This window comes from Prorops nasuta, unplaced genomic scaffold (assembly GCF_024137725.1).
Source record: "Prorops nasuta isolate Cenicafe-Biocafe unplaced genomic scaffold, Cenicafe_Pnas_1.2 PNAS00003, whole genome shotgun sequence".
NCBI classification, from domain to species: Eukaryota; Metazoa; Arthropoda; class Insecta; order Hymenoptera; family Bethylidae; genus Prorops; species Prorops nasuta.
Window position 1 is genome coordinate 8,942,235 of NW_027116800.1, and position 143,563 is coordinate 9,085,797.

The 143,563-nt window shown below is 42.9% G+C and overlaps 8 protein-coding genes across 21 annotated transcripts; 5 read left to right on the forward strand and 3 right to left on the reverse strand.

Moving 5' to 3' along the window:
• Positions 1 to 2,977: 2,977 nt before the first annotated feature.
• LOC136785646 (visual system homeobox 2-like) lies at positions 2,978 to 45,486 on the forward strand. Of its 3 annotated transcripts, none has more exons than XM_066746818.1 (7): positions 2,978 to 4,815; positions 13,312 to 13,353; positions 28,346 to 28,436; positions 29,747 to 29,870; positions 42,237 to 42,411; positions 42,648 to 42,905; positions 43,212 to 45,486. In XM_066746818.1, the coding sequence occupies exons 1-7, from the start codon at positions 4,350 to 4,352 to the stop codon at positions 43,373 to 43,375; spliced, it is 1,320 nt and encodes a 439-aa protein (XP_066602915.1). In that variant the 5' UTR covers positions 2,978 to 4,349; the 3' UTR covers positions 43,376 to 45,486. The 3 variants fall into 3 exon arrangements, with proteins under 3 accessions (XP_066602915.1, XP_066602917.1, XP_066602916.1); XM_066746820.1 differs by having other exon boundaries at positions 42,723 to 42,905; XM_066746819.1 differs by having other exon boundaries at positions 28,346 to 28,435; positions 29,740 to 29,870.
• Positions 45,487 to 45,793: 307 nt separating this feature from the next.
• On the reverse strand, positions 45,794 to 86,095 carry DAAM (disheveled-associated activator of morphogenesis-like protein). 10 transcript variants are annotated; one of them, XM_066746704.1, is made up of 12 exons: positions 57,804 to 58,098; positions 57,001 to 57,108; positions 51,231 to 51,539; positions 50,733 to 50,957; positions 50,043 to 50,640; positions 49,692 to 49,966; positions 49,260 to 49,592; positions 48,672 to 49,147; positions 48,160 to 48,596; positions 47,948 to 48,075; positions 47,705 to 47,875; positions 45,794 to 47,623 (listed from the first exon to the last, which is right to left on the reverse strand). In XM_066746704.1, the coding sequence occupies exons 1-12, from the start codon at positions 57,894 to 57,896 to the stop codon at positions 47,357 to 47,359; spliced, it is 3,420 nt and encodes a 1,139-aa protein (XP_066602801.1). In that variant the 5' UTR covers positions 57,897 to 58,098; the 3' UTR covers positions 45,794 to 47,356. The 10 variants fall into 10 exon arrangements, with proteins under 10 accessions (XP_066602801.1, XP_066602802.1, XP_066602805.1 ...); XM_066746705.1 differs by lacking the exon at positions 57,804 to 58,098 and adding an exon at positions 77,078 to 77,366 and having other exon boundaries at positions 45,795 to 47,623; XM_066746708.1 differs by lacking the exon at positions 57,804 to 58,098 and adding an exon at positions 76,766 to 77,005 and having other exon boundaries at positions 45,795 to 47,623.
• Positions 86,096 to 86,766: 671 nt separating this feature from the next.
• Positions 86,767 to 90,731, forward strand: LOC136785587 (kinesin-like protein KIF6). The gene is made up of 12 exons (XM_066746714.1): positions 86,767 to 86,871; positions 86,950 to 87,065; positions 87,143 to 87,217; positions 87,336 to 87,378; positions 87,461 to 87,565; positions 87,663 to 87,784; positions 88,406 to 88,522; positions 88,597 to 88,728; positions 89,027 to 89,161; positions 89,331 to 89,427; positions 89,494 to 89,649; positions 89,714 to 90,731. Exons 1-12 carry the CDS (start codon positions 86,806 to 86,808, stop codon positions 90,719 to 90,721), a joined length of 2,172 nt encoding a protein of 723 aa, XP_066602811.1. The 5' UTR covers positions 86,767 to 86,805; the 3' UTR covers positions 90,722 to 90,731.
• Positions 90,732 to 90,766: 35 nt separating this feature from the next.
• Positions 90,767 to 97,672, reverse strand: fs(1)N (female sterile (1) Nasrat). 2 transcript variants are annotated; one of them, XM_066746703.1, is made up of 16 exons: positions 97,475 to 97,672; positions 96,913 to 97,405; positions 96,531 to 96,820; positions 96,136 to 96,440; positions 95,402 to 96,052; positions 95,065 to 95,316; positions 94,672 to 94,993; positions 93,765 to 94,610; positions 93,171 to 93,686; positions 92,868 to 93,079; positions 92,671 to 92,809; positions 92,309 to 92,586; positions 91,875 to 92,240; positions 91,447 to 91,797; positions 91,229 to 91,382; positions 90,767 to 91,156 (listed from the first exon to the last, which is right to left on the reverse strand). In XM_066746703.1, exons 1-16 carry the CDS (start codon positions 97,578 to 97,580, stop codon positions 90,960 to 90,962), a joined length of 5,478 nt encoding a protein of 1,825 aa, XP_066602800.1. In that variant the 5' UTR covers positions 97,581 to 97,672; the 3' UTR covers positions 90,767 to 90,959. The 2 variants fall into 2 exon arrangements, with proteins under 2 accessions (XP_066602800.1, XP_066602799.1); XM_066746702.1 differs by having other exon boundaries at positions 90,768 to 91,156; positions 96,531 to 96,832.
• A 324-nt stretch (positions 97,673 to 97,996) lies between these two features.
• LOC136785686 (uncharacterized) lies at positions 97,997 to 103,442 on the reverse strand. Of its 2 annotated transcripts, none has more exons than XM_066746893.1 (3): positions 103,419 to 103,442; positions 99,530 to 101,672; positions 97,997 to 98,596 (listed from the first exon to the last, which is right to left on the reverse strand). In XM_066746893.1, the coding sequence occupies exons 1-3, from the start codon at positions 103,419 to 103,421 to the stop codon at positions 98,214 to 98,216; spliced, it is 2,529 nt and encodes an 842-aa protein (XP_066602990.1). In that variant the 5' UTR covers positions 103,422 to 103,442; the 3' UTR covers positions 97,997 to 98,213. The 2 variants fall into 2 exon arrangements, with proteins under 2 accessions (XP_066602990.1, XP_066602989.1); XM_066746892.1 differs by having other exon boundaries at positions 97,997 to 98,602.
• A 1,467-nt stretch (positions 103,443 to 104,909) lies between these two features.
• Positions 104,910 to 110,266, forward strand: LOC136785873 (organic solute transporter alpha-like protein). The gene is made up of 6 exons (XM_066747196.1): positions 104,910 to 105,022; positions 107,169 to 107,364; positions 108,004 to 108,235; positions 108,362 to 108,518; positions 109,096 to 109,236; positions 109,851 to 110,266. The coding sequence occupies exons 1-6, from the start codon at positions 104,926 to 104,928 to the stop codon at positions 110,042 to 110,044; spliced, it is 1,017 nt and encodes a 338-aa protein (XP_066603293.1). The 5' UTR covers positions 104,910 to 104,925; the 3' UTR covers positions 110,045 to 110,266.
• Positions 110,267 to 124,581: 14,315 nt separating this feature from the next.
• LOC136785727 (uncharacterized) lies at positions 124,582 to 130,256 on the forward strand. Its single transcript, XM_066746961.1, has 3 exons — positions 124,582 to 125,022; positions 127,343 to 127,420; positions 128,739 to 130,256. Exons 1-3 carry the CDS (start codon positions 124,858 to 124,860, stop codon positions 129,669 to 129,671), a joined length of 1,176 nt encoding a protein of 391 aa, XP_066603058.1. The 5' UTR covers positions 124,582 to 124,857; the 3' UTR covers positions 129,672 to 130,256.
• Positions 130,257 to 131,533: 1,277 nt separating this feature from the next.
• On the forward strand, positions 131,534 to 135,344 carry LOC136784596 (delta-like protein C). Its single transcript, XM_066745362.1, has 8 exons — positions 131,534 to 131,673; positions 132,348 to 132,451; positions 132,525 to 132,681; positions 133,355 to 133,477; positions 133,795 to 133,925; positions 134,013 to 134,289; positions 134,692 to 135,051; positions 135,272 to 135,344. Exons 1-8 carry the CDS (start codon positions 131,534 to 131,536, stop codon positions 135,342 to 135,344), a joined length of 1,365 nt encoding a protein of 454 aa, XP_066601459.1.
• Positions 135,345 to 143,563: the final 8,219 nt, after the last annotated feature.

A 143,563-nucleotide genomic window follows, 5' to 3' on the forward strand; every position in this document is an offset into this window, starting at 1 on the left:
ACTCAGTACCGGAAATTTCGACGCTTCTAAAGGATTGCGACTAATTTCCTATTTACCGCCAACCTTAGTCACGAATTTTCTCCCAAGTACGTAAATTATCGTGACTGCTATCGCGTAATTAGGTAAATTAACGATCCGTGTGCCAGCTAACAATGTTCTCTTAGCGCAGGATATACGATATATTGCTTTCGGCTTATTAGGCACGAACAATTTCTCTCTCTCTTCGACATTTTTCAACGCTCGATGAGATTTTTGTAAATCACTGTCTTTAATTTCACGTCAAATAGAGAGATTCGTTATACTTATACCATATTTACGGTACGTATGTAGTATATGTATGTATGGTACATGTAATACGTCTGAAAGTCTCGACGCTGATTGAGAAATTTCGAGATTCGCGTAAGCCTTTTTAGGCGGCTGCTGGGAATCCCGTTGGAGAAGGCTTAAAATTTTAAATGGAGTGTAAAGTGTATGTTCCTTTACGTACATGTACATATATATATATATATATAATATAGAGATGGGTTCGTTTACACAAAAACCAGCAGCAGAAAATGCATTGAAATCTCAACGAACAATATAATCTCTCAAGGCAAGTGGTAGACATGCATGATAGTCTGCTGGGTTAAAAAGAAGAGATCGTCAGAAGCTCAGCAGCTTTTAATCTTTTCAAAGTATCATGCGCTTATAAATCACTATGCCATTTTTATATAAATGAAATGATGGAAAACTGAGCAGTAAGCAGTAATTCGTTTCATGCTCGTCCACTGAAATGCAGTTTTGTATTAATCGTTTCCCTCCACAAATCTTCATGTATCCACGTATTGTCTTGGAAAGATTTTTATCGAAGAGAAGAAAAATTATTTTCTGCTCCATCTGCTCGACAAATATTTGGTATTTATAGTTTGCAGAAAAATCCTCTCGATGATTCCAAATTTTCTACGGATCACCACAGAATGCTGAGTGAACAATAATCTCTCGAGTTAAGCAGCAAACAAGGGTGGGCCAAAGATAAGGGGCCTTTTTGCATTTTCCTCCTTCGCGTGGTTGAATTAATAAATTTTCCAAGTATAGGTAAACAAATTATTTTACCTTCATTATTATTCATAGATGTAATCGAATATTCCAATTTTTCTCTGCTATGCCAGGTTATGACAATATTCGCTTATATACCTCTTATCTATTTTACCATTTTTATGTGGACATAAATTTATCAGGATGATTCGATAGATGACTTTGTTTTCTTCTACTGAAACGCAACGCATTTTATAAGATAATTTAAAGAATGTTTAAATCTCCGCTTCGCTTCTTTTCTCGAGTGAGACTAACGGTAAGATCGTCGAGTAATCTTTAAAGATTTTAAGCCAAGTGTGCTCGATAAAATCTGCAATCAAGGGGACCACAAGATGATTTCCCTCCATTCTCGTGATACAATACCCCTCAAATTTTGTCGCGAGAGCCACCAAGAGGTGCATTCTGTTGAAGAAAGAAACGGAGTGAGGCAAGAGGGAAAAACCAAAGGATAATATCCCAATCAAGGAACGAGGAGGCGAAGAACGAAGAGTGGAGAAAATTAAGAGTAATAGTTTAAGAGAAAAAAATGCAAGTTAAAAAATGGTTCAATTTTGACGGACGCCGACCGCGATGTGCTGCTTGTCTCGAAAAAGTTTCCTCATGTACTGCCAGTGGACAGACTCATCCTGGATCAGGAGTATTCAGAAGTTTCCACACCCCTCTTGCTTCAGGAGTACCACCCCCTCCAGATTTAGTAAATCTACCACCGCCCCCGTCGCTCCTCACCATCAGAATTCACGTTGAGCAAACGACCCCGCAATCTCGGCGAGAAACAGCCTTAAGAGCAGAGACGCTAAGGGCGGATTTCCCTTGCGACCCAACGCGACGGGGTGAGCTGCAAATCGATTCGAGATTCAGCCAATGAGAGGACAAAGTGTCGCCTTTCGATTGGCTCACGTTCAAGCCACTCCTACTTCGTTAATAAGTGCTTCGCGTCAAAGCCAGCTTCACACTGCCAAAAATCTTATTTCCATCGAGGTGTCACTGTCGGTCCCAAAATTCTACAAATAAATCTATGTCTTTGCCAAGCACTGTAAGACAGACAAAGATGACAGAATTTATCCCACGATGAAAATTGAAGAAAAAGAAAAGAAAAAAAATTCCCTTGTGGTAACAAATTTTATCAAAAAAATTCTGATAATTGAAACTCGATGGGATGAAAAGGGAGGCAAAATAGAAATATTGTATCTAAAGGGTGAGTAAGTGGATGTGGCTACAGGCTGGTTAAGAATAATTCAATTTTTTGGAAAATGTTTGGTCGGAGAATCGAATATGTACAATTAGAGCGAGCGAGGGGTTGGTGCGAAAGAGATAGGAAAAAAGAGGGAAGAAGGTGAATGAGAAAGGCTCGCGCGAAAGTTGTCGATGGTGAACCGGATTGCGTGGGCGTAGCCTTGGCGGGCGTAGTCACGTAGAGGCCCCACCTTCGGCTGGTAACTAGGGCTATGTCTGCCTGGCTGGCTGTTTTAAAAAACCGACCAATCCGCATGGCGAGACGGCCACTGTGAAGAGCAAAGTAGCGGAGGCGCCTTTGTCGTTTGAAAGGGTGGGTAGGGAAGGGAGGGGGCGCGTGCGCGGGGTGGTGGAAGACCGTAGGCGAGCTGGAGGCTTCGAAGGCTTCGGAGCCTCGAGTTAGGGTTATTCGGGGGCGGGAAGGGTGTCGAAGGGGGAGGTTGAGGGGGTGGCGACCAACACCACCCCCCTCGCGCGACTCGAGTAACCCTCGCTCTTGTGTGGGTGCTCGTTGCGTGTGTCGACAAAGCCGCCCCTGGCTGCTGCTGATGGTGCTGCTGCTGCTACTACTACCATATACTACTTTTACTCTCCCTTCGTTTCCTTCTCGCGTCCTCGCAGTCGAGCAACCCCGTGCAGCTCGACAGCTCAGTTGCTCATCGCCGCGACAACGACACGGTTGCGCCGTCCCACTGCCGTCGGGACACCAAGCTCCTTCGTTCCATCGCTCCATCGTTTCTCTTATCGCACCGTTATCTCTCCTTCCAAAATCCCCATCTCTTCCCATCTTCCCCTCTCCCCTATATCATCCGGACGAACAAACCAGGAGCCAAGTGCCGGAGGGATTCTGCCGACGGACGGATCGAGTCTCTTCTTCGGGTCCGAGTCGGGATGATCAGTGACGTTGAGTGTGAATCGTTCGAAAGATAGAGAAGGACCGAGATGAGATCGTCCGATTCTTCTCGAGGATCCACAAAGATCGCCAAAGGACAGTGCTGTTCCGCTTGGATCTTCCACAAGGATAATTGACATTGAGCAGTGAGGAGGGAAGATTTTGTCTTCGTGCCTGTGGACGAGCCACTGTTCAAGGGGGGAATTTTGGTGCACGAGTGCCTTTCTATAAGTCCTTGCTAGGTGGCAGGAGGAGGAGGAGGAGGAGAGAGAGAGAGAGAGAGAGAGAGAGAGAGCAACGAACTTAACACGCTGGTACGTAGAGTAGTCGTCCCTGTAATCCGATCCAGCAACGAAGCTGAAAGGAGGAAGTTCCACGAAATAGCGTCTGCTGCCTTGTGAAATGACAAAACGCTTCGTAGCCTCGAATAATCGTGGAAAACAAAGCTCTTGGTCGGATTCGATGTAACTGGCCTGCCGGACTCTCGTGCATGGATTCTCCAATCAGTACCTGAAATCAACGAAACGAAGCAAACGGAGGGAAACTATATCTAATCGATCGGAAGTAACAAGGATCCATGAGACACGGTCCGATAATTACACGATAATTTCGCACTAGGAAAGAAACTGGACAGAAAGGAGATCCCTGAAGAGCATTCGAGTCCGCGCGAACACAACGAACTCTTTGCCGTCGCTCGGCGACCGTTCCACAATTTTTTCTCAACGAATCCCCCAATCGTCACAACGAAAATAAGTCGATATAAAGAGTTCACCGCTGCTTCCTTCAACGAATAAAAATTCCTCTATCGCCAATAATGGAGATTTATGAAAACACTTAGTCCCCGAAAGTATAGGTGGAACAATATTTTTCTGTGCAATTCTATGTGAATAATGGATCAAGCGAGAAGCTCCTCCTCGACTCTCCCAATAAGGAACCTCGTAGCAAGAGTTCTGTAATAAACGAACAGGAAGGGACGATACAACGATTTATCGAGGAAACATCGAAACTGGGTAATATACGATAGAGTATAGTGTGGGATAATTTATTTGGAGAAAAGTAGATTTGGGGTAGAGAAGGAGAGAAGGATTCGTCGAATATTTGGAGGAGAATGTTTTATTGAGCCGGCAAGATTCAGCCGAAGAATTCGAAGATGCCGCAACGGTCACCGTTCGCAATCCAGGAGTTGCTGGGCTTGAACGGGCCGGGCAGCGGTAGCGGGGCGGACAGGAACTCACCCCAGGGTTCGCCACCCGCAGGAGTGTCCGCAGTGTCTTACGCGCCTGCAGCTCCGCATCACAAATTATGGGATTACATGCCGAGTCTCACGAATCACCTGGGGAACCTGGGGAACCTGGGGAACCTCGGCAACCTGACGGCCTCGAGGATGGCCTACCTGAACGCTCAAGCGGCGGTTGCTGCTGCTTTTCTACCCCCGCCCCATCCCCACCCCGCCCATCACGTAACCCATCACCAGGTCCATCAACCAGGACAACTTCCGGCCTCACCGTCCAGCGTAAGCGTGCATCCTGCCGCACACGCGCAGCACGTTCTCCCCGGAACCGCTGTCTCCGCCAATCATCATCAGCACAGTCCCAATCAACACACACCGCCTCACGGTAAGTTTCAAACATCCATAGCAATTGCCGCATTTTTCACTCCTCGCTTCTTGGATCTCGATGAGTCCCTATCACACCCACCCCATCCCTTCCCCTTTCAACATCGATGTCTTTCTGACTTTGAGGTAAATTAATAGACGTATCGTCGTCCCAGCGTGAAACGAGCACTTAACGTACCACTTATGGCTATCGCTCAACAGAGAGCCACTCAGGATCGAATTACCGAAAATCCAAACACCTTTCTTCCACATCCATGTACGGGCCTATTGTCAGGTCCAGGATTCAGGGGAATTTTTGGGAAAACGGCACACCGATCGCAGCTGACACTCGCTACTGCATGGGATACATCTGCCAGAAACGCCGATTCCCTCTTCATACATGTAGCAATTATTTCTCTTGGTTATATAAATACGCTACAATGGTAATTTCACATCCCCTTACAACTTGTCTATATATATATATATATGTATTTATAAGCAAGCAGACTATTTACACTTTCAATGGAAATCATTGATGGTGGGATAGGAGAGATAGATATGGAACGCGTACTGCGAGTGTCCTGTGGGAATTGAATAGTTTTCAAAGAATATAATCCTCAACGTTATGAATAATTAGTGATATAATGAGTCGAGTGTTGGACAGACCTGCAATGTCTCACCAAAAAACAAAGGGTCCGGACAAAAACAGAAAAATGGCCGCTCACACGAGCAAACTGTTCTCAACCCACAGGAACCGTGGCGTCGCTCGATTCTATTAATAGCAGAAATGCTTCGATTTATTTCAACGTTTCTTCCTCTCTTCGACGAAATTCGCCCAATTATTTTTCAAACGACCATTTAGCAAATTACGGCTTCCGCAGCATTCGTGTATCTCTTTGCTCGTCGATTTTGAACAAACCAACTGAATCGTTCAATCGCGATACGACAGCTCGTTAAGAACGGACAATTATAATTCACGCGAAAAAGATTAACGTGTTCTCTCGAAAAATACAGATATATTCTGATGAATTTTATAGGACGCGTATACCATATTGTGGTGAAAAGAGGAAAGAAGCAATAATTGTTATGTTGTCCACTCCGAGTCTTTACATAATTGGCAAAGAGTGTGAGAGGCGAAGGATCGAGTATCGATTAAAAAAGCAATATTTAATTTTCGTGGATATATAGGTAAGGCAGGGTCGAGAGATTGCGTAGCGCGGAGGCAGATTTTTGAGAACGATTTTCGGGTGTCGGGTTGCCCCGGTAACACAAAGGTTCTACCCTTCCATTGAAACGTCACTCTGGCACCTCGTCTTGCAGTACAGCATTTATTTTGCTCGCTTCATTCGTTCCTTTTTGTTTTAAATCTTGGGCAGACTTAAAGACGAGAGTACGACTCGAGCGAATTCTCTCTTTTAGGAGCAACGTACTCGAGAAAAAACGATCTTCGAGTCGATCGAGAGAATTCTCTAGGAAATATTAGTAGCTAGATTTTATTGCTCGCCCAAGCGGAAGTTGGCTGACTGAATCGTTCGTATACATATATGTGCAATGATGGGAACCTGTATAGCAGCGTTGGTAAGTAAAATATGACGGGAAATTATTGTCATTGAATTGGGGGGTTCGATCGCTGGATTCTTTTTTCATTTTTTCTTTAGATCGGTAGGCGTCTGGAGCGTCACGCTTTTTCGTTCCGTTTGAAGCTGGCAATCAAGCGGATTGCCTATCAACGCCTGTGAAGTGCGTACGCGAAGAATACACACTTTCCATACCGCGTTGCCCCTTAGTCGATCCTCCAACCCCTCTCTCTCTCTCTCTCTCTCTCTCGCTCTTGGATCTTGCCGCGCGCGCGTTTATCACTTACCGTACTCCCTATCACTCACGCACACCACCCACCCTATACATACCTCTATCTCGTTCCTCTATCCTCTTCCTCGGAGCGCTACGAAGCAACTCCTTTCTCCACCAATCTCACGCACAGTACCCTCCACTCTCGTTTCTCCCATCCGAAAGTGTCGACTTCGTCTTTCCAACGTATCTCGACAAACGATTCCACAAAACACTGTACAGTCGCGCTACCCTTATTCTTTCGCCCTACCCCTCGTTTCTTCTTCACAAAATTCACTTCCGTAATACTAGTATACACATTATACACCGCATTGAAGCTTCGTTCCATTTGTGAGAAAACTGCTGATTATACGGATCGCTCTGAAGGAAAAGTTTGATAAGGGTGGAATTGGAAAAATTAATGCAGGGGTGATTTTTTCGGAAGGAGTAGGGAAGGGGGGGGGGAAGAGAGAGAGAGAGGGGTGGGGGATAATAAAGAGAAGCATTGGGATGAAATGGTGGGCGTTTATTTGAAAACGAGTCCCTGCTTCTTCGGTCGTCCGATCAAACGTTGGGGCGTTCTGCTGGCTGAGTGTACGCGACTATATATAGCGACGCTTCTCGTGTGCACGATGATCCTTACGGCAGCCATGGACTCTTGCCGAGGAAACGCGCAAAGCGAAAAAAAAAAGTTTTCAAGCGCGCTCTCGCGCACCCACACCAGGAGGGGGTCGGGCGTCGAGCAAATAGGGTGCAGTAGGCGTAGGTCGATACTGATTAGTACTTCAAAGCGATTTTGCAGTTTTGCGAAACGAGATTGGCGGCAGAATTTGATAGCGCATTGGAAGGAAAAAAATTCCTCCCATTCCTTATCGTCGACGGCTTCACTTTTCGTCCTTGGAATTTATCGCGCGAATACCCTTCGGAGCTTGCGCGTACAGATGAGGTTTTCAATGATTTTCTCATCATACCTATATATACTCTCTGCTTGGATGAATAGGATTGGATATACTTTGGGGATTTTCTCTTTGGAAAGCGCGATCGTTTGAATTTCCATATCGCGCTTTCTTCCGAATTTCACTTATAAGCTGGGAGTTTGCGAGATCACGCGTCGCCGTAAGTGGCTTGCAATTCAAATTAGCCCGTTCGCGTTAAATTCGATATCGCGTCGCCCCCAGCATCGGCTCTGTGCCACTTCACGTGTGACTTGGCCACTCGACGAGCGACGGAAAAATCCCATTCGATGACGAACTCGAGCTCTAGTGCCATACACTCCTGAGAATCTCAGATTACATTATTCCCGAGCTCCATAACGGTAAGCCTAATTCCTTATTAATCACTTGCCGGCAAGTGCATGCAAATTCCATTTCTCCAGTAATTCCATACTAAATTATTATGTTGACTTTGAAATGTTTACCGTGTATGCTTAATGGTCCTCGAGTGTTGTGAAAATCGAGCAAAAGCCCTTCCCCCTATACCTCGTTTCAGCTGCAAAAACCAAAGGGCGAGCCTCTCTTTAATTGATCTGTATCGCGGGCAAAAATATATATTGCAAGCCTGAGAGCCGGTGTAGCCTGGGATTATGCAATCGCGAATGCAAATTAAATGAAATTAAACAGTTAATTAAACTACTGGAAGCCCGGAGAAGTTAATTGAGATTCTTGGGAGATTTGTCGCGCGGAATGTCTTAATTTAGTCCCTTAAGCGTCCTAACTCGCCTTAACAACTTAGAATAATTGGATAACACTGCCGAGGGTGGCAAAGCTACGAAAATTCTATCCCTTCGCAATAGCATATTTTTGTAAAATCTGCTGGAAATCTACTTGCCTTCCAAACTTAATGCCGACAATTTTCTCCTCTCCACGGAATCAGAGTGAAATTTTAATCATTCGCACAATAATTTGGAACTTTTCTTTCCCGCGCGCGCGCGCAATAAATTTTCCTTGTGTGTGAAATGGGAAACCCCCTTTCCCACCAGTCGAACTGGCATAATTTTCCTCGGTCAATCAGAAACGATTTCCTCTCATTACACTCTCGTCCCGGTGTCAATCATTTGACCCTCGTCGCCGTAGTCTCTCGCCTATTCGCCTAATCGCATAATCCGCTCCAACAAATCAATTCGGGACTAGTACCAAAAGCTTCGCATTATAGCCTAATACAGTTATCACGGCTTATAAGCGTATATCGCTCAAATTTTCTGGCAAATCGATGCCGAGCAATTGGACAAAGTTTATAATCGATGAAAAATTGCATTTTCATCTCTCAGCGAGGAATAATAAGGCGAGAGAAGAAAAATAAAGCAATGTAAGAGAGACCAACGTGTGTATATTAGATGTACAAAGATAATCAAGGTGATACGCTACGAAGGGAAATTATTGGTAGGCAAGTGTGGTATCGATCTAGTGAAAAAAGTCATGCGCGTTAAACCAAGTGTGCATGTAAACGTGTTGTTCTATATATGATAAGCATTTGCGCATTATTTTTAGAGCGCACATTAACTATCAATCCGCCTTTTCGTGCGAGGTACTCACCTCGTAAATTTTCACCCTTTGACACGCGACTAATACATCCCCAAGGGGGAGTTGGAGGCGGTCACGGCTTCCGTGGTGTTACTGTTGCCAGCGTCTCTCTGCTTTTACTGGTGGTAGTGACGGTGGGATGTGGTAGTGGTGGTGGTAGTAACCTACGTAGGTGTCTAACCCCTCGGGACCTGCGGGACGTTAATGAAATAACACGGGAATTAGTCTCGGACATTACCAGCAAACTATGTCCATTACCGTGCCTTGTGAAAGTACAGTGACGCCCGAAAGTTTGCCTGGGAAATGCAGCCGCTTGCTTTTGCAAACGCGCTGCTTCCACCAATCACGAATAGCAACCTCTTGCCTCTCCTTTATTCATCAAAGATTTTTATTTGCCGCTGGCTAACACGAAACTTGTAAAAACTCTAAGTGCGCTTGTAACGTGATCTCTTTAATTACCATAATTTTTCAAAAATTCTTCTCTGCCGGCAGAAACTTTCGGATCTTTCTTCTTTTTATAGTTTTTCTTTAAACCAAGGCCATTTATATCGATAAGAAGTACACGGAGAATTATAAGAATGTTTGAGATCGCTTGTAACTTAGTCTACTCAATTAACAACAATTTAAAATTAGTGTTTATATGTTTCAATAAAAAAGGTTGTACCTTTGCACCATTCAATCTATTCAAACGCAGATATATATATTTATAAAGAAATAAAATTACAACTAGGAGGACATCGTGAGCCAACAAGGAAATAATTCTTAGAAATTTTTCGAGAAGGTAGAGTTTTTTTGTTTTTACAGGGGCATGGAGAGAGGAGGGGGATATCATTGCACTCTCACAGACTGAGCATGTAGCACGAAGCAGCGTTAGTATGAGTGACATGCGTGTACGGGTTGAAGGAGTATGCGTGTACATGCATACGTTTGTACCGGGCTTTCAAGCGAACGTGCGTAAGTCGCTCAAATTGGTATGGATTTCCAGTCCAACACCTCGATTGTCCGGGTTGAAGAGTGCTTCGCGAGTATACATGAATTCACGCCTCGAACACACACGCGCCACCGTCGCCTGCTTACGTTTTCCCTCTCGCGCTTTTTTCTCCTTCCGCCTCCGTCTTCCTCACTCTCTATATCTCTCTCCCGTGCGAGAAACTCACACAACCTCGCAGCCTCCCTCACACCGACGAGCAGAGGAGCCTTGATTGCATATCGCTGAATGCCCTTCCATCCGTTCTCTCTAAGTAGCAGCTCATTCCGCGATGTCTACTCGCGACACGGAAAACGAAGCTGGCTGGCTTTTTCCCCACTCACCCTCCCCCCTCCCTACTCCTCTACACCAATTTACCTGGAAGCGCCGTTTACCACGAGTTTCTATCGGATACCCGCGCGAAGCACATTCACCGTCCTGAATCTCTCATCGTCGAGTTTCGTCTTTTCGAAAATGATCCCCCCCCCCCCCCCCCACCATGTTTCTCTTCCTCTCTCTCTCTTTATTTGAAATAAAATTACCAGCTGAATTCAGGGAGGTCTGCATGAATATCGACAAACGCGCAGCAGCTCTTTTGTCTCGCGGTTAACAGGAGCCATCGCAATTTTCCTCTCTTACGTGGGAGTTCGTTTAACAAAACCAACAGGATCTTTCTTTGGATCGCTTAAAGCGCGATAATAGCTCTATTAATGACATAATGTGGCACGCTCTTTATTCCGTCTCGTCGAAATGCGTTTCGCTCGGTTCGTCGAGTGTAACATCTTCATTTAGCTGGCGCAAACTGCTCCTCGCGTCGCGCGTATATGCCGCGTTTCTGTTTCTCGCTCGGAAAATGGTTTGTCCCCCCTCCCCCCCCCCCCCCTCTTAGGCCATTGGCAGAAGAATCGCTGCCAGGGTCGCCCCGCGCATTATATTCACTTATACTTTATTTATTCCACAACGCTTTGTACTCGTTATCTCTCGGCAAGTATCGCCACTCTTCGTACATATAGCTTAAAATGTTTCTACGAGGATGATTAATTTCTCAGAGAAGAACGTTTCGGTGATTCACGCGGCGAAATGTCAAGCGTCGATGGGAGATTAAAGTGCGAGGGGTGTGTCCGTGCAGCGATTAGCCAAATAATTGTTAGAACTCGAAGCAGCGATGACAATCGATCCGGACGCGACTCTTTGGAAGGGAAATGGCGCGTCTCTCTCTCTTATTCTGAATGAACGGACGGACGCGCGTTTCTGCCAAGACTGCGCCGTGGAAGGAGAAAGAAGCGGGAGGTGGGCTGCTGGGCTTTCAAGGAATAACCGCAAATCCTAGTATAATACTAATAGGGCCATAATAGGGTCAATAGGGCTTAGCCGCGCGACGACAATGAGATCTTGTCAAAATACACCGGTAACACGAGATCTAGGAAGTGGATTTTCTCTGAATAGGACCCTGTATGTCTCTCGCCACGGGTTCCACTGCGAGAGAGACTCGCGTATTATGGGGTTTTCAAAAAATCTGAAACCTTCCACCGGGTGCATGATTGAGGTTTAAGTTTCACGACAACGATTTCGGGGGATCGAGAAAGAATGCTGGATTCTTCGACACGCGCTCTCTCTCTCTCTTCGTCTCTCCTGCTCCATCCAATTCCAAGTGAACAGCCGAGCGTATACGTGCGTGACGCTCCGTAAGTGTGCGCGAGTTTCCTCCCTTTTTCCGCTCAATTTTCTTCCATTACGGAAACGCGCCGGTGGGCCGAGTTTTCACGATCGTGTCCCCTATCGAGTTACCAGCCACACACGTATATACATATATACGCGCCTATAACCGATCGATGTCATTATCCTATTTAGCTGGTAATTTCTCAAATCACGGACCAATCTCAAAGATTCATAACGACGCGGGATAAATAGGTGCGCGCGAGGGCTGCCCTTTTCTCCTCCCCGCGGTAATTAGCGTGAAGAGATTTTCCGAGATTGCTGGTTTCTTTGCGAGCGAGTTAAGCTTGTTAAGTTTTCCGTCGGCGGAGCGTACTTTTCTAGGTTAATTTATCAAACAAACGGGCAAGCTGGGTTTAGGCACCGGCAACCCCATTTTAAGACGTTGGCTCGTTAAAGTCGTTTTAGGGTGGAGTCGAGAACCGGCAGGGTTCTTTCGCCTTACCACCGGAGGAATCCGCTGCTTCTGCTTCCACCTCTTCTGTCACTACTACCATCGCGTATGTACCTTTGGCAACTATAAGAAAACGCCGTTGCTATTTAGCTTACGCATACTGAGAGAGTTTGGACGAAATGCGATCTTACCATCAACGAGTCCCTAAAACTTTCTTAGAAGCTGTGGAATCTTTTTCAACCCCTCTTTTTCAGCCCCCCTCTTCCAGTTACGGCAACGACTTTATTAGAAAGATGTGGCGTGGATTGAAGTCTCTTAATTCGTTGCAGAGTTATCCACCTCGAGTGGGTGAGATGGAAACATATATATATATATATATATATGTATAGTAGGGAGAGAGAGGGAGAGAGAGGTGGAAATGCTCTTTCCTTTTTCTTAGGGGATGAAAAGCGGCTTCTGGTTCGAATGGAAAAATGAAGCAAAGTCAGGATATACGATTCGTGTTCATATATGATGTAGCTGTGTGTAGTTTTCTACATGCGTGTGTGTCTCTGCTCATTTCAATGGTATAGGTGCAACGTGTTTCGCGAAGAACCAAAAAGCACGAGAGGAGGAGGAGGACCGGGGGTGTAATGACGTCAGCGGGGAACATCGCTAAAGGTCGCGCCTACGCGGAATACGCGATTAACGCCAGGCTTTTCCGGTATAGGTTGGGCAATTAACTGAAGGAATGGCGGAACTAACGAGTGAAACTTTGTGCACCGTACTCTCGTGGCCGCGTACCAGCCAAGGATCGCGAGCTTTGAAAATTGCCTTTAATTACGACACATCGTCGCCGCGCCATAATTCCGCTTCGTTATCAGAGGCCGACGAAACTTTTCAAATTACGAGAATTACGAATTTGTTCGACGCCGCGTTTAATCGGCCGGGCATTCGCTTTAATGGACTCACCCCTCTCTCCCCACCTTTCATCCCCCAACCATATACACATCCCTTTCGAGTGTGCTAAAAAAACAACTATGGAAAACTTATAAAATCGCACGTATTTATAAACTCGTCCGAGTATAATTCCCACGTATTTTTCTTTTGTTCTAGGATTTTCACAGTCGAAGGGTTCATTTTCCAACGCGAGTCCAGGTACGTTTCGCTCATAAATCAAATGTATACGTATATATGGATTTGTGGAAAATATCAGAGCTCGAGCTCAGTGGTTTTAACGTTGAAAGACAAAGGGATGGGAGGAGAGAGTCCGTTGGTAAATTGTACCAGTGCTTTTTGAGGTTATGAAATTTGAGTGGGTGGTGGGAGAGACGGTCGTAAAGAGCAGAGCTGCATTGATAATAAAACGATGTTACTGCAATCGACTTCTCGCGTAACGGGATATTCGAGTCTGCAGATGGGCAGGGAACGCGAGTTGTATTCTCTCCTGCGCGATGACGTCATGTGTAACGGAGGGCGAAAAAGACTCATTTCATATTCATACGCGGGATGATTCCGAGTTTTCCGAGCCATTAAGCTCGAATCGTCCGAGCCGCAAACTGATGTCGCTGCGAACAAGCAACGACAGGTTGAGAATGATCAGCGATGATGACCTGCGCGCTGCGAGGGTGAGCCACCAATGGTAAACGCAGTGTTTTATGATACGTATGCTATATCCTCGGCAAAAATCAATGCTTCGGAACGTCCTTTCGACCAATGACCCTCTCCACCTCATTGCGTCGCTCTCCATTAACCGAAAATTAACGAACGATCATTTGCGGATTGTTAATTCCCTCTTACAATAACAATAGCACCGAGCGACGCGCGTTTTTCTTCCTATATATATATATATATATATACCCGCGGTGAATGGATGATTATGGGACATTCTATACCCGCGTGTACCCGGAAAACCAGAGTAGGATATATAATATAGTACACTGCATGTGCACCTATATAGTATAGACTATATACAGGTATATAAACATAAGTAAATTGGAAGCATGGAAATTCAGGCAAATCGTTAAAATAGCGTCGTCTAGAATTCGCCGGTTGGCATCATTCGATATCCCACTTGGATCCATGACTCCAGTGTGGCTCTCGCACAGTCGTATTGGATTTCTTGTCAAAACATTTGGAAAAATCGTTGATGCCGGAGTACGCCTCTTTGCGTTTAAGCACTAATCGGTAACGGGAGCTCTTCTTCCCACGAAATTCGAATCCATGACCACGCCTGCTGACAATTTCCAAATTCATCCTCCTCCGCACCTCACCCTCGTCCGTCCGCTGATCGTTTTAAAAATACCTGCCGTATTTATTATCCTCGGGATGTAGAGGAAGCTGTCTCTCTCTCTCTCTCTCTCTCTCTCTGAGAGAGGAGACTGACAATCGTCGTTGTTTACAGGGAAATATTCGGTGCGTGGTTTAAAGGTAGCTATCCCGCGCAGCTGCGTTGATGGGACTGAAATTCGTTCCACGTGCAAATTACCATCGAGCTAGGGGCAAAGACGCGAGGTTTTTCCGGTAGAATTGGTTGTTTTAACAACTGCGCGACACTTTGAGGATCGAGCAAGGGCTATTGGAGATGGGAGGAAGAATCTCTGGAGGAAAGTGTGGGAGGTCGAAAGGGCAAGGGAGACAGACGACTTGGTATGAAGAGGGATGTCGGGGGAGGGGGAGGGGTGAGGGGTGAGAGGAAAATACGCGGTTTTCCAGAATACGCTTCTGAGGTACGATTCGCGCGCGTAATAGTCCAATTTGCCAGCAAAGGAAAATACCGGAGGATCCGAGTTGGAGTGAAAGGAAGCTCGCTGGCGTAGCCTGAAGGATCCCTCTGGCCCAGGGAAAGACGAGTGGAAAATTGGAAACGGGGGAAACACCGGTGCTTCCTCCCCTAGAAAACCACCCCTTTGCCTTCTTGCACCACCCACCCCACTGCGCCGGCGGCACAAAACCCAAGTGAAACGCTCGAGTCCGGCTTCGTTCTATGCGCGAGGCGCGAGTATTCTCCACTATATGTATATATATATTTATGTCGCTCTTAAACAGAAAATTACTGTACAGCTCCTCTCCCCTGCGCGTTATATCCTACCGTAATAAAGTCACTTATGCCACACTGCTGCATTTTCCACGAAATTCTCCTGTAACATAACGTTCGTGCAGCTATATAGCTCCCGCCCCTCCCCAAATTTTATTATCTCGTAATTCGATAATGAACCCATTACAATCCTTACAATTATCTCGCGTTACAGTACTGCATCATTCGATTAAATGCTCGTGTTATAACGCGGCGATATAATTCATGCAGCATTGCGGATGAATTCGATCCATCGGTGAATTAACGCGGCCTGTCAATATTGGGTTTTGCAGGAGAGTTTATCGCTGAGCTTTATACGCTTTGGCTTTTGTGACGGGCAAAGTCGCTCGATCGCCCGGCTCAATCTTGCCCTGTGAGTGTCTTTGAGCCGATATCCCCGTGTCGCGTCCGATCCAATCATCTCATTTCCTTGCGTATCGATTTCGCCGTTCGATAGCGAGATTTCCATGGTGAAAAGAGGCAAGTGAGGCAGTCCTTGCTGGGAGCTGGGGGACCAAGGCTGGACGAAATGGCGAACCGAGGAAGACGGAAGAAAAAGGATATAAAAAGCCGCCGGCGTCTCTAAATAGTTTAAGATCCTGCCGAGACCGTGTCCGCCGCTCCATAAAGAGAAAACAGAGGATCGTGGAAATGAATGGAAATGTGCTTTTCCTCGAGCTTCATCGAGGCTATAATTATCCTCCGCATTTATTTATCGAGTCTCGATTCTTTCGACAGTATTGAGGCAAACTGCTGGAGTCACTCGAAAATGTCTCGTCGCTATTCTGCATATATATATATATATATATATATATATATATAAAACACTGTATATTTCTATGGAGCTTCATTCAACTGGAAATTCGCGCAAATTCTCTTGACGTAATTACCAAGGCAGTGACTCCAATGACGCGCACTCTTGCTTTGTCTCTCCGTATGGCGCAGCTTCGTGGATGTACCACCACCAGAGATGTCGAGTCTGGAAGAATATATATCGTTGGTTGACTTTAACAAGCCGGTCGAAGCTCGTCTTTCATGAGAGTGCTGCCAAATTGTAGCCAAAGAGAAAAATATAAAAAGCTATTTAAAGCGTTGAAGGATAATGCAATTCGTGGCTTCTCGAGTGCTCGAGCTCTCGGGGAAAGATGCGAGCTTTCGCGAATACGCGCACGTGACACTTTTCAAACAGCCTTATATAGATTTTGAAGCCTCTTCCTCGGTATCGCCCTCGCGGTCCTTTCTCCTTGTTTCGACTCCCCCACCCCCTCCCCTTTCCTCACTACTTCTCATTCCTCTCTATTGGAACGATTGTACCTGTCAGTGCCTCGGGATGCGCGTGTGTTCCCATACATCACCCTTCATTCGAAAGACTCGACGAGTGGGTGGTCGTGGCAAGGGTAACATTGAAGGGAAAAGGAGAGGAGCTGCTTGGCAGTTGGATTGGGTGGAAAAGACATGGAGAAAGTAAGATAGAAGAGGGTGAGGGACGTATAGATAGAGAGAGAGAGAGAGAAACGTAGATACTCGTCGGGGGTTGTTTTGCCAGAGGAGGTGACAAAGATATTAATTAAGAATTAACACGCGTACCGAAACCGCCCTTAATTAGTAACAGTCATCGCCTGAAGCAACGGTCTGTCTGCAAAGACCTGTAATACTCCGGCGTTGTGACCGAGTATTACAATTAAAGAATACACGCAAACCTCGAATACTAATAAGTGATAATAGAGACATCAAAAAAAAAAAAAAAAAAGTAAAATGGAATATTATCCTAATGTTTGAAAGGAGTGCCAAACCGAGGATTCAAATTTTACATTCTGTTGTCGTACTAATTATTGAAGGAAAAAATCAGGATTCAATGGATGATGAGATGTTTGTAGTCAATTGTTAATGTTTCATGGATGATACGAAACGATAGTGAAGAAATTATTGGATCGAACAAGCTACAAAATCTCGCTGTGCTTTCTGCTAGGGCCAGTATTTGGACAGAGGGGGGATAAATGTACCCCGTAGCGTGATGCAAACGTGACGTCACACTTGAGGCCATTTTGGCTCAGCTGGTTGCGACAAAAGGCAATTGGAACGGGAGGACGCCATGTCCTGCGATATTATACTACAGTATATTCGAAGCAATCGTACAATGATCCACGTGTAACGTGTGTGTGTGTGTGTGTGTGTGCGAGAGAGAATAGGTACACATCAATACTTTGAAAGAGGAACGCAATATACGTGTATGAATCGTTTTATGCAGAAATTTCGAACCCTTTTGACTGGCAGTATTGGAGGCTTGCGTACTCGAAGAAAGGGAGGCGTGTTGTTGGGATACGAGGAAAGAATGAGAAAGAGAAAGAGGAAAAAGTGGGCTGAACCACTGAGGAAATATTTTGACATGGCTGGGCGTGGTGGTGGTGATGGTGGTGGTGGTGGTGGTAGCGCTGATCTGGATCTGGTACTGACACATTATTATTGCGAGAAAGACAGGAATTCGCAGTATATAGCAGCCAGTCAGTGGTGGTATATGGTTGAAGCTGATGCGTGTGCAACGCACACTCTTTGGTGCCAGGATGTGACGACGACGACGACGACGTGACGGTGCAGGGGCCAAAAAAACCTTCCATCCGCGGCCTCATTGGAGGTTTTGGTTTCCAGTCGCAGTGCTTTAAAGCGATACGCTCGTGCGTGATAAATATAAACGTCTGTAAAAGCATTTTCCAAGGCACGTACGTACGTGAAAAGAGGGACACGACACGGCGGAGTCGACTTTGCGCGATGGAATCGTGGAGGAACGAAGGTGCGAGGAGGATGGTGTCCTTTTTGCCCTTCCTTCTGACAGATACAGTGCCTACATTGTGAGTTTAGGCCCATTGTGCAGCAGCACCATGGGTATTGTTGAGCTTTCTCGAGTGCCGGAGATTCACACCTTTTCACCGGTGCGATTTTCCACGATGGGCGCGCGTTCCATTGAGCGGAAGAGGGCGACCTCGTGCGACAAAAAAATCCGGAGAATGAGACGGGAAGAGCGAGATGCCACTTGATTTTCTTCCCAGTCCTTTTCTCTCTAACATCCCGTGACACATTTCCCATTCCTACCTCCCTTCATATCCAATTAATACCAGACCTTATAGACCTTAAGAAACCCGCCAATCCCATTTCGCAATAAGAATTCTCCCAGGAAAATGGAATATAATGCTGCTTCTCAAAGTCTAATTACGAGGGAGTATTCAACTTATTTAGCGCATTGTTCCATGGTGAAGAATGAAATTTTGAAAGATCGCCAAGTCCCTTCGTTACTTCTCTTGAACGGAGAAACAATTAGTCTCTTGTAGATGACCTTGAGGGCTTGAATAATACAATGAGAAGTTTGTCGAATCGGTCGTTAAGTCTAGTCTACTCTCTCTCTCTCTCTCTCTCTCTCTCTCTCTGTCTCTTTTATTTCCTCTCCTTCTTCTTTCCTTATTTCCACTTTTGCCACCTTCCTTTATCTCTAATAAGAAGTATTGATCGAATAGCCGCCTACGAAATTTCATTTTAATTAACGATAAGTTTCGGTATCGCCGATGGAAAAGATCCTATTTATTCTACGATTGTTTTGCAATTATCCGGGAATTAATTGTGTGTCGAGTGGAAAGGAGCGTGACAGTTAATGTGGTACATCCTGATTTCTCTGCTCTATATTTAGGCTGACATGTGTAGACGTAACTTTGTCTGGCGCCAACAGACAAAATATGTGGTTCCAGCTTAGAAATATTGGGTTACTTCGAAAACAGTCTATAGTCAACACCTTGCTGAAAAGTTACATGTGTCTTCACAGTTCATTACGTTTGTAACTATGCTCTCTCTCTCTCTCTCTCTCTCGACCTTTTTCTCTCTTCAAAAGGCTCTTCAAGAACCAAGTATAAATGCGGAATTACGGGAAAGATCCATCGTTTCAGACTCTCTTCTCTTTCATTTAATAAACAAACGTACAATTTTTCCACTCTATTTTGACGTACTATTATTATACATATATATGTCTGACGCACAGCACTACTTGAACGTATAATAGCACACTATTCAGCAATGATCAATAACTTTCGTTAAATGAATTTCCTGGAACAAGGCGACTATAAATCTTATTGCTTCTAGCGAGTGTCTCTCTTTGTCTCTTCATTTCTGTCATTATTACAACTCTTCAACTAGCTACGAGCGTATTATGCAGAACAAGTGTTACTGCTTCTCGACAAATTTCCGCACTTTCACAGACGTAATAGCCCAGTAACTTTGCTTGCTCTAATTAACGCGCTGCTGACGGTCAATTCTTTCTCGCTGGTAATAATTGAAAACCGCAAAAATAAAGTCTCTTCGTATAATTACGCATTATACCCTTTTCCACTCTCAATTTCTACAGCTATAAGACATTTCTTTCTTTCCCTCTTCGTCGCACGATAAAGAAACGAAAATTCTGCAGGACCTCGTTACTGGACAATACGTATACGTTAATTTAAACAATTGTCGGTGCAATAAGAAAAAAAAGCAGCTAGTGAGGAGTGGGAGGGGAGGGAGCGAGTAAAAGTTTCGTAGAAAGACTTTGTTGAAGGATGAGTGGAGGAAGATGAGTAGGAGGAGTAGGAGTGTGGAAATTGCGAAAGGCTTTTGTCGCAGTGAAGCAGGGATTTTGGGTGTGCGAAGCGAGGGTAAATGGTCCTCGGGTTGCGGAAGCTTAGCGATCGCGGACGGTCCTTATGAATGCTGTAAATTTCTCCACGAGCTGGTGGTAATTTGGACGGTCATTGGCGTAAAGTCGATGCTTATTGTAAAGCCGGGTTGCCGCGGAGGATGAGCCTCGACAGTCTGGCAGTGAAAGGGTTAGGTGGGTGTGGGTGGGGGTGGGAGTGGGGGCGGTTGGCAGGACCAGAGAGGAGTTAATGGGGACAGACTGTAGAAGTGGCTATAGCCTAGAGCCGTGTTAGGGCCAGGGCCATTAAGCTTAATGACATAATGAAGTAAATGGCTGTGCATGCCATGCCATGCCAGGGACTATAGCTTATAACCGCCTCCCCCTCCACCCCCGCGCAATATACCGCATGCCAGGAATTCCTGACTTATGCCTGCACTGTCCGGTCCAAAGGGGTAACCCTCTCCCTCTCCCTGTCTGTCTTCTCTCTCAACCAGTCCGTATATTACGTAAGAGCCGCTATCAACTCTCTCTCTCTCTCTCTCTCTCTCTCTCTCTCTCTCCCTCTCTCCACCACTATACGTTGCGTCGCGCGCACGTGGTGAAAGGGAATTTATTTCGGGGATTGCCAAGGCACCCTGCCATCCAGTTCAGCAACCAACATCCCTCGTTCTCCTCCAGAAGATTCACTGCAAACCACCACTGCCCACCACCTACTCGACCCTTCAAAGATTCCAAAATGAAAGATAATTTTGTGCAAACTTCCAAAAGTGTTTGAACAAAATAAGAACTGTTTCATTGATAAAAAGAAACTGTGTATAGAAGTAGAATCGAGAGGTTTTTTCATTATATACCCATCAGTGGTTTTTAATGTCTATGGTTTTCATCGAGTAAGCTCGACGCTGGTATAGATTCTCGTGTCCTTGAAGACAGTGGTAGAAGGAACAGCTCGCTAGGTCTAATAGTAGGACAAAGTCCACGTGAGTAAGTCGACAAAAAACTGGCTGTTTTTAGGCAATCAACACTTAGGTCTTTGTCCCAGGCTGACATTTGAATGCATGGCCATCATAATATTCACACCATTCTTATTATAGGGACTTGTGTTCCCAAGATTGCCACCTTGACATGCAGAATGGACTCTGAGGAACGTAAAAACGCTTCTCTTGGATCGCGAGGTGCGAATTTCGTGGAAGGAGAAAGAAAAGGCGAGAATTCCAAGAAATTCAGACACTATTTTCTTCTTGGTTTTTTATTCATCTGGTCTCGGTCTGCAAACCCTTGAATCAATATAGTCTATATTGCGAGGTATATAATATAATAATAGCACGATGAGCAGGAAATTCTTGATTCCCGTAGCGAAGAATGCCCGTATATTTTAATCGACCCTTCGTTGAGATTTCTTCAAGTCCAATTGATTCTTGAAAATGTTATTCATTATTGTCATGCGGATGATCCAATTAGAGGATAGTTTTATAGCGCGTACTTGTCGTTGATGGAACGAGAGGAAAACGACGATTGGGATTTGGATTATGGTGAAAACGATGGGTTTTAAGAGGTTTATTAGCAAAGTGGGCAGAGTCGAATGAGAAGGAAGTTGCGTAGAGGCGCAAAATGTGCCAAGTGAATCGATGAGCTCTCGGGAGAGCGTTCGATCGAATCGACCAAATTAATTCTACCCTAAAAACATCGGCGAAGCATTAGCAACTTACCCTAAGCTGCTGTCGGTCCGTTACAAGTGTTTTACACGATGTTGCATGGTAGGAAAACTAGGGAGGGAAGGGTCCCTAATCTAGCGCGACATCCCGAGGGATGTATCCAGTCTTCGACTGCACTCGATACGCTCCATTCGCCCTTCCGACTATGTAAACCTTTGCATTATACCTTTCACGAGCTCGCTCGGCAATTCTCTCTTTATTTCGATTCGTCCTGATAAACAAATGCTCGCTCCTTCGATATAAATCCTTTGCATCGCTACTATCGCTAGCTATTTCAATTTTAACGCTGCATCGCCAATCCTTTACCGACGGCCCCAGATTAAACGCGATGAAAACAATTTTTATCGGTGCGCAAAAACCGCTGTAAAATATCGGAATAAAAAATTCCTATAGCTCTCGCGTTAGATCGATGGGAATACTCAATTTTATGGTAGATTATCGTTTGAAATCGGCCAGCGACGGTAGGTATACTTTTTGTAAAAAACGAGAAGGGATTGTTTGGGGAATGCAATTTCATGCAAACGGGTCACCGATGACCCATTAAAGTGCTAAATATCTCGCTACGTCGACCATAAAAAGGACTTTCGGCAAGACTTTGACCAATCTCATTTGTTAATTATTAATGGGTCGATTATGGGGAAAGGGAGACGGCATTATTGTCGCTTGGAAAAGAGCGAAGGAGGGGATTTTGACGAGGAGGAAAGTCAGGTTGTACGTATAATCCGACGCGGAGGCGAATCCTCTGGGGGAAGTTACGTCTTCGTTGGCGACGTTGTCGCAAGGACCGAAACAAATTTTCAATTACCCCGGTACAAAGGCCGCGAGTTTCTCGTTTTAAAGCGACTCCGCGGTGAGGTTCACGAGTAGGATGTGCCTGGGCTTGAAAAGATTTCCAAATTAAATTTGGGGATTAGTAGTAGGGCTTAATACGGCCAAGTGAAGTTGCAAGACGTCCCAGGGGTGTGCTACGTGCTACCTTCGCCCTGCCCCAGGGACTCTATACACACGGGCCACTGTGCAACGACGTGACGTGACGCGTCCTTGAACACCCACCCTCTCTCCGCCAGCCTTCTATTTACCCGCAGTAAACTTCAAAATCCTCTCTCAACCCCCCTCCCTCTCCTTCCGCTTATCCCAGTACTCCGCGCCATTCTAATTTCGATATACGACGCAGTTCCGTTCGATCGGACACCATTGAAAATGGTCAGCTACCCATTGTAGTCAACAAAAAATACATGTAAATGTTCCTTGGACCCATCGTCCCGCTTGAAGGCTTGCTTATGAGCTTGGGAATCCATTGTGAATGACTCGAGAGCTTACATCCAATTATACAATATAGTACATACATAAACTTTATAGTATTATTAACGGAGCAGCCAGCTGCTGGGGGGGGGGGGGGGGAGGGGGATGAAAATTGGAATGGTTTGAGGTATTTGAAAAATGAGCGTGGAATTGAAAGTTAATGAAGCGTGGTTAAGGAATAACTTGGGGAGGAAAGTCGAATTGCTGTGGTTGTTTTTTTGGCGGATTAGAATATCAATTATGGTGAATGGGGAAGAGGAAGGTTCGAGTCGCGGTTGGACTGCACAGAGTCGGCGTTGGCGTTGGCGTCGGCGTCGGCGTCGGCGTCGGCGTCGATGTCAGTGTCGGCGCGAGCAGTCTGGTCTGGCACAGGGCCTCGAGCTTAAAGCCTTAACAGCTACTAAAGCAAAAGCTCCTTCTATCTCGCTCTTAAGCACGGAAAACAAGCCGTGTTAGACGAAGGAGTATTTTGAGAGCCGCCATTGGCTATCCACGCTCCTTTATTGCCGGTTGCTTGGTAACCGGCCAGCCACCAACACAGGGATATCAGCCTACCCTACCCCATTACCAACCACGCACACCCTCGCTTCGAGCACAGGCACGAAACTCCACGACCAAACCGCCCCAATCTCTCTCTCTCTCTCTCTCTCTCTCTCTCTCTCTCCCTCTCTCCCTCTTCCTCTTCTCATCGCTTATACCCTCTCCTTTCCATCAGTTATCCACCCTGCTTTCTCATACGTCTCTCTCGTTACCTTTTTCCATATATATATATATATATATATATACGCTCCTTTCTCCATCTTTGCCCGATCCCTATCTTTTCCTCTTTCCTTCTCACTTCATTTCATCCCCATGCAGAACGTGCATGTAGGAAAAGCATTACGACTTCAGCATAGGCATCCTGAACCTTCACTATACATACGTAAAAATAGGAGAAACCGTGTGCGTGCGTCGTACAAATGTATTTAGCGACGAAACTACCACTGTTTTCTCTACAAGGGCACTTCAAACGTAAAGATGGAAAGAGAGAGAGAGAGAGAGAGAGAGAGAGAGTTTGCTTTCTCTCAGTCTTTTACTCGTTTCCGAGCGAGCTTCGGTATTTTTATGGACTAATGGGACATCCACTAGGTGACCTTTGTCAAGACTCCTACGCTATAGTCATCCCCCTTTACCATTTATGATATTTCCTACAAAACTGAGCTTCGGTTTGAGAAATTTCCTATTAGCGAGAAGACAGTACTATTCGCACGGGATCGAGGGTGTGAAAATAGCATTTCGCAACCGTTATTATTTATGGAGTATATTCCGTGGAAGCCCTCGAACATTTAATTGGTAAGGAGCGTGTTCTTGAATTTATTGGCAGAGTCGGGGGGTGAGGGACCAGAATATGGCGAATGATTCGAGGGTCCTCGCGAGAGAATTTTATAAATAATAATAATAATAATAATACATGTGTGTGTAGGAGTTTGATGTCGGCTCGTAATAAGCAATAATAGCTCCAATTTATTGATAGGGAAGGAAGGAAGGAAGGAATAAATATGTCGGGCAATAGAGAGCAATACACGCGCGAGTCCGGGCATGCCAGAGACATTATGAAGCCTCGAGGGAGGTCGCGACATTCCAGGATATTCGAGGGACTCTTGCCGGATTAGATCCAGGACGAATTAGACGATCGGAATTCCAGCTAACGCTCCATACATTAGATCGGCTCAGCATCCTACTTCTCTCTTAATAGCTAACTGGATTTGATTAATCGATTCGGTTACGGGCTCCTACTTAGGTATCCTACCGCTTGCTGCTCCGAGTAATATCGATCACTTTCATGCTACCGGCCATTTACCATGGAAACGAAAACAACTCAAGATAAAATACGATGTTTTTCCACAAGGAGCTATTATCCCAACTCTTTCCCCCCTCCTTCTCCAACTACAAAAGCGCATCTTCATTCACGATTCCGATAAAACGACGTCAATGAAAAATTGACGCGTTCCAGTATTTTCCTCGTATACGTCCCCTCCCCTTCTATTCTCTTTCACTTTAATTAATCGCTTTGGCGTTTTATCGGATATTTCTAAAATAGGAGCATACGTATTTCTCCTCCTTTCTCGGTTTTGTGGCGTTTCATAAAAGTCGAGGGTTTTATTATGGCATATATATATACTCTCTTTTGCCACGCATCGATAATAAGGCACGAGGTGGGTTTGGCTCTCTGCTGCGCTTTCGTTTTTCGCGCCTGATTTTTCGCGTTCGTTATTCTCACGTGGTTCTCGACTCGTAAAGCGATCGGTTCGATAGCACCGAGTTAAATAAGCGCACTTAAAAATCCGGATGGAGGAGGCAGCGAGAAAAAACAGGGGAATTAAAGAGGCCTCTTTAGAAGTCTTGAAAACAATGCGCACCTAGTATATGGCGGTCGCCGTTAACTTTTGTACACACACACACACACACATACATCTAGACATAATACATTCGCCCTGGAAATGTTTATTTTCACTCCCTCCACCCTCTTCCGTTTCACCCATTTTTATTCGTTCCTGCTTTTCACGGAACTGCATTTCCTTCTTCCTCGTCCAGTTTTCCATTAACTCGCTCTCATTTCATCCTCCTCCTCCTCCTCCTCCTCCTCCTTTTTCATCCACGTTAATGGCCCCCTCCCGACCATCTTAGCTCACGGTATAATTGAAAAAAAATGTTTAGAATGTTTCGTGCGACGTTTTTAAGCAAACATCGCTCGCTACCCATTAGCCTCTCCCCGAGCTTCTTAATCTCTCGGCGCGCATAGCACGGTACGCTTTGCTAGCTTTGGAAATTACATGAGTAATAGGCTTACTTGAGTGTCGCTAACTAAAAGGGAAAAAATACAAAGTTGAATAAAAAAAAGAGCGCTGGAAAAATGCCGCGCAGTAGAGAAGGAGAATGAGACGTGCATGTGCATGGTGTTTTAAATACAACGCACGCTACTTCCATACTGCCATATGTTACCAGTCCTATGCTGGTTTATCTAAGAAGCCTGTAAAACTTTTAACGTTATGCTGTTTTTTGCTTCCATATACGTACATTTAGTGTATCTTTCGCGTAGAGAGTTCATCAAGACCGACGGACGATACGTCGGGTTTAGATAAAAAGAACGACGAAAGGTCATTTGGCCAATATGGTGTAGCATATATGTATATATAATGTAGAGAAACAGAATTAGGAAGAATGGATATTCGTGAGGCGAGAATTTAACGGATTACGACGACAAAGTCCAATTAGTTGTGGAGCGTATAATTAGAAGTAAGCTGTTATAATTAATAGGTAATTAGCTAGGTATGGTGAGACGCGTGTAGAAGAGGGGAGAGGGGAGGGGAGCGAGAGAAGGGCAGTAGCAGGAGAGTAGTAACGAGAGTTAGCCTCGGGGAAGGGCTTCAACTCATTGTACGAACCTGCCACGCTTCTCGCTCGTTAATTTGAAATTAATTCATAATTGATAATTATTTTCGGACACCACGCGAATCCTGTTGAGCTTCGTGTCTACCTACAGCTTTGTGCTTTTATATATATATATATATATATATATTTAGTAGTCTCTCTTTCTCTCTCTCTCTCTCTCTCCTTTTCTCTCAACGCGTACGCTTCGGCTCCCCCCATTCTGGAAAATTACCGTATATATACGTACTACCATGCAAACGCTTGTTATTAGCGAGTGCCCGGAAATTTCGTCCATTCGAACGAAAACGGTCGAGCGCGGTCGCTTCGACGCTCCCTAATTGGGGAGCGAGGATTTTCCAGATGAAAATCCGCGCATAACGCCACGCAGAACTAGCTTTCTGACATTTTCCACTATTTTCCTTGTTTTTTTTTTTTTTTTACAAGCACTCCCCACAAATGATAATTGGTCGAAAGACAAAAATACTGAACGGATTTTGTTCGAGATCGATTCTTTTTTGTTTTATAATTAACAAAAATTATAGATATATTATACCAATGCACTTTGTTTGCAAGGAAAATTCTGCTTAATCGAAACTGCTGGCTTCTATAGAAATATTCAACTCCGGCTTTAATTTTATTTATAATCGGTTAACTATTTTAGGCTTAAGTGTGTTTGTATCAATCTAATTTTTACTATCCCTCTTCAAACCTTTTAACGGTATTTTTTCTTGTTAAACAAATTTTGAAAATTATTTGTGGTATATCAATTTTTAGCATTGTGGCTTACAATTATTCTATGATTAGAATTACAAAATTCCACATTGTTCATTTCACATATAGCGGGTAATTTACTTAATTTACGTCAAAACTAGTAAGAACCCGGAAAAATTTTAAAACAAAACAAAATACTAATTCTAGAAGAAAGTAGATAAATTATCCACTCTAATTTGGAATATTTGTTGTATATTTATAATACATTATAAAATCTAAAATTCTTCAGATTTCCAGTATTTAAACTGTTTTTTCAGAAAAGTTTAAAAAATGATATGTTGTAATACCATATATTCATATAAAATTCGTGAAAAGAAGAACTGATTGATGAGGTACCACGATAAAGTGAAACCAATATGTTTTACTTAATCTACTTATAACAACTACCACAATTTATATAAAACTTGTATAACTTAGATAATTTGGTGCCTAAAAAGTAACTAATATGCATAGTAAATGTCAAACATGATTAGAAATGTGGTGATATTAAAACGAAAGAGGTGGGACGTATTCATCCCACTGCTCCTATATAAGGCTTGGTTAATATATCGAATTTATGTCGAACATGATTTTGCAAAATAGCGTGACTATAGGGTTATTATGCAAACGAGAGGTTAAGACAGCTTCAATTTAGAGACGCCTATTAGTACATTATTAGAAGAAGCATAAAATATCATTGCTAATAAACTTTTTTCAAAATTCTGAGATACTTATCATCCATAAAAATATAGTAACATTATCTTTAAGTTTTTTTTACAATTCTAAAAAAGAAAAAAAGCATCTCGACAAGAATTTCGTATCTATGAATATTGCTCATGTTGGGATGCATGAGAATCATTAATATCCAAAATCGAGTTGATAGAAGAGCTTTTTGAATTTTTGCAGAAAACAGTGTATATCTCTGGCGAAAAAATTATATTCATTGGCAAATCGTATATAATAGGTAACCTGATACGAATTGTATACGTATCGTTTTAACACAGCGTGTATAATTATCAATTACAGCAGCTGCCCTAAAATAATGAGCTTCAAATTCTATGAAACGTAAGAGCTTTCTAGTTGTATATATATAATATTTCACTACGCGTAATTTTTTCCAAGTAGCTGAAAGTAATGTTTCTCAGAATATCTGGGGAAATTTTTAAAAGAGCAAGCACCACGGTGGAAGTGAAATCACAAATCAATGGTCGTAAATTAATGGATGTTATTCTCTCATTGATCTAGGTGTCGGGCACAATATCGAATCTGGGAAAGACTTCACGGTCGACGGTCTCTCGGGTTTCAGTAAAAAGAAGAAGAAGAAGCGTCGTCATAGGTGAGTCTCTTAAGTTACCGCTAATTCCAATAGAATAATCCTAGAAAATTCTAATTTGTCGCCTCGATTCAATTATTGCACATTTTTCAGCAATTGATATTTTATTCGGCATGACAAGGGTAGAGCGATTACCGAGCAATCGAGTTTTACGCTGATTTAAACAATGGCTTTTTAGAAGGGAAGGGAAAGAGCAGGGACTATTTAGTGAAAGAGACAATTTTATGCTTTTGGTCGGTGCCTTTGCACGATTTTTCAATCCTTCGAGTGCAATCGATTTGAATTTTTGTTCGACGGACAGTTTGTAGTCGACACTCTAGAACGGCCATCCAGTTGTGAGCGCAATCAGTGGGCTCCGATAATTGCACGTCGGTGTGACGAATCGACCGGAAAATAGCACGTCAAAAATTAAAATTGCCCGTTTCAAAGCGTTTTCATCGTCGTTTCAAAATACCAAGAATAATGGAACTACGAAAGATAGGCTGATTGCATGGTCTCGCCTGTAAAATTCAATGATTCATTAACGCACAGTATAATTGTCATCCCTGCGAACCATCAAATACACTGTAGCTATCGTATCTGAGAATATATAGGGATGTAATATCAATAGAACGGTTGATAATGATAATAATAACAATCTACAGTCGCAGAAAGATAGGCAAAGTATCGTGAAAGAGGAACTGGACTCGTGGGCGGGCGGGCGTATTAGGACGCTTTGGGTGAAATTAGTAGAAACGGTAGTCAATTTTCACACGTCCGTCCTAACAAGGCGATGATCGTCTGGAAAATGACTTTGGATTTCGGAGCATTCGTACGGCCACTATAGTAGATGCCAGCTCATTCACTGCATAACCAGCAATTTGCCGAATGGCACGACTAATTGGACGTCTTCCCGTGAAATTTCCTTTGGAGCTATATAATCTACGCTTCCTGTATATATCCGGCTGATATGCGAGTCCTGTCATTTCCACCATTTCCGCCGACAGACGCGAAAAAAAAGAAACAAACGTATACGCCATTAATTTCCATCCGTGTCATCGTCATAAATTTTTGATTAGCCAGAAAAAAATGGTTGCACCGTTCTCGAGAAAATAGACGAAAAATGGATACAGGAATTATTTGTCATGAGCGTCAGAGGCGTCATGAAAATGGCCGGTTTGAAAGGAGATTTGTCGGGACGACGCTGAGAGCAGGTTTTAGCAGCGTAGAATAATCAATAAGAGTGAAAGAAGCATATTTAGTCGAAGTGTAGGGTAGATTTAGAGGAAAATCTGTAATGGCATATAACTAGGTTCATGTGGTTGTTGCTCCAGGACGATCTTCACGTCACAGCAGCTGGAGGAGCTGGAGGCAGCTTTCAAGGAGGCCCATTATCCTGACGTCTACGCACGCGAAATGCTTAGCCTAAGGACCGATCTACCCGAAGACAGGATACAGGTGAGCTAAGATCAAAAGCTTAACGAAATTCGACCTCGGTCGATTCCCTCATCAAGACTCGATTACCCCATTTCGTTGCGATCCTTGGCGACTCTGGCGCCTCCAATTATATACCCACCGAAGGAAACTTTTTCACCTCGACTTTGTGACTTCCCATCATAGCCAATGATAACGAGGGTCAATGCCATCCAACCCACCAAACCTGGCGATTCTACGTCCAAATTCTGATACTATATATATATATATATATATAGTTATATTATACAATGAGGATAAGATAAATATAAATGAAACAAAAAGTTCTTCCCGTTCTCGAGTTTAGTTGGCACGATCGACGAGTCAGGCCAGGTTTCAGGATATAATGGAACCGGAAGAAAATCCACCCCCTCTCGTCCTATCTCTATTTTAGTCTTTTATCAATGAAAGTTGAAGAAATAATAAAAGGGATTGAGCGGTGAAACTCGAAGTGATAAAAGTTTCTCAACTTTGCTGTGTATGGTGATAAAATAGAGAATATTGTGGTAGATTTGCAGCTCTACGCATGGGGGAGGTATGTTAGTGTAAGTGCCGGGAGGGTGAAATAGTGTAGGTTTGCAGAGTGCACGTATACTATATACCAGTAGGTGATTATATTTTGATATAATTCGAGGAACGAGAGGGTGGCTTGCGAGAGGGTGGGAAAGATCGGGTAGGGGGTGACGGGGTGGGTAGAGTGGTGCACGGTTGGGCCACGGGGATGTTGAAACTCTGCAGCTTGAAGCGTGCAGGCGCACACGAGGAGAGAGAGAGGGTGCGTGGAAGGGGGTGAAAGTGCTAGGGGAGAGGGAGAACGAACGAGTTAGTGAGGAAGGGAGGTAGATTGTGAGGAAGCGAGAGAGAGAGAGAGAGAGAGAGAGAGATTGTGCCGCGAGAGAACGACAAAGCGGCCATTGCAGGATGGGTGCGGTCCCGCGAGCCAATCAGAGCGGCCTGCCGCGACTGGCCGGCCAATCAGGGCGCGCCTTCCACCGTCTTTTGTTTCTAAGTTCGCGCGCGCGAGGGGACACAATATAACGAGCGCGAGACGAGGAGAAGGGACTGGCAATCGTTAACGGGAATATTTTTGCGTGGGAGCTGCCTTTCTCTAATTTCCTCCACCCTCGCTTTCCTCTCCCCCCCTCTCTCTCTCTCTTTCTCACCCCCTTTCCCTCCTTATCTTTCTTCTTTTTCTATTTGTCTATCTGTCTACGTTCATCAGTCCCTTGCTCCGTTTCTGCCTGTATACTGGAGACGCCCCCTCTAATTTTCTCCTAATTCTCTCTCGAATCTCTCACTCACTGAACCACCCCTCAATCTTTTCAATCACCCTCTCTCTCTCTCTCTCTCTCTCTCTCTCTACTCGTTTACGTGTACAAGATAAATAAGCATAACCAAATTAATTAGAGCTACTTTGCATTAACAAAATCCCAAAGCAGTAATAACGATAAAATACTCCGACCTCTTAAAATTTTTCCATTCAACAGAAATTCTACTGAAATCATTTTTTAAGTAGGAAAGTTTCTCTTAGAATTTTTCCTCTATATTATCATCAATCGAAACTGAGGAATAATGAGTCGATGCGCCAAGTTAAAAGTGAGGCACGAAAAAAACAGAAATGCGTTACGATCGAAGCGCCTAATCGCTCAAGTATTTTCATTGTAAGCATCGTTGATGATTTTAACACCGAAAAGCGAACCGAACGAGCCAGCCGGAAAGCCGGTTTCCGCTGCGAAAGAAAATTACCTTCTTCAACCATTTGACAGCAGGCTGCCTGACTGTTAGGTCGAAAGTGTGAGCTGTTATTACTTGATTAAATCATTGGATCGAGCTCGGACGGTTTGCCTGTCGTACATATTATAAATTAATTAGTCATGCTCCTTTTCCATTCTCAACACGAGTATAGTCTTAAAAATAGTACAAGGACAACGGAGAAAATTTGCAGCGTGTGGGAAATGGGGGGAAGGGGGGGGGGAGTCAAGATGAGAATCGAAACGATCCAAATTACATGGTTTTAAATCATACTCGATTATACGGGGGATAGAATGTTTGACGCGTAAGCTGTACACGAAGGGAAAGCTGATAGAAATGATTACTGGACGACGAGTCGTTATCACGATCGCTTTCACAGCGGCAATCGAGGCTGCGACTGATTGGTTCGAGAATCGCCCACAAACGGACGTAATTTCGGTGGTCGGACGGTTATTGCTTCTTAGAGGGGCGCGAAAATTACACCCTGTCTTGCCACACACACGCACACACACGCGCGAGTCCATTCGATAGGATCGATACGCTGCAAGGGACCCACTACACCTCTCTCGCAATGACTCGGACAAAATTATATCCACCTATCGCTATAGAATTATTATTAAATTAGACGTTCGATTCACGCATCACTGCCCTCTCAGCACCCTCGCCTGGTAATTCCCAGCTTTCCGAAACAACAATGATTTTCTCATTTCAAGACCATCCTCCCTCTCATATTAAAATGGAAAACGATTGGTCGAATAGCGCTGGCGAACATGCAGAGAAGGACTACTACCCTATTGCTATATATATTGCATGTACATACATGCACACAGAGAAAGAATGTTTAGCCGGTTAATGAAAGATAACGCGCGTATCGACTTTCTGGCGAGTAAGAAAAATACGGGCGGAGAGGATCCGTGGGATAAAACGGCCCATTAGCGAAGAATTTTGACGTGGCTGTGGCACAATCGCAGCAGCTCATCCGTCTGCGGTACGACGCATGGGGCAAAGGGGAAGAAGGAAAGGAAAGGAAAGCGTTCGAGTCGAGGAGAAAAAAATTGACTTGAAGTAGCAGCGAACGCCTTACGAGACGCAAGTCATCGACGTAGCTCTCGAGGGTTCTCAGCCGGGTTCCGCGTGAGTTACTTGACAAAGGTTTCTTGGAAGGAAGGCCCCTTCCTGACAACAGGGCCCCATTGTCAGGCCCCGTTCAAGTTGTAGGCGCCATTGAGGATTCGTTAAAATAGTATGCCAGGTAAAAATCCCCCCCCCCCCCCCTCCAGCTTCTTCTACTCGATCGACGTTTCCTTCGCCAATTCGCGCAGTCATCCCGACATTATCCTCTAATTATCAATTAATTCATTCTTCCTAATCGCCCAATTTCTACCATACATAAACTCTTTCTCGGAACGAACCGGCACCATGCTGCAAACTCGCTATTTCAACTTTGGCATTTCCTCGAAAATCTTATAAAAAGTTTGAGGTAAAAATGAATTTTAGATGTACTGCGCTATATACATTGCACGAGACTCGTACGCTACTCTAGTGCATGAATCCGTACGGAGCAATGCACCCCTGGTTCTCTAGCGTATATAAAATGGCGCTGGCGTAAACGCTTGGCACTTCCGGAATACGACGAGCGCCCGTAAACCGACACTCGTAAACCGGATAAGAGGCTCCTTGCAATTCGATCCACTATTACTATATATACCTTCCACCTTCCACCGCGTCCATTTTCCGAATTGCCCGAATTATTATATCCATTAAAACGATCTTACCACTGCAAGATTCGCTTGAATTGGCCCGTTCGATAGTGGCATATATATATATATATATATTCGTTGTAATAATAATTCCTCTCTACAGCAACGCGTTAGAATGGACGACAGGTTAGGAGAAAGCAGCTTTTACGAGGAGAACTTTTCGGTATAAGTGGAGTTTTCGTTGCCATAAAGGGGAATCGCGAGTATCAGTTTTGTGGAAAGATTTGACGTGACATATTTGCGGAGGAATAAATTGTGGTTTGGGAGAGCCTGGAGTGCTTCGGTCTGGCGAGGATAAGTTTGTGGGTTTAACGGCGCCACGTAGCGAAGTGCATGGAATGCATGAAGCAAGCAGAGATCGGTGGATCCGGAGTCTTGTTGCTGGTCGTTTCGAGCGATAAGGAATAATAAAAAGAGGAAGGAGGGAGGGAGGGATCGAAGTGGGATATAATCTCGCAGGAAAAAGGTAACGAGGAAGCGAGTCACGTTCCTCGAACCTCGTAGCGGCCATTGCTGCTCTCTCGCAGCTATTTCGTTGCTTCTCTTTCTCCACTTCCGTTTCCTCCAAGGTCCTTTCCGCTCGTCCTGCTCGACTGCTAAACTCGCCAAGGAGCCCGCCTAAGGAAGGGTAATGGCGCGGAAACGACTCAAATGACCCGCGAATTTTCACTCGCCAGACGAGACTCGACCTTCTCTCTTGTTTATGTTTAGTAGGCCCCCAACCATCGTAAGTCCTCCAGAAATTATGCCTCGATATTACCATTGGTACGGCGAATTTATGGTAATTTCCTACTCCATCCCACCCCTCCCCCCTCTCTCCTTCCTCTACTAAAAAATTACTTTTCTTCTCCTCGTTCGCTCGACAGTGTCCCGATTATCCAGCCAAAAGCTGCGCAGTTCCGCGGTTGCCAACCATCCACCTAATGGACCAACTATTCGCAACTGCTCTACCTGTTAATGACTCTAATCGCTCCTAATTAACGGACTCTCCAATCCACCCCCTCCAACAATCTTCGCTTAATCGTTGGAAAAACTTGCCAGATTTCGCGCAGTCCTTGGTATACAGAGCCTAATCTCTCTCTCTCTCTCTCTCTCTCTCTTTCTCTCTCTCTCTCTTTCTCTCTCTCTCTCTCTCTCTCTCTCTCTCTCTCTCTCTCTCTCTCTCTCTGTATTAGTGACTTTTACGATAGACTTTTTGTTATCATATTCGAAAAAGGTAGCCGTCGATAATATTATGCGAGTCGCAAATGTGCGAGAGTGATTATCTTAATTTCTTTTTTAAGACCTGCTTTAATATTTTGTGTCCTATTGTTAGCATATAATAACATACATTTCAGTAAGATTAAAATTCATTTTAGGTTATTTTAACGAGAAAAACAATGATTTATCCTAAGAACTTGATTCGTGCCAACTTGAGTAGTGTGGATAGACAAGAGAATTTTCAGGAGGATCGGACTATACGTCACCTGTTTTACCAATATTTGCCTAATCATTGGACAATCTTAGAGGACTTCGAGCAGCTGTTCTAGATCCTAATACAATAGTATATCCATAGTGATCGAATTTTGAAATAATGAGTCGTGGTTACTGTTTCAATTGTAAAAAACAATCGTCAAGATTGTGTATAGATACCAAAATGGCGCGGATGTTAATTTTAACGAGAAAATAGAAAGAGCGACCCTTCTAAGTCATTATTTGCAAAATTCTATTTACGAAATCAAGAAAAAATATAAATTAGAAAACAGACGCGAAAAATTTGCAGTATATAATACGATGTGAGATTAATTAGTAGCAATCCGAATATACAGCAGATGAGAAGGAGGATTGAAGGAGAAAGCGTCTTATTCAATGGGGAAAACGTCACCTATATATTAGTATATACGCTATGTTTAATAATTGACTCTAATCGCTTCTAAATAACAAACTATCAAAATATATACCACGACAATGTCCAATTAATCATTGAAAAAACTTGTCAGACTCTGCTAAAGTTGATCGAGATCCTTTACATTGTGTATTTATAGCGAATGTTATTTCAATTGGAAGAATCGATTGTCGAGGATTACAGGTACCGAAATGGCGAGAGTGTTTATTTTAACGAGAAAGAAGAATGATTGCCCCTCTGAGTTATTTTCTGAAAAATTAGATTTCTTGGAGAGAGCGCGGTTTGTGGTGCTGAGAAAGAGCTGAAGAGGTGGGGCAAAGTATGACAGGTGGATATCATCGGTAAGGAGCTTCGAAGGACTCGAGAAGAAGAGAGAGTGGGGAAAAAAGGATAAAGCGCCACGCTATATACAAGTGTTTACACGCTCGAAAGACGCGACTAACGCTGTGTAAACACGGTCCAGCCCTGAAATTAGCCGTACTCGGCCGAGTAAAATAAATATTTTCTCATCGAGCCATCATCGTTATGGGATTATGGAAATCTCTAATGCCGGTGAGAGAATTATGGCATCTCAATGCGATCGGTCAGCATCGCATTCTCACACTGTACTCGCAACTACCCCCACTTTCACTCCCCGAACAATGCACAATCAATTTGCACCTGCGATTTCCATATTTAATTTCACCCTCGATGCTGAAGAAGCAACCAACTTTTTCCATCAAAGAGAAAAAAGAAGAAGAACAGTCTGAATCTCCGGAATAATTCTTGGGAGACGTATTACACGATGAGTCGAATGGAAAATAAAAAGATTAATCGCCCGATGGATATCGGGTAATTTTACCGAGTCGAGCGAGAATTTTCGGCGTTGGTAGCCGCTCGATTATTGATTTTGTCTTTTGGCTGGCTGGCAGATAGCGCCAGCACGCACGCGGAAAACACGCTGTCTCAAGCTCTCGCGTTCCACGCACCTATACACACACACACACACACAAACAAACACATGTGCACACGCTTCTCTCTGTCTTTCCATGTGTGCAGGATTTAGAAGAGCACGCGCATTCGGTGCCGAGGGGCTTACACGAAGGCATTAAACACTTGAATTTGACGTAGAAAGGGACACACAATCGGAAAGTCGAAAAGACGTCGCATTCGCAAAATTGATTACGTTCAAAATCCAACTAGCCGCGTCGCGTTTTCGTTTCGCTCAGCCAAAGTCGAGCTCAGCGACCTTTGTGACTGACGTCGAGAGTATTTCACAAAAATATAACTCGCTGAGAGACCTACTGTTTGTTTTCTTCCACCTCGCCCCACCCCTCCTCTATCTCTCTGGTAAAGGACTACAGTCCATCATAAACATAAACAACTTTATCCTTCGGGAATCCTCTGGACGAGATAACAATTCACAATATAGAGTCACGAGAGAATATTGATGGAACAAGGTTATGTGTTTGCATTATCGGGAAGAATCGTTTACCAGGAATCAATTGGCGATGAGAGAAGACCAGTGCCATGCAGAAATCAAATTAAAATCGAATTAGAAGATTTCCGCGAGTGATTCAGTGGGAAACGATTGTTGTATGGGGGTAGGATAATCTTGTCTGATGAAGGAGGCATCGTTCGCACATAAAGAGCGTGGAGCATCGGGCTTTCGCGCCCCTCGATGGAAAGACTGAGGAGGCCATAATGGGGTTGCGGTAGCCGGTGGCATCGCTGTAGCGCGTCTGCCTCATGAATTTTCTATCGCGCGCGCCTCGTCGAAATGATTAAATGATTCTTCCTTCGAAATCCACCCCTTTTGACTTTTGCTCGGTCCTGTGCACAGTCACCAACCCCCCAACATATATTTATATTAAACTCTCTCCTTCTTATAATCCTATCATTAGGAGAGCATCAACGTACCCGTCAAATCCCAGCTAGACCTTGACCAATATTAAATTAGCCCTTCATCAATCGTCTCTCGACTGTCCTGTGTATATTACTATCATTAAAAATTCACATGGGAACATTCTACCTGAACTGCAAATAATTCATTTTCTATATACAAAAATGAGAATATTTTATATATTAATTCATATTTATTAGTATATTTGTCATCACCCCCTCCCAACCCCCCTCTTCCCCTCCCCAATCTTTCACGGCAAATGCGAATGCGTCGCAGACGGATAAGCGTAGAGAATCAAAGTGAATTACTCTCGACGACGAGATGAGATTATTTCGAGTAAGGGAAGCGAAGATACATTTGGATATAATTCCTTGGTGATTTTCGTGAGAGGCTGGTCGCCGCTCGTAAAACTGCCGGCAAACAAAGCGATCAATTCCGCCTGGTCGCGTTCCACCCCAAAAATTGACCAATAATGCACATCGAGAGAGAGTGTCCCTGGATGGTGCGTGACTACCGGGTGGCGAATAAATAAGGGATCGCGGAGGTAAATCGCGGAATACTCAGCAATTTGGGCGTTCCACGATTGTCAACGGAACCGCTTATAAATTCTAATAAACCTCGGTCTGGTAGGGAGAAATCTTCATGGGGGTGGGAGAGGCGACGTTCTGCTGGAAAAGGAGGGGAGGGGAGAGGAGAGGTGGTTGGGTAAAGCCATGTCGACGAGGGGTTCCCGTCAGTCGCGGATATAAATCTCTACTAAACGAATTAAGCTAGAAGCATGGACCGAACTTTTGCCACGCCCTTGCCGCCGATGAAACGGTTATCCAAACTGAGCTGGATAGCTCTCTTTTTTCACCTTCTAAGAAAATATATATATATATATATATATAACATATAGGCACATTGACCGATCTATCTTAAGAAGTAATTAATTCTGTATAAGAAGAACCTCTAAAATCTGTGCACTCATGATTATACTTTCATTAACAACCACGATCCTGAAGATTATGTTATTTATTCAAAAGTATGTAACATCCCGTTATAAATTAATAGTATTCTTCCACGGCTTATGGAAGAAAAGACATTTCTTGCTATTTATTGTAAATTGCAAGTCTCGTTTTCTATAAGCCGTTACCATATACGTACAATGCAGAAAGTTTGTTGCCATTCATTGTATGAATATCATATCAGCAAAATATCGATATAGAGTAAAAATCGTACTCGTTACCCTAATAATTAATAAGCATGATCTTAAAAGACACGTCGTTTGTTAAAAACTGACTATCTCGATGTGAATGAGTATTATGCATTGCAGAAAGATCATCGTGGTTCGTCGAGTGGAAGACCCATTGACAAATGTATTTTAGCAGGTAGCTTTGTGTAAGTACAGCCGGCTCATTTGTAAATGTGTCGATGCACTTGAATTTTCCCTGCTTACTGATAGAGAAAAGAGGGGGAGTATGGGGGGAGGGGGGTAGGTATAAGCAGGCAAAGTCTTGGTGGTCGTGCGTCCCTAGTGAACTCCCTTGGTCGAGCCAGCAAGTGTCCTACGTAATGATGTTCCGACGCGTGCCGTCTCGCAATAGCGCCTGCAGAAGGGACGAGGGGGCTTCGCTCGGACCCTACAGTAACAGCCCTACCAAGTTAACTATTTACCAACCGATGGCCAAAGGAGATGGCTCCCTCCACCACCCCGACACTATATATATTATGTGGCAAATAAGTCATGCGTCTCTCCCAGTGGCGACCTGTTATATCCTCGACTCACACGTTGCTTATTTGCCCAGATTAATTCGCTTACGGTTTTCCACCACATTCCCCCCGTCGAGTAGGAAAAATCAAGAAACACCGTGTGAACTCGTCATCTCCTTCTCTCATGGCGAAGTTTACCCCTCCAATTTCATTACGAATCGTTTTCCACCATTGTCGATTTAACTTTTCAAAGACCAAATTAACAAATTTGCACGTAAACTCGATACCCCCTAACCTTTGGCAAATGACGAGTATGCGTTTGTTGCACAAGCAAAGTGATATTTAATATCCTGATTATGCAATATGGAACTTAGCGCAACGATATCGTTGGTTATTAACGATTAGTGTCTGCATTAACAGTAATATAATTTCATTAAAACTATTTCCTTCGTAACGTGGATATTACAATATCTCTCCTATAAATCAGACACGTCCGGCTCATTATTCCTGCGCGTTTAATATCAGATTACCAATAATCGAATTTCAATGTTTGTCGCCGTCATTACAGCGTTTCATTGAATCGTTTGCGTCTCGTTTTAAAAGGAAATACAGTAGCTAGGACGATTTGCGATGCGACGAATAATGCGACGGGTAATTCAAAGAGATTAACAATATTTAGAAAAATTCTAAAAACAAATAGCCCGGCAGGAATATACCGAGACCTCGTAACAAGGTTGAATCAGTATAGGACCAATCGATACTGATAACCTTAGAGGTCGGAAATGTGATACGAGGAGCAAAGCACATTGAGGTTCTCTACCCAGCCGCAGGTGAATGTCTAACAAGTACCTAAAGGATATCTAATACACTTTGCTTTGTAACCGATAAATCGTGGCGATTGAAATTCGCAACGACGAAGGCTGCGCACCCATCGGTACACTGTACATAGTTTACGTCACGTCTATTATACGAATTAAGCGTTTTATGCGCAACTCGGAAATCACCGGAAGACACTCGCGGACCAATATACTGGTCGAAAAATGTTCCCCCGAAATCTGATACCTCGTTATTGCACCATTCTGCATTTGCTGAACGAGAAAAACTATATAGTAATAACGACATTGTTCAATTATCAAGTTTCGGTAGATAGAGAAGAAAAAGAGGGGAGTGGGGGGAGTTTAATTATTGTAGAGAGAAATTGCATGGGGAATAGCTTTTGGGATGGGAAGAAGGCTAAAAAAGGTATACAACATTGAGTTTTCTTTCGAGGCGTTTCATCCTGTTTCTCTATCTACTCGTTCAGGATGAAGAATGAAAAAGCTTTCGGTTAGATAGATCTTGGAGGGTTCTCCTCTTGGTACCTGACGGAGACACTTCAGCCTCAGTTTCAATACATTGGACTGGCACCGAGCTTGAGTGCGTTGTAAGAGCGACCAGGTAGGTGTTTTGGACAGCTTGAATTTCCGTTGGGGGTGGTGGCTCTTCCGCTTCCATCTTCCAGTCCATTTCGTTCCTTTTTTCGAGTCGAGTCCCGACTTTACAGTCTTATCAGCGACGTACTGCTCTACAGCGGAACTTTCTACGAGAGATGCTCTCGGCTTAATCTACGACATTGCCCATCTCCCTCCAGTAGTTTCTCTCTGTCCCTCTCGCCGGTCGACCAGTTCGATCTCTTCTTCTCCAAATATCGTCCAACCCTCCGCGACCGACTCCCTTCCATCCGACTCTGTCATCCCTCCAGTAGCGTATACCGTCCCTCTCTTTATTCCCATTCCCATTCTCATCCTGTTGTTTTGGTCCAATAGTCGGTCGTCGGTCTGATCGATGATACGCCAACAGGCAGTACTGCGCATGGCCGAGTAAATACAAACTCATTCCTTATTATACCGGGGTGTGCCAATAAAGGACGACGGCGAAGGGGACGCGGAATCGCGATGCCTAACCATCCTCGGAGGCTCGCTTCCTCCAATCATAAAAGATCCAACTTTACGCCACGGGCTCTGCCCATTTCTTCTCTTTCCGCAATGCAGTCCAGCTCTCGATATATTCTCGGACCCTACTTCGTTATACCCTGCCATATCGCAGGATAATCTCTAGATGCAATTTCCGATACGGCATGACTTCCCTTCACCTTTTTTTCCCTTCTCTTCTTCTTCCTCTCTTTTTCCTACTTCTTCTTCTGCTCCTCTTGCACCAGCTGAAATTCAATTTGGCAAACTTTGCCACCCTTTCAGCTCGATAACGCGAAATACTATACATTCGAATACCTTTTCAATGCTGATATACGAAATATTTCTCACGAATAATGCATGTACACGTTTAGTATATATAAGGGTTGGAAGGGGTGGGGGGTGGCTAAAACTGAATGTGACTTACGCGCGATGGAAGAGTTGCAATGTTTTAACAACGCATCAACGTAAATTGCAAAAAGCCGTCAGCTTGTTCAAATCTAAGCGGAAGATAATTTCGGCCTGGCAGCACAAATTGACAGGGCAAAGCGTTCCCATTCATTCGAATTACGTTCCAATTCTGCTGGTGACTTTAGCATTGTTGCTACAAATTGGTACACGCCCTGGCCCCCGGCTATGACCTCCCTCTTACTGCCCGATACACACGTTTCGTAACTATGTATGCGTTTAGCTTTTTAAATGACATTCTCCAACGATCACGTACCGCTTACGAATATAGTTAAAAGCAAACGAATGTTCATGACGGATCATTCTTCCTATACTGTATATATATATATAAAATAATCTATACAAACCTAAAGTTTCTTTCGTCCCTTCATCAACCCCTACATATTCTTCGTGTAATCCCTTGCGAGTTCTTTTTATTAATAATTATATATTTCTATAATATACATATATGTATCATATATAATAGATTTATTACTGAAAAGGGGGAGAGGGGTAACAATCTTTTTTTTTTTTGGCAAATTAGTTACTACACCAGCTAATTATTCGAAAAATATGCGAGGGAACGAGTATGTTTGCTGGAAGCGTACCTCGTTAGGCGAAAAACGTCCAACGACGCGAACGTTCTGCGAGTTTGCGCCACGCGACTTCACCCTAGGTGGTCGGATCATCAAAATCGTTAACAAGTAGCTTAATGGGATTTTGAACCATGAAAAATAGGATAGTAGCCCCCAGGCCGGGATGCTCTTTAAGCACGACGATCCTCAGCTTGAAAGAGTCTAGCGAACCGCGTAGGCCAAATTCCACATCGAATAATTGGACTATTATTGCAGTGTGTTTCTTCGACCTATAACTGCAAATATGAACATTATAGAAAATATTTGAATAATTAGTGTAATCGTTGAAGATATTGCTTGTCAATATTGCATAGAATATAACAATTATATATACATTTTCTTTCTACAGGTGTGGTTCCAAAACCGAAGAGCAAAATGGCGTAAAACCGAGAAATGCTGGGGTAGGAGTACCATAATGGCGGAATACGGATTATACGGAGCAATGGTGCGGCATTCTTTACCACTTCCAGAGACCATTCTCAAAAGTGCCAAGGAAAACGAGTCTGTTGCGCCATGGCTGTTAGGTGAGCATCCGCCAAATACTATATACATGCATATATATATGAACCAAGAATACTAGACTATAGCAGTTTCCGGTGTAAAGCATAATACAAAAGAAATCATATTACGGACAAGAGCCTCTTTGAAGAATTTTAACCAGATTAACTGTCGAATCCTGTAAAAAAAAGATAAAATTAAAAAAAAAAAAAATTGAGCGTATCAAAAAATTTTGATTTTTTTTTCTGTCCGTCTCTATCAGCACAATCGTCTAAGACAAGCAGCTTTAGTCAAGATTTCGAAAATAATCAAGAACTGATTGACTGTGGCCCCGTAGGGATGCATCGGAAGTCGATCGAGGCGGCGGAGCATCTCAAGTCTGGAGGGGAGGACAGTGGAAATGACCAGAACGGAAGTGGTAGCAGTCCTCATCATCACCATCACCATCATCAAGGGGGACCGACCAGTTCGGAAAGTGGACAGGAGAGCCAGGACGGCATGGGGCCCTCGTCTTCTTCTGGTAAGTCCAATTTATGTGAACAAATAACCGTCAATTATATTAGACTCTTTCGTAATTTAAAGATCTACCAATCTCAAGGATACCATAATTGAACTGTAAACTTAATCAAAAAAGGCCTCTTTCGATTGTTGACGAGTTTATTAAATATATAGTAAAAGTTCTATAAAAGACTTGGCAGTTGTAATTAAATATATATAGTCCATGACGTATATTCTTGCTTTCGTCGGGTGTAATGTATCAGAGTGGGGTATAAGGGACGTTTGTGAGAAATGAAGTTGATAATGGAAGACTATCGTTTGTTGACAGGAGTGGTGCAGGACACGGAACAGCTCAGGAATGAGAGCATCGCTTGCTTGAGGGCGAAAGCGCAGCAGCATCAGCTGCAATTGAGCTTGCAGCCCGCGGCAGCACCGGCAAATTCCTCTTACCCGACAGGACCACAAACGAGTACGCTTCACGCCTCGGTCTAATCTCAAATGCAGACATTCAATCGCACTTCTACCTTTCATATTTCAAAATGCCACTCTGTTGGAGCTCGCGATTTTACCAATCACCGCCAGTCTCGTATCAACGCTCCCTCATTTCCTTGGAACTCCAATCAACCCTTGATTGAACGACTCTGCGCTCGACTTAAAAAAAACAAGAGAGCAAAAAAGTCACTGCGTAGCCCCACGCACGGAGCTGCACAACGAAGACAACGATGAGTTACTCCTGAAGATTGGCAAATTGGACAAATTAGCGACGTTTGTACCCTTGAAGAAAATCCTCGCGAATCTCAACAGCGTCGATTCGCCAAAGGAGCATCATCCACGAGCAACGAACCATAATATCAGGATTGTGGTCTTCCGCGAATCATACCAGAAGAAGGACCGCGCGAGGAGGAATTTTTCAACGAATCATCGAACGAACAGTAAATAGTTGTGAATGCAACGATAAGAAATGATTATCAACGAAACGGCGAGCCTGAAGTAGTCGTAAGCTCCGATTGCAATGGATTAAAACGACGAAGAAGGCAGCTGCTCAGATCCTGACTGATCGGTACTTATACATAGAGTATTTCCGAAGTGCGACCACGGAGCAACATTTTAAAAGTAGCCGGGGTTCAACGGAAATTTAGTTGTGAAATGCGTGACGTAGTGCAGCGTGCAAGAATCATTGGCGAACTGAGTATCGTAGATATTTGTGCAAGGAAGCATCGATCGTCGTTATCATACGAATGTATTACGATTTTGAACGCTGTAGTGATAGTAGCGTTTGAAAAATCCAGAATGATTCGATGCTGATTAAGTAAGAAGCATTTACTTAAGAGTTTTAGTCGCTTCGAGCGGAATGAGTGTGAGTGTGCAGGCTCGAGTGTATGCGCGTGAGAGAATATAATGCGAGATATATTATTATAATGATAGTAAAATGCAGGAGAGAAGGGTGTACATTGTATTGCTGTACCCGAGAGCAAAAACGAAGATTTCGCCTTCCAAGTAAACTGGAGAACTGGCAACGAACGGTAAATAATGTAGGGGACGGGGAGGGGGACTTGTAGCACGCCGACACATCGAAAGGAAAAACGCAAATACTCCTATAACCGAATGCAGATATTACAGCGCAATTATGGATTGTTGAATATTCAACGAAATATTTGTGAGATAGTTTGGTCGTGTTCTACAAGTGTGTACCATGTACGTGATGGATGAGGGATGAGGGATGACGGGAGGAGGAGGGAGAGGGAGGGGGAGGTCGATTAGGAGGAGCAAGTGAGACGTGCAAAGCATAATGTTTATTAGCAAAACACTTCCTATACCCAAGTACTTAACGATGAAGACGTAACTGTTGTCAAATGTGCAATATATCGATATAAGTTTCTAGCACCGTAAGACATTATACTTTATTAAGGCATACGCATGGTGGCCATGGGGTTTGCGATATTTCCCGAAACGATTTTTCTAAATAAATACTCTTTTGCCAGTCTTCTTCCGACTTTCTCAGTACGGTATCGATTCATCTCCTTCATTCCTTTTCATCCGAAAATCGTATCGTGAAATGGCGCTCTCTTTTTCCTCTGCCCACTGTAAATAAATATATATATAAATATAAAAAGTATAAATAAAAGGTATATTATATATAAATATAAATATACGAATATATCTGATCGCAAGGCTGGTTAAGTCGGACGAATTTCTCGTTACTTTTCATTAGCATTGATTATACGGCGATCGGTAGTGAAAGACCTGACATTTTTTCATCCCTACGTCCTCTTTTGATAGCCACTCTTAGAAAGAGTCGTCGAGCGATCCATTTAACCATCGCTGAAATAATTCGAGACAGGCCAATCATCGAATGGAACTTTTCGTTCGCCTTAGCGCTGATCCGATCACTTCCAGGCTATACATGTAACGTAATGCACTATAATTTAAATAAAAGAATCAATTATGAAAAAAGTAATTACACATTCTACGAAAAAAAATGAGAAAATGAAGCAGACATCGCTGTTGTTATATCGAGAAAAACATTTAACACCATGATTCGGATCTCAAACAAGTTCCCTTGATCCGAACGTCCCCAAGCATGCAACGTAGTCGGCTAGTGTACGTAAAAAAATAAAGTTTCTGAACAAAAATACATCATTTGCTATTTATTTCGTTATATTGATTTTTTATACTTATATTTTTTATTTCCGAATAGAGCGTTTGAAAGTCTCACAAATATTGATGACAAAGGACTTGAATTTTGTTAATGTACAGTGTTTCTAAATTTGAGACAAAATATTTTAGGGCTAATAAGGGTTGGTGAAATTTAATTAAATTACAGTAGAATTGTTCTAAGATCAAGTAAAAACGTGGCGCCATCCTTCTTAGGAACGAAGAACTGGTTTATATGGTTCCATTACCTACACAGGAGGTGGCAGATGGAAAGAGGGAAAGATTGCTATGGTACAACACACACACCCCCATGGTCGCACACCAATGAAAATTCAGTAGTAAAATTTACCCGATAGTTAAATTTCATTTCCACACTAATAAAGTGGCAGTTTCTTTTCTGACGTAAGAGAATCGCTATCTTCCGTATGGTCTCAACCGCGAAGAAAGCATTTTTATGTAAAATACAAAAATGTAGGTATTATTTTACTGCTTCTTTTTATGGTGGTGTGATAACACTCTCTTTTCTCTCTCTGCGGACCCCCTGTACTGTCGGTAAGGAAACTCTGTCGGTACGAAGATTTTTTCCGCTATAATATTTTATGATATTTAAATGAGAGAAAGACTCTTACGCGAAAGAAATTTGTTGAAAATGTTTATTTTCGGTTGAAAAATTAGTATGAACGCAAACTTAAATGAATTTCAATCTCATATTTATTTGATATATATCTTCATATATTAATACATGTCATAATATAGTTATATGTATATATTAATCAAACATTAATTCTTGTCTAGTGAATAGTCTTTAAACTGACAAGAACATTAATATACGTAATATTTACAAAAGTACAAAAGCTTACAAAACATCGACTCTATACAGCAAACTTCTAATTTTTTTCTACGTCACCTACACATTGAAATCCAAGTGAATTTTATATTAAATTCAATATGTTTTAAGAACTCTAATAATTCTCCTATATTGTTTTCTCCATATTTGGTAAATAGAAAATCAGACTTGTCGTTTTATTGTTGCAGCTCGTGTCTGCTCTTGTAGGTCTTAATCTTATTTCTAAAAACAAACTTGAATGTCGATTGATTGTAAGAATTACTCACTTTTTGATTCAATAAATTCTACTTTATACCATTTTGATTCGTCACATTATCCATACAATTTTGTTTGAAATCGGTTTATTGGTCCAATCATTACTGAATTTCGTCAAAATTCAGACAGTATGACTAAACTTTCGTCGTTTTGTAATCGCCAGAGGTAATGTTAAAATATAAACGAGATACAAAAAATGACTATATATACAAAGTAAAGTCTATCACGTATACATGCCACTTGCTCGTCCCAAGCGTGCAGTCAATACTCAGCATTTACCAAACTTCTGATCCTGATCCCACGTTAATATCGCGGAAACTGATCTTGAACCTCATATAACAAATGCACAGGCGACTCATCAATAACACCTTTTCAATATCGAAGATCTTTGCATGCGCTTGATAAAAACCAGTTGCAATTTACAATTCCTTGGTACTTTCCCTCGTAAAACTAATCGAAGTTTAGACAAGTTATGTCGATGAAAACTTTAATGTAAAGTCTAATCGAAAATAAAATCCATTAATTGTAATACGCAGTCAGTGCTGTTTGATTAATCGAGATTCTGGCTCTTGGTTTGGTTTTTCTCTCTGTACCTTTTCGGTGTGCAAAGAAGGAAGACATAAATTAATCGCGATATGGATCGCTTATACAATATTATAGGCGCACCGAGTTTGATTTTAAAGAGAATTTGACAAAATTTGTCTGAAAATTAAAGCTTAATGCCGTTCTCTAGAATCTTCGCGGTGCGCACTGTGTCTGCGCGATTCTTGTCCACTTGGCGTCACTGGCCGTCGCTTGGACCTCTTAAATTTTGCAATATCCTCGCCAAAGACATCTCCGGTTCTAAGGGCAGATATCAGATCGTCGAATTCGCCCTTATTATCGCCCTGGCCATTGGAATTTGCCTCGTTCTTCTTGTTCAGCGAAATGCTGTTCAGTATACCCTCCCGAGAATTCTTCCTTTCCATTGTCCTCTTTCGTAACTGTAAATAAACAAATTATTTAATTTTGGATATATATGCGAGATCTTGGGGATTTTATCAAGCAAATCAATAAACCCTTACTTCTTGCTCCTGTTTGGCTCTGCGTTCATCCTCCTCTACCTTCTTCCTCATATTTTCAACATCTTGCCTGGCCTCCGCAAGGGCTTGCAGGAAATTTTCGAATATGCCAAAGAATTCGTCGGGCTGTACTCCAGCCGAATCCTCACCGAAAAGTCGAACTGCCCGATCGAACTGTAACAGTAATCCGTGTAATGGTTAAGAAGAACAAAACTTAATATTGTTCGGTCCTAACACTATACTCACCCTGGTTTTCATATCTTGGAAAAGGTCCTCAGCTTCGGCCAATCTACACGTTGCCTGAGCTTGAAAATCCCTCATAGCTGGTAAAAACATGTCTCCTTGCAGTACTTGGGCTTGCCCGCGATGGAATTCTAGAAAAAAAAAAACGTATGAAATATGGCAGACATAAAATAACGAATTGCAAATCTTCTCCGCGAGATGAGAAAATTTCCTACCGATTTCTCTCTGAACGTCTTGCAGTCCATTTTTAAGATTCGCGACTTCCTTTTGAAGATCGGCCATGCTGACCCTGGCAGCGGTTCTCACGTGAGGCATGTCCTCCTCGATATCGAGAACTTCCCTAAATCTGGACTCCAATACTTGTACGAGATAGTGTAGGAGAGTCGTGCCCTTTGAGCAAGAGGATTTCGTGTCGACTAGACGATTCAGCGAGGCCAAACGGAAACCGCAAGCGTTCCCTCGGGCATTTCCGCGATTCACGTAATTCCCTAAAGCAAGAACCAATTCCAGAAGCTTCCTGAGTCTGCGCGATCTCGCCACTTGGCGACTGGCCTCCAAAACGGCGCGCATTCTCGGGGTCAATTCTGCGATACTAGCCGCGAACTTCTTCTTATAATGCAGGGATCTCAGTCTCTGTTCATAATGAGGTACTCTGAAAAGCCAAAGCCAAGAAACTGTAATTATAAACATTTAAGAAGTCATTTGAAGAGAGGCGAATTTCACGTACTTGGAGATTTGATAGAGGAAACAGTCAGCTCTGCTCTGAAGATCCTTCTGATGCATGTCCAGGAGAGCAGCTTCCTCGGACGACGGAATGTATTTCAGCAACTGCTCCACCATGTCAATGTGCAAAATATTCTGTTGATCCATAGAGAGTATCGTCCTTGTAATCTCATTGTCGGACAGTTTTAATTTCGACAAGAGAATTGTGCAATTCTGGGCTCTTCTAGAATCTATCACTGACATGGTTTTCTTGTTTTTGCCCAGATTGCGAAGGTCCTCTATGGAACCTTCGGTGGAAACACCGTTTTTCTGATAGGCGCAAAAGATCTTATCTATCGATTCCAAATCCATCACATTGTAGAGCTTCGAATCGTCCAACTCTGACCAGATCGTTCCTTGCAATTTCTGTTCTGGAATTTTCGACCAGTTGAATGACTTGAGGGGATTGCTTGGCTGTGGCACGTTCTTAATTATTTCCACCTGTCGACCAAATTATTAATTAAAGATTTTTTTCTTCTCCCGCAGTTTCTAATTCGAAAAAACAAAAAAAAAGCACAGGTGGGAAATTTCGCATAGTATTTTATAGTCGTACCTTCATCGGTGGAGGAGCAACTGGCATGAGACAAGGTGGTGGTGGAGGTGCTAATGGAGGTGGTGGTGGGGGTGGCGGTGTTGGCTTAGCCTCTATTTTCTCTAGTACTTCGTCTTCAACAATCTTTATCGTCGCCTTTGCATCATCTGGCAAACTTCCGGAAGCTACCAGCTGCTCCAAACGCTTCCTTTCGGATTTTTCGTTGTTTACTTGACGAGATAACGCTTCCAGATTGTCTTGAAGTTCCGAAATTCGTTGTTTGGTCTCTATGTGCATCGAGGTTTCCTTTTCCAAACGTTCCTTGATTCTTGCTAAGCTGGCTTCCATGTCTTCCTACAAGATTAGCAATGGTATAAGTATACCCATCAGAGATTAAACGTCACTATATACAATGATAATAATCGGAGAGGAAACTAAAATACAATTCCGTACTTTTTCCTGAGTTCTCAGATCCAACTCTTGCTCTTTTTTCGTCAGTCTCGTAGACATGTCAGAATTTTCTCGCTCCAGTTCTTCGGCTTTTTTTCTAGCTGCAACCAATTCTTCTTCCTTCGCTAAAAGATGTACGATCTCTTTTACATTGATCTCAATAGGTGCTACATCTGGATTTCTCGTCGTTCCATTTTCGTTGCCCTCGGATTGCAGAACAATCTGCTGAACGATTCTATCGAAAAGCAGCCAATGCTGGGGATACGAGCCATAATCCACTGAAACGCAATAAACGTTCATTCAGAGTGGGAGCAAAAAATAATTGGAGGTGTATTTATTTCAAGTTTCACTTACGTGGCAGTAAAAGGCAATGTTCCAACAAACTGAGCAAATGAGGATAAGCCGCAGTGTGACTGAGTTTTCGCCTGAGTAAATCAAACATGGCTGTTGCGCTCTTGGTGTCCACGTGGTCCTTTTCGAATTTTCTAGCGAGCTCTTTCTCATCCTCGTTTCTGACCATCTCGAAAAAATCCAGATGCCTGTCCAACGTTTCATTTTCGTATTTCCTCAGCTTCTCGATGATCGGTTGAATTCCCAGCATGAGTAGCTCGTATCGGAGATGCAGCCTAAATTCCAGTGTGACCTGTCCCGGTCCATAATTGAGAACTGCGTTGATAAAGGACATTATCGCCGTTTTCAAGGACAGATTGTCTTTGTAGATTCCGAAATTTTTGTCAAGGTCGTTTATAATGCTTTGGAATCGAGCCCTCTCGGAATGATACTGCTGGAAGTGCAACATGGCCTCCAGGACTTTTCGGTGTCCTCCTGGAACCAAGCAAACCGCTCCGAGTATCTCCAGAACAGAAATTTTCGTCTTGATGTTTTCAGTCGCCAGCGACTGGGAAATTGTGTTGATCGCCGTTGGATGTGCCAATACGTGTGCTCGGCCATTCTGCAAATTACGTCCAGCGTGAAAAGAGGGAAAAATTCGAGTCACTGCGGGAAAATTTATATCTCGCTTCATTTACGAGCCTTTAAACTTACCGAGTTGTTCATTAAAGCTTTCAAACAGCCAATAACACTGGTATGGAGGTTGCTATTACCAGCACCAGCTTCCATGGTTCCCAAAACCTGAAGCAGCGCGTTCAAGCCATCGAGCTCTATAAACCTGAGAACAAAACTGTGGGGTTGGGTCCTCAGCGCTGTTTTCAGTGCCTCGGCTTGTCGCATGTGGCTCGAAACGTCCTCGCCTTCTTCCGAAAAGTTGCTCTGCGATAACGGGAAGAAAAAAAAGAAATAGTGACATTCTATTACACCGAAGAACGTTAGAGGAAAATTCCAACTTAGCGCCACGCGATCCGCGTAAAAATGAGGGATGTATTAATGGAGCCATATATTTGATCATTTATGATTATAGCATCGTAGTCGATTGAAAATTCTTCAGCAGAAATGTTAAGTTATAATTTTATTGAATTCCATGACGAAGCTGATTATTAATCATTGGTAATAATGGTTATTTTGCGTATAGAGAATGTTGCTTACGCTTGCGATAGTCTTGAGCCTATTGATGTAATCCTCAGGATCACCGCTGAGGTCGGTAGTCCTGAGGCCGCCATTGTCCAGAGTGTCGTTACCCTTTCTCGAGCAGTAAATCTGCCACTTTTTGTTCGCCGGAAGTGCCAGAACCGCCTGCCGATTGGCCTGGGTCAGGTCCAGCTCGTCGACAAGCTCGAGGAACATTTTGTTCAATTCCTCCTCGGCAGGCATTGGCAAAGTTGGTGTCATTGCTTGAAGCGTGAGTGTTCCCGTCTGCTCCACAACGCAATAAGTGATTTCCGGTGGCTCGTCATCCTGCAAAAACAAAACGGTCATATACTCTCTCGTCCCTTCCAATGCTTTCATTCTTCCTATAGATATACACACTGTAAGCATTAATCATTAGCACTATAATCGCGTGCGTAAATCAATTCTTCAAGAATATTAAGGAAAACTTGGTACCACAGCGAGTTTAACCCGAATATCTCCCAGTCATTAATAGAGACCCAGCTTTCCTGACAAACTATCGACTTTCAATCAAGGAGCGAGTTAAAAGTTCAACAATTTCAATAGCGATCGAACTTTTGAAATTCTTAAGCTGAATTTCTGATGAAGCTGAGCACCAAATTGCGCAACCTATAGGGAGAAAGGATGGATCCCCCGATCGATGATAATCAGTCGCTGTCAAAGGTCCTACCTCGAAGAATTCGCTTTCGAGTCATAAAAGCCCGAGCAGTCTTAACGATTCTACGCTCGTTTCTCGATTTGACCCTTCCGTGGATGTTTATCGGAAGTAACAACGACACTAGTAAGTGGCTGTCTTCCTTATTCGACACATCGTTCATATCGAAATCAGTGATCACCTTAATAATGAGCTATTTCTATGCTACACAACACCTAGTATTCGTTATACACTGCCAGTTCCCATGATTTATGTCTGACTTTCATTTCACGCGATAATTAAAATCTGTTAGCGCATCGTTTTTTTCCGGCCAACGCTTTTTCCGAGAAATAGGACTCGCGCGCTATTACGCTAATTCGTCGAGTGCTGTTTGCAAGTACATTTCAAAGGGATTGCGTTAGTTAAAAATGATGAAAAATGCGTCATAACACGGATAGTTCGGTCAAGTTTAGGAATGTTCGCAGAAATTTCCAAAACTTCAAAAGATTGGCATGATAAATTGAATTATGACTCCATATTTGGCCGCACATGCATAAACAGCATCGTTAGAAGACGTAAAGCCAATAGATTGTATCTGAAAGAAGCTGCATCAAGACTGTTATTAAAAGTTTCCTGGAAAATTAGCGGGTGAGGATCGATATAACTAGGTATCAATTGGAATAATATCGCCTTGGCTCGAGTTCGAGTCGTGCCTACCGAGCGAGGAGTCGACGATGAGGCAGAAGCGGCGGCAAAGGTCAGGGGACCGGCTTGGTCGCCGAGGATTCCTAAGATACTTTCACACGTGACTAGAAAATTACCTATTCACGTATAGCCGACCGTCGATTTATTCCTCGCAAACATCATCCTCCGCTATTGGGCCTCCTCCTGGGTCGAACATATACACATTGTAAGATTCTCGTACAAGCATCAGGAATGCCTCGCGAGTTCACCAACTTTTTCCTCTCCTTTTCCACGGACAGCTTTTACGACGTCTCTTTTGCCCGCGCATCCCCTAAAGCCAAGCGTGCGTACGCGCGCGCGCACCTCGCCATAATGTTTACACTACTCGCATGCAGTCGCAGAAACGCAGTAAAATGCGCGAATGCCGCCCGGCAACGCTCGATAATTCAACTGAAAGATACATTACATGAAAAATAAAAATGCTTCCCATTGCAGCTTTTTTACACTTTGCGGAAATGCGTTCCAGGATGAATCGTCTACAAGAGGAAATCCGGGAAAACGCGCATGCAAGTTTTTAGCGCGTCATTACACCTGCGAGAATATACTACTATATTGATATATATATATATATATAAATATATGTATTCCATTATTTATACACACACGAGCACGCGTGGAAAACGCAGGACACGACCAAGGACAATCGGAAGTTGATCGGTGAGACAGCTGCTATTGAAAAGGCATCGAGCCATCGCGAAAATTCCGAAGCGACCGAGCGTGAAACTTACGAAACCTGAAAGAAACGCCTTTATAAATAAATATGAGGGGAGTGACATCCGGTGCAAATTCAGACTGGCCTACGCGCTAATTGAAAAGATAGCAAAGCACGACCTGAACATAAATAACAGATAAGCATAACAAACATTGATTTATTTCCTCGACTACGTCTATGAGATTACGCCGCTGGGAAACGAAAAGATTGAGCACTCTTATAATTCCTTCTGTTTCATCCCCACTCCGTTTATCTCCTTCTCTCTATAGGTATTTGTAACATTAAATTTATGTAATAAATAACACGATATACTAGGTTGAGTAATTTATTATAAAAAATACAGGTGAGAATGTAAAATGTTTAAAATTTAACGCTCGACTGAATAATCGTTAATATTCAAATATGAAGTACATTGTTCGGATGGAATGTGTCTCCCCCCTCCAATTGTACTATAATGTTTCAATCTAGCATGCACCTATACTCTTAAAAAACCCTCCGAATAGTCCCTATATTATACACGAAAGTAAGCTTAAATTTTATTTCTTCATACCAGATTCTCTTCTCAGGTTCATAAAAAAATAAAAAAGACATAAACTGGCGTTATTCCGAATACACGCGCAAACAACAAAGAAGCTATAGCTACTTTTCTCTCATGGATGATAGCATATAGCTGTTGAAAAGTTGGACGGTTGATCGGTATCGCGTAACTCGCGTAAATGGGAAATGATTCGTCGTAAAGATTGGTTTCCAGTCGGAGAGAGGAAACAAAACCGCGGCGAGGTGTAAACAGTGGTTTGGCTACTCGAACGAACGGAGAAGAAAGGTGATGATATCTGCGCCGTGGAAGAAGGTAAATAAGCGTTTCCTAAAGAATTCCAAGTGACTCCTCGGGATTGATAGGATCTCTCCATTAAACGGCAATGAGACGAGGAAAGGTCGTACGTTGTAAAGTCGGCCAACTTACAAGTGCCGAGTTTTTATAGCGCCGGTTACGAGTCAGCTTTAATTTACGATTATCAAGCGATCGATGTCACGATTGGTGGTTGCGGCCACTCGTAAAACTCGATGATAAACACGCGACATTTTTCCATGTTTTTCGGCACTTTCCATGCGTGCTTCTCTCCTCGGTCTTCTCGGTCCTCCGGGGTTTCGAGAACGTCCTCGACGGTTTCGCTGTAGGAATGCGATACCACTTTATTATAATAATCTCTCGAGTGCTCTTAAACTGGGACGATGCACTCGATGCACCGCGCATACTACTGCTAAAATGAGCTTTGGCTGCTCAATGTCGGAGTAATTGCGCGTAATTGTACGGCGTTTCGCTGTTTTCCATCTGCCGTTTGCCGACAGCTCGGCGGATCTTTATTGTAACGCTCGCGCTCTGGGAAAATCACTTTGGTCCGGCAGCTGTGCGATAGACGAGAGGAAAATAACGACGAGTTGCGGTGATCTGTCCGAGGAAGCCGCAACGCGTGCCGCAATATATAAATCAACTGGAAACCGTGTAGCGGAGGCTGTGGGGCTCTCTCTCTCTCTCTCTCTCTCTCGTTTTACGTCACGGAGGAGAGCTATGCAGACCTTACCGTAATCGAGGAACTCTACATATCGCGCGTTATTGCCCCCGCCTCTTATATATTAGCATAAATTTCTACCGATCCTCTTCTCCTATCAACGCCTTTCGCACAAGCTCCCATTAGCCATACGCCGTAAATATAGATAACCACATTGGAAAATTTAATTACGAATATATATAAATATATACATCTCTATATATACGCAAAATCATTGGGATGGTTATTCTACCTTGATTTCTAGCCGCAAAAATCTGTGTCGTATCGAGAGAAAAAATTGTGAGTTTATATACGATTCATATATATAATTCTCATTGGATATTATTTCTCGTTCGATACTCTCGATGCATCATTGAATAGTCGTTTATTTTGCCGCCAAGTTCGTGCGCGAAATGCTCGGAGGATTTGGCGCGAGAGTCGAATGTTTAATTTGGGGGCTTTTCAATCGCAGAGAGGCGTCGCATTTATTTATCGCTCGAGGAAGATAAACTGGACGTAGCTGGGCCATAGCAGGTGTATTGTTGCACTTGAAAAGCTTGACACGGTCGAGCTAGCGTTGTGCGATCGTTATATACGCATATACCTACTTATATATGCTATATAGCTGAAGCTATAGTGGTTGGCGCGAGGCCTGACGTCATCGGCGCTCAATCGTGACTAGCGCGTGCCACGAAGCTTCGTGTGAAATCGTGAAAGGCCGTGTCGCGCGAATGATCGATCGGGTTTCCGTGTTCTCTTATCCATCTCCATCTTCGTTTCGTATTCGAGCGTCAAAAACTTCACATTTCCCCTTTTCTCCTCTGTATAGATCGAGTATCCCACACACACACATATATTTATACACGGCACCTGCTCGTTATCGCGACCTCCGGCGATGATCTCGACTGCCAGCCCCAACGCGGATGACCTCCACAGATAAGAGAAGAAATGCTCTTACACAGAATCAGTTTACTCCATTCTACGATTTTAGATTCGAATAAGAAGAAGAAAGAGCATCGGTTTATCGCCGTGGTGCACACACGCGCGCGCGCTACGGTCGAACAATGGGCTACAGACGCGAAACAGAAATAGGTTTCGAGGGGAGATAATAATTGTTTCATCTTCTGAACGCTTGATTGACTTTCTCGGGTAAATATACTACGTGCCACGTAAGATTGAGTGATACGGTAATAGTGCGCTTGAACGCGCCGGCAATCGATCTTGCAAAATTTACTTTCTAGCTTCCCGAGCTGGAGCATCCAATATCGGAAATCAGCACTGTTCTTCTCCATTTTTCTCTGCCGATTCGCTCGATGACCGACATTCCTCGGCTTATGATTCTATATTTGCAATCATTACTCCAATCATATCGAAGAAGAAGAGGAGCATTGCTCCACATAGCTGAAGAAAACAAGTAATCCCGTAATGGGAAAATATTTTCTCGGTCGTTAGAAAAGTCATTAATCGGAATAATAGACGGAGCAAAGTCTAAGTGAATGTAAATCAGACTCGAGCATAAATTGTGAATCTTATCGATGATGGAGAGATATCTGGTGATAAACGCGAATGCCTGAAATCTGTCGTGTACCAGGACAGATAAGAGACACGCTTTTGTTACCGGCAAATATTATTAATGTGTCAAAACGATTAACGTACGACCTTAACTTACGAAGTTGTGGACTATGTGGATGACGTTGTCCTGTACGTACGAGGACATTCCTACAAAGATTTTTGCAATTTATATGGATTTTTTTTTATTGTATACAATACCTCGACGCATATATGTGCAACATAATAATTTAGCGCATCGTCATTCTAGCAGAGAATGCGTGCGTGTTATACGATCCCTTCGTCTTCGTGCAACTCTATCTTTTCAGATTCCCTCGAGTGTAAAATGCGTGTCGTATCAGATGCGATTATATCTCGCTAAACTGTTTCGACGTTTTCTCTGCTCTCTTACGTAATGCTAAAATTCCAAGAATGATTTTCCTCGTAGGGCGAACGAAGAGCCCGAGGGACGAAACGCTTCGCGTATAATTCCGACTCCGAGCACAAATACGAGTTTTTCCTCGAGCTTGCGCTTGGTTAAAATTGAATTTTAATATTTACCTGAAGGCAGCCGCAAAAAGACTTCTTCACTCGGGATGGCATGGTCTGACAGCGACCCACGAACTCCTTTAGGGGCTGCGGGCTCTTCACGGGACAGCTTGGTATCCTCTGCAACAAAAAACAACATGAGAAATAAATTTTTGCCTTATTACATATACCACAGATGCATGTCGAGAGAGGAGAAGGGTCATCCCGTTGGTTGGCCATTCTCTGTGGTGAGCTTTTGCTGCCACGCACTCGTGACGTCACTGTGCAGGAAGCACATGAAAGATAACGGGGACCATGAATGATTGTGAACTTGGACCGAACAATACCGACGGCGAATAAAAACGATTTGAATAAACCGTTCCTCACGAGGATATACGTTATCAAGAAGTTAAGAGCAAGTTTATATAAAAGTTGCGCAATTTCTCGAGAGGGGAGAGGAAGAGGAGCGATTTTTTCAAGTAGCCGTATCTACAAACTTCACTTTTACTCGCCAATGTTGCAACAATAACCGCCTACCTTGTCAACCGGTATCATTAACAAGTGCAGCGGTGCGTTTCGACGGTTCTACTCGTTCCCTTCCGAGTGTTTTGCGTCATAATCGGAGAAAATGCAGGCCCAAGAGGAAAATGAAGCGATGTGATGAATGATAAGTCTGAAAAGAGGGAGAAGGATAGAAGAAATCCTCGAGCGATGGATAACTTTGCGAGAGAGAGAGAGAGAGAGAGAGAGAGAGCAGGTACGAGGTAGTATTTTGGTAAAAATTGGTGGGAATTTGAAAGTGATTGGTCTTTATCGTGGCCGAACGAGTTACCTACGTAGGAAAACCAGGTTGATTTATCGGTACCGTGAGAGGAAGAGGAGGAAGCGGCGGCCTGCTCCCGAATATCGTTATCGTCCTTGTTGGCCATGTGGCTTTTTTGTGGCACGAGCCGGTCGGAACAGGAGCCTCGGGCGTTCGCGATCGGATGGCGATCGTTACCGTTACGATTTATGATCTACGAGTGGCCCAGCTTGGTTTCACTTTTGCACGAGCGAGCGTCAGGTGACACGCGCGTCTCTCGGCAGCCGAAGGTGACGACTCACGAGCGCCTGCTCCTCGCTTTACCACTTTCCGGGCCACGGCCGCCAGTATATTCTCCTCTCCTCGGCCTCCTTATCACGCTTCACGAACCTCTTATCGCGAAAACTGCCACCAATTCATTCAACCGAGCCACTGACGTACCTCCGATGGATTCCGAATCAGCTGATCCATCCCAGAAACCTCCGGCAAACCCGGAAGAATCCTCGAGCATCCTATCTCCCGCCTTTTTTCTCCAAAACTCGTCGCTCCTCTCTGCATTCTCCTTCCGACACGACAAAATCCCACAAATTGTCACCGATCGCATCTCCTGGCTATATTTGAATGTAGGTTGAACGTGACGAGTGACACGCCAAGCTTCGAGTGTCGCTCGTTAAACGCTAACGTATGATTTGCGCGTAAAGTATCACGGTGAATGGTACGACCAGAGAGAGAGAGAGAGAGGGGAGGAATTTGGTAATGGAAAAGTTTCTTGACGTAATTAAACTTTGTTCTCCGCTGAAACGAAATACTGGCCAATCCGTTACCAGTCACATTCTACAGCTTATCAAACGTGTCGTGGCTAGGCATAATAAAACATCAGTGGAGAGTATTGTCGAAAGTGGCAGATTCTTCAAAATCGAGGACACAGCGCCAACGTCAGAGGAAATATATATATGTATATATATATATATATATATATCGAATAGCGAGATCGAGGGTTAGTTGGATGAATACAGAATCGAGTTGGGTGTGTCGAAGAATCGTCGTTTGCAATGAGGGATCGATTTGGAATTTTCTTCCATGACTTTGGACGAAGAATCGCCCAAGTTGCATGGTTGCAGCAGCCTCCAACGCGTTCCTTCCTTGGCGTTTGCAGGACACCACACGGCGTGGTTTTTTCTTTCTTTTCCTTAACAGCATCGGAACCGCATCGCCCGCGGCTGATTGTAGGCTTCCGCGCGAGCCGTTATAATGCGGAGACTCGTGTAACGAGAATTTTCAAGGCGCGCTTCCCACAGACACAGAGTCCTATCGGCTATCTGGACGTTTCTCGCCCACCGAATTAATTGTCGTCGTCGCACGATTTCCCAACGTTGCCCCGGCTACTTCTCAAACTCGAACGGAATAAATTAACCGAGATAATTCGGGATCGAGTCAGTTTACTTTGGAGCTTAGACCGATGCGAACAGTTGAATCAACACGAGCCATACACCAGCTAACCTTTGACGCGCCAAGGATGAGCTGATTATTATTTCCTCGTATCCATACCCAACTTCTACTCCTCTCCGGGTATCCCAAAGAATATTTACGACCGCTGCTCGTAAACATCAGCCTCCAATCGCGACTCCATCCTCGCCTGCGCACCACCGAATTACTTTCTCGGAAAGACACATTTTGCAGGCTGCTCCGTATACGAACTCGCGGCTCCCTTCAGCTCGATCGAGACTCGCCAGATTCGTAACCCCATTCTTGAAAATCAACCAAAATTTCCCTTCAACCTGCTACCGCGATAAATTTTATGAGTCAACCGTAAGAAATTCCTTTTTATCTTTCTTTCAACGGTTTTCTCCAACTTCAGGTCCAAAGATACAAGTCTATCGATTAGATTAATTAGGAGCTTAAGATTTATCTATGGCAGACGCGTGTAATTATAGAGCCGAGCAATTAAGAGTCGCGTTATCGGAAGAAAATCGTCAAATCGATCGTTATTGGTTCTCCTCTCTTATCGAATTATAATATCGGATGGCTCAGCCATCAGGTACGGATATTGGCATAAAGTTTCGTCGATATTACTGCAGTATCATAACGGTGGATTAATCCTACTAAGAAAACTCCAAGAGTGTATAATTATGGCGTAAGATCGATGGCCTCAGTACGGTGTGATTAATTTTAGAAAGGTGCATATTTATCGATTTAAGAAAAATAGTGTCACGTTAGTGGGACAATTTTTACGGCGCTAATGTGATATAGCTGCGACAAAGAAATTGCTGGAAAGTCGAGGGAAATAAAGGGGGCTGAAACAAGTGTAAGAAGGGGTAAAGGGGGGAAGGGGTGGGATGGGAAGCGTAAAGATACGCGTATAAAGTAGATCGAGGAGCATAAAGTTTTATGATCGGTTAATAAACCAAGTTGCAGCGTGGAAAGGTAGGTGCGCGGGACTCTCGGCCAAATTAATTTCTTACTCGAGAATTTCATGCAATTTCACGCACCAAGCTGCTGCGGCAAGTTCGAACGAGAGAGGTCTCGATGAAGTGGTCTTCGATGTAAGCGTAATTTCTCCGCTAAGATAGATCGCATCGCCGATAAACACTTGGGCAGTTAGGAACTTTGAAAGTATCTCTTGCTCTCTTCGAGCTCGCATAGAGAAACACATGCACGCATATACAGGCATGCATATATATATATATACAGCCGAGATACAAGCTATCCGCCGGAATACGTGTGTAGGAGGATCGTTCGTACCTCGGGGCACAGGTGAACTTTCGATAAACCTGCAACCTTCCACCATACGAAAATTCATTCCAGCCGCGCGAGACGCGAGAAAAAAATGAACTTCAACCGTGCCTTATTACTCGACGTGGAAGTTGCATCGAGCTGGCGATAATTTTCAAGCCGCTAGGAACATAATTACAGCGATAATCCGCTGACGAGTTAATTACCGAGCAGCTTGAGCAAACGGTAGTCTCGTATAGTATACTACACCAGTAATTAGCGTCGACCGATTACGATGATTATGAAGCGCGCATCCTCGCTCGTTCGACTTTTCAGCGAATCTCGGGCAAGAGGGGTCAAGCTCGTAAATTTCAGACGAAACGCGAACGATTGTCGGGAGACACTATATATATATATATATATATATACGAATGTGGGACCGATCGATCCAAAACTGATGGCATTCGATCAGCAAGAAACGGCACGGCGGACCTTTTCAAGAAGCGATTTCGCTTTGCCAAAGGAGAACGGGCCTTTTCATCCGATAATTGCATTAGCGAGCTCGCAAACGTTTACCGTGAAGGAGAATCCTGACTTGATAATATTACCCCCACGCCAACTCTATCCTATTTATTCCCAAGTTTCACCCATTTTATTCCTAAGCCAGAAAATTAATCGTCGAGACCCTCATTGTTCCAGCGTTGGGAGGTTGCAATTCCCAGCAAAAATATATAGATATATAGTTCATTCTACCGATCGATCGTCGCTAACTTGTGCAATCGCAAATGTCAGCCTGTCCCACGTGATTTGTCAATTGGATCGTACATCAAAAGAGAATGCAGTTAATTGCCCGTGTCGACTATCGATAAGCAGGGCGTGTTCCTCTCTCGCATTTTTTTCTCATTATAATCGATCGATTCGCTACTTCTTTTCTTTCCAATCATTTAAATTATACCGGATTTTGCATAAAGGTCGTTTTAGCCCGAACCACAAGAAACACGAGTTCTCTCGTATTCTTCTTAATTAATTTTACAACGATCCTTCGAGACGAACGGGTGAAAAATTACGAGGATCGCTTGGAATAATTATTGAGTCGTGGTATTACCGATAATATCGGGAATTTCATCGCGACACCCGTTTTCTGTTACGACATCGGCCTTTCTTGTCTGGGATCGAGAAGATCAAGAGGATCATCGTGCTCGAGTAGCTACCCGAGTACCTTACATCCACTTTACACGCAACCACTATAGCTTTTCAATATAGTTTTCCGAGAGTTACTTATAAACATCTTCGCGCTTGATATTCATCGAACAGGCGAATAATTTGCGAAGACGAAGGACTTTTTTCAGCTTCGTTCCTTTTATAGACCGTTTGATTCCTACGATGAAATTTTCTCCATAGATTTTTTTAGAAAATATTCTTTTGGCTTAGAAATATTTCAGTCTTACGATCACTGCGTCTCTTCATTCATGACATCGGATATAAACTTTGCTACGGTATAATAATTGTGGAAATGGAAACGCTTCGCTAATTCGGCAAGGCTTTCGAGCGTGACGCCGACGTTGGTTCGCAATCGGCTACTTAATTCGGCGCTTCCACTTTTTCTCTTTTTCTTTAGCTTCGTTCGCAGAAATCGCAGCGCCGACATTTATATCCGATCAGCAATGGCTACAGTATAAATAAGACTCGGATTCCATAAATGCATCGCATAGTTGGAGATTTCTCGGTTCATAAAGCTATTAACGCGCGAATGTTGCAAATTTGCTAGCGTCAACGCGACAAGAAAGGTCGCCGATCGAGAGAAATCATGTGTATCGATGTAGGAAACTCTTCTTACTTTCGAAGAGGCTGGATGAATTTTCATCGACCCTAATCGTCAAGAGTGGATATACATGCAGGAATGCGTTTGTGTGTGGTACCTTCCAGAGCCCCTCCCCCTTTTCTCTCGTCCTCTCGCGGTTTTATTCGTGATGGCTGGGACAACTTTTTAAAGCCTTTTAAGATTTTAAATATAGCTCGTTGTATCGTGGTAAGATCGGAGCGCCCGAGGGTAGAGGAGAAAATATACACTCCTCACAGCTCGAATTCTGTTACCACTTGTGGCAGCGGCTAAAGGATATAGCCCCGAAAAGAAAAGATGACAGCTTTTAAATAGAATCGAGACATTGCATGCCACTTGCTACGAATTTTTACAGCAACCCTTCAACCAGTGTGATATATGTATATTGCTTCCTCCAAATCGTATTTCACGCATCCTATAGGCATTCGCGCTCTTAAAATATACTCTGTAGCCAGGATATAATACAAGTATATTGTCACGTGCGTGCATCTCGTGTCTCAAAGCGAAAGTCGACGAATGAAATTTGATTGCAGTTTGCCGCAGGAGAATGAAATAAAAGTTTCTTCTAGAAGTTGCTCGGAGATCGTGTTCTATATATCGCATATCCAATTGTCGAGGAAGAGAGGTGGGGCGGAGGGGGAGGACGAGGAGGCAAACGCGAAAGGCACGCAACATCGATCAGCCTGCTGGTTGGAATCGATAAGAGAAGGGCGCCCGAAAAGAGTTTCACTCCTCGAATATCTTCGGTGAGAGTGCTTGTATGGAAGAGAGGAAGAAAAAAAATTCAAACACCCATACGACCCGATAATTCAGCAATTTTTCATCCTCCATTGTTATACGTTCGTTTCACCGCGCTGGATTATGTGTGTCGCAGAGTAGGAGAAAAAAAATGCTACCGCAAGGGCAGAGCTCACACGTCGTTTCAAGCATATTCCAAGAATTCGGCTTTAATTGCGAAGAATCTTTGCTTCGCGCATACTTAATATGGGGAAAAACTTAATGTCAGAGAGATTTTTCGCTCGACACCTCATTTTTTATTCGCTTGCTTTAAATTGGCTGATGCAAATCAATATTTTATTATTATTGATCTAAAATATTTATTTATTCCTTCAAGAAACTCTTCTTTAAATTAACCAAATTGCAACAATCAAAAAGGACCATTTAAATAATTATCAGAAATATTTCCCTCGCTGTACGAAATATTTTAAACAATTTTTCATCGTTCGTTGTTATACATTCCTTTATCGTCTTGGATTATGTCTGCCGCAATGTAGCCAAGAAAAAACGGTACCTACTGCAAGAGCAGAGATGCGCGTCGTTTGAAGCATATTCGAATTATCTTGCTATATACCTATACTCGCGAAGAATATTTCGCTTCTAGCTTGCAATAAATACGTGGAGGAACTCTTGGTGCGAGATTTTCACTAGACAGCTTAACGACTCGATAATTCAGCAATTTTTCATCGTCCATTGTTACACACTCGTTTCACTGTGCTAGATTATTCGAACACAGTATAGGAGAAAAATAGGTACTATAGCAGGGCAAAGATGCGCGTCTTTTGAAATATATTCAAAGTGTCTGGCAAATTTGCGAAGATCCATTTACCTCTTGCGCAATAGATATGCTGAAAAATGCCACGTGAGATTCTCACTAGACACACGATGCGTATTAGCATATCCCTGAGCAGCGTGCCAAGTCGTTACACTTCGCACAGCTAATTCAGTTTCGAACAACGAACCTTTTTTTTACGTAATTCGCTAATTAAGACAGCAGCGTGCGAAGAGGAATTTTTTCCAGACCCAAGACTGGCGTGATTGATGCTTAAAAATTGGTACAAGTCCGAAGACCTGACCAACCGTGTGAAAACGATATAGGGTATAAGGATTTCCCAGTGCGGAAAGGGCGAAAAAACTAAATGCACGAGCGAATTTTACGCCACGAGGAGACATCTGCTCGATTCGAACGAAGGAAAACGTAATTTCCAGAAGCTTCTTAAATATCGCAGATCTTGACGAGATATCATCTTTTATGGTCGACCGAGAAATGGAAGGAAAAAGAGCGAAGCTGGTAAACCAGTTTACGTTACGTCAATGTTGCCACTGTGATTCTCAATGTTTTCGCTATAGCCTACAAATATATACTGAAAATCAATAAGATCGTGAGAAACGCCGATGGTAAATGAAAAAAAAAAATCTATCTCCATCCATATATAACATTGTCTATAGGCTTATGCGTTCAAGAATTCTTCGGTGAAATTAGTTGAAAGTTGCAAGTGCGGAACTTCCCAATTAATTAAGCTGCATAAAGCAAGGTTTTAACGATTTCTGATGAATTATCTGGTAGTTTTTCGGTAGGGAAAAAAGGGGCGCGTGATCGAAGGTAGATAATGTGCATAATAACGGCGGCACGTGCTTGGGGATTATTGTTCACACACGACTGGTCAATAATTGCACAATGAGATTTGTTTTATAGGAGAGCACGATTAGCGACGGGACAGCGGAGCTGCTTATTAAACGAGTTAACGAGTCACTCATAATGTACACGATATAGAATTCGAGGTGGTTGGCATTACCAGATTTAGCTTTCCCATTTTCTCCAGTACGGTGTCCATCCTGATTTTTCACTAGGATCTCTCGCAAACGACGTTTTTGTAGATGGAAATCCTTTCTGTCACAAAAGCCTGAACTGCACGTCGCCTTTTAAACGGCACAACACTCGAGGACAGTTGTCAATATTTAAGAAGAACCAGCGCAAAATTACATCATAATCAAGCAAATCTTCTTTCCCTTCCCAATCGATCGACGAACTTTTCGGATCACCAAGTTCAGGTAATCCTCGTGGAATAAAATTGTCCATTCAATTATACTGCTCGTATATATAATTGACAATTTGCACTATGTTCAAGCTTGGATTATTCTCCGTTTGTTCGCAATGTCATTCGCGATGAGAGAAGCACTGATTTTTTGTTGGTCACGCGTTATTTTCCTCTAGAAGAATCCGAAGCGACGGGGTCGACATAGCTTTAATTAGAGAGGATTGCGATGAATTTGAAAATGAGATCTCGGCTTCATATCGTGGCGGGCTTCTCGAAGGAGCGAGAGGATCGCGCGAGCGGAACCTCCTTGCTCGCGATAGTAAGCTCAACTGCCAGGTGAAAACACAACACCTCTCAACCTGCACAGGTGCACACAGGGGTCTCCCGGCTGGCCCGTGGAAAGAAGGGGGGCCTACTTGGACTCGCGCGCGAGCGCCAGTCGAGTCGAGGGTCTCCGATACTCGCCTCATCATGCTCTGACCAACCAGACAAGAGTTCAGAATAGCGCACAAATTAATAATTGATACCTTCAACGTAGAATCGCAACGACGAAATATTTTCTGTTCCACAACAATTTATTCATGACCATCTCGCTTCCTCGACAAAATAATTTTCTAAAAATATCATTATCAACGTGTATCGTGTCAAAACTACCGAAAATATCCTCTGAAATAATTACTTCGTTATCGTTTGATCAATTATAAATGATGAGTTGAAATAACATGTAAATTAATCATTAAAAGCTCGAATGCAAAGAAAAAACGAAGATTTATTTGTGTAACATGTTATTCTTTTCGCTCTCGATTATTCGAAAATAATTCTAGATTATTGCACAAATTTATTACCAACACGCAATGCAGTAAAATAAATATAGAGCTAGATTTACTCAGACTGAATCATTGAAGATACGCAAAATAAAATGGAGTAGGGGTAATGTAAAATGAGGAAGAATGAAAAGTTACTTGAAACTTAATTCGCAAAACAAGATTCTATATAGGATTGAATATAATAGCTCGAGGACAGGAGATGAAGGTGCGCAAGCTTTGTATTACAAACTGATATACGATCTTTGAAAATGTAAATAGATGCTCGTGCTTCGATAAAGATGGGAGAGTGTCCGTTTGGGAGGAGGCGATAAAATAATTTACGAGATCGCGAAAGCGACGGAGAAATGATTTTTGCTATGCGGCAGGGCGTAGCTCGTGAATCACCCAGTGTGGAAGATGGGACTGTGGTGTGGTGCCTGCCTTCGGTCCGAGAAACTCGTAAAGCGTTCGGTGAAGTTGGAGAAGCACAATTTGGGAATGGAAGGGAGGGTAAGGGATTGAGGGCAAGAGCTGGACGATGCTCGATCTTTCGATGGAAAATTTCGGCCGAGTGTTCTCGTCCTCTCGGTCCTCAGAAACTATAATAATCAATAATAAATATTGCGCCTCCATAATTTCAGTTTACATTGTAGATTAACGAGACATAAACACACTAAACTTTCTCGCGTTATGGTTGCCCGCATCGTGCTACTGCTGATATAATTACTAATAAACAAACAAAACCCTGGTATAGCAAATAATCTCAAAGTACACGAACAAACGGATTATCTTGCGCGTGCTATTCACTAAAACTAAAAATTAATTAATAAGAAACATTTTTCTTCAGCGTTATTTCAGTTGGCATTGATACATAAAGATCATACTTCCTCGTAACGTAGTATTGCTCGTCGCTATAGCGACGCAACTAGTATCTATATGTATATAGATATACGTCATGAAAACAGTCTTCAAAGCACAGATAAGAGTAGAAGAAAATAAGAAAGAGAGAGGGGCTGTCTTTCGCGCATATTTCGTGGAAATTTGGATACATAAAACGCGTAAGTATATGCATGCGAGCAATCTTGGAAAGAACTTGTGTATTATGAAAATTATGCTCTCGGAGGTTGTATTATACGAGAGGGGGCTGCCACTATAGTGGTAATGTGGTCGACGCGTCGATCTACGCGTTTCGTTCGTGCGAGGTTCGCGCGTGCCAATAAGGAAAAAAATCTAACGACGAGTGTCGAACAAATTTCTGGTTCGAAGAATGCGAAATGTGCGGAATAGGAGGGAGGGGACGGCTAATCGTAGCGAACGAGGGATCGTCGTTGTTTACGTCGCGTCGGGGACTCGGGGCCCGGGGCACGGCCCCTCATCGGAATGCGCTCCTTGTCTCTCCTTGTACCGGACGGACGACGGCGACACCGGCGGCCAATCGGTAGGCGACTGGTTCTTCGCCAGGAAAAATGAAACGCACGACTGGCCAAGATTTTTTTAGCACGGCGCATCGGCCAGTTTTTATCGGCACGCTCGTCCAGTCAGCTCTGCTCCTGTATTGTCGACCTTGAAAACAAGCCGCATTGTGCATGGTGGTGCGCGCCACCGGTGAAGACCCCAACCACCAGGCCCGGTGATATTTCAATCGAATTAAGTCCCGGCTTGATCGTAAATTTTCCCACTGTCACGCTACAAGGATTTGCGTTCGTTCGCCGCCGCGGCGTATCCTCCGCCTCACCGGCCGGATCTTCTCATCTTCCCAACTCGATAGAAACTTTTGATCTTTATCGCGAATTTCGAATATAAGTAAGTATAATCCGGAGAAGCCAAGGATTCGCAAATTTCGACACGATTATTCGTTATTGATACTTGTGGTCGCGAGCTATATACACGACGCGCCGGTGAAATTAGCTGCGAATTCAAACAGATAACTCTGGTCGGTCACGCGAATATTTGCTTATGCCTTATCGAGCATATATCGATTCCTACTTCCATCCGTGTTCTCGCTGCGGAGATTCATAGTAGATTCATATACCTGGAAGATTAAGATCCAGGTGTATTTCTCTTATTTCTTTGGCAGCGAGCGAATGGCGGTTTGATGAAATGCTCGATAAATAATAGTTTGTTGGGAATTATCACCGAGTGACCAGTCGCGCTTCTTGGGAGAGGAAGGTCGCAGGGTCACTGGGTTTTTGCGCGGAGGTGAAGGAACTTGGACCCTTTCGTCCTTGGTGGTCCGGAGACCGGTCTACCTAGCCCGATATTCCGCTACTTCAATTCCTGCGGTACCTGTTAACTGCATTTAGAAATCGTTTCACGCCATTCGATTCCTATCCCAATTGTCCGTATCCCTACGTACGTGTGTGCGTGCGTGCCACGTTCTCCAAAGAATCCTCGCTCGACAAAATTCCAGACTCCCATTGGTATAAGATTCTATATATAGTTCTACACGCGTTATTCACTTTTCAAAATACATACATACATTGGTATATCGTTTTGGTCTCGCTTTGATCAAATATTCCAGCCTGTCTATCCCGGCCTCTCTCCCACTCTTATTTCTCTTTAGCGATAATCCGACTTGGTCCTTTTTCCCAGTCTGATTAACTTTCGAAAATCGACCGATTTTAACGACGATATCTTTCACCCGGGTATTTTTCCAGCGAATAATGAAATATGCGAGTTTCGAAGTTGGAAGTTTCGAAAGGAAGGCGTGAGCAGGTAGGTGGATCGAGTGCAGCGACAGGATTTTTCGCGAGGGCAGAGAACGAATCGAGCTGGAATTCCGTCGCGTGGGCATTGGAGAAAGAGAGAGAAGGAGAGAGGGAGGGGGATGCAAATGTAGCTCGGAAGCCTTTCAATGAGAGAGGCGCGCATGTTGAGGAAACGCAGAAAGTTTCTCCGGTTTCACCCGCGGCGACGAAGCATCTGGCTGCACGGTGGCACGCGCATTCCAGGGATATAACTCGAGTGATCGAGCCACCCATCGAAAATCTCCCCCTTATCCCCCCTCCTCACCATTACTCGCTGTGGCCATAATGGAATTTGCACGAACCGATGGAGCATCGAAAAGCATCCTGCAGCTGCTATTTTCCCGCGATCCTCCATAAAAATGACCAATGATTAACGAGGATGTAGATTGGAAGGTGAACGGAACGTGTCGGAGGTGGGAAATGCGATTGGATCGAACGCGAGCGTGTCGCAATAAGGTGCCTCGTTAGATTCGATTCTCGACGCCGCGCGCGCCAGCGCGAGGGAGTGAGAAATCTGCTCGAGCGCATTCGATCATTGGCGCAAGGTCAAGCAGGCATACACACTCGCACAAACACGCAAACGGATGAAGAAACTGCTGGAATTCAAGGAAGAAACTCGCGAACTCGTCGATCGGAATTTTAGAACCGATCCGAACCGATCGGAGGCACCTCCGGATCGATCATGCTAATTTATTCGGCCCCCGAGACTCGTTTTTATCGAAGACCGTTAACGAGTCATAGGGTAATAGTTGCCGCGATTATATCAATAACATCGTGAAAGAAATGGAAGAAATTTCTTTAATCTCACTCGGCGTGACACTTTGCTCGGAATTTCCAAATTCTTAGCGATTACGGAACTAGCGGGAATGCCTGTCCTGACCGCCATGATGGCCATGACTGCCCAGGCAGGACCACCGTAATCGTGAATAATAATCGCCGACTAATGGCTTAATAAACGGCCTCTCTTGTACCTTATTCCTATTACGCATCTCGCTATACCATATATATATAGATATATCATTATAAATTATGCGAGTGGCGTAGTATCTTTTCGATAGAGGTTTTAGAGTCGCATTAGACACGCCGTGCATTAAGAATTGGGGGAAGAGGTGTGCGGGCAAATGAAAAGAGGCGAAGAAGAAGAAGAAGATGAAGAAGACGCGCGGTAGTGTTCACAGGGGCAATCTCGCGGTTATCGGTAGGTAAAGTAGGATCGTTGCAGTTGGCTCTGGGTTTCTCTTCGCATGGTAATTCCGAGTATCGACGGTGTTTTAACGATCTCATCGGGTCGCCGTTGACAGACGACAAGTCCCATCTCGAGGGCGGCGTGTAATCCTGAGAGGTTCGGCGTTTTAAGGCTGTAAAACGACATGCCAGAAGCGGCTCGCGATTACCGCCGTATCGTAAACTTTCCGTCGTCCTCTCCGCATGGGCCAACGACCACCCACCACAAAACGCGCTCCGCATGCACGTAAACGAGTACGTAGAGTGTACCCCGACACATCGAAACTGGTACATGCTTATGTATATATATATATATATATAAGCGCGATGGCTCGAGTCCTAATCGGTGTCAACTACTGCACGTATCGACCTACTCAGGAAGACCCGTTACATCGCGCGTTCCTCCCCTACTTGCCCGATACCGTCCAGCACTTCCAGCCTCTACGTCTGGCATTCGATTTTACAAGAACCATTGGTACACAACCTCTCTTAAGCCTATATCACACCATGTATACTCCTCGACGCTGCATCGCGCTATACCATCGAACCAAAAATATCATCATAATAATATTCAACAAATCAATCTCTCACGCCAAATCTTACGACGAACGCGATCTAACGCGTCGTACCACCAGATAAATCATACACGCCTGTCCAACCTTGTCCTTAATTTGGAGAAAAAATAATATTCAAATTTACGACCTTCGGAGGATTATACATTTCATGCAAAAATTTCTCTTCCGAGTATAGAAATTTGCATGGAGTCTCATTTGGGTGTTTAGCATGGGTACTATCCGTCTGGTCTTACAAGCCCATTCATGGATCGTATCGCTATTCTGGCCTCGTCTATGGTGTACCGGTTCTTAATCGTGGTACAAAGGAAACCGCAAGTCGACCTCTAACGCCGTTTCAGCGCGTTCAGCATTTTCCGCACGTTTCCGAACTCGTTTTGCATGTTCGCGTATCGAACGATACTTTCTGGGATGTATTATATGATGAGACCGTTAGAGGGAGAAAGAGGGGGGAGGAGAAATGGTGAGAGATAGACGGACGATTCTAGAGATGAAATAACAAGGAATGTTTATACTATAGGATCGAGTATCGAGAGTTTTCCGTGAACGATCGATTCGCAGGGTATTTAAATCCCACTCGTGTGAGAATATCGTCACGAGAGAATTCGACTATTTACCGTGAAATCGTCATTCAGCGATGCTCGACAAAATTGTGGCCCACTGACCCCGCGATGTACCGCGTTTTTGAATAGATTTAGCGAAGGTTCCATTAACGGTTCGGGGGCCACGACTAACATCAGAGAGACGATTTTACTCGTCCGCGATATGCCAGACACGAAACAATGTTCGAGCTTCGTATACAGGTATACCCGATACCGGTCGGAACACGTTTTCTCGCCGGTCACCTCCGAAACCCTCCGCACGTAAATCCGACTAAACAGTAGTTAACGAGCCACCACGCAATACAGTATAATACAAGGAATCGAAACGATTACACGTATACCGAACATCTTGCAGTACACACGATTCCCACAATAAAATCCTGCGATCCGTTACAATCGCATACGCTAAAAACGAAAATCCCACGAAACCATACCTGTTGTAACGAAAAGGAAGGATAACGAAGAAGAGGAAGAAGATAAAAAACAGTTCTTGAAATTCCAAGTGAAAAGCAATAATGTACGATCGATCGTTAAAGGTTTCTCGTACTGGTATAAATAACTGCGTGTAATCAAAAATTAAATGACGAGTTTAATTAGGCTGCTTAATTACGAGATATGTTACACGTCGGCCCAGTTAACTGGATACTTTTTTGGCGTGGCAGAGATCCTAACCGATTCGATCCGATCGGCACTGGAGCGATACAAATTTGCAGCAGGTGGCCGTCGGAGTTACACGGTTTTGCAAGGCGGAAAACCGAGAATCGTTATAAGATAAAACAGGTAAGAGGCAAATCGGAGGCCTGTGTTACATGACAGAAACATACTACAATGTTAACGGATCTAGACCAGATCACTTGCACGCTCGAGATCTTCGAAGAAAGTGGCGAGCCTTGACACCGAGCGGAGAATCAGGCCGGCACACGCAAACACAAGCGACGCACACGTGCGAGCGACCGTATCGAGAGTGTGCGAACCAATTAATTGAATTTGCTCGAACGGAAGACTCGCCAGGCGGAATAGGAGTGGTACCGATCAATTTTCCCATTGCTCGTTATCAGCAACAGTGGGTTAGTGGATCGTCATTTTTGTAGATTCGCTCTGCATGGAACCGGCCCGTTTCCCACTCGACGTTTGCGTTACTCTTGCTGCATTCTCCACCCGCAGAAACTCGAATCTTGTAGCTATATATATATATATATACCAGAAAGAAATAAAGATCAAAGAGACGGAAGGTGGAGGAGGTGGAAAAAAGGAGATGGAGAGAGAGCGAGAGAGCGTTCTTGAGAAATTCCGAAGCTTTCAGGATTGCAAATTAATCCGAATATTTGGGAGGGAACGCCTGATAAGCCCTGAGAGCTCCTACACTCGGCTTATCTCCGGCCTGGCTCGTGTATAACCTACAAATACCACTGTGTAAAAAACTTTTTAATATCGCATGGCTCTAACTCCCATATTCCCCGGCCAATCTTCCATCTCCGATCGCTTTTTATTATCGTCTCGTGCTCGATACTCCAGCTCCGTGAACGAAAATCATCAACGCAGTTGTTTATCCAGGTATACGAGAGCGTATACTATATGCGCGTATATGGTTTATTATTACCTACGATCATTGTGCCCGACCAGATTTGCAAAGAGAGCCATAAGGTAAAGCTATATATTTTCCTTCCTTCTATTATCGAATCATTTGGGAATTAAACTTGAAGCTTATTAAGCTAACTGTGTAAACTGTGAATGAACCGACTGCAAGGTAAAAGTAATTTCAGCGAGCACCGGTTCATTTGGAGTTATTGGAGTGTTCGCTCTCCGGTATCTACATATCGACTACAAGATTTCTAAATGTGTAAACGTTGATTTACACTCGATCTTCACGCACGAGTGCCCCGGTAGTTTTACATGCACCAATCTACTTTTCCCCTACGATGTATTTATCGTCTTGGCTCGCTTTGTCATTTATTATACAGTATTTGTTTGGAGCATCTTGTAAGATTAAGCCTGACGGTCCCAACAAAACGTCCAGATAACCGATAAGAAACTATCATTAGTCCCGGCTCGGTTATAAGCATCAATACGGCGATTAGATAATGACAGGACCCCGCGTGATTATTGATCTTCTCCGACAGGCATAATTTATCTCTGCTGTTGATCGATTGCCTCTTGGAAAACTGTCGAAAATCTTGGTGCTATCGGTTATGAACTAATGCGACACAAACACAACGCGATCCTTCTCTGAGTCACACACTGTATTAATGGGGTGACCCGTAACAGAGATTGGTCCGCAACCCTTGGGTCCAAAGACCAGATCAATAATAGGACAATTCCACAGAAATATCCGGTATACTATATCGAATGGACAATGCGAGACGAGGTCTATTTCGACCTATCGAATCTCAGTATCGACGTTGTCACATCAATTCCTCCTGGAAGAATCAACGTTTTTGAAATGACATGGGAGCCTTTGACCATGCTCACTGCCGAGGCCGAATCGATTCTGCCATTGACCGCTCGCGTTCACCTCGCCCGACTGATGATTTAATTACGGAAACTTGAGTAACAATGGCTGCTGCCCGGTGTACGATTACCTACGGCTAATCCATTATTGGATTCTTGCCAGTGTACTTCTAGTCACGGTCTAAAGCTACCCCAATCCAGCTAACGCAATAGAACTAGCTCCTCGCAGCTTTTCTCCCAACAACAAAAACATTTATCAAAGAAAATCCTGCTAACTCTCTTTCGTTCAATTTTCGAAATTTTCACCATTTGTTCAAATTGCAATGTGATTTTATTTATTAATGGATTTCTAGAAATTATGCTTTGAACATTCGTGGTGACGCTTCCAACTTTATCCCCGGTGGTTCCACAAAGTCTGCAATGCTCGGTGCAAGTTCTCACGAAACGGCCAGGGATTTTGGCAAGAGTTCAAGTTTTCATTATTCGCCGCACGGTTTTCGGTTGATCTACTCAGTCTGGCTCTCTTGTTACGAATCTCTCTACAGGAGCGATCTTAACCAACAAACTTACTTGTACCACATCGTTCAGCAGTATTTTCTAGAATCCAGAACGAAACGAGACGTATAGGTTAAAAGCTGACAGGATATCGCAGGAAAACCCGGTTAAAACGCGAAATGAACATTCGCTTTGAATTCCACATGGGTTTCTATAAACAAATTCCAGCGCGCAATACCTGCGTCGAATTTGTATTTCGCGGCTGGAGGTCACCGTTCGCAAGGCGGTCGACGAAACTCGTCCTATCTCGTCCTGATTTTTCGCCAAGGATTCATTTTATCTCCTTCTTTCCTAAGCTATAAAAAATCCTCCTATCGCAATAATCTTTGCTGGTCGCGCTGCTCGAATCAGAGTTTTGTGGCCCATTTTTTCGCTATAAAACTGAATAACACGAAAACAAAGTTCAAGGTCAAGCGTGTTTATATAGCGAGGAATATTTCAAAGTTCTCTCTTTTCCTTCAGTTTGCTTCAAATTGGACGAAGGAATAAATCAAACTGGTTGAGCACCGTTGACGTCGGGTCCTCTTGACAATGAGGTAAATTGATAATGAATGACCAGGCGGAATACCTTGGCAGCGTGGTGGCTACCCTGAAATAGAAACGCGTCCCTAATCAGCAAAACCCTGAAGAGTGGATCTTTAATCATCACGCGAGGCACATAGAAAGCGACCCATTCCCTATTCGTGATTGATTTACGACTGGCGTCGCATGTGTGGTGTCGATCGGTGCCACAAAAAAGACGAATGGAAAATAAATACCAAGGAAGAAAGTAAATCGAACGTGTCGATAAAGCATATTGATGCCACCGGGATTGCGCAAGTTCCTCCAACTGTCTTCCTGTGGATATGCCTGTAATATATACACGAGTTTGTACAGGACGCACTCGATAAGCTGATGGCTTATTAGAGGAGAAATTAGCATTTTCGTTGTCCCCGGTCGCACCTGGAAAGCTATATATATATATATATATATGTATATACGACCTCTGGCCACACAGTCCTATATACGTGTCACACGATATATCGTCACCGAAAATCAATATAGAAATAAATAACGACGATGAAAGTGAAAGGTATACCTTCGTTTCCTCCTACTATAACATTGCACAATCTCCGTAAGGGAAGAGTTCCGACGAATGCTAAATAATCTTACGTAAAATATTTAACGCTCCGACTCCGTGCGTAAAGAAAGCCAATTACAACGATCGTCATTTTTTTCAAGTGTCATTATTAATTTTAATATCGCACATGCGAGGATTTTGATGGCGATTGCGTAAGGTGTACGCGAAGGAAGTGCTTATATTATAATCGGGTTGGAAAAATTTCAACGATGATTACACTTTCAGTGGCGCGTTTGGAGAAACAGTCAGTCGCTTCCTGTATATCGAATTCGATATTGACTTTCCATTTTACCAGAGTTTCACGCTCCTAGGGGAATTCGTACGAACGTTAATTAATGTAGCGTCACAACGTCATCTTCCTGCTTTCCGCATTGCGTAAACGTGTCCGCGCGTAACTGTCTCATACTCTTCAGGAAATTATCAACGCTTGATCGAGCAATCTTGACCGTTTTGACAGAGAGTTGCAGGGAAGTCATACTTTTCCTTGCTTAATTCCTCATAGTCGCATCCACTAACGATCAGGAAAATACAATCGTTACCATTACGTCGTTAATTCCACGAGAACACGACGGCATTTTTTCATTATTCTCTCTGCACACAGACACAAAAACACGCAGACGCGGTGTAAACGAGCGTGGCGGTGGTTGGCGAACAGGAAAATCCGGAGCGAAAAAAATGGCTTATCGAGAAAGGCTCGGTCTCTCTCTCTCTCTCTCTCTCTCTCTCTCAAGAGAGAGAGAGAGAGAGAGAGAGAGAGAGAGAGAGAAATGTTCAAGCATATTGGAAAAGATTGTTGAATAGGCGAAAGTAGTTGTGCGCGTGCTAGTATAACAGATCGGTGTTACGATTCAAGCAACATGCTCGCGATCACTTACCCCATTAGCGAAGGAAACAGTGTCATTCCGAGTGTGGTCTGCCTACCGGCTGACAGCAAGTTCAAGTATACATATCCTCCGTACGAAGAATTTGGCCAGTAGTATCGCGGAAGTGAAATGAGCCAAGCACTATAACGTATATTGGTGGAAGATCGAATTTCCGATTGATTCGGTCACGAATATACTGACATTGGATAAGGAACGCTTTGTGACCGAGCAATTTCCGTCCCGTCAGTAAATCAAACGTCAAGAATAATCTCCGTTTTATTTGATTAAGCGAGTTTGCCTTGAGACTTGGAGCTGCTAATGAAAGCCGGAAGTAGGAAGTGCTGTACGCCTCAATTGTCGTGTAGTTAATACGCTCCTCTATACGTACGCATACATATATATATATATATACGCAGAAGCAATACAGACATTAACAAATGGGTTTCATAAGCGCTAATAGACGCTGATCTTGGATGATTGGACGCGGCGGATAAATTTATAAGCCGTTGATATTTATGCCCGAAGGAGCCGTTGGTATCGTACATGCACACTTATCGTTTGGAGAGGTTCGAGGGTCCACTTGAAGGTGACTCGAAGAAGGACACGGATCGTTTTTAGCGTTGTCGTCGATATGGCCAATTAGTTGGAAAGAAATAACGCGCATCGATTATCGCTAATCGGATTTGCTTACCAATCCTTTTATGCACGAGAGCATGACATAATGCGGTTGAACAACCGAGCTCGATCGCCTCAAAGTCTCCTATCCCCCCGTACGCTCTCGACTTGGTTCAACCTGATCGAGCTCTAGCTCCAAGATCTATTACCAGCCAATAGACACCTTTTCTCACCAACGAACGCACAAGCTGCCTCTGCACTTTCAACATTAATACATGGCCCGCTCACTGTTTTCACTTCATCCTAATATGTTATTCTCGACCGATAGTGCCACCACGGGTTTCTAACGACGCTGATAAGATTAGCCTTAACGTGAATTTGCGCTTACTTCAGAAGTGCGACTAGCGCGAGTGCTGATGGAACGAGGCATGTCCGATCCAAGCGTTATCGTCTCAAAATCCATTAGAACACTGTCCAATCTTCCCACACGTCCTTCGTTCTTTCGCAAGGACGAAAATTTCCACGTGGAAGCTACACAGGGATGACCGCTGGCTAGATGAGTTTCCGAGTAGCGCAGGGTATGCGTGTGTTCGTCACGTGGCCCTTAAGCCGAGCTCACAAGGGCAAGCCAGAATTATTAAGACTGGCATTGCACGGTTGAAAAACGTCCCGTTAGAGAGGGGTAGTTTCTACCACGACGGCACCCCATGGGGGACTGAGCCCTCGTTCGTGGACCAAACATCTGCCAGGATCCCCCTCCCCACCATACACACCACCACCACCACTCTACCCTATATATACTGCATTTGGCCACGACACATTTTTTTCCCTCCTTCCTTCCTTATTTTACGACGGCGCGGCGTCTAGTCAGCTGAGCCGTCTTAAGTGCAACTATGACCTTCCCTCGTCACGAATAACCTACATGCTACAAGATTCTCGACTTTTTCATTCCAATTATTTCCTCTATTCTGGGTTTTTTTTTCTGCTCCTTTCCAGAGAACCCCTATCCGGCCCTCGCATCGAAACACTACGCTGGCAAATTATTTTTAGCGCATTGCGAGTTTCTAAAATACGTCTGGTTTGTACGTGTACGAGTGTAGCGAGCAGGAGATTACCCAGATAGATTATGACATTATGCACATATAGGAATAGAGTGCATACGAGCGTAGGACAGGAAAATGCAAATTACGGTCAGAATGGAGCGAGCGATAAGAACCCCACAGCGCTAAAAGGTGGTGGATTTGTACCGGATATGAATTTTGTATCTTATTGAGAGCTGCTATACACGGCTAAGCATGGCAACGTTGCAATTAGTATTGTTCCATCGTTTATTAAGAACTACTGGACCGCCCAAGAACACACTGGGTGCGTCCGGACGAACAAAGAGATTGCTCCTTAATCCGCGCGTATACACACTATAATAGCGATATAAGAGTGTATTCGTATAATTTTACAAACTGGTTAGCTAATTTAGCACAGCCACGAAAAACTAATCGAGTAGCCGAGCGAATCGACGAGCTTTCGCCTTTTCACCCGTACCTGTCGCTCTGAGATAAACTCGAGTGAAAATGCAGCTAAACATTTACGGTTTTCTTGATAACACGAACGAGCATGCGACTGCCGACAGTCGCACGCTACACATTACCACTGTTGGTGCTAGTATATATCTATATATATATATATATATATAGATATTAGCAGTAGTAGTGGTAACAAGCTAACACGAGAAAAAAATGTAAATTATTCTCGGTAAAACGTCCGTTTGTCGCGCTCGGATAAAAAATAGGTCATAGAGAGTCACAGCGAGCAATTAAGTTTCCGTCCTATATATATATATATATATATATATATCGTGATGATAACAAGAGATAATTGAAAAACAGGGAAGACAGTCCAACGAATAATCGCGCAACACGGATGTTTTGAATGTTTTTCTCCACCGTTGATGATCCTCATTGATGGTTTGATAGGCGGCAGACGAAAGTATGGTGCGCACGCGCGCGCGAACGGGATATATCCTATTATGAGAAAACCCTTTGAATAAACACTAACGAATAATGACACGGTGCATGGGCACGATCGTGATGTACGCGCCTATAACGATTTGGCCGAACGGGAGGGCGAGCAGGAGGCACGCTGGAAATTGCAACCGGTTGTGTGGAGGGTCCATCGACAATTGACAACAATTGTCAGCAATTAGGGCCAGAGGTTGCTCTCTGTGGTCTCGTTGAGATTTCTTGTAGCGCGCTATCCCGCATTAACGAGATCCCCGAGTCGCCGCATTCGAATTTAACAGTGACACCATTGAATCCCCCCACCTAAATAAAAACACGAGAAGCAGCAGCGAAAGGGTCCCGGAGACCGCGCCGAATATTCGAGCAACGACGCAGCTTAATCTGGACTCGTAACACTCGTGGTGCTTAAACGTGAAATTTACGCTACTAAGTGGTGGGCTATCAAGAAATAAATTGTCGGGCGTTGGGGCAGGAGTCGATAAAGCGCTTGGATAATTGGTACATAAAACGAAGGTCGCTAGACTCGAAAGAACTTCATCGGGACGAGACGAGGACGAAACGTGCATATGGGGAATTGGATAGATGTCTGGGTGGCTCAACAAACGTTGTTGTCCTTGATGCGAGTTTCTCCTAACAAGGGTTGGCGTTTTATCCCGTCGAGTAGCACCGGGAACAACCTATAAAGAAATTCCTGAACCTTATCAAGGAGAGTCAGAGTCAGAGTGAGAGAGGGAGAGAGAGATGAGTGGGATTCCGAGGGGCAAAGAAATTCTCGAGGGAAACGAGCATGATGCGTCGCAGTAAGCACAAAGAAAAGCAACCTTTTTCTCGGAAGAAACGTCTTGTTTTACCCTAATTGACTCCTTCGTGATTCGCGTTTTATTTAGTATCTCTCGAGCTGACCATGCAGCGTCCTCTTCTGCGAGAGAACGAAATTTATACGTGTCATTGAGCAGTCCGAGCGCGGCGGCGGCGGCGGCGGCGGCGGCGGCGGATCAAATATTCTTATGTTTATGCAACTAATTGAGCGTGCAGACGAGGAAGCTGAAACGTTTCCTAGAACCCACGTAAATAATTCTGAGTCTATATTGACATTCCAATTGTAAATGCAAACTTGCCATTTGCCGCTTGAACCGGTTAAAGTTCTTTATCGATTTCTCGGCTGACTCATTGTTTTGTCTTAAAGTGCGCAGGATCTGGGAGGCTTGCTTTATGTTTCCCATAAATATGGTTAGCGCCAGGGCAGAATTAGCTTTCGAGCATCGAAATCGCGTGGAATCCTGCGGAGAAGCTTATGCTCCGCGGGGTATATCTGCAACGTGGGCGTATATATATACCTATAGTTGCTTGCATTGGTCGACAGAAACTTGGAATAAACAAAGGTCAAGACGTGTGTAGGTTTATATCTGTTCGAAGCAGTGACTTGCGTCACAATGTGGATTTCAGGCAAACATGGTAGGAATAGCGACAATATTTTGGCAGACGTCATCGGGGACTTTGGAAATACACGATCGCATCGGGTCTCGTGCAGTAATATATAGCATATACGAAAGCAATCGTCCAGCTATTGTATCGCGGTCCATGTCTGAAGGGTGAGCTAAAACCGAATTTTCCATGGCAAGGTCACGTGATCAAGAGGAGTAGCACGCGAACCAACGGAGAAGATCGATAACGCATGAATGAATCACGAGTCTAGTCGACCTTAACCTCTCTTGGTCGAAAGAGTATTACCTGGATTGACCAGAAATTACAGTCGACCGTTTCCACGCTATTCGCTCCCAAATGCCCCTTTTATTTTAATGGCTAGTTTACTTTTCCCCGTTAATAGCCTTGGAAAAAAGCTAATATATCATTATTGACCTTTCCAATGGGAGATTTACGCGTCTCTCCTGCATACGAGAGAAGAAGAGAAAGAAAGAAAAACAGGAGGTATGGAAACACTGTTTGGACACGCGAATCTTTATTTATATATATATACAGGTATAAAAATATGAGTAGAATACGAAGAGGAAGAAGGGGAAAGTTTCTATGGTGCATGATTAATAATCGGAACGTACGTTGCTTGCAGGATAAACTACGCGTGTGCGTTTTGCTCGATCTCTCGTTGTTCGGATGCTGGTGTGAGGGAAGCTTAAAGGCGAAATGTGTACACTATACGCATACACATAAAAGCGGGTGTGAGGCTGGCAAGGCTAGCTAGAGCAAAGCGAGCTGGGGCTGACAGCTGTGCACGATAGCCCACATGGTGCGGCGCGTTCTTTACTTTTGCCAGGATGCAAGCCTATCGATTTTATTCCATCGCTTTCCTAAAGAATGGTCGGGGCGTCGTCGATTAAAAGCCACTACTTTATCGCACGATAATTATTCACTTGTCTTTTTACGCCTAGTGGGATGAACACACTACCATAGAAAATCCTATTGATAGTCGAAGCATCGTAACTCGCATTACTATCGGCAAGACCGTGCACGGTCTGTTATTAATTCGGTTATGCACGAAAGACGCTCGCGAATACTGTAGTTAGCACCTCTTCCTCCTTTCTTACTAAATCTTCCCTTTATACCGCGAAATCACGCGTACATATCTATTCAATCTATAAAGCCTATACGTTTTTTTCTTTTCTTTCGCAACCACGCGTTTCTTAGCAACGGGTTATTCTGCGAAAAAGTATATAAAGGGACGATCCTCATGCTAATGAGGGGGGAAGCTGCGAGTGTATATATTTATACGTATTTATAATTAATAAAGAAGATTCTTGAAAAGTCTTATTAGGCGAGGGATTCGGAGAATCGACGGATATACCGAGGCGCGCATTAATTGGATCGTCGTGATGAATGGAGAGGTGGTCTCGAGTATTCTCAGCTTTCATTGTGAGATGTACCTTGAAGATAAAAATGATCCCGGTGTGGATGTGGAAAATTGTCACTTTCGAGAAAGTTATTTATTTCAAGTTTCTATAAAGTACTACATACGCTCAAAGAAAGCCAAAGGCTCGATTCTATTTCATAATTGAAAGGATCTTTGTAACGATGAAAGATAACTGCGGCGAATCTAATTTAGGCTTCTTTAGGCTTCGTCTATGCAGAAAATGCAATTTTCACTTTGTATAGCATTTCTCACTGGCTATTGCCATTTAGGCTGACATTTATGCCTCGGCTTATTCCAAATATTTAGAAAAAGCTTTGGCGAAACGCTACATAAGAGCTCTTCTCTCCGCGTCCGCGTAAAACGTGCTTTCTATTTCTCTCATTCCATTTAGCCAGCCTCCTCCTCTCCTGTTCTCTTCTGTTACGCGCGCCAACTATTTTCGGCGCGCTACGTGCCAATGCGCCGAGTTATTACGAGGTTATTCCGTCGTTTTATCACATCCGCCCTTATAAACTTCAATCGTGATTTACACCCATGACGTCAAAACTTGTAAAATACACGCGTCATACAACCTAGCGTCCATTCGATCCTTCGAAACAACGACGAATCAAGTACAACAAAGTCCACTGACGCTAAAACGTGTTTATTTTTGTGCAAAAAGTGGAATAACGCCCGTTACATGGGCAAAATGATTTTTGTCGCCCAATTACTCAGTGGCCGTAAAAGCTATAGCTTATTTGCCGAAGGGATTATCGAACGAGCGTTTGACAAATTTCTTTTAAGAGACAAGCGCGCAATGGTTTATTGATTCTAATAAGGAAGGCGGTATTATTTGTCGTGGAAAATCTTGAATGACCCTGTTTGCTCCATCGTGACTTTAGCGATGAGGAATGTTTCTATTTTTGCCGGCTGAATGGGCAAGATCGATGAAAGCGATACAAGTGGATCTATAAAGTACAAAGCCCCTGCATAATGTAAGGAAAGATTTTAGCTGCAGGTTGGAACTGTGTGTGCACGAAGAATCGCGTACTACAAGTTAATGTGCATAGTGCACCGTAGGACATTACTCTTTATACACACATATATTGTGTTCGATTCAGAAAGAACAGTTAGGTATGCCTCCGGTAGTTCAGCCAATTGCACGCTCCGTAAAGAGTACTAAAGATTATAATAACCATTCGGGCAGCCTTACATTCCTCATAGATCGCGTCTGTAACTCTCTCGACTGAAATTATCGATGCGCCGGCGCAACATTAAAAGATACCAAACTGCTTTTTCCTCCTCCTCCCCCTAGCTCCCTCACCACATCCACAATCCTATCCTTCCTCTATATGCACACGATAATCGGTCCTCTTCTTCATTCTCTTTGAAATCACACCGATATGTTTGCTCAGTCTTAAAATCGCTAACTGTTAAACGAAGCTGATGCCATGACTGAAACAGCTCTTCTTGGCTGATTAAGTGCGCTATATGTAAATTCTGTTTCGAGAGTGTCGTTAATCGTTTAGAAGCTAACTAATCATATCTCGCGCGCCTGTAAGTTAAGCAAATGTCGCAATAAACCTGGCAAGGCAGCCTCACACGACTAATTATATTCTAGCCTGGTGTAATCAATGCGCGAATGCATTAATTAGTCACTAATAACGCTGGAGAGAAAGAAAAAGGACGAGCTCCTGCTAATTATCACGAGCTTTTTGTTTATTCCATAAATCTGCATTCTCATTTGGCAGGTGGCTTTTGCCAGTGATCCCAGCTAAAGAATTCTTCCTGTGGAAAGTGTTGATGCGTAATACTCCTACTATATACAGAAAGAAATTCCCTGTAAAATTTACTATTAAAAAATACTAAAAATTATAGTGCTTGGAGTGCTACATGGGGATATAATGAAAACTTTACGGAAACTACCGATTATAAAGCAATTGTTGCTCTGCTATTTACTAAATTTCTCGTTTTTTTAACATAAATTATAGTAAGCTAGTCTATTAATAACTATATATAAACTTAAACCTTTATAATTACTACTATTTAGCCCTATAAAGTTTCTAGAAGTTCGTTGCATCTCCGGTTACTCCATCCAGCGTAGATTTTACAAGAAATTTCATCGTGTATTGGTATTCTACTTCTTTTTATGTAACTATCGAATAGGAGCCCCACATGCATTACTTGGACTACAATGGCAGGTTTTTGCAGCATAAGGAGCATTCGAACCGACACGTACTGGCAAACACGAGACTACGCGTGGACGTCGTCGTGTAGGTAGTTTGTGACATTTGAAAATGTCAGTGGGTCCTCTTGCACCGTCGCGGTTTATCATTCGAATTGCGAAGCATCGCATAAGGCTATCGCTGCATCGGTGAGCTACTCCTGCAGGCTAATTCCAGCTACGTGAAAATTAGAAGATATCAAGCAGTTCGATCGTGGCGATGCTTCTCTCCAACTGTTGTCAACACTATATATCCATGCATTTGCTCGACATTGACCCAATGCTCCTTTCCAGCAACCATTATATACCCTCTTATCCCAGTTTTTGTCCCGTCGATAATTATTTCCTGCCTCTTACACAAAACGTGAAATTACGCTCTCTAAAATTCATCTTGTAATTATTGCTCCCGATGCTTTCCACGTCTGATTGTAAACCGCGATAAAATAAGCTTGATACACGAGAGATACGCGCTAGCCTTATACACCATAACTGTATGAAATAATTTATTTCAATAAAGCGTAAACGACAGGCGAGAAGAAAGCATGGAGTTCGTTAGCGGAGTACATTGGCTATCATTGGAAGTGCAGAGCGATAGAGCGAATCGAGCAATTGGCACGATTAACAATTTCCTTCGATGCGTGGAGGAACGAACATACGGAAATGGAATTCTCTCGTCATCTCGATGGGCCATTTATCAGCGTTGAGTCATGAAAGCGCGACAAATCGTGTCAGCATCCAGCTTCGCGTTCCAACGGTGAAAATAAAACGCCCTTTTTGCGTTTCGCAGCTCGAGGGATTGCCGATCGAGGCCTCGGAGGGCAAAGAACGCTCGCTGCTTCATCGAATGGTAAATATAGTGACGTAACTAGAGATAAGAAGGAGTCAGAGTGACGAACGGATTAATATAGATGGCAACATCAATAAAGCCTGGGAAAAAGTGAGCAACCACGCGTAACCTGTCAAACTCGTCACTTCTGTAAAAGGTTAATCACGCTGCATCGGCTTTTACGATTTATGTCCGTTCATCGCGAGTCAACTTGCGCCTGTGTGTATGTACATATATATATATGTATGTCAGTGTGTATAGGCCGAAGCGCGGGTAACCATAGCGTTGGATGCAAAACAAACATCGAACGCAATCGTGCAAATCCAGTTGGCGACGCAGCGAAGACATCGATTTCCTCTCAGAGGCGGTTTTAAACTCGAGTCGATGAAAGCCGGAAGTCGCGTACTCCTATCAGTCAATGGTGTCCCGAGCGACGCGATGAAAACCGTTAACCATCCGAGTCTCGCCGCGGTTATCTATCACTCGACCCTTCCGCGCTATTATCCAATGGCATGGGGGGACCCGGGAGAGCGACCATGCTGTGCCCGGCCGAGACAATATCGCCACTGTCATTCCTCTACTTATGCTGCAATCTTCCACACCGTATGGAAATTATTTGCGAGTAAAAGTGCTGTGCGCACAAACTCGTCACGCACACGTTACACTCACCTCCAATCGATTGTCCGATGTAGCACGTTCCACTATATGCCACGAATCTTTGGAAGAATTACGCGAGAAATCCAATGACTCCCTTCGTCTCGGTTCGCAACGCCCAACACGACAATCCGATAAACTCTCTCTCACTTTGCACTCTCTCTCTCTCTCTCTCTCTTCGTTACCCCAGGTACACCATCTACTCGCAAGGTTCTCCCCTTTGCTTTATCGATCCGAGGCCACTTTTTCATTAGTCAAGAAATAAAAGCGAAACTGGAGGATCGATCGACGCGAAATTTCGAGGCAAGATGAAAGCCTGAGGCTGAAGGTCGATAAACTTGGGGAAGTAGGGTGGTCGAGGGTTGATTGTCATAGGATAGTGGCGCATTGTTACCTTACCCGGTTTCTGACGAGGTGCTAGTAGTAGTAGTAGCAGAAGCAGAAGCAGAAGAGAAGAGTTTAGGGTTGAAGAGACTGCAGTAGATCCAGTGGTGGATGTCGAGGAGCAGAGATGAGGGAGCGAGAATAGTGAATTGTTTTTGGGAGGCGTCGGTTAATATTTGTGGGGAGACAGGGTTGTTGGTCCGGCGTTGGATGGAAGGTAGCAGAAAAGCCGGTATCGAATTGGCGTGGCGAGCATGGCGAGCACACGACGAGGGCGTCGGCGTCGGGTGTCGCGGATGCTGCGCCCGCAGCAGCGGACGTAGGGACGTCGACGCTCGACGATATGGATTTGTGGACGACGCGCTTTGCCAACGACCTGCTAAAGCCGAGAGAAAAGTCGGGACACTGGCCTGCCGACGGAGACCAAAGACCCAGCTCGTTCGCGTTGTGCACTGCGCCGACGTCGCGACGACGGCGTCGTCAAGGAGACGCGCGAGCGCGGACGCGAACCTTCCTCTTCTCTCCTTTTCTCCCTTCGGCTCATAGCTGCTCTCCTCGTGTGTATCGTGTGTGCCGAGCTCTCTGCTCTACTCTGCTTGGCTCATTCTCTAGCGAGATGCGCGAACATACACACACACACACATATACAATCGATCCATTGGCAGTCTCGCCTCTCTGTATATATATATATATATATATATATATATACGCACCAACTCTGCGAGATACCGATATCCCACGAGCATCCAACCCACGACAAAACCATCTGCATCAACGCTATACCACTTTTCCTCAATGACTCTTTCTTAAGATTTACGACGCTCATAGTCGACAATCAAAACCATCGTCCCTTCGTCATAAATTTATTGCTTGATATAATATATCATTATGAACGATTAAGTATTTAATTTTTTTAATTATACCGAGGCGAGTTAAATCGACGACTTGTCACAGTTAATTCTTTATTCGAATCTGTGATTTGCGAGAATTTTGTTTTAACACTCCGTGGTGTAGTTTCCTGACGTCTGCAGGATTTCGAGTAAACAAGATTAATTTCTTGTTGTCTAAAGTCGACGTGTGGTCGACGTTTATCGACTGCTTGGATCGGAAGTGTCAGAGAGATCTGCGGTGGTATTCAGCTCGGTTACGAAGACGCGAAATATGTGAAATGGTTAAAAATGCGATCAAGGTCTATGCCAGGTTAAAACCCGAAAAGAATCGAAGTCGCATAACGGTACAGCGAATGAATTATACGCGTCAGAAGTGGCTGCGCGATTGCAATTAAAGAACCGTTCGCACTTTTATCTTGCAGAATTACGAAATCCAACGTCGACCCGAAAAACATCTCGATCAGGATATTTTAAAATTGTCGGCACCCCATAAAAATCACGAATACATTGATCATCGACCGGAATCATGGAATTTCTCGTGAGCCTTATAATATGTCCTTTCGATGGGAGAGATTCGTTATTGGTGAAAAAAATTGAAAGGAGATTTCTTTGTAGATTTTACAAGATATTCGAGGAAGACACTTCGCAGGAAAGCATTTTCCAAGATGTAGCGCAACCAGTTATTCAAAGGTGAGGAAAGCGCTATAATTCATAAATGGCACGCGCGTGGTATAGAATTTCACCATTGAGACGCGCGGGCGCGCGCGGCGTTATTTGTTAACAAATTTAACCTTTCGTCTCTTCGCAGCGTCCTCGATGGTTACAATGGTACGATTTTCGCCTATGGCCAGGTAAGAGATTGCTACGTCGTTCAATGATACTATCGTCGCAGGACGTTACTATACAGCAGTACGACTGTTTCGTTTATCCCAGACTGGTAGTGGAAAGACTTATTCGATAACTGGTAAACTGGAAATAGACGTGGATCAAGGGATCATACCAAGGACTCTTGGTTACATCTTCGATGGGATCGAAAAGGTAAAGGGATAATTCGGTCGGATTGAGAAAAGTCAAGAAAAATTGTTTGAGAGAGTAAGAGAGAGAAAAAAGGGAGACGGGAACAGTGTTTTTCTAGCATCCGGAAAATGTGTACTCGGTGGAAGTAGCCTACCTGGAGATCTACAATGAGAACGGCTACGACCTGTTGGATCGAAAGCAGCAGCACGAGTGTCCAGTCACGCGATTGGAGGATTTACCGTAAGCTTGTGACGTAAATGTACCCCTTTAGGCTGCGGATATGCATCTGGCAAAAAACTCCATTACAAATGACTCCTAGAATCCATTCCTCGCGCGAATAGCCGCTAAAGTACGCAAAGCTAGCCAAGCCTAGCAGCTCGAATAACTATTTTATATGGCAAAAAGTCGATTGGATAGCTTTGAATTCAGCGGGCGTTTCAAAGTGTGGATGCTACCTGCTGCTTTTATCATGGGACGTTGCTTTATTTTATTTGTACAATTCAGAGAGCATGCCTAGGCGTGCCATCGATTTGCATAATTTCATAGAGTCGTGAATCGACGCGTAAAAAAGGGACAGCGTGTGCAGTCGAGTATAGAGCGTATGGTGCAAAACATATACAAGCGTGCGTTTTGCTGCTTTTTCTAGTCTTGCCCGGTAGGGAACGTTACCGTGGCATCGAGTGACATAAACAATTTATAAACGCGCGCTCTTGTCCTGCCTCTCGGTCTCGGCAAAATCTCCGGACTCGTCGTAACAAGCCAAACATGCGTCTTTTGTTCTTCCTTGTATATATAAACCTCCGTGCACAGTCAACGACCTCTGAGGGCGTTTGCTGGAACGCTCTAACTCTCTTCTCGCAGGCGAGTCACCATTCAAGAGGACGAAGCGGGAAAACTGCACATGAAGAACCTGACCTTCCATTGCGTCAATGACGAATCTGAGGCGTTTGAACTTCTGACAATCGGCAATTCCAATCGGTAGACGATAGACGATCTCTCGTCTCGCTAAATACAATTATCATTTTAACGCTTCCATTGTTACGCCGTATTAGTGCCACCTCGGAAACCCCGATGAACCCCTCGTCATCCAGATCTCACTGTATATTCACCATTGTCATATCCACCAAGCAGTTTCAAGAGAGCCGGTATAAGAGAACGAAGATACATATGGTAGATCTGGCTGGGTAAGTATACCAACCGTGGCTAAAGAGGAACTGTGATGATAAAGCTTACCGTACGGTGGTAGTATAGAGTTTCGATGGTGAGGTAAACACATTAAATAATCCATTTTTTATCCATTTTTTCTACCATTGCCAATTTTTTTTTTACTTCAGCTCTGTATTTTTAAAGCTTTTTTTTCTCTCTACTGGCAATAAAACATTGCTAGTGTCGATGTTGGTGAGTTCTGCATGCTTTGAGAAAATTTAGCTATTAGCACAGCTTAATTTTATTATAATATAGCCGCGCGTAATCATATTTAAGGTCCGAGCGTGTATACAAATGTGCCATATCTGGCACAATCTTGACTGAAGCAAAACACATTAACCTAAGCCTACATTACTTGGAGCAAGTAATAGTGTGTCTGGGTCAGGAGAACGTGGGTCACATTCCATACAGGTGTGCCATCAATTTTGAGCTTGGAATTTTTTCATGATGAAATACGAAGAATAATAAAAACAAATTTATCTATTTTATTTATTGAACATTCAAGAAAAGCCTTTTATATAGAAATATGGATTTTTAAGAATTCTCGCGATATAAGTTATAGTTCGATATCTTTTTTCAGGAATTCATTATTAACTGCAATTTTAAGAGACAGTCTTGGTGGAAATTGTCTCACTACGATGTTGGCTACTCTGAACGTAGCATCACTTAATTTAGAGGTGAGCATTTTTTTATGTAATTAAAATTGTTGGTTTTATAAATGAGCCTTATTCCCCTATTATCAGGAATCCGTGTCGACCTGTAGATTTGCTCAAAGAGTGGCATTAATCAGAAATGACGTCAACTTAATCGTAGAGTCTGATATTCAGTGCGAAAATAGACTATTGAAGTTGGAGAATGAAAGATTGAGAAAGCAAATCGAAATTTTGTCAAATTACAGTGTGAGTATTATTTTTCATATTTAACTGATCAGAGTTACCAATTGATTTTCCATTTCATATTTAGAATCATACTGTACAAAATAACAAAGAGCTTAACTACGAGGAGCGGGAAGAGTTAAATATTCAGATTAAAAAATTTTTAAAATCGAATAAGGAAATTCTTTGGGACTTTGATCCAAGAAAAATTAAATTCTGTTTAGAGAAGCTGAAGGAAAATATTAATGCTATGTGTAAAAAAAAGATTTGTCTAAAATCCTCATTTTCCCAAACTGAGAAAATAAAATGCTTAGAAGCAAAATCTGCTCTAGTAGGTAGTTCAGCGGAAGAATTCAGACCGGCGAGTGATTCAAATGCAAGCATAAAACTACAGTCGAATAAAATAAATAATAATGACAATATCTCGAAACGTTCAAAAAAATCTTGTAACGACACAATTCAAGTCGTGAAGACCCCGCATGAGAGAGATTGTTTTAAAATAGAAGTTCACAATTTTCCATCAACAGTCATCGATGGTGCACGAGACAATCAATCTTCTAAAACAGAAAATACTAAACCAGTAAGGAAAAAGAAATTGCAGACAATAGAAAAACCTGATATAATTGCAAAGTCACAATCTGTAGATATTAATGAATATGACAGTTTTCCAATAAAATTGAAGTCTCAAACAAAGTCTATTAATTTAAATGACATGTTAGAGAATAGTGCTAAACCGTTAGTCGATAATTCTATTCAAGATATTCTAAAATTAAATAATGATATAAAAGTGGATAATCTTTTGAAAAAGAAATTGTCTCCAAACCAAACAAATGCATATGTTGACCAAATTCAGCTAACGCCAACTACAGACTTGAGAGAATCATTGCAGTACATGGAATATCCAGACTTTCTTACGGATACGTCTAACAGATTTTCTGAAGAATATGACAAAATAACAGAGGACATTGTTGATGCAGAAGTTATTACTGACAATGATCAGGAATTTATTAATTCGTTACCGTTGACGGGTGATCCTGAAATCGACGATGAAATCATTGCATTTTATAAAGCAAAACGTTCAGGATCTTTGTACTGAGAAAGTAAAATATTAGAACATTGAATATTATACTATTATAGAAAGTTTATTCTTTTTTGATTTTAAGGCACATAACATTTTTTTCTTATTTTATTTTAGGACCATTCTAGAGTTGTACATAATAATTAACAATATAAGTTAAATAATAAATTAAATAAATAATTTCCGACAATCGATACTTTTTAATTTTTAAATATAATTCATATATTTCGCATGCATTAAATAGTGTATCGTAGTATCAATTTCCATTGCAAGATAAAGGCCCCATATCTAACCTCTCTCCATACATTTTAGCTTCTAAAATAGTTAATCTATTTCTATTTATCAATGCTAGACAGTGTTTTTTAGCCAGATAAGGGTATTTTTTAATCTTAAAATTAAATATCTCCGTTGATCTTAAATTTATCGTATCTTTATGCTTGAAACCTTCCATGCCTGTAATTAAAATTTACTTTCGTAACTGAAAAAATGTTATCTTATTATGCAAAATAAAATTGTATTTCATACCTTTGTACTCATAAATTTGGATATTTTTTTCGTTTTCCATATATATGACTAGAGTTTCAATATTTCCTTCAAAATTTAATACAGTCAATGATTGTGGATTTTTCGATTGTATTGCTTGATAAATTTCGCTTTTATTTAAATTATTCGTACTTATCTAAAAAATTATATTTTGTTAATATGACAAGAGGAATATTTAATTACGAATATTTTCTACTTACAAAAATGAAATCCTTATTTTTCTCTCCGCCAGTATAGGCAAACATTTCCTTTTTAAATACACTTAATTTAAAATTTAAAATGTTACTACTTCCGAAGCAATTATGATAATAATTTAAAAGTAAGAAATCTTGGTTAATTTCAAATATATGACTTTCATTCGCTAATAATATTTTACCACTATCTTTTACAAATCTAAATTTACTAGTTTTTAGGTGATCGAATTCGTGTATGATACGTGTTGTTACATTTAAATTTACAGATCTTATTTCCAATCTTTGATCAACCAAAACCAAAAAATTACCATTTTCCATAATCTTCACATCAGCAATATTACCCAAATCAGAAACAAACTACAAGAAAAATAGACTTTAGTAATTATAATCAAATTAATCTTTTTGTTTGCACATTTTATATCAGGTTCACTTACCATAAATCCATTATCTTTGATTTTCCATAAATTTCCTGGACCTTTACCACAATTTTGCTGTCCAATAGTAACGAAATATATTGAATTCTCATAATTTAAGGTAAACCAACGATAAACTATGCCAAATTTACTAATACTTTCTACTCGAACAAAATCATCGCCATTATAAACAAAAGCATCCAAAACACAATCATCGGTATTAACTAACAAATAATCCAACTCGTCTAGCTCAAAGAAGTGTACACTATTGATTCTTTTCTCAAACTGCATTATTTGCAGGTATTCAAAGGTGTTAAATTTATAAACTTGATTTTCTGCATATTCCTTTAAAACACTAATGTCTTCGCAGAAACTCCTTATATTCTCCTGAAAAGAAATATTATATATGATTTATTCATTCATAAATATACTCACTTAACATATTCTTAACATACTTTTTCTTCAGCAGCTACGTTATCCAGTTCCAATGTTTTTCTTTCAACAATGGTCGACACATCCTTGACACATATTCCATTTAGGTAGCCATTACCTATAACATCGTTTTCAAAATAAACATTTCCATAAACTTTCCAATTGCCATGTATAATTTGTACTATTGGAAATGTTGTAGTAACTGCCATGGCCTGCCATGCGATTAGATTAATTCCATTGAGTGAACCAGAAATCGTCAAATTTCCATAAAGAGCAATCGAATCTTTAAACTCGAAATTTCCTGTAGTATAAAATTAATTATTAAAATTAAATAATAAAATTCATATATTTCACATAATATTTTTATATATTTTTAACATCTTACCTATTATTGTATCATCAGTATCGGTAGATATAATTTGCTCAGGACCTATACCATTTATCTCTCGAGCATTAAAATCATTTCGGCTGATAACATCACCGTGGAATTTAATGTCACCCGTTATGGTTTGTTGTCCATATAACTGTGATCATAAATTATTTATAATTATAGTTCAAGAAAAAGAATTGAAAATAACTCACCATAAGTGTATTATGTTGAATATCGTGTAGGGTGTGATTATTAATGAAGCCATCCATAATTATATTTCGAACAGTAATCGTGTCGCCTTTTAAACAATCAGTTTCTATGTATTGCTCGGTGTGCAGTGGAATAAAGAAATTCTTATTATTGTCATTTAAAAATTCAATTTGCAGATTCGACTCGAAAGTAACATTATTAATCATCATCGGGGCTAAAAGTCAATTAATAACTCTTATTAGGCTTAGAAAAACTTCATAAATACAGTATATCATGTGGTATTAAAAAAAAAAAAAAAAAGATACCGCTTATGTATGTTGGTGCATTGGTGTAAATAATGTTTGTTTTTAGATCTGTCCAATCAACTCCTTTGATACTTTTTGCTTCCAAGCTCTTTAAAACGGTGATGTCGTCGTCTACTTGAATATTTTCATCAAAAATAACATTTGAATTGACCTCAAAAGGCTTATCAATAAAAATGGCATTCTCATAAAAGGATTTTAAATCCAATTCATTCAGACGTTCACTAATACAAAGAGACTTTTCAAATGTAACGGTATTTTTGAATGTTTTTGATCCAGATACGATAATATTGTTGCTTTTTTTGAAAACTACTGTTTCCATAAAGCTGTTGAATGGAATATTTTGAATTGAACCATTCGAAACCAAATTTTCTATCGTGATATTATCGCTGAATCGTAAATTTCCTTGCAATTGAAGGAGCCCATCCGTTAAGTATTTGAAAGAATTTGTAAAATCATTGTATGGAATACCATCGATTTTTCCAGTTGAAGAGAAATTATTTTTTACGGTGACGGAACCTTAAAATAAAGAAAAATATTTGAAAGAGTTCAATGGTATAGTTGAAAGTAACGGAATAAAAAAAAATTTATATAAACCGGAGATGGTAACTGGTCCCTCAATCTCTTGATATGAATCAGGATCTAAAATATCGTTAATCGAATGACCATTCAAATAGGATGTATCCAAAATTTTACAGTTTAAATTTTCAAATGTCTTATGCCCTGTTACAAGAATATCAGTATCTGTTTTTAAAATTGCATCTGCAACGAGTTCTGAAAAATTCTGACTGTTTAATTTGTTCAAAACAGTCAAATTTCTTATGGAAACGTTATTTTCCAATATAATCGATTCTATTTGATTAATATCATAGATATTTTCAAGCGGTACATTGTTCAATTGCAAAGTCTCAATTTTTCCAGTTACTGTTAAAGCCTTTACTGGAATACTACCACTTATAAGTCCATTGTATACAGATTCGAAAGTGGTTTTAAAAAAGTCAAGTGTATTCGCTGGGAAACTATTAACAAATGTTGCATTTAATATATCAACTTCTAAATTATCAATAGTATAATTTCCTGTTAATTTTTGAGCTCCTGATATCTTAATGAATTCCTTATCTAGAGCGTCAAGTGCGTAATCGTTTATGTTATTCGTAATAATTTCTTCAACATACAAATCACTCGCCGTCACATTTTTCACGTAAACATTCTGAAGAGTGGAATTTAATTTTTCATGAAATTCGGCAAATGTTGTGTTGAAGTTTATCTTTTCAAAAACCAGTTTATCGATAACAGGATTTTCAGCAAAAGTTAGACCCATATTCGACAAGCAATTGGTCAATCCTTCTTTCTCGCCTAGTTGATTCAAATGATCTTCCAAATCCTTTACATCTTCATCCATAACTTCTCCAAGTGTAACATTCGCTGATATTCTACGAAGATCTGTAAATAAACGAATTGTAATATTTTGCGGTAGAACATTTATTACACATTTTTTTCTTACTAGGTAATTTTTGCAATGTATTTTTAGTAACGAATTCTTCAATTAAATGTCCATTAATAAGGTTTGATTTAATGTTGGCTGATGAAATTTTAACTTCATTGGCAAAAGTTTTTTTTCCAGTTATTTTTGCATTCTTATCGGTTTTTAGGAGAATGTCGTCAAAATCTGACCACTTTAAGTCATTTAAAGATTCCTCTACTACAATATTTTCCTTTATAATCAGATTCACAAAAGTTATATCAGATCGAGTAATTGTATCTGTTTCGTTAATTAATGGTTCGGAATACACTTCTTTGGGCAGGCCTATTATTTCCTTATCGATCTAGATATAAAATCAAAATTAATAAATTTAACTAAACTTAATTTTTCTAATGTTTTAAAAATAATGCTTACCGTTGCAACACCATCGATAATTGCATTCTCAAATTTTATTGGTTTTTCAAACTTTACGTCCCCATTCAAAATGACAAAATCAGTTATACTATCGTTGTTAAGAGTATTTACATCCAATAAATTATCTATTGTCAAAACATCGAAATACTTTTCTCCTGTTATTGAAACTGAATTGTTAAGTTGCAATACATAATCGTCGGGATAGGCAAGTCCATTTAGAGAATCAAGACGACCATTCTTGGCCTCGATGTCCTAAAGACAAAATTAATAAGCGAGCATCATAACTTAAAATATTGATTCAATATTGAATTATTATAATATTGTAATTTACTATTACCCCATCTATAATAATCTCTCCAGGTATAATTGAATGCTGATTTTTCCAAATAACTTTACTCATAAGATCAGTCAAATTAAATTCATTGACGTGGTCAACAGTGAGTGAACCATTTATTATTAAATGAGTTATCATCGAAAAATCTATGCCATTGTAATCTTTAACATCGCTATCAAATTTAAATTCTTCTATAGGAACACCATTTATTCTTGTGACATTCATTTTATCAACATCGAGAGAGGGAAAACTCTTAGCCCCAACTATAATTTGACTTTCATCCTGTCTTATTTCTCTGTGTTTTAGTTTTGACAATTCATGCGTTGGGCCTACGGTCAAATGTTTAACGTGTAAAGTATTATTAACTGTGAAGTCTCCGTTTATCTCAATTTCAATCAATTCATGAGTATTATGATTGAATATTTGTTGCTTCTTTAAATTCTCATCAATTTCATCCAATTTTTGTTTCACATTTCTTAAACTATTAACAATTGAGTTTTCATCAAACGGAGGGAATATTTTATATATTTCGTCAAAAGTTAGATTTGTCGAGCCTACAATGACTGAGTTTTGATAAATTACAGCACTTTCTGCAGTTTGTGCAATTCGTTTATATGTTTCGTCAATATCTCTCTCTTGTTTATCCAATACAGTCTGAAACGAATTACAAGAAGTTTTTAAGAACCCTATTTTGGCATATTATTCTTATCATACAGTTTTTTCTGAGTTTACCATACCTCGATTAAAGATTTACTTTTTATGAGAGTCTCCTTTTGATCATAGACGGGTCGTGGTAATTCTCGGAGTTTAGTGCCAATCTTTACCAACCTATTATTCGCTATAAATCCATAACCAGGGATTACCGTAGTTTTTGACAAATCAAACTTATCCAATTCTTGATTAGGTAAACGTATCATTTCGAATCCTGTGCCTCTCCATGTTAGAGCAACCACAGATGCGTTGGACATCTGAACTAGTAATAAAGATTCAGCCCTATAAGTATCTATAGGTATATTTTCAATCCAAGAAATCTCACCAACATCTGTGAAAAACGACGTTGAATTTTTAATATACCCTTGAGATTAAAAAAAAATGTATTCCAGAAAGATTGAAGAAAACAGATGCAAATTACCATGAAAAAAATTTTCCGAAGTAAGGTCAAGTTGAAACTGATCATCCTTTTGTGTGTAGATTATAGCTTCCGGACCGGAAATTGCTACATAACTATGATAGCCACTTTTGAAACAGACGAAGTTATTGGAAGCTGTTGAAAACAGATTCTGCATACGTTGCAAGATTCTACCCATTACATCATCACTTAGAAAGTCATAAAGTGTAATGTCCTTTTGATTTTGGACAGCCAAAAATGATCTGTCATAAATTGGACAGACTCGAACATCTAATGCTTGATTGACTCGTTTACTTTGGTGAGACCTGTGAATACGAGTTTATCAGTTTATTAGTTTTTACAAAGATTTCGATATAAACAATAGTATAAAAAATCTCTTAATTACCAAAGATTATCCTCATCATTAAAGAGGTCTCCACGATATGTATAAACATATATAGTTGACCTATTTCCTTTAATATCATAATCATCTTTGAGGAAAAATAATTTTTTTTGGGGTTCTTCTCGTAGGAATAATATCTTCTTGATTCGATACTCAATTGGTTTTGACAAAAAAGGCATTAATTCGGTATCAGTAATTCTGTACCATTCAAGACTAAAATTTTCTGCTTCTTCGACGCACGCAAGAATCCCTGTACTATTTTCATCATTGTCTAAAATGATAAATGTAAAACTCACAATTTCACCCTTTACGCTTGTGGTTAATTTATTTCTTAGAATTCCGTTATCAAAATCAAAATCGTAAATCTCTAAAACGGAATTGTTGGAGCGTAAGGTTGCAAGAAAAACGTTCTTCTTTGTCTGATAAGACTGCCAGTTTAGCTGCTGCTCGGTTATAAGCGGATCTTTCTTTATAGTGATATCAGTAACCACTAACTCTGCAATTAAGAAAGAGATTGATTAATTGTCATTTTTAAATTATAAATTAATACTATCACCATATATACCTTCTCGATTTCCTGATTTGGTATCAAATTGATACTCCTGCCAAATAACTGAGCTCTCGTCTAAACTTCTCTTTTGTCGATACGGCTTGGATGAATCGTCCAGCATCCAATCTAATTCCTCTAATTTTTCTTGATATTCAAGGCATTTTGTAATAGTAATGCACAATAGTAGGAATAGATAGAACACTGCGTAGCTGCTGTACGAAGACATTTCAGAAGCCGAATGAAACATGATATTACACGTACCACATTCTTCAGTGTAACAATACAACGACCCATAATATTTGGAAACATCAATATAGCTTTTACTATGTTAAATCACTATTTCGCATGTATCACTCGTCGATAATCAGTAAACACGCGATAACGAATAAACCAATCCATCAAATGCGGGTGTAGCAATTCAAAATAACTGAGTAAACGTACAATTAGTTATTTTTTAAGAAATTTATTTAAAAGATAACATTATATTATACAATATAATATTTAAAAAATAGTTTAATATCATGCAATATACGTATACTCTGTACTATATATATTACAAGTTATAAATATAATAATTTATAAATAACTTTGTATCACGATATATTATATTACGTGTGATTGCATACTTTCTAGCAAACGTAGCATAACACGCGGTGGATAATACGGTTAATTTTCAAGTTTCGATCATAGAAGAAAAAGATTTTTTCTTGTCTATAACGATTTCAAAGTAGTTTGGATAATTAGAATGGTTGTACTAAGGGATCATGACAGGGATGAATCGTGAACGATCACCAACCTTGGGCTGGAATCTCAAATTTATTTTGTCTTTACCTTCTTCGCCAACTTCTAAGAAAGTATTCCAATCGACTAAGAAGTACAGTCCACTACGTCTTTTCGTTGGAAGCACGGGATCCGGGGCTTCCGTGCTGCCCCCGAAGGAATCGGCTAAAGCGTCCAAATTGAAATCTGTCTTGGTGGAGCTGGCGCTTTTTCCCGATGGCGTTGTGGGGATCAAAAACTGTGACAAATCTATCGACGTTGAGTCCGTTGTTGTGGACACGGAACCTTTCGTGTCCGTAGCAGCTTTTGCAGAATCGATGAATGATGTTTCGGTTGTTGTCTCACCTTTATCCTCCTCTGCGGCTGATAATAATTTAAATCAACAAAGCTACTAGGAATTTAATAAAATCAGATAAAAATAGCATAACGTAAGAAACCCAATGAATTTCCATTAACACCCCCTCTCCCAAACACCAGCTTGTCAAATAAATTCACTCGGTGTTTGTGCGCAAAATATTGATAAAACTTGAACAGATTGATTTGTCAATATGAAAGATTTTAGGAAAGAAAGTGTGTTATAAGACTTTTTAATTAATTGAAAAACACCTTTTAAAGAGATTTCAGAAAGTTGTTAAATGTCAAAATGTCAGTTCTATTAGTACACGAAAGTTCCTGACCAAGCCAAAAAATCCACTTGAAGAGAATTTTATAATGCTAGGCCACCGTATATCCAGCAGTTACTAACCGGTCCGCGTATCACATGCAAGCGATTGATGCACGCAAATGACATGCAATACTTACTTAAGTCTATCCACCTGAAGGGGCAAGGAACGTAGGATGAAAGTTTCATAGCTATGACGAAACACGTTTGAAGGAAAAAGTCTTTCGCACATACGCTCCAAAGTTACATACACATTTGTTAGTAATCCAAACCTCTGTTTTACCCCGACTCTTCAGATTCGGAGATTCACAGAAATGGAAAAGTTTTTTTTTATATATTGCCTGAGGAGAAAGTATCGTTTGAAAAATTTATGCGATGATTTTAAGATGAGATTAGAGTTTAGAATGAAGAAATGAAACGAGTAGATGAAGAGATTATGGAATGATAGAATTGTGAGGAAGAAAGTCAATGAGGTGTGCTGCTTATCTTGTTAGTAGCGTTGGTTAACACGCTTTTGATCCTGCTCAGTCCCTGCATGATTCTTCCAACCCACAATTCCGACGTGCCCAACGCATTAAGCATTAATTTCTTTACACCATTACTGGCCACCGAGAATAACGTTGGCTCACTTTTCACACTGGTTTCCGTGGTGGTGGTGGTGGTGGCAGTGGTAGTGGTGGTAGTAGCGGTAGTCTCACTGGGCTCGTATTCCTCCTCAGGTTTTTCTCTTTTCACTTCGTTCTTCATGTCATTGTTGTAAAGTTTGATGATCTCTTCGATGCTCAATGGATCCGGACCATCCCTGAGTTTTCTGGTACTCTCCAAAAGCTCATTGGCCAACTTATGCACATCCCTCACACTCGCCTTTCCTTCCTGCACCATTTTCACCATATCCAGCAATTCATTGATCTTTAATTTTTGCCTCTCGTCATTAACTACAGCCTTGTGAGGCTTGAACACATGATACTCGCTTTCTGTTTTTGCAGGAGCCGTTGTAGTTGTACTTTCCTTTCTCCTTCTTGATATCAAGCCTATATTTTCCAGAATTTTCTTCATGTGTTCCGGCACAGCCTCTATCAGAGAAGGTAAAGTTGTAGTTGTTGGTGGCTTCATAGCTTTTTGACCTCTGACCTCACTCGTACCAAGGCCAAACTTAGCCAAGAATTCTTTCATATCTTCGTTCATGACTTTGGAGTCTGGCAGAGGTTTAAAGTTTGTGTAAAAGCTCAAAATTGAGCTTTCGGTCGGTGCTGCCGTGGTTGTGGTCGTTGTCATCGTTAATTCAGAATCCTTTAAGGAAGTCTGCAAGCCAAATCTCTGGAAAAGCAACTGAACGTCCGGTGTCAGGTTGTTCATGCCCCTTTTAAAGTCAGCGTTCGGATTTTCAAAAGTATTTTGACTCGCGATGGAAGGAGAATTGACATCGGGTGCTGTCAGAGCTGCCACAGGGGAGCTCCCGACACTGTTTGTGTCTGGAATTTGAAATCTACTGTCTAAAATTTCATTTTGTGTGTGTGCATGTGTGTGCTTCTCCCAGATGTCCTCTATATTTCCAGCACGTAGACCAATCGAAGCCAAAAGTTTCTCGATATCCTCTCTCATCGGTGTAGTTGCAATTGTCGTTACTTCTTTCTCTAATGAACTGTCTGCAATTAAGGATGAACTCGAATAAAGTTTTTTGTCAGAGGTGGAGGTTACTGCAGTCATAGGTGTAACGAATAAAGGTGTCTGACTCTTTGGTCTTGTTGTTTTCGGGCTCTTCGTTGAACGATAAGGATTCATCGTAGTCACGGATGGTTTGAACTCTTCGGGGGATTCCTTCAATGGTGTTGGCAAGAAAGTGAGTCTCGTTGGTGATGATGTAGTGACTGATCCTTTTCCTCGTCCCCAAATAACAGTCCTGTCCGTTGTACTCGGTGGTGCGTTGTAACGCCACTGATCCGAAGTCAAAACACTCTGGCTGGTTCTGCTTGATGGTGTAGTCCTTAAATCAATCGTTATTCCTCTATTTCCATCGCTCGTATTTTTCCTAGTGTGGAAGAACTCCGGATTAGAGCCATTCCTATTTCCTCTATCCAGCGTTTGCTTATAAAAGATCGGTCTTTTCGTCGTGGTACTTGTACTTTTGTCCTTGTACGAGTTTCTCTGAAGATTTTCCAAATCGAAACTGAATTTCATAGGAGCTGGCTCTACTTTCGAATGCTCTCTAATGGTCGTCTTCGTTTGTATTTCCGAGTAACTTTCTTTGTGATTTTTATATTTGTTTGATAAGCTGCTATCCCTTCGTTGCGTGGGTTTTATTGTTGGCCGTTCCGTTGCATGCGTGTATATATCATCGTATTGCTCTGGTACATTTGAATACACGATTTCCTCTTTTACCCCATCCACCAAAATAGTTTCCACTCTTTCAGTAGTCGTAGGATCTGGAATGATTTGAACAATTGGTGGCTTTTTATACAAATCATCCAGATTTTCCGATGAGTTTTCCGCATTATAAGGCAAGACGATCATTAAGGCTCTTTGGTACATTTCTCTGGCTTTTTCGCTTTTCTCGATATCCTCGAAAGAGTCGACGTCCTTATTCGTTATGTTGTAAAGGATATCAACAATTTGACGCCTCGTCAATCGAGGTAAGCTAGGATTTTCACGAACCATTTTTTCCACTTCCTCGATCGTTCGATTAATGGATCTTTCGACTTCAAACTTGGAAAGCTGAAAGTCCGACTGGCATTGGCCCAGGCCTATAATGGCCAGCAGGCACCACAAGACAATCTAAAAACATTTATATAAAATTACACTAATTGGTCGTAAAGAAGTAACAATTCTTTGAGCTTAAAACCTTATGGTTAAATGATCGACCAGAGTTTTATAGAACTTTCAGTGAACTGACCTAAAAATAGTCGAGTATTTTCTATGATACAGCAGTCTAACTATCATGCAAATAAAGCAAGTCCTACATTCGTCCAAAAGTATTCGTCTCGAGTTTCTTAGCGGAAAGAAACGTTATAAATATTTACGATAAAAATTTCTGTCATTTCATTCATATAATACAATTGCTTAATAAGCGCGAGTCCTTTTACACATCTGCTTGTTTTTTTCCATATTCATAAGTAACTGTTGCAAAGGATCCTTGACCGGAGTGACCTGTCCATCGAGAGAGTCTAGTTGGCTAATATCGGCTCTAACGTCTATATCAACATGCAAAAGTGTAAAAAAAATACTGCATTCGTTAAACCACCGAGTTTTTTTTGTTCATTAAGTTCAAAATATTATTATATTCGAAGGATTTATAAATAGTCGGATGCGTCGAGACAAGCTAATCCTTTCAAGCTACTTCGAGGCCTACGCGTATTCCACTATTTCTATATAATTACGGCTACTTATTATTATAATTGCTCCCTGGAATATCCTGCCCATCATACATCCGATCATTCCGAATGTAAAAGGTTTCAACATACAAGTTACGCAATATCCAACACTTGAATCAAAGTTGCTGCATCTGCCTAACATGTATTTTCTGATCTTTTTTGTTTACCAAACGTTTTCCAGAGATGTCAATATCCACCTATTCGTCTTTCTACATCACGATTTCCTGTGATATCTACATTAGTAATAGACAAACGCAATTTTTCTGTTTATCCCGGGGACAACTTTCATTGGGACTATAAAGTCCAAACTTTTTGTATTATTCATTTCACCTACAGCTTACGATAGGGGAAAATCTCTCGCAGCCGGAAGCGACGTACCGATCAATTGTTCCCATCGAGATTTTTATAATTTCATTGCGAAAAAACAGTCATTGCTTGTTCCGCGTAACTAGAACTGTCTCGAACCTTTGTGACGATTCTCGTAGAAATTATGTGGAAAGGACACGGCAACTAACTCGGAAGATGGTAATGTCTGAGAAGGAAAGTGACTTTCGTCCTCGTTGAACGTGACCTTTTTAACGGGTGACACACGTGCCCGAAGGATTCCGCAATCCGAATTTCTTCGCGACCAAGTTTATTCCTCGAGTGAAATCCTCACTTTAACGCACATTGCAATTTCGACGAAACAGTTATCATTATAGCAATATCGTTTAATCGAAAGGATACTTTTAACAAAGTTTATTTTCCGGTCAGCTGGTTAAATCTTTCTCCATTAAACCGAGAAGAAACGCGCTACCGCGTTCTCTGATTTTATCGTTAAATCTGATTTCTAATTATAAACAAATACCAAATTCTTTCGATCTCTTTCTTCGATCTATTTCCAATAAAACTTGGCTAGAAACACCTGGAAAAACTGATTACCGGATCAGTTTCTACGAAAAAATCGTTCATTCTTGAATGAAGACGACACTGAGAATACTTTTTCAAGACTGATACTTTTGGAATATGACAGATTTCGAAGCACATGGTATTATCTGGTTTTGACGGGAGAAATATTGACACTTTTGGCGAATCAACGAAAAATAAAAAGATTATTCATATAGAGAATTTGTAAAACAAGTGGATGACACTTGGCCGGTTGAAAACTCACCATTCCGACAACCAATCGGCTGGAGACGCAGTCGACTACTGACTGAGCCACTAAGGCCTACTTTCGAACTCTCTCTCTATCTTACCCGAGCTTGTCCACACGTATATACACGTTCACCACATCAGACACTCATTGCAAATCCTTGAATTTCCCATAAACTTATTTATTCGCTCTTTGCGCGGTGCCTTAAATAATGTCCACCCCTCTTCGGTGCATCTCTTGGATTTTCTTACTAGTAGAGCATGCGATCCGAGATGGAAAGCTCTCTTCGTCCTGCCACCTCTCCATTTCGGTCCTTCAAGTTCAAGGAAAAGGAAAGTCGTATGCAGCAACCAAGAACCACTGCGCTTAATCAATCACCTCATATGGGTATAAACAGGGAAAATCATTCGGCTAGATCAAGTAATAAAAATCAAGAACATCGCGATAAATTAACGATTCCACGATATATGGGAAACGTAGAAATCGATCGTGACCCAAGTGGGTCACCGAATGCTTATATTATAAGTTTTTACCAAAAGTCCAAGAGATCTTTACCAGATTTCTTCGATAACCTTTGCTTATACGGAATTCAGTGAAAAATGCTTGAAAAATGGCTCGACAAACTCTTAATCATAGTGTCAAGTCTACTAACGAAGGATACTTTACAGAGCCGAATATTTTATGCGTGTAAATATATTCAAAGAGTTTCACTTGGGTAACAAAGAAAGAAGTGTAAAAGATTTGAAGAAAAGTGAAACTCTATTAAATTATAATGTTTATCGATTTATCATATATGGGTATGTCATGCCCTATAAAAATATTCTATATAACTATAGTCGATAAATTAGAATTCTGCACTGTTTCTATCTGAGGAATGAGTTACCATTGTAAGATAAGCTGTGTGTGCAAGAGAGACAAAACTGGCGTACATGTTTAAAAAAAGAAATCTTTTGCAACGACTGATCTGAAGCACTGCAAATTGTTTTTAAAGAAAAAATTAGCAAAACCTGAGATAAAAGATGAATTACTAATCAATGTTTCATTGTGTCCATGAAAAAATATTAATGAAATTTCTTTACTTTTTGAACACTGCTGTTTATTCTGCTTATATATACAAAGATACTCTATCTAGATCTAACAATGAAGGAATATAATATTATAGTATACATTCCAAGAGCAATATCTTATCAAAACTGCTTAGACTATCAGAGAGGATTTTATTTCTCTAGAGATTAAATAATGGGAGATTCTCGGCTGAGTAAAGTCGGTTTAAAGATTTCTTCTCGCGGCTTCAATCAAAAGATAACGCGTTACAACATAGGGATCTAACGGGGTGAGGAAAAAGTGGGGAGTCACTCTCACCGGTGCTGGATTGGCCCGTAAGGTGCCCGTAAAGTTCACCTGCGAGCGTGCAGTGCGAGACCCACGAGTTGTCCTTTCGTGTTTCAAGAATCCACAAGCAAATCCGACCTGATAGTCGCGAAAAATCACAACTAGTCGCCGGAAGGACAGAGGCTGCATCAGGATGGAGGAGTCCTTGGACGACTTTCTCGACGCTACGTTTCCCGCCAACGTTACCTGCAATCCCGAGTTTGTGCCTTCGTCCATAGAGAATATAGAAAGTAAGTTTCCTTCGATACGCGACGAATCTCCACGCACCGAAATGAGAAATTTTCACTTTCTTCGCGCCAAATATCTCAGTCTCCATTCCCTGCACCAATCTCTCTATATAAACCGAGAAAACATATAGTCATACACACTTATGGGACAAAATTATTCTTACAAGCTTAACAAGATGAGTCAATGTAACAATATAGAACAAATTCGAGGTTTGACGTAAAGAAAAACATTTGGCAAACTCGCGAAAATGACGAAATTCATTGGAAACGGCGTGTTACGTGCGCTCTGTAATACCGGCCAGCATTTAGAAAGTAAGTTATCGCACGTCTTGGTACGAGAGACTGCGGCCAAGAGTTTACTTTACACAAGGCGGCGGTGTTAAATTTTAGAACGCTAATTATCGACGGTATATGTAAAACAATGAGTTGAAACCAGATTAGGGTAATTTTTTTATCAAAGAGCGGTATATACAGGCTGCATTGTTTGGGTATAACTCGATAGGCTAGTTGGATGCGAGGGAACTTCCTTTGAAGGACGCACGATGACAATCGTGAGACTCGAAAGGTTCGTTCCGGTTGTGGGATACCTTAATTTAAGAAACGCACCGGTTTTTAGTATATAGAAACGATTATCGTCCAGGTAGACCTGTACTAATGAGGTCTATCCACGCCGGTGCTAAATCACAGTGAATCAACTCGGCGCACCAATTTTCATGCCGGGTTCGTGCCTTAATTATGTCGAATTAGAGGAAACCCTATGGTCGACGAAAATCACGATCACTCGCGCACTCTTCTTCTTCTTCTTCTTCTTTTTCTTCCTACTGTTATTCCTGCTCAATCCCTCTTCCTCCTCTTCTATTTTTTAATCAAACCAACCAGAACTACCAGGGAGAACTTACAATACACATTATTCTCGGTAATCGTTCAACAATTTCAGCGAATTATATCATTATACGTATGACTAATAATAATGCGACCCTTTTCTCGTAGATCCATCGGCATCACCTGCCATTAGTCTCCTTTCGAATGCATTTCTTTGAATGTGTGCTCTTCGAGCACAGCGTTGCTCTGATCGTACAGGTGAAAGTTTTTCTCTCCAAGTTCACACAGTGACCAGAGCGCGTTGGTATCCTGCAGTCGAATCGAACTTTCAGCGCCACGTTGAACTCTCTTTATTAGCGTCGCCAGTGGTTCTAGAAAAATAGGAAATAATTGTAAAATTAGCTCGTTCCCTTTATCCTAGCAAACCGAAATAAACTCTGAGAAATTTTCAAACAACTTAACAAGATTTACGTTAACCATTGATCAGTCCCATCAATGCATCTTCGAAAACTAATTCTCGGTGATATTTCGAAATTCGTTTCAGTGGCATAATAGGATACAGTATAATAGTATACAATGAAGGAAAATTATTTTGGACTCGTATAATCATAGGAAACTCGACGAAAAGCGTGAAAATTCTCGATTGTCCTAATAGCAACTTTCATACTGTATGCCACACATATACATATGCACGTTTATCGAACTGTCATGCGTGTAAATCGAACGAAGAAAGTAGGACAATTTGGCATTCCGTTCTTTTTACGGCTCGAGAAATCGAGCGAATTCGCAGCCACCGAAACAAATCATTTCATAATTCTGCTAATTTCACTCACAGACCATTGGAGCATGCAGTTCAAGCAAACACTTGAAAACCATGTATTTACCGAGGTAAACAAACACCCGTGCAAAATCTAAAGCTTTCCCACCATTTCGACTTTTTAACGTTAGCGAAAATCTTTTGTAATTCGCCACATTGTTGGCGAGTGTTTGTCTTGCAATGTTTACCTTGCTACTGGCGTGAGATAAATAATAGAACGCTTCTCTCGTTGCGAAAGTTCGTTGACCCCTTATATTATTTAGCTTCGTCATATATCACGATTCCTAGTGCTAGACATCGAACAATTCAAGAATGACACATGCTGTATTATGCAAACAACTTATTATCAGTATACCCTTTATCTCGAGTGAAATTGTGAAATTTATTTGTTATTATACAATATTTTCTGCACGCATTGCACATATGTAGGTCGTTTGCACAACTATGCATTTCTTTAACTACCTGAAAAAGTAATACAATCGAATTATCATTGTTTCCCTATGATTTCAGAATTGGGAACCTTCGGAATTGGGCTGTTGAGTTTTGGCGCTATACTGTCAACTTTAACCCTTTACTTTGCCGTGGACGCTTTCCACAATATTATCTTTCAAAAAGAATCCAAGTATTTTAAGACTAACGCATTAATTATCATTTCCGTGTATCCGATTGCAAGCTTGTGCAGCCTGACATCGATCGCCATACCCAGGTAAAAGATAATTTTCTCTTCTTAAGGCTTTTTCCTCTGTTTCCCTCTTGCCCGACGTACGCTCCCGTATCTCATTGCTTTACACACACGTAGGCCAGCAATAAGTGCGTTCCGACCGACGGATCAGGATAAAGACTGATGATGAAGAAAATTACTGCACCACACGAAAATAGATTGTGGACGCAAGGATTAATTTAAATCCGAAAATCTACTTTGAAGAGACAAAGATGGAGAGATGGACGAGTGTTAACAGAAATAGAATGGCTACTGTCCATTATAAGGCTGCCTTTAGCAAAGATCGACCGGACGAAAGCAGAAATACGACTGTGACGACTAATGATCCCGCTCCTTTCCCATCCTATATTCCCTTGGCCGATGATCAAACTGGTCGTTTGAAAAAGGAAACACATATGAATTTCCTGTTTGCGTTAAGGCCATTATCTGGTCGTTATGAAATATTCTCTTTCCCTACAGAATTTATCGAAATTATCGAGACTTTATATTTTGTAAAATCCCATCTATTTTAGCGTTTCCGCTTTGGCATGAGTCATTCAAGTGTCGAAGAGAGGATCGGTCGCTGGCTAAAATTAGAGAAGAATGCATAAACGTGTACTAATGGGAATTTTTCTCTTGTCGCAGGGCACTGCTGCTATCGGAAGCGGTAACTCAAATCTCCCTGACGATATCCCTTTACCGCCTATATCTACTGCTGATCGACGTTGGCCGCAGAAAGATCACGAAATCGCCGCCATTAAAGCTGAAAGTAGGGCCATGTTGCTGCTGGCCCTGTCTGCCCTTTCCGAGCCTTGAGATGACCGACGCCAATTTGTCCTGGCTTCGGATATTAGTCCTGCAGCTTCCTATAATACAGGTATACGACCGTCCCTTCTTCTTCTGCAGTCCACGAATATTTCTCTTCGCGTTGTACACAATAATCGAATATAGTTTTAATGCAAACAAACGAGGGTTTAATTGTTTAAATGTTAATTTCTTCAAGGGCTCCATCTACTGCATTTTCCTATTCATGGCGGTGGAACAACCGAGCTTGCAAGTACAATACGGTGTTTACCTACAGCCAATTTCAGTGACCAGCATACTTTTGGGATTGTACGGCTTAAGCATAACGATGCAGAGCCTGCAGGAAGTGGCTCCAGGTAAATTTCGCGCATATTTAACGAGGAGAAAGGTATTCCCGTTTGTAATCTTTCCTATTATCTATGTTGGACTATGCGATTCGTACGAAATAGATTCTGACACTGACCTCGGCGACAGTTTTCGGCCCCGCGTTTGTCTTCCGCGTTATCTGATGAGACCCCTTGAACATAAATTTGCATACAATTGAGTAAAGAGATTGGAGGAGGACTCGCACTCCCATCGGAAGAACAACGGTCTGATCCAGAAGAGTCCTTGAACGTCTCATAATCCGGAATTGGAAGAACAATAATAATGTAGAGGGCGACCCTAAATATTTACACCGTTTACTACGGTACATTTCCGGGAATCGTTGTATGCAGCAAAAACTTTGCTATATGGTGTAGAGTAGTATAGTATATATATATATATATATAGACACCACGAAACCGACACCAAATAAGCACCCAACAATTACGTTGTAAAGGGGACCACACAGCTTCGGGGCAGGAAGCAATTTTAAGATCCTGGAAAAGCCCCCACTGTCCCCGGGCGGTGTTAATGGAACTAAATCCCTCTGACCTACGAATATTTTCACAGAAACGAAACTTCAGCATAAGGCCACGGTATCCCAGATGGTGCTGCTGTTCTCCAAGCTCCAGGCATTCATTATCAGGACTCTGCCGCTCACCGGCATTTTTCCTTGCAACCCACCGCTGACACCGCTACTCTATGCTAATGGTAATCGACGCAATTTAATCATTATTCTACCCTCGAGGAAAATCTCCTTCCGAAGGTTCAAGGATCGTCGCGATACGGGATAAAACCGCGTTTCAACGTTCGCGCACGAGGACATTTGGGAGAGGAAGGGATATTTTTCTCTTTTCTTCTTTTTTCATGACTTCTGTGCTGCAGTTACGCAACGCTTGGAATATCAAGTGCCTTTTTTTATATTTTTCTCGAGTAACGGAAGATGGAGAGAGAGAGAGAGGGCAGAATTTGACAAAGTATCGCGTTGGTCGGTTTTCGTGCTCCGCGTGCCGAGTCGAGTTCGCGGAACGATTTAGTCGAGTGAGACGGGGCGAAGATTGAAGATGGAGAGAATGGTGGCTGGGCATGGGGAGGGGGGAGTGCAGGAGCAGCAAAGCTGCTCCTGTCCAGGCGGAGGAAGGAAAATGGGATGGCTCGCGGGACGCAATGCGATCTGCACGCGTCCCAGAGATTGATGGAGCGGACGTGCGACGAATTAATTGAGTCGCGCGTCTCGAAATCGCCGGCGGCTCTCGTCATACGTGAGCTCACGTTGCCGACGTTGCTCGCCTTGCCTTAATCTTCCTTCCGCTTGACGGTTCCAGTGACGTACAATGCCCTGATGCTGGTCGAGATGCTGTTGCTCTGCTACGCGGCGAGGCACGTTTATTACGCGGAGCTCGAGAGGAACGCCGACTCCGAGAGGGACTCAGCGACAGATCGACCCAAAGACAAGAACGCGCCAACCACCGACTCCACGAATAACAACGAGGCCAGACAGCGCGAACTGCCAGCCTGAAACTTCGTCCAAAAAACCGGATATGCCTCTCGCTAAATTCCCCGAGTCTTCTCAACACCCACGCAGAACCCAGCCTTTTTAGCCTCACCATCGCCAGAACATTTTTCCATGCCTCAATGGCATATACATGCAGTGTCTATAATTATATAGCTTTCATTGTAAACAATCATGAAACGATTCATCGAAAGCTCCAATGTATTCGGACCAAAGCTATTCACACATTTGTCAGAGGACGCGACGTGATTTATGGCTGTAGTTATTCTTGCCACTTTGTGTAATTGTTATATTAGGTAGATATATATAAGAGCGTGTGTATGTATATAAATTATTATGTTAACCAAAATCGTTGTGATTTTTCGCCGAGCACATTGAACCCCTGGACACTGTCACCCGCGCGCGCGCGTTGTTTATTCTGCAGTGCGAGTATGTGGCAGTGGGTGGGGAGACTGTGATGGTTGACGCGATCTTAATTGTCGACCAAGCTTTATTTTATGCAAATATTTGTTATGAATTATTCAGGTTTCAAGTTCGGCTCTCCTGAAAAGGAGACGGACAGGAGAAAAAAAGCAAGAAGTAGTAGCTAAGCGATGAGAGGAACCATGTGTTTGCCCGTAAATTTAGCAGCCGTCACTATGCATTATCGTATTGCATGACCGTCTGACGAATCACAGTGCGTGTCTGGTAAAATGACTCGCAGCTTGAACAGTCTCTTGCGTCGCGGGACAAGAGCGAAGCGAAAGGGCACTTAAGCGTCAGCTTTTAAAAACCCGAGACTTCATGAACAAATCTGTACAGGGTATCGGCGAGAGGAAACATCTACTTATGAAGGGAAACCGATCGAGTGGCTACTCTCATTATCATAGATATCTCGCAGGCCGGCCCTCTCGTGTCGCCACGAAATAAAAATTACGACTAATATTTGACGCGTGAAAATATCATCAGTCTGTATGTGTGTGTGTGTGTATTGTTGCAGTGAAATAGTATAATAACATTTCGGTAGAGAGTGTCTGGGCTCTTCGACCGGATCCCGTTCTCCCCCCCCCCCCCCGCATCCCCCACTGTACGATAATGAAAGATTGTTGACACACGCGCACCTGGAGAAAAGTACGTTGCGAGAAAGAAACCGAGTCGACGGTAGCCGTCCATTCGACTAGCGCTAAGTCAAAAAATCAACACGAGATCGAAAGAGCCAACGGCCTTACGCGGCGTGATCCCTCGCAGAGTCTTTGCTGCTGATGCGAGCCGGTTCCCCTCAATAGAAATGCCCGACGACTCTCCTCTTTGAATAAAATTTCAACCTTCGTAACCTTCTGATCTATACCAAATACGTGATTCCGTCTTCAGTTCGTACGGCAGAATCAACAAATATGTACCAAGGTCCTCTAAAAATTCCTGCCACCTGTTTACATTTCGGTTTTCCTCACAAAATGCTTCCTGTGAAAACTGGAAGCTGCTGCATTCATCCACACAAATATATAACCACACACGTTTAGTATACAAGGTCATTGACTGTGACAGCCCAAGAAAGTTTCTACATTTTTCTTTCACTGATAAAGCGATTCTTTTCCATTCCAGAAAATATTTACAAAGAATATCTTTGCTAGACTTTTGCACATAACGTTATACACGAGACGAGAATATCAACGTTCAGATAATACGACTCGCCAGCTGGACGTATTAAAAGCTATGTTTCGGTGACTTTGCGTGGAAGATGGATGTTGGCGAGATAAGGACTTCCACGAAGACTACCTTGTAGATTACTATTCTTCAGCGCTCTCGTTTCATTTGTGTAGTGCAGGATCAACGCGCTTACCTGACCTTGCATCTATTATTACAGGACGTGCCGCGATTTATAATGCAGGTCACGAAAGCAAACTGGACCGTTGTTATTATTTTGTTTAATTCGTGCAACAAGTGGGAGAGGCTGAGACGAATCCTTCAATAATTACGAACATCCCACGGAGCACAATTAAATCAACGACAAAAAACATCACAAATTAGATACTTTTTTCGGATGACTTTTTTTGCTTCCTGGAAGAAATCTAGCTAATGTTCACCGGCTACCTTTCTGATGACAGAGAGATTTCTTTACGGGACCGTGAAGCGAATCCTGCGGTTTTTACTGGAAATTCCAAATTTTTTTCTAGCCACGTTCCCGGGTGCGGATAGATGAACGTTTATCGCGAGGAATCTGGAGGAAGGATATTTCACGGTGATCCGGGAGTTATCCGGAGTGTATAGCCTGCCTCCCCCCTCTCTCACCGATTTTTCGAGCGATTTAAGTCGATCACTGTCTACCTGCTACCTGGTCTCCGACGAAACTTTGGAACTGCGTCCCTCTTTTTTCTTCCTTCCTCGATCCTGACCCTTATTCCAGTTTGCTCCACTCTTCGTCCAACCATCGGTCCACTCATCCACGTCTCTCCTTCTGGCACGGAGCACCCCAAACACACTCGGTATTCGTCGCAGCGGTCCTTTTTCTCGCAGCCATGATCACGATCGAGTTTCGGAGAGAGCCATAATAGATTTAACAGTTTCCTTCTAGCCCCGCTCCTGCAGCCCCAGGATCGGTTTAAGGGGTGAAGAAATTTCTCCGCCTCGATACACCTTGGGCGTACAGCTATACGTAAGGGTGGAGAGAGAGAGAGAGGGAGGCAAAATATAGTATCGACTTGGAAGTGAAAAAGTATATACCTTTTACGGCACGTACCGATGTTCCTTCTGTGTACTGGATTGGAACTCTTCGTCCAAATTCACCATGAAAATTCTTTGGCGGCTCCTTCGAGCGCTCCCCCCCCCCCCCCCCCTCGACTGAGATTTCCTGATAGAATTGTCTGAAAACGAGCGGAAGAGAGTATCGTTATATATATATAGTTACATCAGTATAGTATACTATATAGTATACTGAAAGGTTTGTCCCGAATGGCCTCGAGAATGACCGTTTATCTCGAAACGACTTAACGCCTTCGTTATACTTTCATTTTCGAGAAGCTTTAGATAAACGAACAAGTCGTTGCGGGCTTTTAAAAGTAGTCGTCTGGATAATTTGAACGAGGCTGCTTCCATATTTCTGTGTCTAGTATATTACACACTTATAATAAACGTTACTCCTTATCCCCCTTTCAGAGTGCGGCGAGACTTATGTTGTTGAGAGTAGCGCGAGAACCAAGGGGTTGATTTAAGAATCATAATGTTGTAATCTAGAAATTGCTGGCGGGTTAATCTTTGATGAGACTAATTAAGGCGGTCGTCTCCGGTCCCGTGGCCAAATTGTTTTCTACGCTCGATCCTTTTTCACTCTCATGACTAGATAGCCTTGGGAAGCCATGCTCTTCTCTTTTTCACCGACGCGAGGAACGATGAGAGAGGCATGTAATGGCAAGCTGGAAACACTACTGCCTCTTCTGGCCAAGCGAAAATATTCGCGAATTGTAATACCGCATAAATATTATTGCAAAGATTTGCATGGTGTGTAAATTTTTCCAATATATATACTATATATTGGTCCCTCGGTCATTGCACAATTTAATTTTTCCGGAGGAAATTCAATTTAACAAAGTTTCTCGTTGGATTGAAGATTTTCGCATTCTTAATTTGCAATAAGAAAAGTAAGTGGGAGGGTAGGAGAGAGAGAGAGAGAGATGCGAGCATAAATTATGAGGCTCCACATTGAGAGGCTGAGGATACAGGTACAGCAGGTAACCCCGAGTATTAATCAGTATTGTGGTACCATTTTATGGCCTTAAGAACCCATTGTTCGGTGTCCGAGCCGGGGAGTTTCTATTACGTTTTGCCGCAGGGATTCCGACCACGCGGAGCTTTGATAGGACCAATATAATGATTCGTAGAAGCACGTAACAATAGTTTATTGTTTACGAAACAGTCGACCTTATTCAACGAGAGCGTTTACTTACCGAAGCCGACTGCCTCTTTCATTCCGTATAAAAATAATCACGTTAACGAATCGGCTTAATGCCCGTAATTCCACAGAATCTCGACGCGCCGTGAAAAATTAAGCTGCTATATATATACGTTTTACTCGTGTTTTATAACGGCATTGGGGAGCCCCTCTCGTTTCGGAAGAAAAGGCGTTAATGATCGAGTTAAGTCAAATTACAGCTATCATTAGATTCTGAAAATTAGTTAATTTGAATTTAACAATGGTTTGGAATTGCTGACACCTTTAGGCAAGGCTGTTGGCGCGCGCACGCCCGCGTGGAGAAAGGTGAAGAGAGATAGTGAAAAAAGCACGTGCGAGAGAGGGAGAGAGGGCAAGTGGTGCTCTCAGATCTTGCCGCCTGCTAATTGTCTTAATGGTCCATGACGCACTCATTACTCTGAGAGTGAAAAAACTGTCGCGCGTCTTGACTGTGCATATAAAGGGGCTCCTCCCTCCATACCCCCCTCCCCCTGCCTCTCCCCCTTCTCGCTTAATACGTTCATCCATCCCTCCCCAGCAGCGCTCCTGATTTCGAGAGAGGAACACTTCCAGCCATAAATCCCCAAGAGATAAATTCCCCTCGCGATATCTTAACGCCAGTAGTGCATGCAGGCTTGGAAAAATTCGTACTCGTTCCTTCCTGGCTCCCGTAGATCCAACGGTATCTCCTCTGCATAGGATTTTCATGGTCCTCGGGTGGCCATCTGTCGCTCTGCACGGGCTCTGCACGCGCTCTCAACCCGAGCAACCCCACCTGCGACCCAAGCAAGAATTGGAAAACGCTTTTCGAGATGGCCGTCGACATATGGCACGCGGACCGAATTTATCTTTAGGATATAATAAAAAATACCACGTAGGCGCGGTCGTCCCGACAGGCGGACGGCTCCGAAAATCCAACGGAGCTCCAGTGAAAAGGATGGGCGATGGCCAACTCCCTTCTAATTTTGCCGGCTCAGACTTCCTCCTCTTCTTTTCACCTGAGAGAAAAAAAGCTCACTCTTATACATATACCTACACTCGAGTAAATATCCCTTTTCAGAGCGAGGCACGCGCATCCGTAGCACGGCAAAAGCCACGCCGATGCCGGGATGCGCGCGCGGAAATACGAGGAAGATTTGTTGTAGGAGAGTTCAGCGGATTTTGACGGAAACTAACGATTGGATGTTAAACGCCGAGAAACAAGAAGCTGTTTGGTGTTCCAAGCACGAAATATGTGCGTTCGTTGCAGGGAGGATCCAGCGACACCTCTAAGTGCTTTCTCGTGTAAGCCTCTATATTCATAAGGGAAAAGTGCATCGGCGATCCGAGAGAACCGCAGCCCGTAGTTTTTCATACTAGATTGGAGAATTTGTCGAAATTATCGGACAGGCGAGATTTACGGTTCCCGGACGTAGGAGAATACAGGATTGCCGTATATAGAGCCGAAGAATAGCTATATTTTCAAGTGGCTGAATATCGTGAAAATTTGAGAGAGCGCTCATAATTCGTTATGGCGTCTGATCGAGCATCCGTGGAGATTGGAGATGGGTGCAGGGTACCTATATAGAGTCGAAGGAGGGGGGTTGAAGGATCGATCGATCATTCGAACCACGGGGAGAATCCGGGCGAGGCGGTAAAATCTGGAACGCGTCAAAGTGAGGCCGAATTTTGTTGCTCGAGCAACTTGGACAGTTCGGTACACGATGGTTCTTCCTGGGAGGATTTCACAGCGCGACCATATGGTCGCCGACAGCGCGGCTCATTATTTTCTCCAGCGAGGGCCAAAGAGCGGAAGACGCCGGGCTGGACCCACCACGAAATTGCCTGAAAATTGCTCGCCCACCCTTTTTATCCTTCTCCCCCCTTCAGTCTTGCCCAAGGATAATTTCATAATTTCGGATTTTTAATCCACCGAGATTCGCTGCTCGCAGTGTATCGCATCTCGGACAAAATCCAGATGGAGTTTTTCGTGCCTCATTTACCTCGTTCCATCCTCTCGACCGGGCCTCTATAAAATATGCTAAACGTTCTCGCCGAATCCCAGCGCCCCCACCGCGCGCCCCCCTCCGACGAACGCTGTTATTTACGAATTATGAATGTTGTAAGTCGGAGCATAATGATCGCGATGAGCCCGGCCAATTTAGGCAGCAGTTTTAACAGCTACGGCCTTAATGCGCTCTCCGAAGCGATGCGATGCGATGCGATGCGTCCTAGGAATTCCTAGGACCGGCCCAATCCTTATCCCTTGACTAATTTTGGCCAGTCGCCGTGAAGCATTAAATCCCTCTGGCCGATTAAACCGAGATTTATCGGCTTGGCAAATTTTCTTTTCGCAGAATCTCATCGAGCTCGCAGCTGAGTCTTCCAGTCCACCAGTTTAAATATTTCATTATTTCTGTCCCCGAAGTGTTTTTCCTTTTATCCTGCGGGATGGCGGATTGGATTGAAACAGCCCGTGTATACGCACGGAGAGCTCTGCACGGACCACAACTGGACAATATTACGGCTATACAGCGTTTACAGCCAGTGTAACGACCGGTTTTCTCTGATAGAAATCGCGCCATAGTTGCATACGTGCTTGTATCATCATATATATATATATATATATAAATTTCATACCATACGTCTCCGTAAAAAGCGGATCGCCCGAGACAATTTCTCCGTGAGATTGAAAAGCAGAGTTCGCGTGATCCCGCCAGAGCGTGGCGTACGGCTCGCGAGCCACGCCATGGATCGTGAGTTCTTCTTCTTCATTTTTCTCCTTTTTTTATCAGTTTACAAAGAAACAATGCCTGCCGTGTTCTCCCGTGGCCATTAATTTCTTGCATGCCTCTCTCACGCCTCGCATCCCGAAGAAACCTCGCAACCAAGCCAAGCCCGTCCTTTCGGCTCGAGATATTCGACAATGGGACAAAAGCTAATAACCGATATTCTCTAGAGACCAGCAAGAGAGAGAGAGAGAGAGAGAGAATAGGGGAGGGGGGATGCTTAAGAATGAAAAGATACTAGCAGAAGAGGATACAGTCCTTTCCATGCTCGTGTATATAGTTAACTGATACAATATTCACGAAACCCTTTCAAGTTCATCTGCGAGAAAGCTTTGAAAGAAGAATACGGTGTATAGGCAGGAGAATAGAATTTTCGACAAGAAGCATATGTTTGATTTAGGTGGATAATTAAAGGAATAGCGGTCCTTCGGAGACTGGCATATATTTTGCACGGCTCGAATTGGATTTTCTGGCTATTCGTGGGATGTCATTGCAGCTGGCTCGCCGAAAGGCAAATCTTATTCGCCGAGGATCGTAAAGAGACACGAAAGCGCAAAAATTCCGGCAACTCGAACCGCAGGCTGTGCAACCGCACGGAAACTGCCGCAGTAAATTAAGTAATAGCCACCGTCACGACGAAGCAGTATGCACCCCACGAAGGAGAGGAATGGTAGTGGAGAGGAGAGTGAGACTGGGGGGAGGGGGATCAGGAGTGGGGGAGACCAGGTCTTTTCGCAGTTCGCCCTCTTCGATGCTCGCATGTACTATACCTATACACTAATACCTTACTATATATATATTGCTCGCGCGTAGCGACCGGCACCCGCGATGTAAACAAAACTGCTCGGTCCGGACACTGTGATTTACAAGCAGCCTCTTGTGCCAGAGGAAACCTCAGAAATTGCCGCGAAAGTCTTCGAGTTCCATTTCCGAACCCTAAACTACAACGAATCCTCCAAGCTTTTTAACAAACCAGTGTAAATGTTTTCGTTCCCTTCTCTCCTCTCCCCCCCCCCCCCTCCCTTCCCCCTCCCACCTATATCCTATACACGACTCACATCCATTTACAGAAACGAGCCATATTCGTTCCTCCAGGCAAACTCCTCTCCTGGATATATCCTTCTTCTCACCTAGAAGGAATTTTTGCAGAGAATTTTTCGCTCTTTGTTAAAGAGGGTAAAAACGATGGGATGTGAGCCGACGCGAGAGAAATGCTTGCGAAAGTCCTTCGCTGGTGTCATTTAAAAGTCAAAGTTTTGAAAGCTGCGGTAGTCGCTGAACGAAAGTACTGTACGGTCGCGCTAACGAGTGGCCGAAAGAATGCTTAATGAATGCAAAGTGAATGCGCAAAAAGGACGCGCTACGGTGATAATTCAAAGGGAAAGTTCGCGAGTAGGATGCACTCATAGAAAATTAAGACCTGGCCAAAGTCATAACGGTAAAACCGAAAGTTCTTAGCTTCCTGAAGGTACGGTTGGTGTCGGAGGACGAGGAGAATCGCCAATTGAAAGCAAAAGCACTTGGAGCTCGAAGGTCGAGTCTCGACTCTCGAGTCTCGCTTGATTTACAAGACGCGACCGTTCCAACAGAAGTCACCGCAAATGTTTTTCCCTCGCCAAGCTGATGGGGCTTTCTCGATATTGACGTCGATTTTTAAGGGCACGAAAATTCGCATTCCCCCCTCGTACGTCGTAAACGAAAAAAGGTAAAAAGTCCCCGCAATTTACAGCTAGTCGGAGCAGTCGGAGAGGCCAGACTTTTTCTCCAAAGTCCAAAAACTTTCGCCCCTTAATTGCGGCCAGAATTTTTCCTGTCGCTTTGTCTAAAAAGGTAACCCAGTGCACGCTTTGTCTCGCATGAAAATCTCAAAAAGTAACCATTCTACTCTCTCTCTTCCCCCCCCCCCCCCCCCCCACAAGAATCCACGGTAAAAAATTATTTTCCAGGCGTAGAACCGTATTATCGCGACTGAGGCGAAGCAAAGTTTTGCATTAAAAAGGGGATGAAATGAAAGAGTGAGTCGTGATAAGGCTGAGAAGTAATAATAAGGAAAGGACGAGGGAAATAATTTTGAAAGTGTAAACAAAGCTAATAGAAAAGTAAAGATGGTAGTTTGAACAAAAAGATTGAGAAACAAAGGTTGTTGGGGTAAGGTAGAAGGATGGCGGGGGGTGGGGGGGGGGGGGCATCATTGGTAGAAGGAACAACAGCAGGCAGGGGCAAAGGAAGGATCATAAAGTCTGGCCACACTTTCAACTGCGAGATGACCCGACGGGAGCCGAGGGTAATAAATTCTGGTTTTTGGAGAATTTGTCAGAGTGGCGCATCTCCGTGTGCACTTCTCTACCCTCCGGATAGTCTGGAAGGTGCTCAATAGCTCTTGGCTGGTCCCTCCGGTCACCACCTGTCCCCCCAGGGGAATCGTTTAGAGAATTTCTTCCTCTCTTCTAGCGTCTTCTTATTCCGCTTCGTGGCACAAATCGTCCAATAGAGGGGACCGCGGGTTAATGTCGTCTCTACCATTTACCAACAATGAAAATTTGTCGCCGGCACATTTGACGCGAAAACTGCCTTTCAACTCGTCTCACCTTTCGAAATCGAGCTGCTTTGCTATAATTGTAAAGAAGCGCGCGACTCTCCCAAATTTTCCGCTTTGTTAGCTTTTCTCAATCCCGCTCCTGCTAAATTTATTTCCTCAAATTTCCCTCCATTAATCTTGTAATAACGCCATACAGCATATATATAGTATATGGTATTAACGCACAAAGAGACACGCGAGGACTCTGCTCTGCCTCCTCTCTCTCTCTCTCTCTCTCCACTCCTCCTACTCCTCACGTATTCCAATGCAAAATATAATTATATGAGCGACCGACCACGAGGCAGAAGAATGAATCGCAATTGTACAATGAAAGAATGTGGATTAAAAAAAAGAAGGTATATAAACACGCAACATTTATTATACTTATCCCGTTTGTGCTTAGGCACGCAAGCACACGAATATACAAAGTTATATATTGTCCTAATATTTCGTATAAAGAGCGGAGCTGACTTTAAATCCATTTTGAGATTTTTTTTTCGACGAGACATCCTTCGGACTAACGAAAATTTGTCACTGGCACATTCGGCGTAAAAAGCTGAATCTTTTGAGAACGCCTCCAATAGGAGACCGTGGAAGAAGCATGTCGAGGAGGGGACTGGGAATTTTCTGCTTTGTTAGCTCTGTTAGCCTTCGAAATGATCCCGCGCGATCCCTCATCCTAAGCCAGGACTTTACGAAACCTTCCAGCACCCCAAAAAGCAGTCCAAGGTGTTTTCCTAGGATAATCTCTAGTCTAATTTTGCGGTACGCTACACTGAATATCCTTACGACTATTTTCCAATTTTAAATTCGAATAATTTGATCCTTTAGAAATATTCCCAAAATACTCTCGTATATCAACGATCAAGGGTATAAAAGCTGAGTGTTTGCGAACAAGAAACACGAATTTCGCGATAAGACGTACAGAGACGGTATTATCCTTTGTACGGAAAAGGATAGTTTCTCTTTTTTTTTTCTTACTTTTTTTTCGAAGGAAGGAAGAGACGTATCGAGTTACAGACGTGTTAAGTTTGGCCAGTGTTGAGTGAAATGAAGCAAAATGTTTACGTAGGTCGCTTAATCCGGGGACAAAGTTTCGTGCGTGCAAAGTTGACGTTTGAGGACAACCGACTGACCCGTTTTCATCCCTAATTCATATACACGAGAAGGGGGGAGCGGCTCGTCAAAACAGAAATCACTTAAACAGAACACATCGCCTCGCCTCGAGTCGCGCGGACTCATCATCGTGTTATAGGCGAGGAACGACGACGCGTGACGCGTGACAACGGTCGACCAAAGGAAAATCTTCTCTCCTCGAAGGACTAGCTAAGAAATTCATGAAGGTAGCCGAGTTTTCAGGGAAGATAAAATGATTTTTATGCGGACACTGTGAAACTCGACGACAGGGTAGCCTCTTAAAATACGAGCGAGAGATACAATCTAAATCTCGACTGTCCAAAGAGCCACGTATAAGCATCAGACCGAGCTACGTGCTTTCCAATGAAATTTTTATAGTATTCCCATTCATCGAGATGTTCCTCCAGAAGGGGATGACGATCGACGAACATCGCCTCCCGAATCTCAAGAGACCGCAAGACGACCCCTCGCGCAATCTTTTGGAAAATCGAGACTCACCAATCTAATCTCCGGCCGTATGGATTATGCGCGATAAACAAAACGCTTACGACGATCGTGTGAGAGATGTTACGTCGCGATAGTTCCACAGAGAGACTCCGGAGAGAATAGGAATGCGGTAGAAACTGTCCCGGATTACAAATCCTACAAAAACACCCCGTAGCCGGAACGAGCCCCAGCATCGACCGCCAAATCCCTCAAGGTCTCGATGAGGCTGAAAATCTTAAGCTGCAAACATGGGACCAGCTCCAAACAAACTTACCGAACAATAGTCGAGTGATAAGATTTTCAACCGTAAACTTATAAGCAATCTCGCATTATTCCATTCACGTTTCCTGCTCTAAGAAACCCAAACTTTCATATTTCCGCTCGAGTCTGATCCATTAACAAATATAGTAGGTATTACATATATACAGTTATATACCAGCAAGAAAAGCAACGGCCAGCTTATTATTTTGACAAAGGTCGGTCTGCACGAGGAAAGCAACGACGACGTTTATAAAGTGAAATATATCTAGCAATGATGGATTTTGCATCGCGAGAAAAGGAATATAATGGGTCGAAAGTGCGTTGGGAGCACATGGGTGGTGCGCGAAGAGGATTCGAACAATCGCATTTGCAGATTGAATCGATTCCATGGAAAGGCAAAAGTAGGCGAGGTTCGATCGATCTGGCAGAGAGAGAGAGAGAGAGAGAGAGAGAGAGGGAGGGAGGGGAATACCCCGGAGATTCTTCTCCCTCGATCTCTCGCGGCGTCCTGTGTGGCTTTCAACGAGGATCCGGCCACCACGTGACGACGCGTGCCGGATATATTTATTAGGAATCCTCGGCGCGTTTTGGTCTGTCCGAGCAATGCGACAATAAATATTTGATCCAAGCAAGCCGTATGAGAAAATCGTACAAAGCAACATGGTCATGGGAACCAGCGGCGTTTGACCGGTTGATTAAAGATTTAAATCACTTTCTACAATAGGGCTATGACGGCTATAATTCCCTCGGCTCGACCAGAGGGCGTGCATTATTAATTTTCCCTTGCATTATTTACTTAGACTTGTAGATCTCGCGTACGAAGCACTCGCCCATCACTGTAGCATGACTCACAACAAACGGATGTTCACCGCCACCGAGTATTCACGATAAGGAGGAAATTGCCAGGCTTTCGACTCTCCCCAATATTCTCGAGCACTCGACCAACCGCGAACGTGATTTATCTCGAGTTATTAATTAATATTTCGACGAGAAAAGAGGGAAGGAGTATACTCTTTCTCGAGTATATAATTTAATCGTAAGCTGGCATATTCGTGAGGTACGCGACGAATCTCAACAGTTTTTCGAGGACTGTTTCGCATGGGAGTCTATATATATACAAAAGCACGTGTCTTGTAGAGATGAGAGAGAGAGAGAGATTTGGCGTAAAAGTATCGTTCGAGATGAATTACTCGTTGGAGATATATTTTCTCGCGACTTACAGTGGCAGAATGGTCCATGACCAGTGGTCCAGGTGTGAGAAAAACGAGGGTTTTACAATAAAGTGTCACTCTCTATTGAAGAAACGATCCAACGGAGCGCCACCCCTAAATGCTGGCTAGATGAATGGATTTCCATTGGCGAGCCTCCTTTTCTATAGGCTAAACGGGCGCGTTGTGTGCTCTGCTGCGGCCCGTTTTCAGTTCGTTCAGAGATGCACAGACCTAGGCCCGTTTAACGTCACGTATATTTCACCCCACAATCAGCCAGAGCGAGACAAATACCCTTATTTGTACACATCCTGTGCATTGTGACGTAGCGCGGAGCACCCAGGGAGCACGCACGACTTCCGGCGAATATCAAACTCGCTCTTTTCTTCCCATACTCTTCAGAGTTTGGCTGCTCCTCCTTCACAACTTCAAACTTTTATTTTCTCTCTCTCTCTCTCTCTCTTTCTTTACTTCTTCGTGGACTCTTCCTAATTCTCTACTCGGTATGTGGGTGGAGCGCGGACCAATGCCATACCTGCCGGATGGGATCCATATTCGATCGGACTAGGAAGCCCTCGCGCGATAATACACTTCCCATGCACCACATTATTCTCTCGGAGTTTGCGATATATCGCGTAACACCGACTCTCATCTTATTGCTCCAGCGCTTTTCTATTCTGCCGCTACCCCACTGTAGTCCATCAGGTTCCTTCGACGACAGCTTTCCCTCCGCCCGAATGTCAAATGGGCGGGACACGCCCGACACACTAATTGCGTCCAAATTTTCTTAGACTAGCTCGGGGTCGTTGGGGAAAAAATCTTTTCTCTCGGTACAACCGGTAGAAAGATCCACTTCCGGCAAACAGCATACGAGATATCGAGTTTTTCGATTATATTGCCCCTGAGAAATTCGAGGAGAACAATCATTGCCAATCGTTCTCCAGTTTCATTGCTCCTATAGATTCCATTTTTATCGGTAGTCAGCTGGTAGCTTTACTCGAGGAACATTCGATGCAACGATTAATTATCCACACATATATGTATAGGTATACCTACTTGCAGTTTCGTAAACAATGTGTGATACTGTATAGCCGAGTGAAGCGATTATCGACGTGGCTTTTCAGTGAACCTTATTTTCTCTCCCTCGATTGCTAGAATAGACAATGAGAAAAATCTCCTCTGACGCGATAGAAAAAGAGCGATTTCAGGTCGGGCGAGATGGACCAAATGCGATTCATGCCGCGAGCAGTCAATTTCCAACTCCCCCAAGTTGCCAAATGGACGGGTCTGCCCTGTCTATCGGCCGGCGTTCGGCTTTTCTTCCCGGGACCGACCGTTTCGCTTTTGGGAAAATCGCTCGTGAGGAATAAGACGGACGGCAGTTCTGGACCATATGTCCCGGTCCCATGCAGACCATGGATAATCGCAATGAAACGTTGTGCGGTTACGAACACAACTGTGCGAGGGTCTCCATGCACAGTCTACTATTTATATTTAATACGAAACTATTAACCGAGTCTATGGGAACTTTAACAATTAACATGAAAAAAACATTATGCAATACCATTAACGTAAGCAATTCGGTAGATACAATTTTATCTAACAATGCTACAGTATAAATACTCGAGGATAATTCAGAGAATATAATTGAATACGACAGAATTAAAATTAGAGACGATAATCATTATAGCCACTTATATTTGCGACAAGCTTAATGGTTTCTCGGTAGAAGACAGAGGGTGGTACATACACACACACACACACACACATATATATATACTGTAGAAAAATAGTATAATATAAAGCTCTTAACGAAATCAATTTCGGTGACCATAATAGTAGAGTGGCAAGAGCATTATAGGCCGCTTCGCTCGTTTCATCGAAAAGGTACTTCGGTATACACATAATATTCGCAGTTTGGTATAGAGCATAGATGTATATGGTCTAGGAGGGTATCCGCAGTTGGAAGAAAATAATTTGGGCGAAATAGGAGCGATGGGACGATGGTAGAGATGGCCATATGCCGAGGGACGCTTCAGTCCATGGATAATTACAAGGGATGCAACGGAAGCGAAGCGGCGTAGTGGGGATGAAAGGCGATGGTGGGGAGCGCGGCTATATAAGGAAGGTCCCGACCTCGGAAGGGTCGCAGTCTGCTGGAAATTTCGTAGATACCGGTAGCTGCGTCATTCGTACAATCATCTCGCAGTGCCACGCTTGTTTCTCGCGGCATCGCCACTACCGGCGTCGTGTGACGAATCTCTTGGTAGTTTTTGGTGCTGCGCGAGAGTTTGGTTGGTTCTGAAATTTGATCAGTGCATGTGCGGTTGCGGAGAAGGAAGGAAAGAAGGACGCTTGCACGAGAGATTGGATCGGATACTTTCCATTCGTGGGTGTGAGGGTGAAGGACACTGGTAATAATCATCGCCAAGGTAGTGCAATTTCCTTCGGCCGAGATGCAGATTTTATGGATCCTTTTACTGTGTTGGAGCGCGTCGGTGGTCAGCAGTTTCGACCTTAGACCGATGTTCAGGGTCGCGCAGTGCAGAGCGCAGTGTCTTCGAAACCACAGTGAAGATGGATCGTGCGATTGGAGACGCGGTGAGATCGTGTGCAGCGAGGTAATTATCCGATTTTATCTGTCTCCGCCTTTGTCCTTGCCCGTGCAACTCTTGCGTCCTCCGATCGTTCTATCGACCAATCCCATTTCGCATTATAAGCTCGGCGACAAAAAACGCACGCGGCACGGGGAACAAGGGATTCCCTCGCAATCGAAAAACTCTCCTCGAGATATAATTAAAACTCCCTCTATATCAGTCTCGCTTTCTTCCCACCATCGTCATCTCACATCTTCCTCTTCCTTATTTCTTCTTCTTATTTTTCTTTCCTTCTTTTCAAATTGCCCCTCTTGCAGTAGCAGCAACGACGAACATCGGGAGTTTTTTTCTTCTTTTCTACGTGACCAGACGAAAGAAATTGCTTTGAAAACACATTTATATGGGTCGTGTGCACGGTGGGACGAACGCAGGAAGAATGTCAGCCTCGCTCGGCTTATCCGAGCCGACTCCACCGACTCGTGCTTCTCTTCCTTCGTATTTCTAATTTCATGCCTCCCGCTTATCCTGCGTTGACCGTCGTTGGTCCCCCCCCCCTCCCACCTCCTCTTTCCCTCTTGGCTCTCAGCGTGCATTCCACGCGAGTCGCGTAGCTCTCGGTAAAAGTCGAACGTCTCGAGAATTTCGGCATTGAAAAATCAACACTCGGACCTGGCCAGAGAGTGAATCCGAACGGGACGAGAATACTCGAGGAGAGAGCGAACAAACAACAAACATTTCTGGACTGGGAGCTGCTCGCTCACCGCATACGTGCTACGTAGAATCCGAGGAAGCACGTAGAGACACTGTCATCGGTGATCGGTTGGAAATCGGATATAGGTCCGTAGAAATGCGGTGATAAATCTTTTCCTACGGTTTTATGGGACGCCATGGAAAATCATGGTGGTCCCTACGGCTCCACCCTGTCAAGCCTTGGACCCTCTGGACACGCTGCGGATGGACAGATGGGAGTTACGATTAACCCAGCCATGATTTCTACGTATTCATCTTCTCGTTCTCTCTCTCGCGCGCGCGCGCCCTTTCTTCCACTATAAAATGCATTACACGCACATATACATATGTATATACGCACATGCACGAAAGAAAGGAGACGAGAGAGGATCTCGCGAGGGCGTTGCTCATTTGAGCAAGGGTGAGAGAGGTTTGTGAACGTGGGGGTGTACATTAATTTCGGGGAAATCGATGCCATCTTGTCGTCCGTCCTGATGCGTTTACGAGTGTGTGGCCAGCCCTAGGGGCCGGCTGCAGACACTCGCCTCGAAAGCCAGCCACGAATGATCCATTCAAATTTATGCTCGGCTTCGGTGACGAACGCTCTCAGTCAGAATCACAATCGTATATATATATATATATATATATACCACACGGACGCACGCACACGCCTATCTGCCTCGTTGGAATAACAATTTTCGATAGAACTGTCAAGTTTGCTGGGGGTGGAGGTTAGAGGTGTCTCGACGAATCGCATAGTTTTATTCGATACGCCAAATGCGGAAGGACGAAGCAATTATTTCCCTTCCAATCCGGGATCTTCCTTTGCGATTCAAGAGAACGAAATTATCCTTTGCTGCAGAGAGAACGAATAAATGGGAAATCTCGGGAGAGAATCGTGAAGTGGTTGCTAAAATATCGGAGCATGCCTTTTTGGAAACGTCATTAGCGCGAAAAGGGGGACCCTCGGCAGTTTCTACGAAGAAGCAGCCGGGCTTAGAAAAAAAAAACAGAAGACGGCACGGAGCGGGGACCGCCGCGCCAGAGTAGAAGGGAGGGGTCCTGGAGAAAAAATGAAGAAAAAGGAACGAAAACAGGACCCTGGCTAAAAAGGAAAGGGGTAAGGTTGGGAGGGGGGAGAGCGAGAAAGAGAGAGAGAAAGAATAAAAAGGAGTAGGGCGTGTGTGAGCGAGAGAGTACCCCAATAAATATGAAGACAACAACGACGGTGCCTGTTATGCCTGGAACAGGTTGGAGCTAATTCGAGAACCTTCCCCCACTACCCCCCTCACCCCTTGGCAGACCGCTTAAATCGCTCGATTCAACGGTCTTGGTCGATGCTTCTTATTCTCTGCCTACTCCATCCACTGTTCGCTTGCCGACACTACACCACAGCGCGTCTCTTTCTCTTCTCTTCTCTACCCCTTCCCCCTCCTCTTCTTCATTCCTCACTCCACTCCAATCCACTCCACCTTACCTTATTCCCCCCTCCCTCTCTCTCTCTCTCTCTCATCCTTTTCCGTGCATGTATGTGTGTATGTATATCGTGCGTGCGAGAAGAGATTTTTGTTCGCCGCTGAAATTCAACTTGCCTTTTTTCTTCGTTCTGTTGCAGTGCTGGACGAGCTGCCGGTTCCTGGAGAACAAGTGGGAGACCACGAAAGCCTTGTGCGAGCGATACCAATATGAACATGTAAGTAAATTTACAGATGAAAAAACGAAAAAGGGAGAAGGTACACGAGCGAGCAGACTCGGCTATACGAGTGAATTTTCGTCCTTCGTTGGACCCTTGTCCGATTCGGGGAAAGAGTACCTGCGCCCTGTGCTCGCAATTGTACGGCGGATTCTTTGCTCAGGATTCGCATGGGTCTTCGACAGAGGCTTATATAGCTAGCTTACCCGATCCCCGGCAAACAAAGTGTCCAGCTACCAGAAGTATCAAACTTTTTCTACACCGGGATAAGAAATACTTTTACCCATGATCGATTTTATCCCATTTGTACAAAGTTTCCCACAAATCGCCGATGGGTTAACCGAGCTCGCGTAAGTATTTCCCCCGCTCCCTTTTGCTTTTTCTTTCTTCCACTCCCTCTATACGTGTATATAGAGAAAGAGAGAGAGAGAGAGAGGAGGCATGGAGGGAGTAAAAGACTTGGAAAAATATGACCGGGAGTCGGCTCGGATTTCTGACCCTTTTTCGGAGTAATCGGAGGTAAACCAGGTAATCTGGATGTCGGTTCGCGTGGTAGTTGGCGCGCGAACGATAATAGAGAAAAGCTCGTAGAAGGAGAATCGATGAAGCGCGAGAGAACCTTTCTAGTCTAGCGAAGATAGCCACGTGAAGTCTCGAAAGGCGAAGGGAAAATGCGCGCAAGAGAGAGGAAAAGAGGAGAGAGAAGCCATTGTAAGTTGGCGCGCCTGGGGAATAAAAAGGAGCCGGGGGCCTTTGGCAGAATGGGAAAGGCCAAAAGATCGGCCTAGAAAACCCTGCGAGACACAGCTACCTGTCGGGTTTTCAGGAAACGTCTATGGGAGGTCGATAGTCCGTACTATGTAGCTTTAAAGCTCTACTAAAGCTTCGCGACGATAGCCATCTCACTCAAATATTTGGGGACAAAAATAACTACTATACCATATACGAATTGTGCGTTCGTAAATTCAGGAAGGATCCACTCTTATCTTACCCAGTCACGATCTTTACGAGCAAAACTCCGCTTTCGAAGATAAAACTCATCGGCTCCATCTGCGCCATATGCTGTCTTCTTTCTAGCATTCGAGCCCCGAATTAGCCTCCGCTATAATGGAGAGACGTCGATTAACGAGGCTTCGTCACGAGCATAAATCTTAATACCCTAGGCGTTAATAGTCCAGAGCGATAATTAAACATGCGACAATTGTGACGGTCTTCGGGTGCTCTTTCCTCTAACGTGCTTATATATATGAGTAATAATGATAACGACGATGGTGCAACGATAAAGGCTATATAAAGACATGTATATCTTCTTTCGCAGTGTCCTTCCTGCCAGACAGTGTGCAGCTATCTGAAAACTCAAGTGGAGGAGAAATATTTGCCGTCGATGCTGCCGTCACCGATGAAAGGTCCTGTAGCGATGGAGAAGAATGACGTTGCCATTGTGATGCGCAGGATGCACAAGGAATGGAAAGAGTCTGGATATTATCCTGGTGGGAAAGCACCTACTTTACGACCGGACACGTGGATCATCGTCGTCGCTGAGAATGGATTGAAGCATTATAGTTCGCAGGAGTGGGTACCGAGCCTGGAATCCTTGAAGGCCGGTGCTCTCTATGAGGCGACCATAACGTGGAAGGATGTACAGTCGCAATTGAGAAAACAACAGGACATCGAGCAGAAGAGATTCAACGACAGGGTCCGTCAATTTTTCCTGGAGAAGTACGGGGAGAAAGTTTTATCCGAGTGGCGCAGTCAGGAGGACACTCAGATATCCGAAGACGTCTTCAGGAGATTCTTCTTCAGGAGGAAAGATGATCACTCTGATAAGCCTCTCGAAGGTGAAACCACTCCCTCCACCGGCAATTCGTTCCTCGAGGATAAAGATGGGCGTGATCAATTCGGCAAAAAGGAGTCCTTTGTGGTGTCCTGGGAGCCCGAGGCCGGCGGTCTCATGGGAAACCAAGTGACGGATTCGAATTCTGCACAAATCTCTCTACTGCCAGGCACGAAATACCTAGTGAGGGTTGCGTCCAACGAAGGTCCTGGAAGCTTCCCCATTGAGATCGACACTAGGCCCGACTCTGTGCAGGTTGAGAAAATAAAAAAAAACTTTGTAGTCTTATTGTATCCTTGGGATATCCTGACGGCGGCTACTTTCGCTGGATTCATAGTTCTCGTTGTGGTGTGTTTCGTAGCTCTCAGGAGGAGCAAGAGCGTGGAAACTGAAGAGGAGGAGGAGGAGGTGGTTTGAGAATGAAAAGCATCGCTCTTCTAGGCTTTTCAATTAACGCCGACGTTCCTTCGTCGATGGCTTTTTTTTCACAATCTCAGGGATTTCCGTTCCTTCGCGAAGGAGGTTCAGGATCTTCTTATCTCCGCCGAGATAATCGAGGTTTAGACGAAATCCAATACAAGTCGTTATCGCTCAAATATCTTCTAGCAACTAATGGACGTTTTGTAAACTTCATCTTCAATGTCTGTAATCAGTTGTTAATGGGAAATTAGTTAGATATGAATTTGTATAAAGCGATGAATTGTACATAACTTGTAATATTTAACGAAGACGATTGGCGACAGGAAGAGAGAGAGAGAGAGAGAGAGAGTGACAAAGATTACGTCTGTCGAACTAAGAATGGCAAAAATCTACAGATTTATCCTATATAAGAGCAAAGTAATAGGATTGTACAGAATTCTGCGATAATATTTTTATACGTAAAACGGAATATATTGATTGATGCGATTCTTGCTCAAAGCGCAACGAACAGACTGTACAAAAGTTCCTATCACTGAGATATGAAAGACTGGCATCCCAAGCGGGCCAGCCAGTCGCGTTGTATTTATTTGTAAATAAACCAAGCGATGTAAATAGTCTATGAACGATAATAAAAGAATTCATGTATAATATTTAAGACGAAAAGTGGAATTACTACTAAACTTTTTCATGTATCCCTCATCCAATCCTACTTCTTTATATTTACGCGTCACAAGTTTTATTGCACTAGAGAGACTTTTATATCGAGTTTACAGTAGAAAGAAGTGATCCCGGCAGACGGTTCAAAGCCCTTTGGTTTATCAAATATTGGCCACACGGTGTAGTCATTGCAATGCGTAATAAAACTAAGATACGTGAAAAAGGATCGTTCGATTAGCATATATATTTTTGTACAGAAAGCACGCAGAAAAGGGAACGTTAAAGGTTTAAGGTAACCAAGCGGTAAAGGCTTTCCTCCATTATTCATACAGTGGCTTTAAGCGTCTTACTTTTGATCTCTCGGCTCCTTGGAATTTATATCCCATCCTTCGTAGAAACGAGCATTTTCAGGATAAAAATCTCTCACGTCCCAGATTCATCGAACTTTTTACATAGAAACTTGAAAGTGGCTATATCAGGGTAGCGCTGGTTCTTCCTGGATCGAATCGCCTTTTGGCACAAGAGTGAATTTCAGACTGAATGCAGCAGCATAGTGAAGGAGGAGGATGATGAAGGGGGAGGGTGGGAGGAGCATCGGTAAGCCGAGAGAGTCGCGCAAAGTGGTCGAATAAACTGTGCGTAAAATAGACACGCCATTGGAATTTCATGGGCCGAAAAGTCGTTTTTCAAGTTCGCCGCCGATCCATCATTTTTAGCCAAGAGGAGAAGATAACGCGTCCTCGTGTTCCGATGGAAGTGGAGTAAAATCGCGCATAGTGGAAGTAGAGGAGCACGATCGATGAGTATATATACTGTACAGCGGAGGGAAGCGATAGTGGTGAGAATATAAGTTGGTTCCGCGAGAGCGAGAAAAGCCGAGCGTTAATATGCTACCGAGAAAGGGCGTTGCTTCTGGCAAAGTCCGCGATGGAAGGTGCATTGAACTTTCCCGAACGTCAAACAAACGTTTCTTAGGTAGGAAAAGAGCTAGGGAGTAGGAGGGAGGGGAGATATTTCAGGTGTGTGTGGCGCACGCACATGTCTCTCTCACGTACGTGACACGGATGGAGAACACAGGTAGGAGATGGACGCACACATCGCATTAGCGTGAAAAGTATGCCGTGACCTCGAACAAGGTCCCGTTATCCAGGCATCGGCTTGGACGCGTTCGTCCTCAGTCCTGACTCGGAAGTCGAGCCAAGATGATACCGCTCCTCGCTTACCTGAGTATCCTGATTGGTGCCCGTGAACTCGCCATCCTCGACAATGGACCCACCTCCCTCGGAGTCGCAGCTGTTTTCGGCCTGAGCGTGCTACCAGTTGGATTCGCCGCTGGACCAAGGTATATTATCCAAGGCCAATCCCGGTTATGCCAGGGATTCGCTTCTTCCGCTCGGTCGACGATGTCCGATCGATTTCTCGCTCGACCTACCACCCGAAGTACCGCGCGGATTAAGCCCACACTCTGCCTCATAGACTCACCGATCTCTTCTCCCTTACCCCCCTCCCCTCTCTCTAAATCTTCCCTTATCTCATCTCTCCTATCCCGTCCTTTTCATCCCCCTCTCCCCCTTCCCCCCTCCATTCTTCGGTAATCCCTAAGAAAATCACAAAACTCATCACGATCCGCTGAAACCGCTTCCCCAAAGTGCTTTGGTGACCAAATACCTCGAGTTTGATCGCTTCGCAACGGTAATCAGTGATACGTTCAGTTATTGTTAATCGTCGCTTCGCGTGAGACAAACCAGGAAACACAGCTGTATTTATCTGTTTTCATGGTAAAAGGAGAAGCTAGCGAAGCGAGTAATTCGTGGAAAGGTTCGTCGTAATGCTTTGTAGCAGCTGATATTACATGTGAATAGAGAAAAAGTATATATAGAGTATATTACGTGGTATACTTGCTGTAAGCTGGGTCGGTGTAAAAACGAGAATGGGAACGTTATATATACTCTTTCGGTGTACCGTTGCATTTATCGAATCTACGCGCCCCTTATTGTAACAAAGATTCGATTTCAGGTACGTACCAAAATGGAAGAAGCAAGCTTGCGAAATTCCAGCCTCTCAACATCCCAATTCTCATTACGTATGCGACGAGGCTGGTGAAGTGAAATGCCTACCAGGTAAGAATAATAAATAGTATATAAGCCGCATGAAAGCAAACATTCTTTCATTTACCCATCCCTCCTTTGTCAGGCTGGACCGGTGACCTATGCGACGTTCCGATCTGCAGAAAGGGTTGCGACCCCCTGCAAGGCTATTGTCGCAGACCCGGCGAGTGTCGATGCAAACTTGGATTTTACGGTGATCTCTGCGACAAATGCGTCGCTCTCCCTGGATGTCAACACGGCAGGTAAATTTTCTCATATTTCCTCTTTTATCACAAAAGAGTTACTCGATCTCTCAGTTTTTCCAAACCCCTGCACCTTCGGAACGATATATTCTGCTGAAACTTCAATCTACAGAGTTTTTCTCTATATACATCTTATATTCACTACAATTGTTATTTGACTCTTGTACTACTCGGTACTATCATACTGATTAATCCATATTAGCATTATATTTACATAAAGAACAACGGCTGAAAATTAACGTTTTAAAATTGTATATATGAAATATATAGTAATATACGTACAGTAAGTGTACAAGCGCTATAGTCAAATAACACGATTCTTTATAGCATTATTAGAGAAAATCCCTGTGATGGTATCTCTCGCTGCATTGAACTCACAATTCGTATATAAACAAGATATAATAAAGAATCTTCTTTTTTTCGAGGCTTGAACAGCGGCCTCGATGATTAGCTTCCTACGTCTCGTCAATCAGGATGATAATAATCCTAGAGTTGTTCGACTTTCGCGCTGATCGATTTTTTCAGCAAGATAATTATTATCGCCATTACGCGGAGCGAGGGAAAAATAAGAATCGTGTATATAGCGCACGTTTTCCTGCTGAATCTCGAGCATCGATCGAGAAAGTAATTCCTTTGGGTGGATAGACACGAACATGCTCGATTTTACTTTCAGGTGTAACGTGAGCTTCGAGTGCGCCTGTGACCCGGGCTGGAAAGGTTTATTCTGCTCCGAGCCAATTTGTGCCTCCGACTGTAATCCGAGCCAGGGTTACTGCGACAAGCCTGGCGAGTGCAGGTAGAACTATCATTCTCTCTTGGCCTTTCCCGCACGCCACCTCACCCCGCCCCCACTACTTTTTTTCAAATGATCGATTTTCGACGCGCAAGCATACCCTTTTTAATCATTCGCGCAATCTTCCCCCGGCAGCAACAATACCTGCTAGCACGCCATAAATCTTGGATTAATATGGCCCGCGCGCTATAATTCAGTATTAGGAGGTCTTACGCGGAGAAGAATTCTTCGAGAAGAAATCCTCAGAATTATCCACCGCGCGTTAATGCAATGATTCATGACGGCATTAGGAATTTAAAGCGCATTATATTTTGAAATAGATGTCGGCTAGGATGGCAAGGGCCGAAATGCAAACAATGCGCGGTGTTACCGGGATGTTTACACGGGACGTGCCAAGGACCTCTCGAGTGTCGCTGCGAGCCCGGCTGGACAGGATTGCTTTGTCAAACTCGTAATAATTGCTACTTACTTTTTTCTCTTTTCTTCTTATCTCAGAATCCCAGCCAGCAGGGTTCGATAATTATTCTCTCTGCCGCAGCAATTTGTTCCCCTGGCTGTAGTCGCGAGCACGGTGGCTGTCGACGACCAGGAACCTGCAGATGTCGGGTTGGCTACACCGGACCCAATTGCACCGAGTGTGTGCCCTATCCGGGATGCGTTCACGGTATTTGCAAAAAACCTTGGGAGTGCAGATGCGAACCTGGCTGGGCAGGTGACTTTTGCGACGAGAAATTGACCTTTTGCGAGGACCATTCTGCCATTTGCAGAAATAATGCCACTTGTGTCAGTATGACTCCGGAGGATGGTAACTACAGGTAAGAGTTTTTCAATTTATCAGAGATATGATTTATTTATAATACAATCTACATGCCCCAGTCTCGACAAATAAAGTTTCCATTTCAATTTAATCCATATTATCAATATCAAACTTTTGCAGTTGGTTTTCCGCTGCATGATTAGAAAAAATAGATCCAATAACTATGAGGTCTTATTTTTAAATAAAAAAAATACCATTCAGTTTGTCATTTAAATTCTAAATCAAAACAAGACCATTCGTCGCTCAATTGTTGTAAACGCAGTATATAAAACTAAGCTTCAAGACGTGGTTTTGTGCTGATTAGACAAAAACTGGCGTAAAATGAAGATTTATTTTTCGACTCGGATAGCGAGCTGTAACGAGCATAGTGCTTAGTCTGCAATGTATATCTTTCTTACAGGTGCAACTGTCCCCTGGGTTACACCGGTCGTCAGTGTCAGATCAAAACAGTCGTACCATCGACCGAGTTGAAACCACCGATGCCCGATCCGATACCTTATGACGTTGTCACGATACTTCCATCAGAATCAGAGACTCGCAAGACTGTGGTAAAGCCGGCTATTCAGACTGACAATGCAGCAGTGGCTAGTGGACCTGTTAAAGACGAAGAAAAAGTGGAAGAACAAACCGCGGAACCTCTTGGACCAATTGTTATCACGGATCCTCCCACGACCGTTGATCCTAACGCTACAGCTGGAAAATGGCCCACAGAGCCACCAACGGAAGCACCCTCCACCGAACACGAACACGACAATGAAGCGTAAAGCCCACTGGACTCGAACAATCTTCCCTTATTTATTTAAATTATTTTACTCATCCTTCTTACGCTCCATCATGCTCAAGCATAATCATAAGTATAGGAGATAATTTATAGATTTTCAAGTATAACTGTATCGTACATGTTTTATATCATTTATAATATATATAAATTTCATGTATGTTGATCTATATATTTATTGTACAATATATAATTATTGTAGATATATTAGCAGAAGAAGGAATGGCTTTCGCATTTTCGTGAATGGGATTGAAAGTGGAGAAATTTTGGAATAACCTGGAATGGGAGACTATAAATTCGCTCACGTAGCCAAATCGCAATGCGGCAGTTTCGCGGTTGCGTGGGCGATGTATGATATCGTATTGCGGATTCCACAGGGCTATGTGTTTCTAGAGAGTGGTAAACCGCCAGTATTTCAGACTAATTATCCTTACTTCCCCACCGACGCTGTACGCTTCGTTCAAGACAGTTGAAATTTTGCTAAAAGTGACTCGTCGAGGTATGAATGTATCAATCAATAACTAGGGAAGAGGTAAATCAACGAAAAATTTTCTTGAAAATTGCATGCTCCGAGTTTGGCGAAGATCGAAGAAGAAATTTGGCAGAGAAGGAGATAAATTAAGCTAAAGGTCAACGGACCAACTGCAAGCATGCTAGATTCTATTGTATAATATAAATACATGTCAATACAGTTAATTCTTATGGTGGAATATTTGTGATGAATGCGCGTGAGAGGAGCCATGTATACGCTGAACGGCTGCGTAATCGAGCGTGCAGAACTCGCGTCACTTACGTAATCCGCGCAATGCATTTGTCGGTGCACGCTCTGCATTCAATGACGCAGATATTGGCACCGACAACCGTCTCTAGTGTGTTTCTTTCCAAATGCAATGGCTCGAAAAAGTCAAGAAACAGATTCGACCGAGAAGCAGCCAGCCAACCATCGATTCACGGAGCATGACAAAATTTATTTGGCCACAAGTTTTTGCAAGGAACAAACTGTTGGAGTCGTTGGGAATTCCAAAAGCTCGAAACTTAGAATTCGATGGGTATTCTTGCGAGCTATAAAGTTTCCTGTAAATAAAAACTTGAGAGAAGCATGGCGCATTTATTTATAGACCAATCGCAGTTTGTAAACAGAGCATTATCTATTCTTGACGTGGAAAAAAGTTATTGAGACAATAGAAACGATAGCTTTTCTCTAGTTTAGTTGATACATTCGATTCAACTATGCTCTATACAGTATTATTCGGAGAAACATCGATGAAAATATATAGACGGAACGTCCCTCTCGCTTCCGTATACTGTGGCTACGAACTAATAAACTCTCGTTTCCTGAAAATATTCATTCCTCCAAATATATTCCTAGCCGGTTGATCATTTGTTCGAGGATTCCCTAGACTTTTCGGCATTTTCCCTCTCAATAGATTTCGCTTGGTCATTTGGTCAGCGTTTTTTTCGCCAAGTCAAGCAAGGCAGTAAATCTTTCGAATAATAAAACATTGGAGAATGATGACGAGGCACGTAGACATTCCGAGATGAAGGACGATTATCGGTGCATACTAAAAGAAAGGCTGATCTTTGGATGCGCTTCATTAGGAACGATCGGAGGATCGTACCTGCACAATCCGGCGTTGCTGAGTCAGTCGTAAAATTAGTCGAAACTAACGAAGCAAGGCTGCTCGTAAAATCACTCGAAACCCAGGCGCTACGAACTGTGCTTCTAATTATTCTGAATTACAAACCGAGCATCCAGCGAACATGGGTGGCCAATTGCGTACAGTGTTGACATTTTCAACTTTTCAAACTCCTTCTCCTCCTCTTTACCCTCTTCTTTCCGCTCTTCTTTTTCTTTTTCTACCTCCTCCACCTCCTCCTCTACTTCTCTTCTTCTTCTTATTTCATCGCCCAAAGTACACCAACATTTTGATTCAATTTGCATCGCAAATAAATTACCATAGACCGAACCCATAAATTATTTGCAACGAATGCCTGCGCGTATATCGTACAGCTATATTCTTTTTATAAAAATTTTATCGCCCCTCCTCGCTCGTCCCTCTCACCTTTACAATATTCCATATTACTTTGTGCCGATGAATATTTTATGATATCGGCGTTTAATGCACTGGGGATTGAATAATGAAATCCTTTACGAGATCTGAGATTGATACACGCTAAACGTTCAATGCTCGATCTGCAGTTTGGTCAAGGAAAATCATATATTAATTCCAGATTTATCAAGTTCCGTGAACAAAGCATTGGCTTTCTTGAGAAATTGAAGCAACTTCAGCGAACTATCATTTATTGAAAAATCAATTTATTTTTCTGCTACATTGGTGCAAAATGCATATACCGCGATTCGAAATGAAAAGAGAATGCAGAAGTGCTTTGAACAAATCGATAACGGGAATCGGTAAGCTGCTTCTGAAGCGAAACGGCCCAGATTATATTTCCACTGTGTAACACGGTGCTACATATTACATCAGAAAATAAACGTCATACGAATATCCGTTGAATAGGTCGCTGTATACATTTTCGCGTACCTACATGTTCCAGCAGCATTCTCTGTATAAAAAGCTTCTTTCTTCGTACCAAATATCGTGCATTTCTGTATTTGATTTTTTTCCTTGCTCGTCACTTTTCCTACACTATGTACATATATATATATATACACACTTTATTTCACCGTATTAATCGATAGCAGGTGATTTATCGGAGATTGAGAAAATTACGAAAAATGGCGAACGGTGAAATGAAATTTTTACGAAGCTTTGCGTGACAGAGTTTACGTCACTGTGGGGCAGGGAATTAGAAATAGAAATTGCTAGCCATTATTCCAGATAAAGGAAATCCAAACGAGCAGGGACAAGGATTATCGTTTATGTTATTACCGCGTGGGTAATAATCCCATGTGACTTTAGGCCATCGCAGATCAGCCCTTATTTATACTCGATGAACCTCTATATATATATATATATACTACAGAGCCAAAGCGTACCGGGTGAGATTCCATTAGCGTTTTGGTGTGACAATATTTCGAGAAGCAATGGAGTGGTCCGGGCTTTGTTTGATCTCCACGCAATCACGAGGGACGCTTTGGAAAAAAGCTGGAGAGAAAGCTATAAAATAGATTCTGACGCGCATATGTCAACTTGTATATATTTGCCAGTGAAGCGATGCTTTGTTCAAGAGGGATTTCAGTAAATATTTACTATTGCAGGATGGCAGATCATTGTAGTGGGTCGATGAACGTGCGTGCGTTGGGTTCGGGTGCGGGCGGTCAAATGCTGAAATGCCGAATGTTCTCGTCCGTTCATTGGAAGATTGGTGGAACGCCGCTCGACGTAAACGCGCTCGCGGGGAAGAGAGGAAAAAGTGCGAGATCGCTGAAGCGGAAGAGAGGAGGGGGTAGTCTGCCTTTCCGAGAGCGCTTGGTTTCCCTTTCAGCCGGTTCGCCCTTCGCCCGAACAGAGAATTCCAGCTCGCCAGCAAACACAAATACTCTCGCGATAGCCTCTCCCTTTCTCCGATATGCAACGATTATCCTATAAACACACCCGGCTACGATATAATTGTTTTCTCCTCATCAATAAAATACCACGAAACATATCAAATTCAACGCTTTTCGTATTTATGAATCATTGGGAAATGTCATAGCTGAGCTTTTGTGGGGCGAGAACATGCCCTGGAGCGAAAAAGTCTTAATATACTCTCGTTTATCTTTATAAATAAGACCAAGACATATGAATTTTGAATGTAACACCTATATTCTTAAAAGCAAATACAAAGAGCTCCATAAGAGACCTATGGAAAAAATGGACAACACCTTATAGCTATAACGAGAGATGAATTTTTGTTGCCTCTACACTCTGTGTGCAGGGTGCGCGTTGAGAGGCTCACCCCGTATATATGCATACGCCACGATAATCAGATGAATTATGCTTATAGGCGAATCTCGCTGGTATACTTATGGCACACGGGGATGCGAATGCAGGGAATACGACGAGTACGAGTTCTTCCAAGTACAAACCTAATTAATTCACGTTCGAGCGCAAGAAGACATAATTTAATAAACGGTATAATTAAGTTCCATGCGTTGGTTGGAATTAGTTCTCGTGACTGAAAGTTATAGGCGTGCAGTCGTATTAAGTTCGTGTCGTACGTGCTTAATTGCATCGTGGGGCCGTTGCAAGCAACGCGTATAGTAAAATCTTGTTTCTTATCTCATTAGGTACTAATTAAGAGAAGGCGCAATGAGGATCTCGACGAATATGGTTGTCCGGAGAATAAAGAGAACCTACGCGCTCGACCTCGGATAAGGTTATGTTGGAGCGGATAGCGTAAAATCGTTGTCGATGATCCTGATCTTGAGTTTTTGCCTCTTCTTCGGTTATACCGTGGCTCCCCTAGCGGCTGCTAGCAGCGGGGTAATTACGTAAATGTTACGATTATCGCTCCCTCTATCTGTATTATGCCGAATGCTCGTTTCTTACATATTGCGTGCCCAGTTGTGCCCACGATGGTGCCCACGGAGCCCACCACGAAGGGCAACAACGACGCTTTCCCATTGGCTCTTATCGCAGCACGGACCTTCGCCACCAATCGATGAACCTTTGCTTTGCTCGCTTGCTCGTGCCACACGAAGGAGATGCTTCATCCTTTCCTCGTACAGCAAACCATACTTGACCGTATCATACCCGTGCACCATTAATAAGGCTCTTACTTTCTGCCTTCATATTAATGATAGCTACACCGAGAGTGAAACAGAATGAAAAGAGAGAGGGGTTGAGAGGAGAGGTCGTTAAGCTGTACAGTACATCTAGCGTATATTACCGTAATCATAAATACATCATAAACAGCCACGAATACTGCAACCGATTGCCCCTTTCCTTCTCCTCGATCATTCATTTTATTACTCAATTACACCGTTCTTTCGCCGAGCCATTTTTTCTCAATCAAATTCGTAATATCATATCGTACCGTAAGGCAACCATTGTTGCCAGCGTAAATCATCCAGATTTAATAGCCACGCTTTAATAAATTTGCTTCCTAATTGAGAATAAACACAAGCAGCTTTTCAATGAACTTTGAAAAGATTTGTTAATGAACTTGTCTTTCGTAATTGCGCCGCATCATCGGAATCAGCACCGATTTATGGTACGACGCCAAAGTTAACGAACGAAGCTCGCTTTAGATACGTGACGGGAATCCTGTGACAGCACCAAACCAAGCTGATTTCCCTTTTGATTTATCGCCCTTCGCTCGCTCAGATTAATATTACGTAAAAACTTTGCGAGTTCTGATACAGTATTTATTATATAGTGTAGCGAACGTGGTGAAAATAGAAGCGTCGGTGGGTGAGTAAGGCAAAGAGAAAAAAAAAACAAGTAGCAAGAAAATCACGAAGGTGTCAGATTCAGGTTCACGGCGGTGGTACAGACTGCGGATTATGTAAGAAGGAAACAGCTCGTGACGGTTTTCTCGAATAACAACATTTCCGAAAGCACCTGCTTAAATTCGGGGCTACTTTGTTACATATTCCTTACACCGCAACATGTTTATGTAATTCGCTCCGGACTAACCTTCCCCGGGCAAGGAAAGCCGATCAATCCGAAACCGGGCTTTGCGTTTTATTGCGTACATACCAAAAATTATTTATCCTTCTGATTTTTACGAAATATCATTCCATTATAACATTAGAAGTATATATATATATATATATATATATATATGTAGCTTTAAAGCGGAGTGATTCTTCCCATTGTCCGATTACGCACTGGCAACTTTAATAAGTGTATATATTGTTCGCTTTGGATTATATATATGTATATACGTACAATGGATGGTGCACCCTTTTATTTATTGTCACTCGAATGAAATTCCACACGCTTCTCTCCGGAAGATTCCGCTTGACGTTTCGCTCTGGCTGGAATGTTACGTCTCTACGATTGCGCGATCATTACCGCATTCTTGCGCCAAGCCTTCCGACGTAATTTACGCGAGCGTCAAAGGGCTCAATTTCGCTGGCGAGTCCACCTCGACTCTTTCTCCTTCTCTCCATGCGCCACACTAATACAGCCTATTACGTTATAATTCGTCGCGTAACTTAACCTACGAGTACGCGCACTCGTATAGATTGTACGATTTCACCAAAACTCGTCAAACTTGACCCACTTCGCTTTTCCGTTCCGCATCCGGCGCGCGTCTATTTACCGTAGGAATTGGCCGCTGAAATACCTTGATGTATATATGTATATGTATACAGTATCATGACCGAATCGTTAATATCGAGCAAAGATGGGAATTTTTTTGGAGGGGAGCACCTATAATGACCATGCGGTCACGCAATGCTATATTATGTATTTCGCCAAACATACTTGATCGCCTGCGCGGAGAAACGAACGCTGTCTGACTTGATGGACACGGTCACGGTAAGATAGGTTTTTTTCATAAACACGCATGATCCTGGCGAAAATGTCCGGAATATAAGTGATTCATCAAACCACACGTTAAACCCCAAGAAAAGAATCCATATAGTTGAGGACTTGGTCGAAATATCTATCGCAAGCGGAAAAGAAGGTCACTGCAATGAGAGAGTTTATCAATTTTGCGAGTGATTTTGTTTTGTCGGAAATATCACGAATGCCTTTATTCTCTTTGTGTGTGCGTATATATATATATATATATATATATATATAGCATAATGATTAACGATGCTCACGGGAGAAGTCTGTCGGTTTCTTTTTCTCCCGAGTACTCTCCTCCGAGTCAACTCAGCTTAGAGAGGAGACGTGCTTCAACTGGGATGCAGTGAAATATCACGGGGGGGCAATCGCGATCGCACGGCAGATGTCGATAATGATCCCGAGAAGCTCTTTCAGCTCACCCCCTCCCCACCCCTTCTCAATACTCCTCATCCCTATTTTTATCCACCCGTTCCGTTTCGTTCCGTTCCGCACGGTTCGCGCAAGCATGTCGACTCACCGGCGTAAATCTTGGCTTCGATGAACGTAAACAAACGTGGATAAAGCTGCATTTAACCTACTTTCCTCGAAACGACTGATCTTTCGGAATATCTTATACTTCGCCGCCTCGAAAGGTCTTTGAAGATTTCATCGGATTTCTTCGAGGAAAAAATTGGCCGGTAAAAGGTCCGCTTCAAGCCCATATTTATTTAACATTGTACCTTTCTAATATCGTAAATATATCGACTGATCGTTTCTGTACACTAGAGCCAGCCTAATTACCATGCAAATCCTGCTATATCAGATATTTGTATGATAATCATATCGAGATATGCTTGATACTCCGCGCCAAACTATAGTCTCTTTCTCTCTCTCTCTCTCTCTCTCTTTCTCTTCTTCGCGAGTTATATATTCTTCTCGTTTATCGGATTGTGAGAGAACCCATTTCTTGAAACTATTAAAAGCAAACGGCCCTGCAACCTGCCCACTATAGAGCCCAGACTCGGTCGTCACCTATACCGGTTCCATCTTTGAACGACGCTGCGTCCATTAACGATACTAATAACGCCCAATTGATTCACCGGATCTCGACCAAATATTTATACGGAAAATGTATCCATTATGCAAGTTTTAATAGTGATATTCAATCGTGCTAAATCACTCGGCAATAAAGTGGAACGAAAAATGTGCGTAAGCTTCGTTAATTATCATTTTTAAAATATTCCTGCATTTTTAAATTCTAGGATCCGTGGGATTCCGATGAGTCTCGCGTGCAAGGTTAGGTCAGTGTCATAATCCGATCGTAAACGGCTACATATTTCCAGGGTATCGTCATTAATGTGCTCGAACGACTTAGCGCCACGGTCAATGAAATAATTTTCGTAACGTAGTGGAAAATTATAATGGTGCAAGATGAACAAAAGTATTGATAATGACATCGGCTAATCGAGTGATTGAATATATATATATATATATATATATATATGTTTCACAGCAGCCATGGCGAGCAGCTGTACACGGGTGTCAGGTGTGACTAACGCAAATACGGAATTACCCGGCTCAGTGTCGTTAGAAACACCACGTACACTCACAGTCGCGACAATATTTATCTTACAGATCGAAAGAATCCAACAAATTCATGGTCGACTGGATTTTGACCTTTCGAATGAAATTTCTCTCAATAGATAATGGCTTACTGCTTAATGGACGCTTTAAATTACTAAACATAAACCCCCTTGTCTATCCAAAACTAAACAACATACATTAAATATCCTTTGAACGTACAGCGAGCTTTAATTAGCCAGGCGTCTTAAAGCGGCAATCAGGAATTATCGGGTACGTGAATTTTATCAGTTAAAATCTGTGACTATAAATCAAGATAGACCGAGCACATTGATCTTTAGCTTGACGAGAAAAGAGTACCGGTCTCTCTAACGCAACAATCGCTTACTCGCTGGCTCATTCCAATCTATAACACACACGCACTCACACCATTCTCGGCTTAGATCGCTCGCACCAAGCACGAACCT

What these genes read in the sequence shown, in the direction of transcription:
- LOC136785873 (XM_066747196.1), top strand. Translation starts at nt 104,926, where the DNA reads ATGGAGGAGTCCTTGGACGACTTTCTCGACGCTACGTTTCCCGCCAAC. An exon ending in TGCAGCTTCCTATAATACAG is followed by an intron (nt 108,236 to 108,361) that starts GTATACGACCGT and finishes AATTTCTTCAAG; the next exon opens with GGCTCCATCTACTGCATTTT. An exon ending in ACCGCTACTCTATGCTAATG is followed by an intron (nt 109,237 to 109,850) that starts GTAATCGACGCA and finishes TGACGGTTCCAG; the next exon opens with TGACGTACAATGCCCTGATG.
- LOC136785587 (XM_066746714.1), top strand. Translation starts at nt 86,806, where the DNA reads ATGGTTAAAAATGCGATCAAGGTCTATGCCAGGTTAAAACCCGAAAAG. An exon ending in CCGGAATCATGGAATTTCTC is followed by an intron (nt 87,066 to 87,142) that starts GTGAGCCTTATA and finishes ATTTCTTTGTAG; the next exon opens with ATTTTACAAGATATTCGAGG. An exon ending in CATATGGTAGATCTGGCTGG is followed by an intron (nt 88,729 to 89,026) that starts GTAAGTATACCA and finishes ATCATATTTAAG; the next exon opens with GTCCGAGCGTGTATACAAAT.
- LOC136785686 (XM_066746892.1), bottom strand. An exon ending in CACGGAAACCAGTGTGAAAA is followed by an intron (nt 98,603 to 99,529) that starts GTGAGCCAACGT and finishes AATTATTATCAG; the next exon opens with CCGCAGAGGAGGATAAAGGT.
- DAAM (XM_066746704.1), bottom strand. Translation starts at nt 57,896, where the DNA reads ATGGCCAACAAGGACGATAACGATATTCGGGAGCAGGCCGCCGCTTCC. An exon ending in GGCTCAAGACTATCGCAAGC is followed by an intron (nt 50,958 to 51,230) that starts GTAAGCAACATT and finishes CCGTTATCGCAG; the next exon opens with AGCAACTTTTCGGAAGAAGG. An exon ending in GAGCCAAACAGGAGCAAGAA is followed by an intron (nt 47,624 to 47,704) that starts GTAAGGGTTTAT and finishes GTTTATTTACAG; the next exon opens with TTACGAAAGAGGACAATGGA.
- LOC136785727 (XM_066746961.1), top strand. Translation starts at nt 124,858, where the DNA reads ATGCAGATTTTATGGATCCTTTTACTGTGTTGGAGCGCGTCGGTGGTC. An exon ending in GTGAGATCGTGTGCAGCGAG is followed by an intron (nt 125,023 to 127,342) that starts GTAATTATCCGA and finishes GTTCTGTTGCAG; the next exon opens with TGCTGGACGAGCTGCCGGTT. An exon ending in AGCGATACCAATATGAACAT is followed by an intron (nt 127,421 to 128,738) that starts GTAAGTAAATTT and finishes CTTCTTTCGCAG; the next exon opens with TGTCCTTCCTGCCAGACAGT.
- LOC136785646 (XM_066746819.1), top strand. Translation starts at nt 4,350, where the DNA reads ATGCCGCAACGGTCACCGTTCGCAATCCAGGAGTTGCTGGGCTTGAAC. An exon ending in TCAACACACACCGCCTCACG is followed by an intron (nt 4,816 to 13,311) that starts GTAAGTTTCAAA and finishes CTTTTGTTCTAG; the next exon opens with GATTTTCACAGTCGAAGGGT. An exon ending in TACCCGAAGACAGGATACAG is followed by an intron (nt 29,871 to 42,236) that starts GTGAGCTAAGAT and finishes TTCTTTCTACAG; the next exon opens with GTGTGGTTCCAAAACCGAAG.
- LOC136784596 (XM_066745362.1), top strand. Translation starts at nt 131,534, where the DNA reads ATGATACCGCTCCTCGCTTACCTGAGTATCCTGATTGGTGCCCGTGAA. An exon ending in TGAAGTGAAATGCCTACCAG is followed by an intron (nt 132,452 to 132,524) that starts GTAAGAATAATA and finishes CTCCTTTGTCAG; the next exon opens with GCTGGACCGGTGACCTATGC. An exon ending in CCTGGATGTCAACACGGCAG is followed by an intron (nt 132,682 to 133,354) that starts GTAAATTTTCTC and finishes TTTTACTTTCAG; the next exon opens with GTGTAACGTGAGCTTCGAGT.